Here is a 144,179-nt window from a genome sequence, read left to right as displayed (position 1 = left end):
TAAAAACTGCTGTGTCTCATTCTACCAGTATAACAAGACATGTCGGCATTGATTTGGAGTCGATGGCTCAAATGACCTGGGAGCTATTGAAAAAATCGGGCGGTGTATTCGCCAAAAATGGTGATTTTTTGAAAAAAATATTCATGAAAAATAGATATTTCACTAAAATCCAATAAAAACTGCTGTGTCTCATTCTACCAGTATAACAAGACATGTCGGCATTGATTTGGAGTCGATTGCTCAAATGACCTGGGAGCTATTGAAAAAATCGGGCGGTGTATTCGCCAAAAATGGTGATTTTTTGAAAAAAATATTCATGAAAAATAGAAATTTCACTAAAATCCAATAAAAACTGCTGTGTCTCATTCTACCAGTATAACAAGACATGTCGGCATTGATTTGGAGTCGATGGCTCAAATGACCTGGGAGCTATTGAAAAAATCGGGCGGTGTATTCGCCAAAAATGGTGATTTTTCATTCAAATATTCATGAAAAATAGAAATTTGACTAAAATCCAATAAAAACTGCTGTGTCTCATTCTACCAGTATAACAAGACATGTCGGCATTGATTTGGAGTCGATGGCTCAAATGACCTGGGAGCTATTGAAAAAATCGGGCGGTGTATTCGCCAAAAATGATGATTTTTCATTCAAATATTCATGAAAAATAGAAATTTGACTAAAATCCAATAAAAACTGCTGTGTCTCATTCTACCAGTATAACAAGACATGTCGGCATTGATTTGGAGTCGATGGCTCAAATGACCTGGGAGCTATTGAAAAAATCGGGCGGTGTATTCGCCAAAAATGGTGATTTTTTGAAAAAAATATTCATGAAAAATAGAAATTTGACTAAAATCCAATAAAAACTGCTGTGTCTCATTCTACCAGTATAACAAGACATGTCGGCATTGATTTGGAGTCGATGGCTCAAATGACCTGGGAGCTATTGAAAAAATCGGGCGGTGTATTCGCCAAAAATGGTGATTTTTCATTCAAATATTCATGAAAAATAGAAATTTGACTAAAATCCAATAAAAACTGCTGTGTCTCATTCTACCAGTATAACAAGACATGTCGGCATTGATTTGGAGTCGATGGCTCAAATGACCTGGGAGCTATTGAAAAAATCGGGCGGTGTATTCGCCAAAAATGATGATTTTTCATTCAAATATTCATGAAAAATAGAAATTTGACTAAAATCCAATAAAAACTGCTGTGTCTCATTCTACCAGTATAACAAGACATGTCGGCATTGATTTGGAGTCGATGGCTCAAATGACCTGGGAGCTATTGAAAAAATCGGGCGGTGTATTCGCCAAAAATGGTGATTTTTTGAAAAAAATATTCATGAAAAATAGAAATTTGACTAAAATCCAATAAAAACTGCTGTGTCTCATTCTACCAGTATAACAAGACATGTCGGCATTGATTTGGAGTCGATGGCTCAAATGACCTGGGAGCTATTGAAAAAATCGGGCGGTGTATTCGCCAAAAATGGTGATTTTTTGAAAAAAATATTCATGAAAAATAGAAATTTCACTAAAATCCAATAAAAACTGCTGTGTCTCATTCTACCAGTATAACAAGACATGTCGGCATTGATTTGGAGTCGATGGCTCAAATGACCTTGGAGCTATTGAAAAAATTGGGCGGTGTATTCGCCAAAAATGGTGATTTTTCATTCAAATATTCATGAAAAATAGAAATTTCACTAAAATCCAATAAAAAGTGCTGTGTCTCATTCTACCAGTATAACAAGACATGTCGGCATTGATTTGGAGTCGATGGCTCAAATGACCTGGGAGCTATTGAAAAAATCGGGCGGTGTATTCGCCAAAAATGGTGATTTTTTGAAAAAAATATTCATGAAAAATAGAAATTTCACTAAAATCCAATAAAAACTGCTGTGTCTCATTCTACCAGTATAACAAGACATGTCGGCATTGATTTGGAGTCGATGGCTCAAATGACCTGGGAGCTATTGAAAAAATTGGGCGGTGTATTCGCCAAAAATGGTGATTTTTCATTCAAATATTCATGAAAAATAGAAATTTCACTAAAATCCAATAAAAACTGCTGTGTCTCATTCTACCAGTATAACAAGACATGTCGGCATTGATTTGGAGTCGATGGCTCAAATGACCTGGGAGCTATTGAAAAAATTGGGCGGTGTATTCGCCAAAAATGGTGATTTTTCATTCAAATATTCATGAAAAATAGAAATTTGACTAAAATCCAATAAAAACTGCTGTGTCTCATTCTACCAGTATAACAAGACATGTCGGCATTGATTTGGAGTCGATTGCTCAAATGACCTGGGAGCTATTGAAAAAATCGGGCGGTGTATTCGCCAAAAATGGTGATTTTTTGAAAAAAATATTCATGAAAAATAGAAATTTCACTAAAATCCAATAAAAACTGCTGTGTCTCATTCTACCAGTATAACAAGACATGTCGGCATTGATTTGGAGTCGATGGCTCAAATGACCTGGGATCTATTGAAAAAATCGGGCGGTGTATTCGCCAAAAATGGTGATTTTTCATTCAAATATTCATGAAAAATAGAAATTTCACTAAAATCCAATAAAAACTGCTGTGTCTCATTCTACCAGTATAACAAGACATGTCGGCATTGATTTGGAGTCGATGGCTCAAATGACCTGGGAGCTATTGAAAAAATCGGGCGGTGTATTCGCCAAAAATGGTGATTTTTCATGCAAATATTCATGAAAAAAAGAAATTTGACTAAAATCCAATAAAAACTGCTGTGTCTCATTCTACCAGTATAACAAGACATGTCGGCATTGATTTGGAGTCGATGGCTCAAATGACCTGGGAGCTATTGAAAAAATCGGGCGGTGTATTCGCCAAAAATGGTGATTTTTCATTCAAATATTCATGAAAAATAGAAATTTCACTAAAATCCAATAAAAAGTGCTGTGTCTCATTCTACCAGTATAACAAGACATGTCGGCATTGATTTGGAGTCGATGGCTCAAATGACCTGGGAGCTATTGAAAAAATCGGGCGGTGTATTCGCCAAAAATGGTGATTTTTTGAAAAAAATATTCATGAAAAATAGAAATTTCACTAAAATCCAATAAAAACTGCTGTGTCTCATTCTACCAGTATAACAAGACATGTCGGCATTGATTTGGAGTCGATGGCTCAAATGACCTGGGAGCTATTGAAAAAATTGGGCGGTGTATTCGCCAAAAATGGTGATTTTTCATTCAAATATTCATGAAAAATAGAAATTTCACTAAAATCCAATAAAAACTGCTGTGTCTCATTCTACCAGTATAACAAGACATGTCGGCATTGATTTGGAGTCGATGGCTCAAATGACCTGGGAGCTATTGAAAAAATTGGGCGGTGTATTCGCCAAAAATGGTGATTTTTCATTCAAATATTCATGAAAAATAGAAATTTGACTAAAATCCAATAAAAACTGCTGTGTCTCATTCTACCAGTATAACAAGACATGTCGGCATTGATTTGGAGTCGATTGCTCAAATGACCTGGGAGCTATTGAAAAAATCGGGCGGTGTATTCGCCAAAAATGGTGATTTTTTGAAAAAAATATTCATGAAAAATAGAAATTTCACTAAAATCCAATAAAAACTGCTGTGTCTCATTCTACCAGTATAACAAGACATGTCGGCATTGATTTGGAGTCGATGGCTCAAATGACCTGGGAGCTATTGAAAAAATCGGGCGGTGTATTCGCCAAAAATGGTGATTTTTCATTCAAATATTCATGAAAAATAGAAATTTGACTAAAATCCAATAAAAACTGCTGTGTCTCATTCTACCAGTATAACAAGACATGTCGGCATTGATTTGGAGTCGATGGCTCAAATGACCTGGGAGCTATTGAAAAAATCGGGCGGTGTATTCGCCAAAAATGGTGATTTTTCATGCAAATATTCATGAAAAAAAGAAATTTGACTAAAATCCAATAAAAACTGCTGTGTCTCATTCTACCAGTATAACAAGACATGTCGGCATTGATTTGGAGTCGATGGCTCAAATGACCTGGGAGCTATTGAAAAAATCGGGCGGTGTATTCGCCAAAAATGGTGATTTTTTGAAAAAAATATTCATGAAAAATAGAAATTTCACTAAAATCCAATAAAAACTGCTGTGTCTCATTCTACCAGTATAACAAGACATGTCGGCATTGATTTGGAGTCGATGGCTCAAATGACCTGGGAGCTATTGAAAAAATCGGGCGGTGTATTCGCCAAAAATGGTGATTTTTCATTCAAATATTCATGAAAAATAGAAATTTGACTAAAATCCAATAAAAACTGCTGTGTCTCATTCTACCAGTATAACAAGACATGTCGGCATTGATTTGGAGTCGATGGCTCAAATGACCTGGGAGCTATTGAAAAAATCGGGCGGTGTATTCGCCAAAAATGGTGATTTTTCATTCAAATATTCATGAAAAATAGAAATTTCACTAAAATCCAATAAAAACTGCTGTGTCTCATTCTACCAGTATAACAAGACATGTCGGCATTGATTTGGAGTCGATGGCTCAAATGACCTGGGAGCTATTGAAAAAATCGGGCGGTGTATTCGCCAAAAATGGTGATTTTTCATTCAAATATTCATGAAAAATAGAAATTTCACTAAAATCCAATAAAAACTGCTGTGTCTCATTCTACCAGTATAACAAGACATGTCGGCATTGATTTGGAGTCGATGGCTCAAATGACCTGGGAGCTATTGAAAAAATCGGGCGGTGTATTCGCCAAAAATGGTGATTTTTCATGCAAATATTCATGAAAAAAAGAAATTTGACTAAAATCCAATAAAAACTGCTGTGTCTCATTCTACCAGTATAACAAGACATGTCGGCATTGATTTGGAGTCGATGGCTCAAATGACCTGGGAGCTATTGAAAAAATCGGGCGGTGTATTCGCCAAAAATGGTGATTTTTTGAAAAAAATATTCATGAAAAATAGAAATTTGACTAAAATCCAATAAAAACTGCTGTGTCTCATTCTACCAGTATAACAAGACATGTCGGCATTGATTTGGAGTCGATGGCTCAAATGACCTGGGAGCTATTGAAAAAATCGGGCGGTGTATTCGCCAAAAATGGTGATTTTTCATTCAAATATTCATGAAAAATAGAAATTTGACTAAAATCCAATAAAAACTGCTGTGTCTCATTCTACCAGTATAACAAGACATGTCGGCATTGATTTGGAGTCGATGGCTCAAATGACCTGGGAGCTATTGAAAAAATCGGGCGGTGTATTCGCCAAAAATGGTGATTTTTCATGCAAATATTCATGAAAAATAGAAATTTCACTAAAATCCAATAAAAACTGCTGTGTCTCATTCTACCAGTATAACAAGACATGTCGGCATTGATTTGGAGTCGATGGCTCAAATGACCTGGGAGCTATTGAAAAAATTGGGCGGTGTATTCGCCAAAAATGGTGATTTTTCATTCAAATATTCATGAAAAATAGAAATTTGACTAAAATCCAATAAAAACTGCTGTGTCTCATTCTACCAGTATAACAAGACATGTCGGCATTGATTTGGAGTCGATGGCTCAAATGACCTGGGAGCTATTGAAAAAATCGGGCGGTGTATTCGCCAAAAATGGTGATTTTTCATGCAAATATTCATGAAAAAAAGAAATTTGACTAAAATCCAATAAAAACTGCTGTGTCTCATTCTACCAGTATAACAAGACATGTCGGCATTGATTTGGAGTCGATGGCTCAAATGACCTGGGAGCTATTGAAAAAATCGGGCGGTGTATTCGCCAAAAATGGTGATTTTTTGAAAAAAATATTCATGAAAAATAGAAATTTCACTAAAATCCAATAAAAACTGCTGTGTCTCATTCTACCAGTATAACAAGACATGTCGGCATTGATTTGGAGTCGATGGCTCAAATGACCTGGGAGCTATTGAAAAAATCGGGCGGTGTATTCGCCAAAAATGGTGATTTTTTGAAAAAAATATTCATGAAAAATAGAAATTTCACTAAAATCCAATAAAAACTGCTGTGTCTCATTCTACCAGTATAACAAGACATGTCGGCATTGATTTGGAGTCGATGGCTCAAATGACCTGGGAGCTATTGAAAAAATCGGGCGGTGTATTCGCCAAAAATGGTGATTTTTCATTCAAATATTCATGAAAAATAGAAATTTGACTAAAATCCAATAAAAACTGCTGTGTCTCATTCTACCAGTATAACAAGACATGTCGGCATTGATTTGGAGTCGATGGCTCAAATGACCTGGGAGCTATTGAAAAAATCGGGCGGTGTATTCGCCAAAAATGGTGATTTTTCATTCAAATATTCATGAAAAATAGAAATTTCACTAAAATCCAATAAAAACTGCTGTGTCTCATTCTACCAGTATAACAAGACATGTCGGCATTGATTTGGAGTCGATGGCTCAAATGACCTGGGAGCTATTGAAAAAATCGGGCGGTGTATTCGCCAAAAATGGTGATTTTTCATTCAAATATTCATGAAAAATAGAAATTTCACTAAAATCCAATAAAAACTGCTGTGTCTCATTCTACCAGTATAACAAGACATGTCGGCATTGATTTGGAGTCGATGGCTCAAATGACCTGGGAGCTATTGAAAAAATCGGGCGGTGTATTCGCCAAAAATGGTGATTTTTCATGCAAATATTCATGAAAAAAAGAAATTTGACTAAAATCCAATAAAAACTGCTGTGTCTCATTCTACCAGTATAACAAGACATGTCGGCATTGATTTGGAGTCGATGGCTCAAATGACCTGGGAGCTATTGAAAAAATCGGGCGGTGTATTCGCCAAAAATGGTGATTTTTTGAAAAAAATATTCATGAAAAATAGAAATTTGACTAAAATCCAATAAAAACTGCTGTGTCTCATTCTACCAGTATAACAAGACATGTCGGCATTGATTTGGAGTCGATGGCTCAAATGACCTGGGAGCTATTGAAAAAATCGGGCGGTGTATTCGCCAAAAATGGTGATTTTTCATTCAAATATTCATGAAAAATAGAAATTTGACTAAAATCCAATAAAAACTGCTGTGTCTCATTCTACCAGTATAACAAGACATGTCGGCATTGATTTGGAGTCGATGGCTCAAATGACCTGGGAGCTATTGAAAAAATCGGGCGGTGTATTCGCCAAAAATGGTGATTTTTCATGCAAATATTCATGAAAAATAGAAATTTCACTAAAATCCAATAAAAACTGCTGTGTCTCATTCTACCAGTATAACAAGACATGTCGGCATTGATTTGGAGTCGATGGCTCAAATGACCTGGGAGCTATTGAAAAAATTGGGCGGTGTATTCGCCAAAAATGGTGATTTTTCATTCAAATATTCATGAAAAATAGAAATTTGACTAAAATCCAATAAAAACTGCTGTGTCTCATTCTACCAGTATAACAAGACATGTCGGCATTGATTTGGAGTCGATGGCTCAAATGACCTGGGAGCTATTGAAAAAATCGGGCGGTGTATTCGCCAAAAATGGTGATTTTTCATGCAAATATTCATGAAAAAAAGAAATTTGACTAAAATCCAATAAAAACTGCTGTGTCTCATTCTACCAGTATAACAAGACATGTCGGCATTGATTTGGAGTCGATGGCTCAAATGACCTGGGAGCTATTGAAAAAATCGGGCGGTGTATTCGCCAAAAATGGTGATTTTTTGAAAAAAATATTCATGAAAAATAGAAATTTCACTAAAATCCAATAAAAACTGCTGTGTCTCATTCTACCAGTATAACAAGACATGTCGGCATTGATTTGGAGTCGATGGCTCAAATGACCTGGGAGCTATTGAAAAAATCGGGCGGTGTATTCGCCAAAAATGGTGATTTTTCATTCAAATATTCATGAAAAATAGAAATTTGACTAAAATCCAATAAAAACTGCTGTGTCTCATTCTACCAGTATAACAAGACATGTCGGCATTGATTTGGAGTCGATGGCTCAAATGACCTGGGAGCTATTGAAAAAATCGGGCGGTGTATTCGCCAAAAATGGTGATTTTTCATTCAAATATTCATGAAAAATAGAAATTTCACTAAAATCCAATAAAAACTGCTGTGTCTCATTCTACCAGTATAACAAGACATGTCGGCATTGATTTGGAGTCGATGGCTCAAATGACCTGGGAGCTATTGAAAAAATCGGGCGGTGTATTCGCCAAAAATGGTGATTTTTCATGCAAATATTCATGAAAAAAAGAAATTTCACTAAAATCCAATAAAAACTGCTGTGTCTCATTCTACCAGTATAACAAGACATGTCGGCATTGATTTGGAGTCGATGGCTCAAATGACCTGGGAGCTATTGAAAAAATCGGGCGGTGTATTCGCCAAAAATGGTGATTTTTCATTCAAATATTCATGAAAAATAGAAATTTGACTAAAATCCAATAAAAACTGCTGTGTCTCATTCTACCAGTATAACAAGACATGTCGGCATTGATTTGGAGTCGATGGCTCAAATGACCTGGGAGCTATTGAAAAAATCGGGCGGTGTATTCGCCAAAAATGGTGATTTTTCATGCAAATATTCATGAAAAATAGAAATTTCACTAAAATCCAATAAAAACTGCTGTGTCTCATTCTACCAGTATAACAAGACATGTCGGCATTGATTTGGAGTCGATGGCTCAAATGACCTGGGAGCTATTGAAAAAATCGGGCGGTGTATTCGCCAAAAATGGTGATTTTTTGAAAAAAATATTCATGAAAAATAGAAATTTCACTAAAATCCAATAAAAACTGCTGTGTCTCATTCTACCAGTATAACAAGACATGTCGGCATTGATTTGGAGTCGATGGCTCAAATGACCTGGGAGCTATTGAAAAAATCGGGCGGTGTATTCGCCAAAAATGGTGATTTTTCATTCAAATATTCATGAAAAATAGAAATTTGACTAAAATCCAATAAAAACTGCTGTGTCTCATTCTACCAGTATAACAAGACATGTCGGCATTGATTTGGAGTCGATGGCTCAAATGACCTGGGAGCTATTGAAAAAATCGGGCGGTGTATTCGCCAAAAATGGTGATTTTTCATGCAAATATTCATGAAAAATAGAAATTTCACTAAAATCCAATAAAAACTGCTGTGTCTCATTCTACCAGTATAACAAGACATGTCGGCATTGATTTGGAGTCGATGGCTCAAATGACCTGGGAGCTATTGAAAAAATCGGGCGGTGTATTCGCCAAAAATGGTGATTTTTCATGCAAATATTCATGAAAAATAGAAATTTCACTAAAATCCAATAAAAACTGCTGTGTCTCATTCTACCAGTATAACAAGACATGTCGGCATTGATTTGGAGTCGATGGCTCAAATGACCTGGGAGCTATTGAAAAAATCGGGCGGTGTATTCGCCAAAAATGGTGATTTTTCATGCAAATATTCATGAAAAATAGAAATTTCACTAAAATCCAATAAAAACTGCTGTGTCTCATTCTACCAGTATAACAAGACATGTCGGCATTGATTTGGAGTCGATGGCTCAAATGACCTGGGAGCTATTGAAAAAATCGGGCGGTGTATTCGCCAAAAATGGTGATTTTTTGAAACAAATATTCATGAAAAATAGAAATTTCACTAAAATCCAATAAAAACTGCTGTGTCTCATTCTACCAGTATAACAAGACATGTCGGCATTGATTTGGAGTCGATGGCTCAAATGACCTGGGAGCTATTGAAAAAATCGGGCGGTGTATTCGCCAAAAATGGTGATTTTTCATGCAAATATTCATGAAAAATAGAAATTTCACTAAAATCCAATAAAAACTGCTGTGTCTCATTCTACCAGTATAACAAGACATGTCGGCATTGATTTGGAGTCGATGGCTCAAATGACCTGGGAGCTATTGAAAAAATCGGGCGGTGTATTCGCCAAAAATGGTGATTTTTCATTCAAATATTCATGAAAAATAGAAATTTCACTAAAATCCAATAAAAACTGCTGTGTCTCATTCTACCAGTATAACAAGACATGTCGGCATTGATTTGGAGTCGATGGCTCAAATGACCTGGGAGCTATTGAAAAAATCGGGCGGTGTATTCGCCAAAAATGGTGATTTTTTGAAAAAGATATTCATGAAAAATAGAAATTTGACTAAAATCCAATAAAAACTGCTGTGTCTCATTCTACCAGTATAACAAGACATGTCGGCATTGATTTGGAGTCGATGGCTCAAATGACCTGGGAGCTATTGAAAAAATCGGGCGGTGTATTCGCCAAAAATGGTGATTTTTTGAAAAAAATATTCATGAAAAATAGAAATTTCACTAAAATCCAATAAAAACTGCTGTGTCTCATTCTACCAGTATAACAAGACATGTCGGCATTGATTTGGAGTCGATGGCTCAAATGACCTGGGAGCTATTGAAAAAATCGGGCGGTGTATTCGCCAAAAATGGTGATTTTTCATTCAAATATTCATGAAAAATAGAAATTTGACTAAAATCCAATAAAAACTGCTGTGTCTCATTCTACCAGTATAACAAGACATGTCGGCATTGATTTGGAGTCGATGGCTCAAATGACCTGGGAGCTATTGAAAAAATCGGGCGGTGTATTCGCCAAAAATGGTGATTTTTCATGCAAATATTCATGAAAAATAGAAATTTCACTAAAATCCAATAAAAACTGCTGTGTCTCATTCTACCAGTATAACAAGACATGTCGGCATTGATTTGGAGTCGATGGCTCAAATGACCTGGGAGCTATTGAAAAAATCGGGCGGTGTATTCGCCAAAAATGGTGATTTTTCATGCAAATATTCATGAAAAATAGAAATTTCACTAAAATCCAATAAAAACTGCTGTGTCTCATTCTACCAGTATAACAAGACATGTCGGCATTGATTTGGAGTCGATGGCTCAAATGACCTGGGAGCTATTGAAAAAATCGGGCGGTGTATTCGCCAAAAATGGTGATTTTTCATGCAAATATTCATGAAAAATAGAAATTTCACTAAAATCCAATAAAAACTGCTGTGTCTCATTCTACCAGTATAACAAGACATGTCGGCATTGATTTGGAGTCGATGGCTCAAATGACCTGGGAGCTATTGAAAAAATCGGGCGGTGTATTCGCCAAAAATGGTGATTTTTTGAAACAAATATTCATGAAAAATAGAAATTTCACTAAAATCCAATAAAAACTGCTGTGTCTCATTCTACCAGTATAACAAGACATGTCGGCATTGATTTGGAGTCGATGGCTCAAATGACCTGGGAGCTATTGAAAAAATCGGGCGGTGTATTCGCCAAAAATGGTGATTTTTCATGCAAATATTCATGAAAAATAGAAATTTCACTAAAATCCAATAAAAACTGCTGTGTCTCATTCTACCAGTATAACAAGACATGTCGGCATTGATTTGGAGTCGATGGCTCAAATGACCTGGGAGCTATTGAAAAAATCGGGCGGTGTATTCGCCAAAAATGGTGATTTTTCATTCAAATATTCATGAAAAATAGAAATTTCACTAAAATCCAATAAAAACTGCTGTGTCTCATTCTACCAGTATAACAAGACATGTCGGCATTGATTTGGAGTCGATGGCTCAAATGACCTGGGAGCTATTGAAAAAATCGGGCGGTGTATTCGCCAAAAATGGTGATTTTTCTTTCAAATATTCATGAAAAATAGAAATTTCACTGAAATCCAATAAAAACTGCTGTGTCTCATTCTACCAGTATAACAAGACATGTCGGCATTGATTTGGAGTCGATGGCTCAAATGACCTGGGAGCTATTGAAAAAATCGGGCGGTGTATTCGCCAAAAATGGTGATTTTTCATGCAAATATTCATGAAAAATAGAAATTTCACTAAAATCCAATAAAAACTGCTGTGTCTCATTCTACCAGTATAACAAGACATGTCGGCATTGATTTGGAGTCGATGGCTCAAATGACCTGGGAGCTATTGAAAAAATCGGGCGGTGTATTCGCCAAAAATGGTGATTTTTCATTCAAATATTCATGAAAAATAGAAATTTCACTAAAATCCAATAAAAACTGCTGTGTCTCATTCTACCAGTATAACAAGACATGTCGGCATTGATTTGGAGTCGATGGCTCAAATGACCTGGGAGCTATTGAAAAAATCGGGCGGTGTATTCGCCAAAAATGGTGATTTTTCATTCAAATATTCATGAAAAATAGAAATTTCACCAAAATCCAATAAAAACTGCTGTGTCTCATTCTACCAGTATAACAAGACATGTCGGCATTGATTTGGAGTCGATGGCTCAAATGACCTGGGAGCTATTGAAAAAATCGGGCGGTGTATTCGCCAAAAATGGTGATTTTTCATGCAAATATTCATGAAAAATAGAAATTTCACTAAAATCCAATAAAAACTGCTGTGTCTCATTCTACCAGTATAACAAGACATGTCGGCATTGATTTGGAGTCGATGGCTCAAATGACCTGGGAGCTATTGAAAAAATCGGGCGGTGTATTCGCCAAAAATGGTGATTTTTCATTCAAATATTCATGAAAAATAGAAATTTCACTAAAATCCAATAAAAACTGCTGTGTCTCATTCTACCAGTATAACAAGACATGTCGGCATTGATTTGGAGTCGATGGCTCAAATGACCTGGGAGCTATTGAAAAAATCGGGCGGTGTATTCGCCAAAAATGGTGATTTTTTGAAAAAGATATTCATGAAAAATAGAAATTTGACTAAAATCCAATAAAAACTGCTGTGTCTCATTCTACCAGTATAACAAGACATGTCGGCATTGATTTGGAGTCGATGGCTCAAATGACCTGGGAGCTATTGAAAAAATCGGGCGGTGTATTCGCCAAAAATGGTGATTTTTTGAAAAAAATATTCATGAAAAATAGAAATTTCACTAAAATCCAATAAAAACTGCTGTGTCTCATTCTACCAGTATAACAAGACATGTCGGCATTGATTTGGAGTCGATGGCTCAAATGACCTGGGAGCTATTGAAAAAATCGGGCGGTGTATTCGCCAAAAATGGTGATTTTTCATTCAAATATTCATGAAAAATAGAAATTTGACTAAAATCCAATAAAAACTGCTGTGTCTCATTCTACCAGTATAACAAGACATGTCGGCATTGATTTGGAGTCGATGGCTCAAATGACCTGGGAGCTATTGAAAAAATCGGGCGGTGTATTCGCCAAAAATGGTGATTTTTCATGCAAATATTCATGAAAAATAGAAATTTCACTAAAATCCAATAAAAACTGCTGTGTCTCATTCTACCAGTATAACAAGACATGTCGGCATTGATTTGGAGTCGATGGCTCAAATGACCTGGGAGCTATTGAAAAAATCGGGCGGTGTATTCGCCAAAAATGGTGATTTTTCATGCAAATATTCATGAAAAATAGAAATTTCACTAAAATCCAATAAAAACTGCTGTGTCTCATTCTACCAGTATAACAAGACATGTCGGCATTGATTTGGAGTCGATGGCTCAAATGACCTGGGAGCTATTGAAAAAATCGGGCGGTGTATTCGCCAAAAATGGTGATTTTTCATGCAAATATTGATGAAAAATAGAAATTTCACTAAAATCCAATAAAAACTGCTGTGTCTCATTCTACCAGTATAACAAGACATGTCGGCATTGATTTGGAGTCGATGGCTCAAATGACCTGGGAGCTATTGAAAAAATCGGGCGGTGTATTCGCCAAAAATGGTGATTTTTTGAAACAAATATTCATGAAAAATAGAAATTTCACTAAAATCCAATAAAAACTGCTGTGTCTCATTCTACCAGTATAACAAGACATGTCGGCATTGATTTGGAGTCGATGGCTCAAATGACCTGGGAGCTATTGAAAAAATCGGGCGGTGTATTCGCCAAAAATGGTGATTTTTCATGCAAATATTCATGAAAAATAGAAATTTCACTAAAATCCAATAAAAACTGCTGTGTCTCATTCTACCAGTATAACAAGACATGTCGGCATTGATTTGGAGTCGATGGCTCAAATGACCTGGGAGCTATTGAAAAAATCGGGCGGTGTATTCGCCAAAAATGGTGATTTTTCATTCAAATATTCATGAAAAATAGAAATTTCACTAAAATCCAATAAAAACTGCTGTGTCTCATTCTACCAGTATAACAAGACATGTCGGCATTGATTTGGAGTCGATGGCTCAAATGACCTGGGAGCTATTGAAAAAATCGGGCGGTGTATTCGCCAAAAATGGTGATTTTTTGAAAAAGATATTCATGAAAAATAGAAATTTGACTAAAATCCAATAAAAACTGCTGTGTCTCATTCTACCAGTATAACAAGACATGTCGGCATTGATTTGGAGTCGATGGCTCAAATGACCTGGGAGCTATTGAAAAAATCGGGCGGTGTATTCGCCAAAAATGGTGATTTTTTGAAAAAAATATTCATGAAAAATAGAAATTTCACTAAAATCCAATAAAAACTGCTGTGTCTCATTCTACCAGTATAACAAGACATGTCGGCATTGATTTGGAGTCGATGGCTCAAATGACCTGGGAGCTATTGAAAAAATCGGGCGGTGTATTCGCCAAAAATGGTGATTTTTCATTCAAATATTCATGAAAAATAGAAATTTGACTAAAATCCAATAAAAACTGCTGTGTCTCATTCTACCAGTATAACAAGACATGTCGGCATTGATTTGGAGTCGATGGCTCAAATGACCTGGGAGCTATTGAAAAAATCGGGCGGTGTATTCGCCAAAAATGGTGATTTTTCATGCAAATATTCATGAAAAATAGAAATTTCACTAAAATCCAATAAAAACTGCTGTGTCTCATTCTACCAGTATAACAAGACATGTCGGCATTGATTTGGAGTCGATGGCTCAAATGACCTGGGAGCTATTGAAAAAATCGGGCGGTGTATTCGCCAAAAATGGTGATTTTTCATGCAAATATTCATGAAAAATAGAAATTTCACTAAAATCCAATAAAAACTGCTGTGTCTCATTCTACCAGTATAACAAGACATGTCGGCATTGATTTGGAGTCGATGGCTCAAATGACCTGGGAGCTATTGAAAAAATCGGGCGGTGTATTCGCCAAAAATGGTGATTTTTCATGCAAATATTCATGAAAAATAGAAATTTCACTAAAATCCAATAAAAACTGCTGTGTCTCATTCTACCAGTATAACAAGACATGTCGGCATTGATTTGGAGTCGATGGCTCAAATGACCTGGGAGCTATTGAAAAAATCGGGCGGTGTATTCGCCAAAAATGGTGATTTTTTGAAACAAATATTCATGAAAAATAGAAATTTCACTAAAATCCAATAAAAACTGCTGTGTCTCATTCTACCAGTATAACAAGACATGTCGGCATTGATTTGGAGTCGATGGCTCAAATGACCTGGGAGCTATTGAAAAAATCGGGCGGTGTATTCGCCAAAAATGGTGATTTTTCATGCAAATATTCATGAAAAATAGAAATTTCACTAAAATCCAATAAAAACTGCTGTGTCTCATTCTACCAGTATAACAAGACATGTCGGCATTGATTTGGAGTCGATGGCTCAAATGACCTGGGAGCTATTGAAAAAATCGGGCGGTGTATTCGCCAAAAATGGTGATTTTTCATTCAAATATTCATGAAAAATAGAAATTTCACTAAAATCCAATAAAAACTGCTGTGTCTCATTCTACCAGTATAACAAGACATGTCGGCATTGATTTGGAGTCGATGGCTCAAATGACCTGGGAGCTATTGAAAAAATCGGGCGGTGTATTCGCCAAAAATGGTGATTTTTCTTTCAAATATTCATGAAAAATAGAAATTTCACTGAAATCCAATAAAAACTGCTGTGTCTCATTCTACCAGTATAACAAGACATGTCGGCATTGATTTGGAGTCGATGGCTCAAATGACCTGGGAGCTATTGAAAAAATCGGGCGGTGTATTTGCCAAAAATGGTGATTTTTCATGCAAATATTCATGAAAAATAGAAATTTCACTAAAATCCAATAAAAACTGCTGTGTCTCATTCTACCAGTATAACAAGACATGTCGGCATTGATTTGGAGTCGATGGCTCAAATGACCTGGGAGCTATTGAAAAAATCGGGCGGTGTATTCGCCAAAAATGGTGATTTTTCATTCAAATATTCATGAAAAATAGAAATTTCACCAAAATCCAATAAAAACTGCTGTGTCTCATTCTACCAGTATAACAAGACATGTCGGCATTGATTTGGAGTCGATGGCTCAAATGACCTGGGAGCTATTGAAAAAAATCGGGCGGTGTTTTCGCCAAAAATGGTGATTTTTCATTCAAATATTCATGAAAAATAGAAATTTCACTAAAATCCAATAAAAACTGCTGTGTCTCATTCTACCAGTATAACAAGACATGTCGGCATTGATTTGGAGTCGATGGCTCAAATGACCTGGGAGCTATTGAAAAAATCGGGCAGTGTATTCGCCAAAAATGGTGATTTTTTGAAAAAAATATTCATGAAAAATAGAAATTTCACTAAAATCCAATAAAAACTGCTGTGTCTCATTCTACCAGTATAACAAGACATGTCGGCATTGATTTGGAGTCGATGGCTCAAATGACCTGGGAGCTATTGAAAAAATCGGGCGGTGTATTCGCCAAAAATGGTGATTTTTCATTCAAATATTCATGAAAAATAGAAATTTGACTAAAATCCAATAAAAACTGCTGTGTCTCATTCTACCAGTATAACAAGACATGTCGGCATTGATTTGGAGTCGATGGCTCAAATGACCTGGGAGCTATTGAAAAAATCGGGCGGTGCATTCGCCAAAAATGGTGATTTTTTGGAACAAATATTCATGAAAAATAGAAATTTCACTAAAATCCAATAAAAACTGCTGTGTCTCATTCTACCAGTATAACAAGACATGTCGGCATTGATTTGGAGTCGATGGCTCAAATGACCTGGGAGCTATTGAAAAAATCGGGCGGTGTATTCGCCAAAAATGGTGATTTTTTGAAAAAAATATTCATGAAAAATAGAAATTTCACTAAAATCCAATAAAAAGTGCTGTGTCTCATTCTACCAGTATAACAAGACATGTCGGCATTGATTTGGAGTCGATGGCTCAAATGACCTGGGAGCTATTGAAAAAATCGGGCGCTGTATTCGCCAAAAATGGTGATTTTTCATGCAAAATAGAAATTTCACTAAAATCCAATAAAAACTGCTGTGTCTCATTCTACCAGTATAACAAGACATGTCGGCATTGATTTGGAGTCGATGGCTCAAATGACCTGGGAGCTATTGAAAAAATCGGGCGGTGTATTCGCCAAAAATGGTGATTTTTCATTCAAATATTCATGAAAAATAGAAATTTCACTAAAATCCAATAAAAACTGCTGTGTCTCATTCTACCAGTATAACAAGACATGTCGGCATTGATTTGGAGTCGATGGCTCAAATGACCTGGGAGCTATTGAAAAAATCGGGCGGTGTATTTGCCAAAAATGGTGATTTTTCATTCAAATATTCATGAAAAATAGAAATTTCACTAAAATCCAATAAAAACTGCTGTGTCTCATTCTACCAGTATAACAAGACATGTCGGCATTGATTTGGAGTCGATGGCTCAAATGACCTGGGAGCTATTGAAAAAATCGGGCGGTGTATTCGCCAAAAATGGTGATTTTTCATGCAAATATTCATGAAAAAAAGAAATTTCACTAAAATCCAATAAAAACTGCTGTGTCTCATTCTACCAGTATAACAAGACATGTCGGCATTGATTTGGAGTCGATGGCTCAAATGACCTGGGAGCTATTGAAAAAATCGGGCGGTGTATTCGCCAAAAATGGTGATTTTTCATGCAAATATTCATGAAAAAAAGAAATTTCACTAAAATCCAATAAAAACTGCTGTGTCTCATTCTACCAGTATAACAAGACATGTCGGCATTGATTTGGAGTCGATGGCTCAAATGACCTGGGAGCTATTGAAAAAATCGGACGGTGTATTCGCCAAAAATGGTGATTTTTCATTCAAATATTCATGAAAAATAGAAATTTCACTAAAATCCAATAAAAACTGCTGTGTCTCATTCTACCAGTATAACAAGACATGTCGGCATTGATTTGGAGTCGATGGCTCAAATGACCTGGGAGCTATTGAAAAAATCGGGCGGTGTATTCGCCAAAAATGGTGATTTTTCATTCAAATATTCATGAAAAATAGAAATTTCACTAAAATCCAATAAAAACTGCTGTGTCTCATTCTACCAGTATAACAAGACATGTCGGCATTGATTTGGAGTCGATGGCTCAAATGACCTGGGAGCTATTGAAAAAATCGGGCGGTGTATTCGCCAAAAATGGTGATTTTTCATTCAAATATTCATGAAAAATAGAAATTTCACTAAAATCCAATAAAAACTGCTGTGTCTCATTCTACCAGTATAACAAGACATGTCGGCATTGATTTGGAGTCGATGGCTCAAATGACCTGGGAGCTATTGAAAAAATCGGGCGGTGTATTCGCCAAAAATGGTGATTTTTCATGCAAATATTCATGAAAAATAGAAATTTCACTAAAATCCAATAAAAACTGCTGTGTCTCATTCTACCAGTATAACAAGACATGTCGGCATTGATTTGGAGTCGATGGCTCAAATGACCTGGGAGCTATTGAAAAAATCGGGCGGTGTATTCGCCAAAAATGGTGATTTTTTGAAACAAATATTCATGAAAAATAGAAATTTCACTAAAATCCAATAAAAACTGCTGTGTCTCATTCTACCAGTATAACAAGACATGTCGGCATTGATTTGGAGTCGATGGCTCAAATGACCTGGGAGCTATTGAAAAAATCGGGCGGTGTATTCGCCAAAAATGGTGATTTTTTGAAAAAAATATTCATGAAAAATAGAAATTTCACTAAAATCCAATAAAAAGTGCTGTGTCTCATTCTACCAGTATAACAAGACATGTCGGCATTGATTTGGAGTCGATGGCTCAAATGACCTGGGAGCTATTGAAAAAATCGGGCGCTGTATTCGCCAAAAATGGTGATTTTTCATGCAAAATAGAAATTTCACTAAAATCCAATGAAAACTGCTGTGTCTCATTCTACCAGTATAACAAGACATGTCGGCATTGATTTGGAGTCGATGGCTCAAATGACCTGGGAGCTATTGAAAAAATCGGGCGGTGTATTCGCCAAAAATGGTGATTTTTCATTCAAATATTCATGAAAAATAGAAATTTCACTAAAATCCAATAAAAACTGCTGTGTCTCATTCTACCAGTATAACAAGACATGTCGGCATTGATTTGGAGTCGATGGCTCAAATGACCTGGGAGCTATTGAAAAAATCGGGCGGTGTATTCGCCAAAAATGGTGATTTTTCATTCAAATATTCATGAAAAATAGAAATTTCACTAAAATCCAATAAAAACTGCTGTGTCTCATTCTACCAGTATAACAAGACATGTCGGCATTGATTTGGAGTCGATGGCTCAAATGACCTGGGAGCAATTGAAAAAATCGGGCGGTGTATTCGCCAAAAATGGTGATTTTTCATTCAAATATTCATGAAAAATAGAAATTTCACTAAAATCCAATAAAGACTGCTGTGTCTCATTCTACCAGTATAACAAGACATGTCGGCATTGATTTCAAGTCGATGGCTCAAATGACCTGGGAGCTATTGAAAAAATCGGGCGGTGTATTCAGCAAAAATGGTGATTTTTCATTCAAACATTCATGAAAAATAGAAATTTCACTAAAATCCAATAAAAACTGCTGTGTCTCATTCTAATAGTATAGAACGACATTTGACATCGATTTTGAGTCAATCGGTCAAATGACCTGAAAGCTAATGAAAAAATCGGCTGATGTTTTCATGAAAAATGATGATTTTCATTAAAATAATTATGAAAAACACAAATTCCACTAAAATCAAAAAAAAACATTTGTGTGTCATTCTACCAGTATGACAAGACATTTTACCTCTCATTTTGAGTCAATGGCTCAAATGACCTGGAAGCTCATGAAAAAAATGGCCAGTGTTTTCACTTAAAATAGTCATTTTTCTTTAAAACATTATTTTATGAATGAATGAATGAATGATGAAGTTGCAGCTCCTAGTCTGTAGCATACCTTAGCAAAACAGCTGAACATTACGTCCGCCAAATTCTATGCCAATAAAGGGAATCAGTGAATAAAATGAAGGTTGAGTTCTCAGGTGGAATACCTATGTATATGTTCCAAGCTATATATTTAACTTATATGTTGCCATAGGTGCTCCCCAACAGGTTAACAGGTTAAAATGCATTTTCAACATAAGTACAGCATTGTAGATTCTTGATGGTCACAAATTGAATCCCTGTAACATTCATGTGCCTGTTGATGTGTCTTTGAGCCGCCGCCGCCCACTCGGCGCTCTCTCTTTGGATTATTTAGCATAAACTGAACCCTTTTAAAGGTTTGATTCCCTCTGAAGCCAGTCGTGCCAAAGGTGGATGCACAGCACTGTGAGACGTCCGGAAATGTGTAAACTGTGCTCCCCAGAGGCACCAGCTGCATATTTGTTCATTATGTTCATTGCACTTTGTGCTTTCGATTGCTCGCAGTCGCAGTTGAATGTGTGGAAGGGCACCTTGAGGGTCGGTGGAGGGCCGCTGCCCTTCGAGAGGATGACAGAGTCATTTGTCAAACGGGAAAGGCCATGAATTTACTGCACCCGCCGACTTATCCGCATGTTTAACCCCCTGCGCTTGAAACGCACACACACACCACCTGCTCCTGCAGTGTACGCAAGGGGATCCGGATCTGATGGAATTAGAGTGAGATAGAGCGAGAGAGCGAGGTAGAGGGAGACAGGGAGAGAGAGTTTATTTAATTAGGGGGAGACAGGAAGAGGACTGAGTGACATCATTTCAATGTCGACCCCCCCACTCCTCCCACCGATACAGTTCACTGTCAAGAGCTCCATCTGGTAGACACATGACACGCACACACACACACACACACACACGCACACACCGCCATTCAGTCTCCACACGGACACGCAGACCAACACGTACACTGCATGCTCTCTCACTGAGTCAGGAATTCAGACAAAAAAAAAAAATGCTCCTCCTCCGTTTCACACATCCGAGCGATTAATCAGCTCCTTCATCGCTACCATATGGCTCTGACATTCTGCCCATGTCACTGTTCATGCCGGGGCCCATCACACCAATGCTGCCACACACACACACACACACACACACATCAGAGACTGTACCACGTGAAGAGACTGCCTATGTGCATCAATTTAAGCACGTTTTTGGGGGGGATGTTTCCTTGACAGTCTTATCTCCTCTGGTGATGAGAATATATTCGAAAACAAAGTATCTGTGAATGCACCGAGCTGCCTATCATCGTCAGGGTCTCTGACATGAAACACACACAGAAGCTTATATAGGTTGTGCTCAGTCAACCATTCGTAATGAGCTAATGTCAGTGAACTGTGGGAGTGAACATCAAAGAGGCACACAGAAAATATTGCAAGGGAAAAAAAACGCAGACTTAAAAAGGCTTTGGAAAGTCGTCCCCTTTACTTGAAAGCACTGTCACAGTTTTGTTTACACCTTCTGCAAATGTGACACAGTGCTCAAACTATGGCTCCCAAGGAAACTAAAGATGACTCTGTACGTATGTGATCAGAGACAATGTGATTTTACTAAAATACAATCTCTCACTCACTCTGACTTTCAGCCAGAGGGTGACAAGTAGTGTTATGGTGAGATTTTAGGATAATGATTTTTCCATACAGTCTCCCACATTGGCTAAGCCTCCTCTTGTTGTTTGGCAGGTATAATATTAAGCTGTTCAGCAGCTAACATGTGCATATTAACATAAAAAACACAAGACACAGCGGAGGCTGATTTGAATGTCATTTCATTTTGGAGGAATATTTTTAGAAACAGTCTTTGGGGGTAGCGCTTTGTAAGTGCATGGCAACCAAATTGCCAGAGTAAATGTATATTCCAACTTCACATGTCTTCCAACTTTTCTTTTGTAACAATGCTGTGCTTAGTCTCTGGTTAGGTTTAGGCACAAAAAACCCTTTGATAGATGAAGGAAAACATCATGTTTTTTGCTGAAAATACCTCGCCTTGTTGTCACAAACACAGCCGGAGATGTCCAGAGGTCTTGTTAAAAACACACCTTTTTGTTGCCATGAAGAAGGCCTCCTCCTGTCAAAAATACCTGTTTACCCAGCTAAAGATTTCAGCCTTTATTATCATTTTGGGAAATATGTTTTTTTGCTTTTTTGTCAATGTATTTACATTGTCATTGTAAAAACATCTGAAATGAAAAGATTCTTGTTTATGGAACAACTAGATTTAAAAAGAAAAAAAAAAAAAGGATGAGAGTCGTACAAGAGAGTCTTCTTGCTTGTGGTGAACCCGACACTGATGATGGATGTTATATACAGAGGAGTATTCAAGTGGGCATTGATGAGCCCACGATGTCTCTGGAAGGCTCGACAGTGAACTCCCCCCTCTGTGTCATCCTGGCCTGCTATTTCAGGGCCCGGCAGGGGTCTTGCCTCTTCATACGCAACCACTGGCTGCTTCGGACTCAGCTTTGATGGCTGAACGACAGTATTCCAGCCACGATGATGTGCTCCTGCAGCTCTACGTAGCAAACTGGAGAACCACTATTGCCATTCATTGAGTAACGCTGCTGGCATGGCTAAAAAACCAACCCAGAGGTGACACAATTCAATGCATAAGATTTGCATACTTGGGCACGAAGGGTCCACTTTCTTTGTGACAGTCAGCGTTTTTAGAATAGAGTGCTTTTGTTGGCTTAACGTAACGACAGACTGGATGTGAACCCTGGATCCTGGTGTGACAGAACTGGACCATCCAAATTTTGACTATTTCCCGATACTGAGTTGTAAAAGCATAAGTGTAGTTTTTAGCTACTAGGGGACACATGCACAGTGTGTCTCTGTCCTCCTTCTCTCAGTAAGCTGAGGAAATGGGCCAATCCCTTATGAACTTGGTAAACTCCAGCCATCACCCCACTGAGTCCCGGAAGTGTACGACAAACCTGCATGAATTCATAAACAATACAGAGTACATATGTTGTGCGAAGTGGGAGCTTTTCTGTATTCAAGCGCTGAGGGATGTATGCCCTGTGTGTGTGTGTCTGTGTGTGCAGCTGTGTATGTTGTAGGTACAGTATGCGTCCAGTTGTGTTAAGTATGCTTCGCTGAGTGTGTGTCTGCGTATGTGTGTGTGCATCTCAGCGTGGAGAGGATAGAAGGAGCCTCAGTGGAGAAGCACACAGGAGGTGAAGTGTTCGGTGAAGTGTGTTTTGTGTATTTCTGTGTGTGTGTGTGTTACGTGTACAGTGGGGGAACTGAACCTCCCATGGCTGGATCAGTGGCTAACCACAGGGGATGAGGTGTCCATGAGGGCTGTCAGTGAAATCCAGCATGACCGCATTTTACACATGAGCAGGTGACATTTAATGGATGGGCTCTGTTCGCACAGATGGAAAATTTGACATCATTTACACGCTGTTGTTGTGTAAATGAATAAAATCTCACGTCGCACCTTTGATCTGCTGCTTGAGGTGATTTCAATTCCAGATTTCCTGAAAAGATTTATGTTATTTTATTTAGTTACTGGACGACAACAAAGTGTTTAAGTTAAAAAAAAAAAAAAAAAAGAAAAACAGAGACTTTATTTTGGGAAAGATGATACTACTCTTATAACTGTATATACAATATAAAGATGGAAACAGCCTGTCAGCTTAGTTTACAGGTGCAATATGTAGGAATTTTAGTTTAAAACAATAAAAATTAAAAAAAGCTGCCCCAAACATGGGTCCCCTCCCGCCCCCAGCCTGAAAACCTCCTTCTTAAAACAGTTTCGTGTGTTCGTGAGGCCCAAATGCATAGAAAAAAATTTGTTTGAAGAAATACCCATGTATGTGTGTGAGGCCTGTACTGCTTTCTGTTTTCCTCAGAGTCACAACTATCAACAGCACAGCACAAAACATGAATTTATTCATTAATTTAGTCTCAAATTGAGACACAAAAGCAGACAGAAGTGGTGCCAGGCAGCCAGCCTTCATTTTTCTTGGAGATCTTCCAGGAAGTCCTGAAGAAATAATCACATAACCCCAGATGAAACAGCTTATTCACATGTTTTTACGCCTTGTTTTTCTTCTCATCTGACCAAAGGCAAGAAAGCGAAGGAGCGTTTTAACCTTTAATGAACAGATGACTGATTAACATGTTTGCTGGGGACAGGAGTTGGATAACGTAGCTTCAAAGTGTCTGAAAATACAAAATCTAGGGATTTCATGCACACAGGCTTGCTCCTAATTTTATGCTGAAGGTCTTGGTGTGGCTTTATGAAAGGATGGTATGTGCTTATTAGCGCTTTCAGATTCTTGTACAGCAACTGGAACATCAAAGCTGCTCTTTGAGTGTCCATTTTTTCTTGCAGTGAATAATGTTTTGCAAATCAAGGTTTTTTAGAAAATGTAAAAAATGTTAAACTGAAATTCAATTTCAGGGTTCTGCTCGAGAGGCAGACTTTTGTGTGACCTGTAACCACAGGAACGGTTCCTGAAGTAATTTTTGATATAGAGAAGAAATTCTTAATTCCTTTACTTGTATATTGTGAGGAAAAAACTCAGCTACACTCGTGTGACACGCATGTGCACACAACTGTGTTTCCGCCACTTAACAAGGCTGACATCTTATTTGAAGCCCCGCATCCATCCGTCAAGGTAACCCGAATTGATCGCAACAAACACAAGGATCGGGCTCCCTTTTTCTTTTTTTCGGTGTGTGAAAACGCTGCTGTGGTATTACAGGGTGACCCCGGGGTCGCGCTGAGACGGATCGGAGGGGCACACGCAACGAATGCATCCAGCCAGCAGGAACAGAAATCGCCAGGGAGGCTGTAAAACAGCAGGAAAATGGTTTTTGTTTATGACCCCCTTGTCAGGAGGGGTCACAGCTCAGATTATCTCACAAACATGTCAAAGCGTGCGGGTGCCATTATGGGAAACACGCTAGCGGGTGGAAATGGACGGATCATGGGGATTTTTTTTTTTTACCCCTAATAAAGTCCCTTGATAGCAAATGCTCATAATGGACTGCAGTGAGGTGAGGCGTGAAAAAAAAAAAAAGGGAAAAAACTGCAGCTATAGTGAGCACCAGAGAATCCCTTCTGGTGCTGCTGAAATTGAGTACTTCATGGAAAAACTGCTGATGCTGTATCACATTTATTACATCAGTCCGATATATAGGAACAACTAGAGGATTCTGCCAAAACAAATCTCCCGGAACGTTTGTAGATATTAAGGAGAACGCGAATAATGAAAAATCTAAATCACCTCCTGGACACTTCGACCCTCGCATTTTTAAACAAACATACCGACATTAGAAACGACAACCAGCGCAGGCATGAAAGGCGAGGCGTCGTGCTGCTCGCGGAAAATTACACTCTTGAGGAAAATTGAAGTTCAGCGGAAGAAATAAACAGAGGGTTTGGGACTGAGAGGAAGAGACAGCTCTTTGATGTCTCAAAATTAAAGTCAGTGTTGTCTGTGGCCGAGAGAACACTTGACTGTCTCCCCGCTCTGCAGATATGTGAACACGACGGGTATTAAATGGACACTGTAGGTCTTGGAGAAGAAATTCAAACTCAGAATTTTATGATGAGGTAATAATACACACTTTTTTTTCAGGAACTGAATAAACAAGCTGTTCTGAGAGGAAAATAGGGTCCCCAGAACACTGTTTGAAGCTAGAAAGGTGGCAGGGTCCGCCACATATACACAAAGTAAAACAGAATTAAACAGTTTTGTCCTTTTAGGTGAGTTTGTTTATTCAAAAATCTGTCAATGAACGTCAAACAGCCTTTAATAATTAGCTTAGGAATGGTGTATGTGGTCAGGGTCTCTTTCATGTACAGTATATAAAGCCTTTGTGTACAGTACAGGCTACACGTGAGGGAATCTAGTCAGCTGCTTGAGTTCATGGCCACCTCAGGGCCCTGCGAGGAGGGTTAGCCGGTCAGTTAGCGCAGGCGCTAGTGCTTCCATCAGCGCCACACGCTGACACACAACATTCATCACAATTACACACTCGCCATAATTTTTAATAGCGCCGCGATCCTGTCAACAGAAGCCTGCAATTAGATTGTGATATTTTTCACGTTCGGAGCGTTTGGCGCTGCAAATGCTTTTTTTTTCTTTTACAGATGGGAAAAGCCTCTTCGGGGAGACCATTTGAGACCATTAAAGAGCAGATCTGAACTCTAAATCAGATTAATCAAGCTCGGCAGCGATGGACACAAAGAGCGGCGTCTCAAGGGATTGCAGAGTGAGAGATCATTTAAACACCACAACAGCAAACAATATGAAACCACTTTGTAGATATTCAAGTGTGTGGAGCTGGAGAAACCCATCAGGGCCACATCGCGCAGGTTTCTTTTGTCCCATCGGTGCTTTGAGGTGCACACAATAGCACCTCTGATGCCAAATTGTAGATGCCGGTGTTGCTGGAAAATAGCCCCTCCACTGCAGCTGATTGTCGAGGATTTAAAAGAGATGGAGAGCAGGATGGATGAGGAGCGAGGGGAGGGATGGAGGCTGACATATCGAAAGAGAGAGAATGATAGAAAAGTTGGAGGAAATAATTGGCGGGGGGGGGGACGAGATGGAAGGAGAAAAAGGGAAAGCGGAGAAAATGACACAGAGCTGCTGCATCGCAGTGACACTGAAACCCACCTGGGAATACACTGACTGGCAAATATTTTGAGGTCACGTGTGTGAGTGCTTGAGCAGCATATATGAATGTGTGCGTGTGCGTGTGAGTGCAGTGAGCGTTACAGGCAAAGGTAAACACAACTATAAAAGCAATTTCACAGGATCTGCGTAGGAGAATGGGTTTGTTTAAAACCACAGGAGGCACATATGCTGTAGAAATAACCTACTATCATCATCAGATACTCTCGGGGAAACACCTAATGTAGGGGAAAATATCAAAGCTTTTGGAGGATGGATGACTGAAGCCTCTAACATGTATGTAAGCACACACCGCTCAATATCCTCTTGTTAGACTGTGTGTCACGGTTAAACTGACCTTACAGCGTCCTCCATGAAACATAGGTACAGTACAAAACCCCTCTTCAGACCCTTAGCTGCTGATTGGTTTTTAGAGAGGTTCACAGGAATATTGTGCTTGTGGGGGGTTCACATCGAATGAGATTTTTTTGTGAAAATGTGCAAAAAAACTGGGATCAAGGTTGGAGAAATGCTTCCGACTTTGATGCTACAGTGTTACAACAGACTGGACAACAGACTTCTCTGGGAGCAGCTCGCGTCAATTAGGGCGAGATTTTAACCTAACCTTTTATTTAAGGTTTTGGCGATGATTTTTTTTTTTGACTAATTGATTTTTTGATGAGGGTCGAATGAAAAATCAACCGAAAAGAAACAAAAAAAACACAGCTTGTCCAGCGTAATCAAGGAATGTGTTTCAATTTTGTCCAAAAGAAAGCCATGGTGGACACACGGAGTGAAATACCAGCTGAATATACTTTTAAATGTAAGTATCGGGTTTCAAGTCACTTGAACAGCTAACGATACAATCATTAAAAAAAAAACAAGGGACCCCAATATTGTCAAGGTTGCTAGGTGACAGGAGCGGTGCTTTGTGAAAAGGTTAAGGTGGGTTATGGGGGAGCTGGCGGCGTATACAGGAAACTCCCCACAGACCAGACCGTATCAAGTCCTGAGTTCCCAAATTGATCTGAAGACATGTTATTAACACGTTGATGAATGGTAGAGCTCCTGCAGCAGCTGAAGATTTCAGCCTTTCTTATCATTCAATACATATTTTTATTTGTTTACTTAGATATATATTTATTTTTAATAGCACTCCAGACTCTCGCTTAACCTTAGATTTACATATATACTGTATATATTTTTACAATTTATTATTGTGGCCTTCTCGTATGATTTTATGTTATGTCATATTGTATTGCACCGACAGAGATGCATCTGTGAGCTTACAATGACAATAAAAGAATTCTTTTTGCAACCTTTATTTATTTGTCATTGTATTTACATTGTCATTGTAAAAACATCTGAAATGGAAAGATCCCTGTTTATGGAACAACTAGATTTAAAAAAAAAAAAGAAAAAAGGATGACAGTCCCACAAGAGAGTCTTGTTGCTTGTGGTGAACCCGACACTGATGATGGATGTTTGACACAGAGTATTCAAGTGGGCACCCTCCTGCCTTGATGTTTCATTGATGAGCCCACGATGTCTCTGAAGGGCTCGACAGTGAACTCCCCCCTCTGTGTCATCCCGGCCTGCTACTTCAGGGCCCAGCAGGGGTCTTGCCTCTTCACGCGCAACTACTGGCTGCTTCCGACGCAGCTTTGATGGCTGGACGACAGTATTCCAGCCACGATGATGTGCTCCTGCAGCTCTACTTAGTAAACTGGAGATGTTTTTGCTCACTGAGTCCTCCCAAGATACAGTGAGCTCGATGATGAAGACCTCTTTTGAGAGTAGTGCACCAGAGCACTATGTCAATCCTTCGGGAGTTGGATGCTGGTAGGGAGTTAGGCAGCATTTTATTTGCTCTCCAGGTAGAGGCAAGGCCCTTCAGGACCTGGTTGTGAAGCCACGTATAACGTTCCTGGGTCAGGCTGACCCCGTGAGAATGTGTTTGAGATTGCAAAATGCCTTGTAAAGATTTGATAAATAAGCCTCTGCAGCAACAGTGAGAGTTAGAATGAGGGTGAAATGGACTTTCAAGAGACAAAAGACAGAAAGAGGGATGGGAAAGTGAATTCTGGTTATAAAATTGCTATCATTTTGTCATCATTAGACATTTGCTGCTCATATTCCTGAGGAGTGCTTGACACTCACAATGGTGAAAGTGTCATTTCGGGGTGAATCTATTCAAATGCGGGGCAGTGAGGTGGTATTTCACTGAGACCGGAGGTGAGGAAGAAAGGAAGGGAGACGATGGCGGGGAAGAGACGGCGCCTTCGCGGAGCTAATTCAGTTTCCTCTGCTGCAGAGAAGGTCACTTCATATCAAACAGTGGACAACTCCATTTAACTGTGCCAAAGAACCCGATGGGCTTAGCAAGGATTAGATGACAAGCACAAAAAGCTGTAATAAGTGCAGACAGAACAGGGTTAGCTGAGGCCCGTCATCATACAGAAATTATGGTTCAATTACAAAGCTGTCTCTTCCTGCTTAAATCCCAAAGACACAGAGCAAAAGGAGCGTTTCAGTTTGCCTCCAGGGATCCGCAAAAGGACAATGACACCAGCTAAAGACATGTTTCCATCAACTGGTTTGGAGTGAATAAAGTAGGGTACTCAAATCATAGTTTGGTCATTAACTGGAGGTATAGGCTGTAATACACTTGTTGCTGCTGCTAAAAATGGCTGTAATATGTCATTATAACTCTGAGGAATCACTTGCCACACATACTGTACTTGTTGCTACTACCAGCCGTGTTTTCATGCGTTATGGATTATCAAGGAAGATGCTGACACCAGAAACAGCTTGTACTTCGTCACCAGGATATTGTGATCACATGACGCACACCTTGTTTAAACCTCCTTGTCGTTCTCATTGATGATAAATAGAAATACGCTCCATTTGCGCCTAATGGAGGCTAAATAAAAAGTCCAGGGGTCAAACTTTGGCACAGACATCAACATCTGATGGCAAAGCATCCACTGTTTACAGAGATGTTTCAGTAACAAGCTTGAATGTGAACCTAACGGTTGCACCGGAGAAAAAGTCATTACATCGGCAATTCACTGTGTCGAAAAAAAACTTTTTGCCAGACTTTTATTTTCTTATTTTGCTCTAAGCTCTTACTGGGGACAACTTCATCAAGGCTTTTCCATCACTGTTTCAAGGATAAAGGAATCTGTTGCTCTACAGCTTTGACCCTGGCATTCCTCTCTGATGGGTAACGTCGCAGTTTATTCTGCTTGTTTGTTTCTCTGGATAAGTGCTGTCTGAGTCTTGAATTGTTCCACCAACTGTGCAAACAAATATGTCTTTAATTTGGAGTTAAAGACATATTTGCAGTTTATCTTTAGCTGGTTATTTCACCTGTTTTAGATGTGGACTGTTCATCTGTTTTTAAATTAGAATCGTTGAACTATTTTGACTCATCTGCTGCACTAATGATGGTAACATGAAGTCGCTGTTTAAGTGTTTTTATCACATATGTCTTGTTCCATATGTGGTGGGGTATACTCCCCTAGTACAGAGCAAGGTGTAGTGCTGCTGAATGCAGCCTTGACTCAACTCCTCCCCCAACAAATTCCCTAATCAGGACCAAGCTATAAGGCACCTGTGTGTCATTGTTCTGTTTCTGCTTCCTGCTCTCTGTCTCTGCTGTGGCTGGCAGTGTTTGGTGTCCCAGTGGCTGTCCATGTGAGGAATCCCTGTTTGCCCCTTACCAGAGTGCTTTCTGTGCTTATGTCTGGTGCATGAGTGGTTCACCTGCACAATAACACTGTGTTTTGCCCACGTTTTTACATTTAGTTTGCATTCTGCAATTGTTTTGTCTTTTGCCTTTAGTTTGTGTTTTAAACCAACTGGGTTACCTTCCTTTACTTTGTTATTTTGTTACCTTGTTTATTTGATTACTTTTTGTTTTCTGACCATTTGTTTAGTTATTTTCCTAAGCAGAGTGCCATATTGTTGGGAGGATAGGCACCTGTAGTGAGGTCAGCTTAGTTTTCCTTTTTCATAGTTGTGGTTGGAACTGAACTTTAATATAAGCACACTGATATTCTTAATATTTCATGTTGAGGCCTTCTTGAAAGAGAATTGTAATAAAGTAATTTCATTCAACTTACTGATTTTAAGAGTTTTTCATTTGCTCATTAACCCTTTCTTTTCCCCCTCAGCAGTTCCAAAATGTTGATGACTCATCCTGCACTCGGGGGGGCTTATGTAACTTTCTTGTCCAATATACACTTTTTTTATTTGATGACGCTGCTACTTCTTACTGTATAAAAAGAAGAATGCCGCCAGAGGAGTGTGTTGCTAGGGTCCTGACCTCAGATTGCTGTACAAAAATATAATTTTAGAACTTTATCCAGTGATTTGGGTGAAAGTTTTATGGAGAAAATGTCTGCTGGTTTTCCCTCTGCTTCCCACAGTTTGCTCTGGACAGCTAGATTTACTTGTTGCTCAAGTAACTGCTAACATTAACCAACAGCTTCTCAATGAACACCTCCGGACAGAGAACAACGATGGAGGCCAGTTGGAGTACCGAGAATTTCCGGGTAGACACATACCGGTAGCTTTGTAAGTGCTATACTGCTGCTAAATACAGTTAGCGGGCGTTAGCTTGGCAAGTGGTCCTTGCTGACTCAGTGGGTTGCATACCCTGGATGTAAACCTGAAAGCTGGAAACTTTTCTGGCAATCGGACCGAGTAGGCGCCATCTCCTGTTACGGACAGATCCATTGCTACGAGTGACTCAGGTTGGTTGGTGGTGTGCACTGTGAACTTTGCCTGCGGCTGGTAGCTTATTCTGTCAGTAAATTTACCAAAAGCCAGCACCACACAAATTTGCAGCCCTTTCAGATGTGTATTTTCCTCCTAGAGAGAATATTGGGATAGATTTTTTAAAAAATCTATTATTTTTTCAAATGAGTTGAGTCACTTTTTGTTTGTTTGCCCACAAGGATGCTGTGTAGGTGTTTAATTTCTGTCTTTTTAAAAAAAGCCCATCTGAGTGTTGACCTGTGCTATTGTTTGTGTTTGGTACTGTGCAACAGATTAACAGACATAACAGAAGAAACAAACAAACCCAGAAATTAACGTGAAATAAGTGAGTTGGTGAATACTTTTGCTTGCACATTGTCGTTAGATTGGAGTTTTACTTCATCTCTACTTTTCATTTATCTTACGTCATTATGAAACGTGCCGGCGAGATGAGTGGACTCCAAAATCCAAACTTTCCCCACCATCATCTTAGTGGAGCTTAGACAAATCCCTCCATGTCTGGAGATTAACTTTTTGGGTTTCTCCCAACCTCACTCAGGTACTTTGGGCATGAGAATATCGAGCAGCTCGACTGCCACGATAACATTCAGCCTACATCACCATCAGGAGGAGGAGGTCTGCTACCAGCATGTTCAAAAAAAACAAGGTCAGGCAAATGTCTTTGCATTAATTGAAGCCAAAGTAATGGTAGACCTCTTGCTCTCCACAAGGGTCGTAATGCCAGAGCCCCAGCTGTGTTTCCTGAAACCGCTGTGGGTGACTTGATGGTCGGGGCTGGCCTAAGTGGTTTTCTCTCTCTTTCCAGCAGATGGATTGAGCAGCAAGAAGAAGATAAACAGGCTGAGATGATGGATGAGAGAGGGAGGATGATCTTTCAATCAATCTGTCATCCGCAGTTCCTCTCTCAGCTGCAGGAAACAGGACTGATGTCATGGTCGATACAGGCGGGCTTTTGTCACTGTGTGTGTGTGTGTGTAAAGTTTATGCATGCAGGCGGTGTACAGTACCTTCTCTTGTCACGGGGCGATGTGGGAACAGGGAGGGTATGAATTTGTTTGTTTTCCCTCCGTGTGGTGGGAGTTTGTACAGTTGAGGTGCGTGACCGCGTGTGTGTGTGTGTGTGTGTGTGTTCGAAAGTGCTGTGCTGAAGTTAAGTAGACAAACTGTCACCATCTGCTGCCTGGAAATACCCGCTGACATTACGCATCAGACAATATAAATGCTCACTTCAGCAGTTGGCTCAGTTGGAGCAGCTCTCCTAATCCTAAACATGTGTGCGATGCAAGTGTTTGCTAGTTTGATCTCAGTTCTTTTCTCATTTAAATTCATTTACAAAAAGGGAAAAACTCAATTAAGGAAAAGCTTTGTATTTAACAGGCATTTTTCAGAGAAGATGTTTGGATATGTCACAGTAAGGAAGTAGGTTTTGTTCATGCTGCCTTGCTGTCATACTGTCATGTCTTACTGGGACACTTAAGTAGTACAGAGCCATCATTAATTAATGTTATTGTAACCCATTTACAGGGCCTCAAGTATAGTAACAGAGTTTTTCTGAATTATAACGCAACTGCGAAGGAGAGTTTCTCCTGGCAAATTTAGGAGAAAGAAGTGGATAAACTCAAAATAATGTAATAATAATCAAGATTTTGGTTGCAGAGCAAACTGAGAAAGACAAAAAACAGATATGTTGCTCTCTAATGGTCTTTTGAAGTGTAATTAGACAAAGCATTTTGATCGGAACACTTTCAAGGTTGGCTTTCTCTGTCTCTCTGTAACTGATTCATATTAGCCAAAAGTTTTGGAATCGGTCCAGTCAATCGGCTGCGATGTGATCCTTTGGGGCAACTACGACTTTCAAAGTCACTAAAAGTGCTTGCTTTTGGCACTGACAGGCTGAGGTTGTTATTTAAAGTCTGCCTCTCTCTAAGTGAGAGAGTCTGCTATGATGTCAGGCTTCGGCAATGTAACCGAATATGTTATACATATTTACGCCGGTATTACAAATGATTTCAAAAACAATCAGCTGTTGACTATGTCAGACTAACATTCTCCAGTTTGGAGCCAGACATTGTTACCCTGATGTCTCCATTCTTCCCATTCAGATGGCAACAGAGACAATGATGAGTGAGTAGGCTGGGCTATTTTGCCAGACAGTCATCTAGCTAGGCTATGATTTGTAATAATATCTGTTGAAGTAGGCTGATTGTTTTTGGGGTTGTTGGAAGGTTAATGCTAGGTAGTCCGTGAGTTTTTGTTTTTATTGAAAAAAATGATGCTTGGTCTGAAAAAGTTTGAGAAACACAGTTAAGTGTCTGACAACAATACTGAATAATACAGAGTTCTTTTTAAAAAAAACTTGTTTTCAGCCCACTGCAGGATGCACACTGGCAGGCTTTTGGAATTGGGAACAGTATGTGCCAAAGGGCGTTGTGCCAGCTCTGTCAGAGCTTTCAATGACTTCTCACGGTTTTTGTCAGTGAAAGTTACTAGTTATTATGACCACACGTGAGTCACCTGACATCAGGACGCCTGAACCAGCTTTAGTCAGTCATGCACCACATGCGTTGTTGAGTGTTTTGTTGTGTGCGTACTAAATATGCAAGATTCTTGAGCGTGTTGTTCACTTAGACTTAGACAAACTTTAAAGGCAATTTGTGGCGCAACACAGAACATATAGACACATTAAAAACACATTAGATAGACTAAAACAACAATAATACTGACTAGATTATACTGCACATCTTCTTCTGTACGTATCGATGTATTTCAAATCTCCTGGTCCATGTACTTCCCTGCGCTCCTATAGCTCACACATCTTATTTAAGTGAGTTATTGCCAGTGAAATAAACACGTTTTTTCGCTCGGTTGTTTGTGAGCTTGGGATATGTACCTCTGACCAGAAGGGAGCGGCTGGAACTGCATGCAGACCTTTTCTGCTTTCACGGTCAGCCTGCTCAGGTACAGGTGGTGCAGGTCAGCCTGCCGTTTCCCCATAATTTCCCAGAATGCTTCACAATTTCTCCTTATCTGTGAGTTGTTGATGTATACTTTTCTCCCAAAATGCAACACATAGGGGAAATGGAGGAGAAACTGTATTGTACCATTAAGTATATCATCATTTTTGTGTCTATTAAGTATAACTAACATTATAAAGTTACAGATTGATTGCCGTTGTTCCATTTCCTGTTTCCACTGTATACTGTATCATTAGTGTGCAGTATGGATTTAGGACACAGCTACGGAGACAAAGTGCTGCTGTACGCTCTGAAGAAGCATGTAGCATGATTGTAACACACAAAAGAAAACTATTATCTAGGAGCTATTAGTGTCATTCAGGACTGCTATTAGTAAGATAAAACACTTGGAATATGGGTTCAATTTAATGGGATAATGATCAGAAGCAGCAGAACTGCAGATCTAATTAGGTGTTGAAAAGTGAATGACGTAAATGACTGTCAGGAAGTGTCTTACAGTGTTAGAAATGTAGCCTCCACACAGCAACCGTCAAAGCAACTGTCCCTTTTAGGAAACAAAATTATTAAAATACAAAGACAGAACAACAGTGTTTGGTTTGTCATGAACTTTCTGAAAGTAAATATAAAATAAGCTAGATGTGAATCATATCTTATATTGCTCAGCTTACAGAGCAAATCCCGCTGAAGGTCTTAAGCAGTTTGGGAGAAGTTGGCGAGTTCATCTCAGCAGCAGGAATCAGCAGCCGGAGTCCTGCTGGGAGGGAAGCCAGAGAGCAGCATTGATTAGCAACATTATCACCTTTAATCCTGCTGATTCTCCTCAGCACACACACACATGAACACGAATACAGAGGCAGCCAAGGTTATTGCAGAGTTTTTTTTTTCCAGTTCAATATTGGCCGCTGCAGTCGGAGCGAACAATGAATTTTTCAGGGCCGTGGATTTCCCACATAAAAACAAGAGTTTTTTTCTTCTCAAGCGAGCCGCGCACTATTGCTTTGTGAGTTAAGCCGGGGTTCAAGCTGCTCCAGCTAATAAACATGTTATCATACAGTGAGAGAAGGCTCATAAAGAAAGAAAAACGGAGTATATTGCAGATGAGAAATCGATTGGCTCTCTCTGTGGCAATCAATTCCTTTAATATGTCTTATTTGGATGTGATCTTCTTTTGTTTTCCTGCTGTTTTCTTTTTCTTCTCTACTCAGCAGTCATTCATTTCGTCTTTAGACATGAAACAGTACAGAGACAATAAAATATTTTCTTTTTTCGTAAAGTTTTCAAATCAGCACAGAGAGAACTCCCGTTCACCAGGGAATAGGTTGGCCATGGCACTTTTAGATTTTTTATTAGAACATATCCTCATTTGCTTTCCTGCAGTGTTTTAAAAACCACCCAGAAGTCATGCTTGAGTAAAATAAAGGTATTGTGTTAAATATTAATTCGCTAAAAGTGAAAGTCATCCCTATGAATGGCACTAAAAGTCTTTAAGTATCTGATATTAAATGTACTTAAAGTGGAAACAGACAGCTTCTGTTCCAAAGTGGTACCTTGTTGGCGCCAACTGGATTGTTTCTGTTTTCCTCAGGGATACAACTACCAACAACGCAGACAAAAAGTGAGTTTATTCATTAATTTAGTCGACAAAAGAGCAGTCAAAGTGGATCGAAATGGTGCCAGGCTGCCAGCCTGACTAGATCGCCAGACAGTCCTCATTTTCCTGAGAGATTTTGTGCACGGTGACAAAATTGCACGGTAAGTGGTTTATGGGGAGCTAATCTAAATGCCAATTATGTCATTATTCTAAAACCTTCACATTCTTATTTGCTTCATAATGAAAAGTTACTTTAAGAAACTTTTTTTAAGGGAAAAAAGGAAATTTAGGAAATTAAATTTACATGTACGTATGTATAGACTTTATGCACAGGGTCGACTGTTGATATTGATATTCAGCATTTTGCTATTATCCATGTTTGAGCTCGTTTTTTTTTTTATCTAATTGCCAATAAAATATATTAATTATGTGCTGATTTAGCTCTGATGCAGTATGTAATCCGTAAAGTAACAGGTAACTTAAGTTATCAAATAAATGTAGTGAGTAGAAAGTGGAGCACAAATATAAAGTAGCAGGAAATGAAAATACTCAAGTCAAGTACAAGTATCTCAAAATTACTAATATACTAAAGTACAGTACCTGAGTATATGTACTTCATAGTTATATTCCATCACTGTAAAACCTCTCTCATGTCTGTAAGGTAAGCTGCGGCAAAGAGCCGGTTAGCTTAGCATAGCATAAAGACTAGAAACAGGTAGAAAGAGCTAGCTTGTCTCTGTCCAAAGGAGCAAAATCCCCCGAAAAGCTCAACACCTAACATGTTATATCATGTTTGTTTATTTCGTATGTGGTAGCCTTTAACTTCTTCTAACTTTAACCTTGTTAAAGGTGCAATATGCAAGAATTGGTCACCTTTCAAATTCATACTCAAAACCACCTCAGTAGTTATTTCTGCAACACAATACATAGACATCATAATGTCAAAACTGTTATGTATTCCCATTCTGTTGGTTAATTTGTGAATGTTTTCCACTAAAATCTTTACATATTGCCCCTTTAACCTTACCAGAAGAGAAAAACAAGCAGTACGATTGCTCTAATGAAGCCGTATGAGTGTGAGATTATAGTTTTGTGCCACTTTTGCAGTGTGGTGATTAAGAATATTTAGTTTCTTTTTAGGATTGTCTCATTAATTATTGCTTAAGCATGAGTTCGGGCTGAGTTAGGATGCCCTCAGGCCTCGCGCTCAGACACAATTTGGAGCCTGATCAAAGCTCTGTACTATTTCCCCTTCCTGAGCTGCCCGTCTCAGCTCCATCATCTCATATCCAGCTTGTTATTACTCAAGCTAATCTTGTATTAGCTGCTTCGTTGTTTGCCTTCTTGTCAGCCTCATTGTGGGCTGCTGTGGCACCTGAGCCAGAAGGCAGAGAGATGCAGGTGATTAATGCTCGCAGGACAGAGTTGATAATAAATAAACAAACCAACCGCCCATTTGCTGTTGGAGGAAGCGGCGGCTGCCTCCTGCCATCTGTTGTAGAAATAATGCTGCTGCTGCGTGTTCGTTGGCATCAATGTGACGGGAGGATCTGTGGGGAAGAGCCGTGGAGCTGCTTTATGGTTTGATAAGTGTGTTGTGTAGGTGACACACACCTGTCTCTGTTTACAGTGTGTCAGTGACCCTGGGTGTGTGTGACGCACAGATGTGCTGCATCCCAGCTGAGCAGGTGTTGTTTAGAAACAGCTCAAAATGCATGAGTCAGGCAGGAGAGAGCTCATGTGCACATTCTAGATGCAATGTTTGAGACCACGCGCATCAAAAAAGCACGTCAAGGAGCTCCTTTAGTTTGTTTGTGTTGTTTCATTTTCTTCTCATCACTTATTGATTATGATCAGCCCAAAAGGCTTCTCAGAATTAAAGGGAAAGCTCAATATATTGTAAAAGTTGGGCAGACAGCACCCCCTGGTGGTTAAACACGAACACGACTGTCACTGTTACTTTTTATCTGATGCATTAGTTTGTAAAGTAGCATTAACATAAGTCGACTTTAATAGTTTTTCTTCTTTCACTACACCGCAGCAGACGTTGAGGACACTGCCATCGTGTCGTTTGTGTATTAAAGGATAAGTTCACCCAAAAATTAAAAGTCAGGTGTAGTTTCTCAGTCCAGAAAACATTTCTTGAGCTTCATTGTAAAACAGTGTTGCAGCATTCTCCTTGGACCAGATTGGGAATTGTTTTGAAGCTTCTTTTCAAATCAATTTGGGACCCTGAGAAAATTACCTGTTTTTGCAATTCGCCTCAGCTCTAATGAACTTTAAGCTTTTTTTTTATGAGGCTAGGCTACTGATGGTTTTGTTTTCCAGGCCACAACTATACTGTTTTGTTTTATTTCACTTTTTTTAATGTTGTTGCCAGCTGAAGAAGTGAGCCGTTATCAACAAAAAACCTAATCACCTTAAAAGCTAAAATTACGAGTGTTTACAGTTTGTTTCTGCTGCCCCCAAGACGCAAAAGACTCATCGCAGGATTAAAATATCTTAAAGGTGCAATATGTAAGAATTGGCCACCTGTCAAATAGCCATTTAGCATGCTAACCTCAGTAGATTTCTGCAGCGCAATATGTAGACGCTTTAATTTCAAAACTGTTTCCTCACATTCTGTTGAAAACAAAAATTCTTACAGATTGCACCTTTCAATAATAATAATAAAAAAATAGTTGTTTTGAATTTCTATTTTTATCTCAAGGTTTCTGAATGCTCTCCTAAATCTAACAACATCAATCAATCAGATATGGCTCCTGGCCTGGAGACATTTTAATGAAATTGTTCTCTGAGGCGATTGATTCGAAGCGTTGAATGAAACAAAACGATAGAAGCAATGACAACAACAAACAGGCCTTTCACATAGTGGACGTTTTTGACTTGTAACAGATGTTACTCATAAACATGAGCTGTATTCAATTTAGATGGAGCAGGTCAAGGACTCTGGGTCTGTGCCCGCTGGCTCTCTGGCAGTGGAGCTTTCCGGGACCCCTTAATGGAATGGAGCCGTCGTTAATGTTATTAGTTCCACCTTTGCTTTTCCTGCAATGACAAGTCTAAATGCCTGCCACAATAAGCTTTATGTAGATGTTGAGAAAATAAGTGGCTCTGTAATGTTACGTTTCCTTGTTCTGCTGTAATAGTTCAGACTTTACAGGATTGTGGACATTTTTTTAGTCGTAAAATCACCTTCTCAGAATCTCCTACAGATGCTTAACTGTCATCATATCCAGATACTGTAAGTGCTTGTGTAGTTATCATGGAAAACAGCATGTGTTGCAAAAAAAAGTCCACTTTTAAAATATCAGAAACAAGCAGAAAACACACACAAATAATCTTTGTCACCCTTTTTCATAGCAGCCATTTTGTCTCATCGTGGGAGGAAAAAAACAGGTCTCTAATAACACTTACTATGGCTCAGCTGCATTCAAGTGCCCAAGTAAGCGATTGGTAATTTGATTATTCACACCTGTGTGTCTCTGACTGTGGATGTTATGACACCGCCCTGAGCTTGTGCTGTTCTACAAGAAAATCAGAAGCAAACATTTTTAAAAATACTTTATTTAAAAGGGAACCTTGAGCGGTAATATCTCGTTTTCCCCCACCACCAATGTTCACTTTTATGTGCCTGGAAGCTGGTCTCCAACGCCAATGTTTCACAAATGAATACATGATTTTTAAGCAGAACTTTTTCGTGAACATCATGCAGAGAAATTCCTAATTCAGACATGGCAGTATGTTCAGCACGTAACATACACACATTTTGAAGTATACATTTGTGGCTTCAGCTACAGCTATAAAGGAAGTTTATACAGCACAGTTACTCTCTCGCTGTCTCTCTCACACACCCACACACACTTAATACTTTTAAAGTTTCACAATTACGCACTCATAGACATAGATTCACAAAAAACAAAAACATTTATAACAAGACAAGAAGATTAGATTTGGTCCCAAACAACCAGTTGATCAGAGGGCTGCCATCAGCTTTTTCGTGAGAGCCGGGAAGTATTTCAGTACCGAACTTGGAGATGTATGGGTCAGTTTGAATGACAGATAATGGTGTATGTGCAAAGACTTCACGTTTTAATTTTCTTTGGGATTTTGAACCTTTGGACTCTGAAACACCAACCTCTGCACACACATCTGTTAGAATAAAAAGATAAAAACTGGATGTTTTTGAGTGGAGTCTTGTTTTAACACCACGTTTCACCAGCGACCACAAATTACAGGGATTGTTCTCAGAACTCTGATGTGCTTGGTGTCTTTTCTTTGTCAACCTCTAAGTGGAGACATTTTTGTTGAGCACTTTAATGCCATTACACAGAGCTGGATGTTTCCATGAATTCTGAAATGGGTCAATAACTCCCCCCAGTTTAAAAAATCACAGGTGGTTTTCATACAAACCCATTCTCGCACAGAAATCGACATAAAAACACATTCATATATAGTATATTACATATTTATAACGTGAGAGTAACTATTTTTAACATACAAGGGAAACATCTCGCCATCAAAAAGATTAACAATTGCACATAATGGTTAGCTAAAATGTTTCGTAGACGCATTAAAAACGGAATCGTTCTTAAAAATAGATCGACACTTGAACAAAATTGTACATTTGCTTTTCTTTATCCTTTAAAAAATTAGGACCTGATTTTTTTTTTTTTCTTGGAGTAAAAAAAAAATGTTAGAAAAGCTGCTGAGAACGTAAAAAACAGGCAGACTTGTGTTTTAAAACAGGCCCTTGCTTTTCTTCAGGTTCTTTTGCTTCCAGTTTGGCAGGGCGTTGAACTCAACTCGACTCATCTCAAGAAGTGTCTGCGAAAACATAAAAGTCAAACAACAACTGTTAGATGAGAATCTTTGTGTCAAGTGTTTGTTTCTGTTTATGAATTGCAGATTGCGTGACTGTCATGAAGGTTGTGGGAGGTTTCTATTGTGATTTTTTTTTTTTTCAACATTTCAGCTTTGTTCTTGTATTAATAATTCTTCTGACCTATCAAAACATAAACTTAAAGTCCTCTGATCGTGTTTCACAGTAGCCGACTGTCCTACCTTGAAGTCCTGGTCGGACAGGTAATCCTCCAGGCGTAGAGGGTCCACTCCCTCTGGTGGCGGTTTCCTGGTCAGCTCCTCGATGGAGTACTGCTGCTTACTGAGTTTAGACAGCGCCTCCTTCACTAACATCACCTTGTTCTTGGAGCGCTCGACCTGCAAGCACATTGAACTTAGGTTAACAAGTGCTCAGTTGAAGTTTCCTGTAGTTTCCATTCCTCCGTTTATTAAAGCTAGAACCACACATTTTATGTAACATATTTAACATTAAACTGCTGTTTTTTTCTGTTCTATACTCTTCACATGCCAGCCCTGAACAGACATGTGGAGGAGGACACTGTATCTGAACAGATCTGGTTGAGTGAGATGATTTGGATTCTTTCTGGTGTCGACTCCTCCTGTCTTGTCCGTGACACTGAAACACCTCTCCTAATCCTGACACACTTGTACAGTAAAAACAGACACATGAGACAGAATGAAAGACAGTGTAGCATCCCACCACTGAAGCGATACTGGTGTCCTTTTCCCAGTATGGGAAGATGTTGGTGAAGGTGAGAGGTTCACAGCCTGCTAGGACCAGATATGCCAGAGGGGGGCGTCGAGGGTTCTTCTCTGTGAATCACAACATCAGCCAGTGTTAGGGAGACATGAAAAACAAAAGCAAGAGCAGACTACTTCGGTAAGTGTTTGGCTGCCAATTTTTTTTCTTTATAATTGTCGGTGCCTGCTGGAAAAGAATAAATGATTAGTTGAATGATCTCTGACCTTTGCAGTACTGCAGCACCGTCTCCATGGCGCACTTCCTCTCGTTGTTCCAGCGGATCTTTGCAGAGCCGGTGCACTGCGTGTCGTCAGGCTGCCAGCCCTGCCACAGGTACACCTCCATCCGGTTATCCAGCAGGAACAAGGCTGGAGAAGCAACAGCACAAGTGTTAGATAAGAACGCAGAGCACTTACTGGACATGTAAATCCGGTGGCACTCAGATGTAATATTGTCCAGGTAATGTTGTCCATGTTACTCCAATACAATAAAACATACCCACAGCTTGTGATAGTCTTTTAAAGCGCCGTATTGTTTAGTTTTCATCAGTCCGAGTAGGGAACAGTATGTATCTGAATGTTTCTGTAATTTGTGTGCCAGACGAGACTGTGAAAATGCATCTCTAAAATCTACAAAGGATTTTTGAGAGTGACTCAAGTGGGCAAAGCTTCCAGACACAGTGGGATTTACAGTCCCTGACATCTAAACTAACAAAGAGATGTATTTTTTAATAAATAAACACTCCCCAGTTGCTAGTAAATAAATACAATTTTGTATATCTTTGTCAGGCAAGAACCAAACATTTAACGGCTACATTTATATTCCATGACTCCAGAACGCTATGTAACCTTGTTCTAGGATCTGAGGTAGTTTTACATTAATCTGTGTTCCAGTCAGAAAGGAAAATGTTTCATAGAAAGCATCAGTCAAATCAAATAATGCCCACTGAGCAAATCATATACCAAGGACGTCAATTCATCATCTTTGTCAAGTGTTTTTCTGTGTTCTTTTGTAAACATCTTTCTATGTCATTTGAAACATCTTTTTAACTTCTTGTACAGACATCTAAAGGACAAGTTCTTGGAGTTCAAAATTCTAGTTTTTATGATGTTTTTCTTGGACTCACTTCAGCAAAAGTCACAGTGAAGAATCGAACATCAAGCCTCAACTGCTAAAATCCTTAGTCCTGTCTTCATTGACTACCAGGTTTACTGGAAACCTTCATCAGGTAGGCTGTTCAAAGTTTGGAAAAATGTTGATGCTTTTGGTGAAGTGAGTCCAAGAAAGACATCATAAAAACTTTAATTTTGAACCATAAGAAGTCCTTTGGATGTCTGTCATTGAATTTGAAAAGATGCCTTTACTGACGTCGTAAAAGCTTTCTTTTTGAACCATGTATGGGTGTCACTTGGACATCAACAGTTAAGGTTAAAAAGATGTCACAAAAATGTTCATTCCGGCCCCTCGATAGATGTCTTCTGAATGTTTGTTTGTTTGTTACCTGGCTGCTGCGCGGAGTAGAGGTTCTCCTGCAGGAAGGGCATTGCAATGACCCCCTCTGTCACCCTGGCTGGATATAGCTTCTCCTCCCCTTCGAACACCCCCGAGCTGGCACTCAGCCTGAAAAGCCGGGGGGTGTAGTTGTACTTCCCTGGATCTGGTTATGACACATATCACACCACGTCAGCTCACACATCATTAATGATCTTTCTCTGTCTTGCTGATAATGTGTGTGTGTAATGAGGACACACCTTGCAGCATACAGTCGTAGGCCTTCTTGTCCTGCGGGCCCAGAGCCCCCGTAAACTCTGTGGGTTCAGATCCTTCCTCCACCTCCTCCACTTTCAACCTGCTGGTGCTGTTCAGACCTAACTCTGAGGGACACCTTGAAGATGCAAACACAGACAACTGTTGGTCCACACACATCCGTTTCTTAGACGTCTATTTATACGTCCATGCCTCGTGTGTTTACCTCTCGGTTATTTTGTCCGCAGCTCTTTTGGCCACCTGCCTGGCCCCGATGTGTGCCTTACAGCCGTGCCACAAGTACAGACGGCCTTTCTGAGCGTTGAGAAGCACCAGGCTGGCACGAGAGCGCAGACTGGCACGCTGGCAGTCCACCTCCACCAGCGTGGCCTCCTTCTCTGCCTCACCACGGACACAGAACAACCTCCAGCCGTCTGAGGAGAACGTGAGAAGAAAGTGTTTGATATTAAAATTTACATCAAATTGAATCAGCAGTATTACAGGGCATGTTTTGTTTGTTTACCTGTGCTGTCGGTGCTGTCTTCTCTGCTGCCCTTGTGGATGATCAAACCTCCCTGGAAGAGCTGGAGGAAGCACGGAGGCTCTTTTCCCTCAGTCACCAGCACCTGGAAAAGCCATGAATGGGTGATGAAACACTAATTCTCATCAGGAACTTCACCATTAAAAATTTAATTTTATTGATTGTGTCTAATTGTGATGGTCTGGTACTCACTTGTGACCCCCTGTGGCTACCCAGCTCCACTGTCATCAGAGCCGAGGTACCTTTCTCGCTCACGCTGGAGTGACGGCCTTGCCAGAAAAAGCAAGCGGTCCTCTCTCGTCCAGGAGCACCGGCGCTCAGCTCTCCGGGTTTCTGCCGCTTCCCCACTGACAAAAACAGAAGAGAACCCGTTATAGGTCTATAAACCATGGTTAAGTTTTCCTCTCACATGCTGCTTTTTTTTCTGACTCACCAAGTGTAGTGATAGAGTACGTCCAGCGGATGATGTAAGTGTCGCCCTCGTGCAGTTGGCCCAGGCTCTCTTTGGGCAGCTCCTCCTCACCGTGCTCTTTGATGTGCCAGGCATCTACAGCAACTGTCGCCAGCTCCGCCTGTCTCCCGTCGTCCGCCCTCACCACACCATGCCCCCTCTGGACGTTCACCCCCTCCAGGACCGTCTTTACCGGCTCTGGCTCGTTGTCCAGCAGGGCCTTGGCGTCACACTGCTGCAGGTCCAAGTCGAACGAAGGGCGTTCAGTGGTGTGGACTGGGCTCTGTGAGGACAAAGGAGTGTTTTAGTCAGTTTTGCATTTGTTGCTTCATTCAATGACTTTTCAAAGACTAAATTCCCTCAAATTCAAGGACCACACATGGACCACACAGATCAAGGTTAGCTACTGTTACTGCACTAAAATTTTTATGAGAACTAGCAGGGTTTTAAGGTTCACTTAACATTCAAGTTCAACCTCAAGTACACAAACTGTCAAGGTTTTTAAGGCTATGACATATGAGTGTTTCTTCTGAATACCTTTAAAAGAGATTGTCAGTTACCTGCACATCAACATCGTGAGCAAGCAAACAAGAAAAAATCAAGAAGTAACCAAATATGAACCCAAAACGGGGACGAACAAGCAAAACAGATTCATTAAAGATTCCACTGAACACAGAGTCACTGTTAGTCCAATCCCATCCACCTTGACTTCCTCAGCTTGAGCTGCTGCTTCCTCCTTCTTCCTCTCGGCCCAGTCCAGGAACTTCTCTTTGAACAGGGCCGTCTCATTGTGCTCCGACAGCCGGCCAAACAGAGTCCAGCTCGGACGACCCTGCCCCTGCCTGGGAATCATACACACACACACACACACACACACACACACACACACACACACACACACACACACACACACACACGAAGAAATCATTTAAAAACCTCTGTGCATCTGCACTGGCATAATGACACCACTAGGGGCTACAATAACACAACAAGTAATCTATTGCACAGCACTGCATTCACCGAGCACAAAGCAGGCACTCAAACACCAAAAGGTGCACCGTAGTGTAAAATCATGTTAGCCTCTATAAAAGGTGGTGGGATTAATGAACTGATACTCACAGAGGCACATTGTTGTCGGTGCAGGAGGCATCTAAAGGATTCACTCTGCAGTTGCTGTAGTCGTAGCTGCCGCTGTAGAGCTGTTTGCCCAGTTTCACAGCAACTTTTCTGTCACTCAAGGACACGTCTTTCCCGTGCCAGACGTATACCTCACTGCCAAAATCGAACACCAACACCTGGTGTGGAGTTTTGGGGAAGAAGGAGAGATCAGGGAGAAAGTTTTTACATGGAAACACAACAGAAACACTGTCTGGATTACTGTGGATGCTTTGGGAATGTCTCTAACACCTCTCCATCTTTTCCAGGTGTAAAATACATCACATTTGTTTTCCACACTTGGAAACATGAGGTCATGGCTCTGGTAGCGGTGTTACCTCTTTAGAGTCGAGCAAGGAGACGCTTGGTATGGAGGCCCAGGCATCTTCATGAGGCACCAGTTTGTCTCCCTGGAGTCTGTACACACCATTAGAGTCCAATATACCACTCTCATACAGCTCGTCCTCCTCGGGCTCCCCTGCTCCTACAAACACACAGACACATACAAAGAGCAGGGTGAGTATGTAAGCATATATGGTGATACTAAACTGTACATGATGGATGTGTGTGTATGTAAGAACCTCTGTATTTGGTCTGTCCTCCCAGCAGGCTCCAGAACTCTCTGGCCCATCTACTATCAGTGTTGATGCCCTCCTCCAGCACCGTCACCTGTGGGGCTTTACACCCGAGGTCCCTCTTGGCCTGAACAAATTGAGCCATCTCCGACGCCTGCTCAACACAAAAATAAAACATATTGTACATTGTACTGAAGTCTTTATGTCGAAACACTCCGCAACTGCTTCTCAGGCTTTCTTCCAACTTTTTATCGTATGTTTAAGTGTCACTACCTTAGCTTTCTCAATGACGTTGGCAAACTCTCCGCTCCACATGAAGCAGTGCTTTGGCGTTATGAGAAGGAAGCAGTCGCCGCTGTTCAGAGAGCTGGCTGTGGGCTCCATCAAGCGCACCTGGACGTGCCTCCGACCTACAAAGAAAAACAGTTTATAGCCTTAATCTGAAACGGAAATTACTGATTTCCGTTTCAGAAAATCAGTCTGACCACTTTTTTGGTTCATTAACTTCTTCAGAAATGACACAAGAAACAGATTTTCACTTTTTTACAAACAGCTATGGTTGATAGATCACAGCTCTTCACACCTGAATTCATAAAGCATGTATACAAAACAAACACAGAAGACTCTGTCGTGTTTCTGACCTTTTATACGGATGAGCATGAGCTTGTAGAAAGGCAGGGTGCTGTTGTTGGTCACAACATCGGTAGACTTGACACTACGCAGGCTGACCTTGCGGAAATTCTCTTTGCTGGCGAGACCCGCCAAGGCCACATCAGCCAGGCCTGGATTTCTGGAGTGTTTTGCCACTTTGAGGGAGAGAGAACGAGACAGGTGACAATTATATAAAAGAAGACAAGTCGACACAGTCATAACACACAAAACCACAACCAGATTTATGACGTAGATCATAAGATACAGGACATGTTTTCAAATTTCTTCTTTCATGTGAGCAGCACTTGACAGCTGATCGTAGCTGCGGTGCTGACTTCCTCTTGCGTGACATGTGAAAAAGTTCGCTGAGGTCAGAGTAGTCTGTGAAGTGCATCGATAAAGAGGAACTGAATATAAGAACTATGCAAGCAGCAGATTAGGACTGAGAATGTAGTATATGAATGTCAGGTACAGCTGCAGAACAGCTTCAGTCCTCGAGTACAGCTAATCAGTATCCAGCTTCGACTTAATATGTTGACTGTGTACACAGTGAAGTAACAGGGTCACTGTTGGCTTCCTGCAGTAATCTGGGTTCTTAATCGTCATGTAAACAAGACACCTGGTCTCTGTAATCAGGTTAGGGAATTAAAGAAATACAACTTCCCACCTTTAATTTTGCTGGAGATAGCAGATGTTTTTGGCCACATATACTTAGAATCATGTTCTGCGTACTTCACCAGAGTTAGTATCACTGTGACGGCAGAATTCATTCCAAAGTTCATCTAAAACTTAAACTGACACAGACACAGAATTGTCTCTATACAGCAAGTCTTAACGATCACCCTTATAAGACTGTGTTAGGGGAGAAATCTGAATCAGACCTGCTGCAAGAGGACATGCAATTTTTTTCGGCTACGATTTTAAGCAAAATATCCTTCATTTCAAATGACTTTTTCTCTTCTCTAGGGAGGAAACCTGTTTTGTGGCAGATTTCACCTGTAGGGCAATAAGATGTTGTCTGACAAATGTTAAACCACTGCAGCTGTGGTTTTGGTATCTTAAACACAACAAATAACATTCATAACTGTATTCTTACAGTCCATTACTGAAGTTTATGTAAGCATGTGATAAGATTTTGTAGATAACCTGTTGGGAAATTTAAGTGGCGTTTCATTTTGCTTTTCTTTATTAGATTCCATATTGAACGCCTGTGATCCATTTTTTTCCTTTATGTCATTTGTTTAAATACGCCAGTACAGCACACTAACACCTTGAGAAAGCACTAAAAGCCACTGGGAACTTGTAGTTTTATCGGGAACAACACAAGATATCAGAAGCTGTAAGTAGCTATCATTACACAGATCATTTTGATTGTGGATTGAACTTTTGCTCTCTGAAAGTTGCAGAGTCACAGTAGGTCAGTCTGAGCAGTCTCACTTCTCTCCACTTGGATCCTCTTGGTCTCCACTGATGCTACGTTCAGCCTCTGCTCGGTGTAGACCTGGCGGATGTCGTTGCGGGCAGCCAGAGCCCGCAGGGGGTTCCTGGAGCCCTGATTCCTTCTGGCTGGTCGAACTGCTCGCTTGTGTTCTGCTACAGCTGAGGTGAGCCTGAAGACATGGATACACCAAAGAGACGTTATTTTAAACTCAAGCAAACAAGGACCTGAGAATTACAGTTGAGAAAAATTAGGAATCATAGGTTATTATTTTAAATGATGTAATGTACAGTAATAAAAAATACATTTAATTTCTGTTGTGTTTCGTGACACGTTAATAAAACAACGAATGCCTAAAGAGGTTTCCTTTAGATGCTTGTTGACTATTTTATTCTTAGACATGATTGATGGCGAATGAAAAAACTAAAACAATGTCAATACGACACAGAAATGTTTTTTAGGGAAATAACTAACTTTGGTGTATCGGCCTGGATCTGGCTGAGGTCCTCCTCCGTCAGCACCACACCTGAGTCCTGGAGAGACGAAGGTGAGACAGATCTGTAGAAGTTGCCGAAGGTCTCGTCATCATCCAGGGTCATCACCTCTTTCTCCGTCTCTGTAGTCACCTCGATGGTGGAGGTCTTGCTTTTGCTCACGCCTGACCCAGTGACCATAGCAGGAAACAAGAGGGATGGAACAGGAAGTGTTACAAAGACCTTTTCTCTGCTAATAAATGTTTTTCTTTCTGTGTTTGGTGTGTTGGATATCCTGTACTGTGAGCTTGAGGAATGTTTTGATTAAAATTCAACAACAAATAGATGCGTTGTACCTTTATTGTGGAGCTTGTCGAGGAAAGACTCCAGCTTGTCGAGTCTTTTATCTCCTTCCACCTTCACATCAGTTCTACTGGAGATTTCTGTTGAGCAAAAATAAACAATCGTGGCTTAATATACTTATGTATTACAATACAAAACCAATTTATGGTAAAATGTATCAAATTCAATTAATAAAAAAAAGGATTTAATTGAAATTTGTGGCATCTGGAGCATCTTGTGACACACACAGCCACACAAGTATCAATATACTTTAAATATTCACAACATCTGCTGTATCAAGTTAATCACTTTATTGATTCACACACTTATGTGCTACTATGTAAGTTGAAGGGAAATGTCTCATACCTTCCAGCGGCTTCACAGGTGTGGCATTAGACTTCTTGAGAGAAATAAGAGGCGACTCTTCCTTTCCGGTGTCCGACACGAGACCTGGAGGAACACATTGGGGAAAATGTACAACTTATGTCAGAGAAACTTGAATTAAAAAAGGGATTTTGAAAGAAAAATGACTGAAACTATCAGTGCATCAAATTTGTTGCATATTTATTTTCTGTCAATCAACTAATCGATTAATGAACTAAGCACTGCAGCTCTAAAGGTATGGTCCTTAGGCCCGAACGTCATGGTTCCCACATTCAGTTTCCAAAAGCTGAAGATATTCTATCCTATCGAATGTGCTTGAGCCTGAGAATGGAGGAGCCAAAGTTCTATATATGATGTTATAAGAGCTAAAATTGTTATTTTTTAATTGTTTGTCTATTTTCACAAAATAGAATAGGTCAGTTAGTTGATTTTCTTTTGTAATTTCACGTCAATTTTTCATTTTCCGTAAAAAAGAAAAAAAGGAAAAAAAACAGGCTACGTGTAAGATCTGACAAGCACTGGATGGAATGCAAAAGTCATGCAGCAGCAGCAGAACAATGAGCACGCTCGACTCCTGTCAAGCCCATCTGAATAAACAAAGTTTAGTTTTACCTCTCTTGGCCATGCGTCCAGCCACAGTGAACTGGATGGAGTCGTTGGCTGCCCCTTTGCCTTTGTTCTTCCACTGCTCCTCCTTGTCTTTAAGGATCTTCATCCTCTCAGCCAGCGACGTTTTGGCAACCGCGTCTACATTGGACTTCTGTTGGAACATTTATTCAGACAGACAGCTGTGAGGAGACTGTGAAGTAAACCATGAGTTCGCAAGAAAGGCTGCACGCGGCCAGGAGTCTACTTAAGATATTGAAGCCACCTCACAGGCAAAACATAATTTATTAAAGATCCCATTACTTCCTAATTTTTCTGGGGGCTTGTGGTTTGTTCCAAGAGCAACTCCTTCCAGAAGTTTTTCACCGTGTTATTTAAACTTTATTTTTACAACAAGAAACATGACGAATGTTGGGGCCTGACAGTAAAACACCAAAATCCCCGTTTATATACTAAGGCAATCCATCACCCCCAATTCAGTAGAGCTTTACTTGGGTGATTTACTCCTGCTGCCATTTTTGCACCTGAACTCCACCATTAAAAATGAATTAGCAGAGGTTTAATGGTCCCCCTGGTCCTACTGGACCCCAGGAGCTGTTAGAGTAATTAATGGTATTCCACTCCAAAATATTTGAGTTTTACAACCCCGCCTGAGTTTTTACTAGCTGCCTTCCTTTATCCCTTCGCTAATAATGAGCAATTCACTGTGTGTAATGTGCCATGAGTGGTGACTTCCTTTTTACAGTACATGTAGGTTACACACAGAGCACTCCTGCAAAGGCAGACCTACATCCACAGAGAAACAGACACAGAAAATAAATAAATACATCCATATGAGTGCAACAGCAGGGCACAGAATGACAAACAAATGACTGGGGTTCCCAAAACTCAGACAGGATTTTTTTTCTTTGTGGATGAAGGATGATGTGAGATCTGCTGACTGTCACTCTGTAACTCAGAGCATCATCTTTACTGTAAGCTCTGAACAGTCGACTTAAACATTCACAGATGTCAGCAGCTTTAAAGCGAGAAAGATGTTGTGGCTGAGGTGGTGAACTGCAGCCAGATGGATTTCTATGTGGGATTGGAATAGGACGAGTTTCTTGCAAAATCAGCAGTCTTTTCTCTAATTCTTTCACATTAAGTGATGTTGATACAAATAGGTGGAATGATTTGTGTGTTTTAACTTGGTTGTCTACACAGTATGTAACTAGATGAAGTTTGTTCCAAGCATAATGTTATGTATTTCAAAATGAAAGGACAAGTAAAGAAATACAGTGAAAATTATATTAAAAGTTCCTCCAGAGGTGTTTTCCTCAAAGAGGTTTCCTTACTTGAGAACTTTACTGACATGCAAAGAGCATATTAACTTAAGATCCACTAAGAGTCTTCATTTTGTAGTTTTTTCATGAAAGCCAATGGCTAGCACATAACTTTGTGTGAAATTCCTGCAGCTTGTTGAAGTTGTATTTTCGCATCACATTTTCAGGATTCATTGTTTAGCTATACAACAGCTAGAACAGTAAGTTTGATGTTTTACAAAAATGGCAGGCTCAAATATCTCTCTGGTATTAGCTCATGACATCAAGACTTGTAGACTTATAGTCTACAGAATAACTTAATTGTTAGACCAACACGTTTCGGCTTGTTGCCCTAATCAGGGTCATCCTGATAAAGGCTTGTTTCATCACAAGCTGAAACACGTTGGTCTAACAATGAAGTTGTTCTGTTAACAACAAGTGCTGCTGGAGTTTTGCTCTTTTTAGACTCTTTTTCCTTCTCCATGCACATTGGAAGTAGGTAAAGTTGTGGCAGAAACCCCAACTCTGCTTATGAATCATGCAGTTTTCAAAAGGCAATCTGCTACTTAAGTATTTTACGAAACTCAGTTCGTAAAACTAGTTATTAATTTTGTGTATCATCAAAAACAAAAGAAATTGTGAAGTTAAGCACCCTGTAGCCAGTGGATGCTTGGTAAAACAGAAGAAAACTAACCTAGTGGTAGAAGAGACTCTGTGACTGGAAGGTCAAAAGTTTAATCCAACAACAGTCTTTGTGTCCTGCAACACATTTATTGTTGAATTGTCCCTGAGCAAGACTCTCCACCCCTGCTGAACCCATCATTTTTGATACCCTGGCAAGGAAGGACCTGGAAAGTGCTCTGCCATATAACAAGAATGTCTTAAAATTGAGATAACAAGCCTGGGGAATCATATGCTATCTGTCCTGAATGAATGTGACACATGCTGCAATATACAAACAGCCAAGTGGTAACAAAATGGAAAAACACCAGTTTCCCTCAAACAGACCAGAGCACACACAGACACACACACATACACACAGACACACATACACCCTCTCTCCTTTCAGTCTCTCACTCAGTTTGTCCTTTCACATGATGTATAGTGTGGTCAAATATTAGCCTGACATGAGAGAAAAGTTCAAAGAAATACATTTAGTCACACTGGCAGACGACACACTAGGGCTGCACATCAAAGTGAGCTCATGCTGATTTCATAACATGAACTAATATGATACATATTCTGACACGCAGAGCTGTTTCTACACATGTCCTTAATCCTGTTTCTTGTGCCTTTAAACTATTAAAGCCCCAAAACAACAACAACAACAATATCTGCCATCTCACACAGTCCTAAAGCCTTCTCACACACTGACACGGCCCCTCCAGCCAGCAGCACATCTCTGGAGTCAATCAGGGAAGGGAAATACCTTGGCCTGACAGGACCCCAGAGAGCGGGGAGGGGAGGAAAGGCTCTGGGCCTCAAACCCCCACAGGAAACCATTTTTCTCAGCCCCGCGTTACTGTACGGTGCTGCCAGTACCTCGGCCAAACCACTGACACAGATATCGACCAACTGAGGGCCAGCAAACCACATTCATGTAGCAACAGCAAGTGTGTTGACAGCTCTGTTTTCTCTGCGGTAATTCCCAGAGTGCGAGAGGATGTCCAGAGCACAGGTAGAAAAATAAGGATGAAAATTAAGAGATTTAAAGCATGCAAAGAGTAGAGCTGCAATGAGCACTTGATTGAAGGAAAATTAAGGAAAGTATTTCAACAATCTAATTGTTTCAGTCATTTTTCAACCAAAATGTCAAACATTTACTGACTCCAGCTTCCTAAATGTAAGGATTTGCTGCTTTTGTGTCCTTAATGATGGTAAATGAAGAGTCTTTGGGTTTTGGACTGTTGGTTGGACAAAAGAAGCAATTTGAAGACGTTGCTTTGGGTCCTGGGAAATTATGAAGAGCATTTTTCACATTTTCTTTGGACATTTTACAGATTAAATGATTTATTGTGGAAATATTCGGGAGATTAATTGACTATGAAAATAATCTTTAGTTGCAGCCCTAGCCAAGAGGCACAAACTGTACATACTTATGCACGTTTACACACACTCACCTGAAGGGACTGGGAAAGGTTGACAGGCAGGTGCCAAAGTCAAAGAAAGGGGGAGAGTCCGCAGGTAAGAACAGAGGAAACTGGAAATAAGGTTAAAGGAGGAGGAATAGCAGAAGAAGAGAAGAGGAAAGGGGAATTATCAGAGAAATATGGAGTAAAGGAGCATAGGAGGGCACAGCAAGAGCTAGACAGAGTGTGTTTTAGCAGAGACATTTACAGTCATTTAAGGTTTGGGAGGATGGGAGAGAAAGGAAAAGGAAAAGGAAATAGACTGTTTATAATCAGTCATGCAGAGAGGGCAGACACTGTAGACTGAAAGCAACACATGACTCATTCCAATTTATGAGGGTATGAAACTAGTCTCACGCAGTTTACTTGGAATCATTATAAATGTCTCAACCTGTTGGTGGATTTCCTACAAATGATTCCATGAGTTGTCTTTTTAAATCGCCTGTTTGAAGAGCCAACACACTCACAATGTATTAGAGATAATCAACTCATCTTTAGTTGATTATCTCTGGGAATCACACCAGGGACAACTGATCATTAGTCTTAATGGACTGGATCAGACTGGTCTTAAATGAGTCATCGCTGGAATACAAACCGAGACATTGAGACGGATTTGAAAAACAGATTGTAGATTGTGTTTGGACAGGACACTTTAAAATGTGTAATTAAATGGACTTCAAACTGCATTTAGATGAAATAACAAAGGTTTTCTCTTGCTTTTTTTTAAATTTAGATACAATGAATCATCTACTAATGTTGCTGCAAACAGGCAAAAGGTAACCTATGACTAACAATCATTACTTTAGACAAGACAGACCCTCTCTAAATTGAATTTATGACAAGGCATCACTTTACAACACAACCGTGGAGCATGGAACAGCTTAGCAGGCTTCACAGGAAACATCTGGAGCTGGTTGAAGCTGACCATGGTGTGTGTACCATGCATGTTACATTCCCTTGTCTCCCACATATCAACCAAAGAGCAACAACATCTGCTCCGGCTTGGGCAGCGCGGGAGATGAAACGACGTGCCGAAACATGTACGACCAATAGCTTTTCCTCAAGGGAAACGGAAATGTAACAAGAATAATCACATGTAAGGAAACGCCCAAAAGCTAATGCCTACATGGCATCAACGGCAATAATTTAGCCGAACCATGCATTATCACCGATGTGAGTTAGTTTCCCAGAGCTGTACAGTAGCAGCTGCAGCGCACAGCAGGTTCCAGACCAGTTCTATAACCTCAGAGAGAATTAAAGGAAGAAATCCGCAAACATTTTGGACACCAGTTTGGCTTTCTTTCATGCGTGTGAGTGTTGAGGATGCAGTTTTCTACCAAATTATTATGGATTTTAGTTTTGCTTCATCATAAATGAAGACAGACCACACAAATCCAAAATGACATCAGTTTTCAGCATTTAATTGACTGGGGATTTGTTCAAATATTTGACCGTCTGCACTTACTTATAAAAGTGGCTTTTTCCAGACTACGAGGAGGATTTATTCAGAGGTTAGGTCATCCTTGGATGAAGGATGAGCCCAAAACCAGAAATCCCCCAAGAGGATCATTGATCTTACCAGACATCAAGCCAAGAGGACGGTCCGTTTAAATAAACATGACATCACTTCAATCTTAAGTGTTTTGGGGATATTCCTTGTGGCACACATCGGGGTTTTCCACTGTTGTAGCGCCATTCTTTACTTCAACTGCTTATTATAGAGTGTAGTGTTGTTTTCCCACTTGAAGACTCAGTAAGGGTGGTCTTGTTTGTTTGGGAGAGCATGTCGAAACCTGCATGAACGTTTATCACCACTTCAAAATATGTCAGTTATCTGAGCATGTGTCTGTTTAATGCTGACCTGTGTAAAACTTAATGACCTCAATGTTTAAGTACATTTAAGAAACACAAAAAGGCTTCCTTATAGAAATAATTATTTTTTAACTCTGAGTAGAAGAAAGGAGAGTGCAAAAACCAACAAAGGAAGGTTTGCAGGTGTTTGGTCATGGTGTAGGGTTTTATTTTTACAATGGGTGAGGGGTGTGTCCCTCTTTCTCTTTGGGAGGCTAGCTAAGCCCTGGATCTCTGGCTTTGGCCACCACTCCCAAATCTGCTGCATCCCCCAAAGCCCTCCTAACCTCACACACCTCTTGGCAGCAACTCCGGGAAATAAGCTGATTCAGCAGAGGAGGAAATGTGTCCGCAGCCAAATCTTTCCCTCCCTGCTCACAAAGCTGAGGGGAAGCCTCGACATATGGCAGGATTTGCTCATTACTGCCCGTTTACACAAAAAACAATGCATTCCAAAAAAAAACTTATTTTTAAGACCCATTATTCACACTGACCAACCACCTACTAAACTACACAACACAAAGAAAGTTTTGCTCAGTAAGTGAAATCTTACCTTTTTCCTCCAAGCGTTTTCAGCATCATGCAGCTGCTCGAAGCGCTCAGATAGTGATGTCTGGACCTGCGGTTTGGCCTTTTTCCCGCGGTCCTTCTTCTCATTTTCACTACTAAAATCTGCAAGTCTGAAGAAGGCAAAAGACAATTTAGTTCTTTAATTTACCTTTTGTAGTGAGAAAAGGTAAACATGACTGAAAATGACTTGTCTACAGTCGATTTGCTTCAAAAGTTCAAAATAATAATATTCTGAAAGGTGCAGCGATATATTGTTTTCTATACATCTGCTGCTGATCCACTGAGCTATAAGAACTAAACCAATATTACAACAACATCTCAATATATAGAGTGTATGCAGTGTTTCTGTTACATTAATTTAGCAGTTTTTATTGATGCAGCTGCTTCAGAATTTTATGAGATATCAACAAGTCGCAAATACACGACTCTACAGAGCTGTTCTCTCTACTGAACTCAAACTGTTGTCCACTCTCTCTCAACTTTGAGGATGAGCAACTAGAACAGTGACAGCAGTCAATCATCCATTAAGTCATGACAACTAAATAAACAATAGCACAAGTACAGCATTTTCTCCTCAGGCAGAGTTTCAGACGGGGCAGAGGATACGATTAGGTTATTGGAGAACAGGACAAAATGTAGATTGAACTCCAACATCAGTTTGGCGAGTAAATCTCTTTTCATTGCATAAACAAAGAGTCCTTATACTTTATATTCCTTCATCATAATGCATTTTTTGTTTGTGTACATCCAATGACCTCTGTTTGAGTGAGGAGCCCTGGCTTCCATCCAAACTGCTCTCCAGCTCCTCGACATCCTCCGACACTGTGGACCGCTCCAGGCTCTCGACAGGCGAGGGACTCCGCATCTCCTCACAGCTCCCCCTGCTGCTACCACTGCTTCCCTCCGTCTGCTGTCTGTCGACGCTGAAGCTCCCTCCATCTGTGATATCATCAGTCAATGACTCATCTTCTCTGTCATTTTTCCCATTGGGCTCTTCATCCATCTCCTCCTCTTCTTCCTCCTCTTCTTCCTCCTCTTCTTCCTCCTCCTCCTCCTCCTCCATCTCATCCTCCTCCATCTCCTCCTCGCTCTCGGGGTGGCTGAGGGTGATGCTGCTTTGTCGGGCCCGCGTGTACTCAGGCGCCGAGCCCTCGCTGTGGTCTGACTCCACGCTGGTGGAGCGGCTTTTCTTTAGGATTCCCTTGATGCCTCGAGGCCCCGAGTCTTGGCGCTGCAGCGAGGCAGGCTGACAGGGAGGAGAGGGAGGGGGGGAGGCGTCTTTGTTCTTGCTGAGGGGGAGAGCTCTGTCCGAGAGAAGACTGGAAGGCTGGTGGAGAGAGGGAGAAAGGGAGCGAAGGTTTGTTTTTGTTTTTTTACTATAAGCCATAATATTTACAATATCTGGTCAAGACAATTAAAGTTGCACTACTACTTGAGGCGAATTATATGGTCCTTGTAACTCTCTGACCAGACCAACAGTTTCCTCTGCAGTTTCCACATAAACAGAAAAAACCCTATTCCTTACTGTTTGTCTCAAGGGTACAAACATATCGAGAAACACATATTCCTGTCCCAACTGCTACTGTTTCTTCTTCTTTCTAACTGCTGTTATCAAGAGACCCTTGATTAGTATGTGTCAGATGAGCAGCATGAGGGGGTTAAAGAGATATAGAAGAGGTGATAAGTAAAAGAAAAAGAAAAAGAAGATGACTAAGGGCCGGATAAAGCAGAAACAATGGTGATAAGAAAAAGACATTGAGTGAAAATCCAGAAGTTGAAGGGGGGAAAAAAAAGAGGCAAACAGTGTGTCAACGAAGATTGATTCCTTTGTCAATTAATCTGCACGTTTGTTGTTTTTTCTTGAAAAAACACACATGTTGATAGAAAACACATGTTGCGTTGAGTAATGTTGTAAATGTAAGACAAAAGCCATTTGTAATCTGAGCTACCATAAAATATGAACTTTAAAATGCATTTAAAGAGTAATACTTTTCAAAATACTGTAAATAAATGTATATCAAACATGGACAAGCAATAACCCATAATCACACCCATATGTTGATGCTTAGATGATACAACAGCAGCTGGAACAACAGCAGACGACCTCCTGACAGGTCAAAGGTCATGTGGGAGTGCTGATTTAGGGGGAGATGAAGGCAGAAACAGATCGTGGGGCCAGCTGGGTGTAATAGTGCAACGCTAACCGGGCGGCCGTCTTAAATGAAAAACATCAGTGTATGACGTGTGGGGTGTACAGTATCTGTAGGTACTTTCAACATTTTAAGATCTGACATAATCATACTTTGTCCAGATGAATCTAGGCATGTGTGTGTGTGTGTGTGTGTGTGTGTGTGTGTGTGTGTGTGTGTGTTTGCATTGCAACTGTACAGCAGTGACATGAATTACAATCTAAACTTCAGCTTTAAAAACAAAAAACTAAACTAAAGCAGACCCGGAGGTAAACAGAGCCAAAGTTAAGGTGAGTAACAGTTTTGGAATTGGCTCGCATGTGGTGGAAACATTTTTTCAGAATTACAACAGCAGTGGTCAAAAATATGATCTCTCTAAACACAATCCACAGAGATGGCTTTTATGTAAGAGCCCACTGAGTTTTAAGGACACCTTTGCAGTAGTACTGAGTTGTATAAAATCTTAAGAAAACATTACCTTTTTATAAAATGGGGAAAAAACTACTGACCTTTTCTTCAACATGTTCATCTGTGGCCTCTTTCTCATCCATTACTTTGTTTCTATCAGTTTTGGAGAGTCTGGAATGTCAGAGAAAAAAGGACAAAGATGGTGGGAACAGACAGAGGAATAAAAAACATTTTTAAAATTTGCAGGAGAGCGCTCTGAAGTGAATTCAAACCACAAAGAAATTGTTACCAATTACATTGATTAGGTTATGCCAACTAAGAATACAGTAGTATATCACCACCCTGAATTGACTGTCGCTTGAATCAAAGTTGTATTAACAGCTGCAGAAGATGTTTTGTTTTCCTTGATCATTACAAACACATAGGGCGTTGCCAAAATCAATACACAAGTCACTGATTTGCTGATAATCAATCTAGGCTCTGAGCCAGCACAATGATAAACACTCTGAACTTCACTAATACACCACAGCAAACCCTGGCAGGTTAAGTAGGTACACACACTCATTATCACTGACTCATCTTATGTGGGTGTGTTTAACCTTTGGAAGACACTGATGATCAGACACATTCAGTTTTGCTTTTGTAGTGAGGACTTCAAACTGCACAGTTTTTGTGCTTGTTTTGATTGGCTTATTCCATGCAGTGCATTAGAGCTTTGCTGCAAAAGATCAAGGACAAGGGCCAGTTTCAATTCGTCAGATATACTGATATCACATCTGACTTTGGTCCAGACCCTCTTACTCCAGTGGTTACAGTGCTGAATACATTCTGGCTCTCACTGCTGCCGCTATTAACTTCAATCTGGTTTGCAGCACCATGGCTCCCTGAGTGTGTGCGTTTATGCATGTGTGCCACAGAGTGTGCGGTACCAGAGAAGGTCTGCAGGTTTATCTGGTTTATCTCTGCACCAGTATACATCATTAGACAGCCTTGAATTGGCCTGTAATTATCTCTGTGCTACATACAATCGCTGTGTGTGTGTGTGCCAGCTGGTTTCAGGTTGAATCTGTTTGTTCAGTCCGCTTTTGTTGTAGCACATGTCTCTTAGATAATCTCTTACTTGAATGGTGAAAAAGAAGACTCCATTCCCAGTTTAAATACAATTATCTGATAAAACTCTCCCACTGTGCAGTTTCCCTAATAAATCGATACTTCTGCTCTCCTGACTGATTCATTCTACTGAGACTATGACCTGCCTACCCGGTAGAGGAATCCTCTTCGTCGCTGCTGGTCAGCTGTGACTTTAGCCTGTTGTTGCCACATCGGCCGCTGCTTCCATCCTCTGCCCCCTCCAGGTCCTACAGACAAAAACAAGTTTGTAGCTCAAAGGTTAGTATTACATTTGAAAGACATTCCGCCAAAGTCCTACACCAGCTGTGAAAAACAAATCTTGATAGGGGAAGTGAATGAATGAATGAGGCTCCACCCAAACACTTGAGCAAAACACTTAACCCTTGCAAATACTCCAGTCGAGTTGCTCAGAGTTTAAAGCTGTAGCGTTCAAGTGATTGTGAAGTATCTGCCCACCCTGAGTACATACAATAAAAACTAAAACGGAGAGAGATGAGTTATGCTGGTACTGCATTTTCCACATTAAAGTGAAGTGCCCTCAAGGGAGCCATTTTTATTTTTTAAAGGTTAAAATCTATCTTTAAAGGTTAAAAATTCCCTCCAGACATATCATAGGAAATAAAAATACTGTATTAATAATTTGTGTCTGACATGATTTTCCATTAAAAACTCCTATTATTTGGTTAAATATTCTAAAATTTACATCTACTCCTGTTATTGATAAACTCATAATCTATGAATATGCCAGCGTGTATTTAGAAAGTTGAATTCTGTCCCAGTTCTACTTCACTGAAATGTCCATCCTCAGTGTTTGTGTGCTGAAAGCTTCATATCACACTTGTGTAAGTTGCTTACTGGACTGTGATTGGCTTCAAACTAGTCGTGATGTCACAAAATAAAGCTCGTAAAAAAAAAAAGATTAAAGGTGAGCACAGAGAAACATCTCAATTCAGCAGATGAATTTGAATTTAAATTTTAAAACCTTTTTTGAGTTTAGCGCTTTAGTTTCCCCAAATTTTCTGCCTTTCCACTCGTTTTTCTGTGTTTTTTAGGCACATGAAACAGATGGATGGAAATGCACCTACTGACTGTTACCTACCACAATATTAGCTGTACAGTATAATGATTACAAACAGAAAAACAATACCTAGACTTGTTACAAATTCTAGTTCAACCTAAACCAATATAATCTTTCATAGTCTCTCAGACACAAACAGTGTGAACCATGCAGCTGTGTCAGATTCTTTGTCAGTAAACACTTTACCAAGGCCCTGGGGTGACCTGTTGAAGATAAGTGGATCTCCAGCTGTGAGCCAAGCAACAGAAATCAAATGCTCTTTTCTCACAAAATTGCACCCCCAAAGCCTACAGAATTAGAGGCCTCTTACACTCTCTGATTATAAAAAAGGAACTTATTTTTCCACCCAGCATGAATAAAAAAACAAGTTTTTATAGACTCAGGAAATTCAGTCTGGAAATTTGAAATATAAACGAGGTGTATCTTTGTCCAGAAGTCTCTATGTATACATTTTTATAGCCTCCATCCGTGCTGGAAAGCAGACATAGTGTAACCTCACTCCTATTCAGTTTCTCCTGCTGGAGACACTGACTCACCGGCTGTCAACAGGGACTGTGGAGGAGAAATGAGTGATAAGGGAAAAGTGAAGACAGCAGAGGAGCATCTATCACTGCTGATGACTTTCAAGTGAGACACCTTAAAATAACAGGGATTTAGGGTAGGACACAGGACGGAGAGAGCTGAAAAAAGATAGAACAAAAGTATTATGAGTGTGAGAGCCTCGCTTGTTTTCCCAGCAGGTTTTTGGTCGGAGCAACTTACTGCCATCTGGGTTCACTTGGCCAACCTTGGCACTGCTCCTGGTCTGTAAAGGCCAAGCTAGAACAGCTATTTACATCCAATATTACGAAACCTAACCACTTCTGAAACCTAAGCAGCCTGGGAAAGTGGGGGAATCTCTGCATTTTCAAGAGCACATGTGTATATCTATCATAAGATTGGGGACATTATCAAGTTTCTGTTTCTGAGTGGATCTTTTAGCTCTCTAGACTTCTCTTCCCACCATTGCTTTAAGACCTCCAGTGGGTGTGAAGTCATGACTTTGGCCAAGTGTGCATCCAGGTGCAGGACAGCTCAGAGCTGTATGGAACAGCTCAATTTGTTATTAATGGAGCAAACTTCCCGAGAGGGTTGAAGTGTACACCAGCTGCACTGGAAAGAGCTGGGAGTAAATCAGAAAAGGAAATGAGAAGAATCAACAGTAGACTGTAGAAAAATGCAGATAAATCTGTTAAATCACTGTGATTATATATTGATGTTTTGAAGCTTGGATTTGGTTTAGTGTGTGATGTCATTTGGAGCTATCACATTTAAATCTGGGCTGAGTTGAGAATAGCAAGCGGCGAACACCACGGCTGACTGCCGAGATGCCTGTCAATGGGTTGGAGCCTTTGTTGGCCTAGCTGCTTGAAAGCTTTAATTAATTACTCATTGATGAAGTAAGTAACAATCATGTTGAAATTATTTTTGACAGATATTGTGATTGCGGTATGATTTATGATTTGTCGGAATGATTTTTGCATCACAGTTTTCAGTTTCGCTGAAAACAATAATTATGATATTATGACATTTGTTTGGCTCGGTACTAAACAAACGTGTTTTCTTACATCTGGAGAACAAGATTTATATTCCAGGGCATCTCTGCTACAGCTCAGACAAAGGTGCTTTTTCCAGGGCTTCCACACCCTTAGGTTTGCATCTTTTGTATTTAACACATAACACGGCCCTCGTATACATAGGGATATACTAAATATCAAGCCACAAGCTTGGCTTTGGTGACTGCACACAGCTCTCCAGAAGACCCGACCTCATTAGCGCAGTGATAAACTCTCCAACTTTGAGGAAATTTAGGTGAATGCATGGAAACAAGACAACTTTGTAATTACTTTAAGTCTTCTGCCCCCACCGCCTGTGCTAGTCTAGCATGAACCAGTCTGTCCACTGACAGTAGAGAGACCAAACTGATAGCAGACAAGCTGACCCCTAACTTCCAAAGTAATAGAGAGTTGCTGCGGTTAGTAATTTTAATATAATTACAAAATTTTAAATTGTGAATTATGCCCAACACTGCTTGGGACTAGAAGTTGTTCAAACTTATTCTCCAGTAAAAAGAAACAGTGAATCATGGTTTAGATACACAAAACATTTTGATAAAGGGAGTTAGAAGTCAAACCTTGAAAAGAGACATGTTGGACGTCCTCTGGGCTGAGTCCGCAGGCTTCTTGTCAGCTAAAAAGAATACACACACAAGGCTGACCGTGAATACAACAGAGAGCACACATTTGCACTAACAGTGCATCAGGGTGTCATCTTACAATCAGGGTTTAAGATGGACAGTGTGTGTTTGGTATCCACAACATAATGCATCGTTGATGGATGGTCAAACAGACACTGGCTTTTAGTAAGTGGAGAATACAATTGCAAGACTGAGCACAGAAACTTGCACAAAGGTAGATTAAACAGGCAAATCAGTCTATGCCTGAGAGAACAGTCATACAAACTCCCACACACACCAATCTCTTTAAAAGTCAAGACATGCTGTACTCAAGGGGGCAATATACACAGCAGAGTCTTTCCAGGTAAGGTGGAAGTTTTCCTTGCCGTGGATAACAGCTTGAAAAATTACAGGATATTATATTATAGGCTTCTGCAGTTCTTTGGATCAGATAAAATAGAGATATTTCCTGTCTCAGAGTTGGTTTGAAGAGTCACTAGACTCAGAGTTTATGATTAAACAATGTACTTGTGTAAGAAAGGAATATTATTACTGTGTGTGGGCATATGAGCAAGAGAGAAATGATTTCATGGGAGTTGTCTAATCAAAAACAGCCCTGAGAATATACACTTCTAATGCGAACAAAAGCAAGCCATTAAATTTAATGGTATTCTCAAACAACACAAATTTCTTAAGTCAGCACACTCAAACCCCCTCTCCCACTCTAAGTCTGTTTTTATTGCCTCGACAATGGGAGACTTCAAGCCAAAATTGTTCCCCCTCTTAGAAAAAAAGAAAAAAGGAACAAACAAATCTCTGTCAAACTTTTTTTTGGTCCCCTTTTCCACTGGAAACAAAAATGTTCCGCTGAGGCCATATACTCTAGTTTTGATTTATGTTTCTAGGCTCCCCTGCTGTCCAGAACTTTGCTTGATTTAGTTCAGGTGATGAAACGTTATGCATTGCAGACTGGTGACTCCACTCAGACTGCACTCTTTTAGCTTTGACTCGGGTCCAATCTTTTTTACATCATCATCCATCCACCGTCCAAGCCAGCGACGGAGAAAGAGAGAGAGAGAAAAAAAAAAGAAAAACTCAAGACATGGAAAAACCTCCACTTAAGTTTACTGACTTCTCCACAAGTGTTTTAATCCATCTTATCCACCAGTTACAGCTGCTGAGAACTTATTGGATGCACCTTTGACCTTGTAATGACCAGTAGAGCTTGCACATATGTGAATATTAGCCAAAAAGGGTTCAATAAATCAGTATATTGTGTTCTTCTCGCTGGCTTGTGGGAGAGCTTGAGGGTCGGGGAAACCCTTGATGTGACCATGAGAGGCACTCTGGCTCAGAGCACCGAATCCTCTGCCAGCTTGGACAGGAAGCGCCATCAGCCATGTGAACGCACTGCCAATGCTCTCACACGCTCTAGCCATCACACACGCACATATCTCAATTAAAGATGAACACTGACTGCCCTTTGTTCCTATTTCTGTGTCTTTGGTCCTTTAAGTACAAGTTTAGCTCTCGTCTTCCAACCACAGAAATACACTGCCCCCTTTTCTTCTCTAATCAGTTAATCTACATGCCGTGTTTGGGAGGTAATCAATCAAAGTATGGTAAATTGTGCATTTACATCTTTTGTCCAAAGCACTTCTCAAGGTTTTTGCTGCTCATTCATAGCATGCTGGCCTGACCATCGGGAGCAATGTGGGGTTCAGTGTCTTGCCCAAGGACACTTTGACATGAGGACAGGAGGGAGTGGGGATCAAAAACACCAACCCTCCGATCAGTAGACTACTTACTCTATCTCCTGAGCCACAGCTGCCCCAAAGCAACCGAATTCAGTATTATTTCTGTTAGGCTTGGGGGATATTGTTCCACCCAAATATATCAATAGATAATATTAACGTCTTACAGCAAGACATGTAGCCTCAATCAAATCCCTTGGCTGTGCATTTTCTCTCACTTTAAACCCGAAATAATGCCAAACTGGTGAGCTGGCGTTTTTAGAAACTAAGTCCTCCATGTCTATACATTAATGCACTGCATGCTGCTACATAAGGCCAATTAACCTGTAGTAACCTCTGCCAGTCCCGTCTTATTCCCATCTGCCATGACAGCTCAGCATGCATTTTTCTTTTCAAAATAAAAGCCTGAAGCTGCTGTAAGAGCTGTTGGTAAATCTATGTTGTAGATAACTGCAAATATCGTAATATTCACTGATATCTAATATCAGCCCAAAGCCTAATTTGTATACTGTTTTAATTAATCAAGCCTTCACAATGTTCCTATATACTGTATAGATGTTGCGATTCACATTTTTGTCTCAATCAATGACAGGACATGTTTTTTTTTCAAGTAAAACAGTAGAAAACCATTACACTCAATGTGATGAACATGGTTTTAACGTTTTTATAGTGTAATTTAAAATACTTTATTAAATAATCTTCCACATGTATTAACAAATGACATATAACAGCTGGGAAACACTCAGTTAAGTAACAAATACAGTAATTTTATGTCCTGTCTGTGTTAATAGATGTAAAACTGTGTGTGGCAATATGCAGCAGTGAGTAAATGATTAGTACCCACTGACTGTTCACGTCTGTCTTCATGTTGTGTTTTAAATTTCACAACTTTTTCATCATAGATCAGACCCATTTTTCCTGAGAAGGACCATGAACCTGGATTTGTGCAATGAACACAGCTTTTCCCACGGCATTTGGTGAGTAAGCGCTTGAGTCAAACTCACTAATCGGTGTTTGGATAAACCTTTTATTTATTTGCACATGGATAGACCAGCTCAGTCATTTACTACTTATTACGCATGCTGTGCACATTCACATGAAGAAAGTCCAGGTCCAATGTGATGTTTTAATCCATGATTGGATTGAACAACTAGCAATTCTATGGACAGGACATAGAGATCGGACAGTCAGCTGGCATATAATATAATATAACCTTGACATAATTCCATCCATTTGACTATATTTGAGATAACATTTCGACTCGATCTTCCAGACTTCCTGGCTGACTTGTGAGGTCAAGAAATAGCTGAGCAAATAAGACATATTACACAACACTGTTTCTGAATACTGACGCTGCTGCCTTGCTCCAGGGAGCGTCCCATCACCTCTCTCTCTGTCTGTCACTATAACTCTGTCTCTTGTGCAGTCTTGAACACACACGAACACACACACACACACACACAAACGTCACTGACTGGCAACTAAGCAAGCACAAAGAAAGACCGCTAAATTGAATACATAATCAGAGGAACACACACCGCTGACACAGACAGGCAGGCGGCAGACAGACAGACTGACGGACAGACTCTGTGGGCTCAGGTGGCTGAATGTGAATCATAAAAGCAGGCAGCAGTGTAAACTTAGCCATTTTCTTCTCCCTATAGCAGCAGGCTCCAAAATTAGTTCATAATGCGAGCTGGCTGAAACAAGCTTCCAGAGTAATTGCACATGATCCAGCCTTTGCTCAGAAACGCACATAAGTCTAAGCGCGCACCCACTAATTCGCAGTCTTTGAACAAAAACTCTGCAGACACGTGCCAAACATTATCTCCCTCATTTTTTGGAGAGAGGAAACCATCGCCTGAGGCAAAACATTCACTTTGAATTATACAGCGGACAAAACAGAGCCAAAGACATCGGTAGATCTGTTTTCTTTCACTCCTCATCAGTGGCAGAGTATTAAACAGCCAACATCTATAAACCAGGTAGGTGATCTGACATCAGCAATGAGCTCAGTATTCCTTGAACACTGAGTAATACAGAGAACTTGAGTGAGTTCAGGGATAATGCGGTCTGTGGAACAATAGAGGATCTGAGTGTGGTGAAAGTGGAGAGTTCGTCTTACCCTTTGGCTCCTCTGTGTCATCAGTTTCCAGCAGCCTAGGGGAGACAGAGATAAATGAGGTCACTCTTTAACATACTGAAGCGATGACAGAAATGACTTGCCTGTTACTTGCAAACTAGACAGAAATCTGGGAATATCACTTACGCAACTATAATCCAAAAATGTGCACTCAAGCCACATTAAAAAAGAAAACAGCAGCTGCAGAAAGCCACCAATTATATTGCCTCGTATGATACGCTACAACATTTACTCATGCTTTTCTTCCAGTCCCATGTTGGCAATGATATAACAGCACTGCCTGGGTAGCATGTGAAGATGGCCATTCATCTCTAAGTAATGGGCGTTAAATATGGATGGGGACAGCAGCTGCCTATGGGGTAGCAGTGATGATGTAACAGGAGGAGGGGACACGACTGCGCTAAACACACAAAGAGAATCATGGTGGACATCTGGGAGGGGTCAGAGGTTACTGAGGAAGGGGAGATGGCCCCAAGTCGAACTGCAGGTTCGGGATACAGGGCAGGCATTTATTCTAAAGGACTGGTTTTGGCTCAATAAAGGCAGACACACTTGAATGTGCAGTTCACTGTGCTCCAAAAGCCACAACCATGCAAATTTGAGCTGTGGAGTGCAGAAAATAAATGAACATACAGTAAATAAACAGCAGCAGTTTCAATTAGCTAAATGACAGTGATTTGTGCAGTCGCCAATAATTACATTAAAAGGGAACTATTTAGATATGTAGGGTTTTTTCCTTTTTTTTTTTTTTTTTACACGCAAAAATTATTTGATTTCAGCCTCTTAAATATGTTCTGTTTTCATTACTCTTCTATGACCGTTAACAAGACATTTGAGGACATCATCCTGTGCTTTTGGGTAATTTTCTTACATATTCTGGACTAAACAACTAATCGATTAATTGGGGGAGGGAGGCACAATGTTGTTTCTGTCAGTTGTTTGCATGAAAAGTGATGTAAAGTGAAGTGGAGAATGTACACGGAGCGCTACAGTATAAAGAGAAGTTCAAACTGCTTACTCTCTGGCATCCGCACACCTGGCCAACCACTGCGTGAAGTGGTGAAGAATGTCTGGGTGACGGTTTTGGAAAGTGACTGAAATTGTCAGACTCAAAGGTGTTGGGGGACGGGGTTTCCAAAGCTATTTGACCATCTGGATTCACTTTTTTCTCCACTGGCAAAATGGAAAGTAAAAGTCCAAATTTTAGCTGCCATCCAATACATTACCATTATCCTTTCAGCTGGTGAGCACAGCAAATCAACCAGCCACCGCATATTTTACCAGCCTCTGGCTGGAGGCTGGTGCTAATTTTAAACCCTGCTTGTCATAAAGTATAGTGGTCCCTTTAATGTGGACTGTGCAGCTGTATTATAAAGGAAAAAACAAAAAAACAAAAATATAATTAATTATTGGATCTGACTCAGTATTCCCTGACTTTTCCTTGGACTGGTGTCATGTTTGAATCCCAAAACATTGTTGAAAAGTAATTTTCACAGCAGTATGCCATTACGAGTAATTTGAGGCTTCGGCTTGGCAACCACGGAAAGTTTTGACAGTTTTGGGCTGGCACGCCTCAGTTCAGACTTGTGATGTAGTGGGGAATCCAAAAATGCCAGGCCAATGTATTTATTGAGTGTGAATATGTGGTAGTTGGAGATGGAAGATCACAAATGGCTGTAGGTGTAACAATAATCAAAAGTAATGTAATACACAGCAGTCTGTGCTGTGTAATATACAGATACACTTTAAAATGATTAATTAACTTAAGCTTCATGGGTAAAAGCACTACAGTGCGTAACATTCAGCTACTAGACAGTCTGCTGCAGGCCTTGGAGATCTCAGTGACTGATGCCACCTCGTTCTTAATCACTCTAATCTAACACCCTACTCTACAACCACAGCACTCTGTGACACTTCGTCAACCCCACCCACACAGACTGCTGGCTAAAGGGGGAGGAACTACTATGCGTCAGTCTTACTCTGCCATAAAAATGTACAGTACCACGAAGATGAGTGGAGAGCAGTGCAGAGAGGACGCGTAGGGCAACAGCGACACAGACAAAGCACTGGGGGAAGTCGAAGAGAGAAAACACACATTCAAATCGAGGCAGGAGGGTCAACACCTCCAGTAAATAGAGTAAAATAAATCCTCACTCTTGTTCTATTAAATAAAAAACACACAAAACATGAAGTGAGACAGTGAAACAGGAAGAGACAGGATAAAGCATGAGCATGGAAGGGATATAATCATGCCTGCGGTATAGTTTAAAAGATTTAATTTTAATGTCTCTAATTTGTGCGCTTGAATGTTACGAAGCTCAGTTCTTCATATGACAGGTACTGAGCTCTGTGATGGTTCAGCCACACAAACAATAATTAGCCCGTTCAGTCCTCTTTACAATCCAACTGGCTAACCTCAACATGCCAGTGGAACAATTACTGATGTTTACTATACATGCTTAATAACATAGATCATCAGAGCCAAAATACTGCATTATGCCATTCACACATTTCTTGAACTGCATTTTTGTGTTGCATATGCCACATGCATTAAATTCGGTTAATGTACAGTATTGTGTAGAGTTAACTATAGACCTTCCCAACTTCCATAATCTTACTTTTGTATGTTATACTGTTGGATAATGATGTCACATGATTAAACACTGTATGTACAGTATGTTTTAGATAAGAAATCACTTTTCTGTACAAACAGTGCTCTTACGTTTGTGCTACACCTGCTAACATTAACAACCAAACCATGTTACTGTGTTCTCTTTAAAATGAGATTCAGATTACATTAACATGAACAAGTAACGAGTTAGGTAGTAGTACAGTTAATTGTGTCAAACGCAGTGTTTTGGAATGTCACCCATCAACTTTAACTTCACAAGGGAAGGTCTCGTGTCAGCGACAGATAAACATGTTGACAGACAGTTTTTCGTTATCACTGACACAATTGAGTTCCAGTTTCCTTTATGCTATTCCTGTAACAGACAGACACGGACATGTTGCCTGCAAGGGTTCAGTGAATATGGGTGACGCTCTGATCAAAAAGCACATGCGAGTCAAGGAATCTTGGATATATTCTACTTATACAATTCAGAAGGATCCTAAAGACACAACACAACACCCCACATTTTCACATTGTGATTTTGAATTAATAGATAAAACACAGACATGTACAACTTTCCCTAAGAATTGTAGGGAAACACATGATATACGAAAAACACACTGACAAGCTGCTGTCATGTTTCCGATAATAACAATAGCTTCTTTGTTGCTGAAACGTGCCTGCACAAAAGACTGCACAGCTGGACTGCGACATGCAGTAAAACTGTCAAGATTAGAAGCCAAGGTGACTGTGTGAGACAAACACGTCAACCTCTCTCTTTAATTAAAAATGTAGTCCATAACTTTGTGTGTGTCTTTACTCTGTAGTTTGCCAAATATTATTTTTGCACTAAAACACCTTTTTGACAAAAGCAGGCTCATGTAAAAAAAACAAAAAAGCTAGCAAGTTGATTTGCTGAAACATGCCATGCTACACGTACTCTATTACAACACAAGACATGTCTTTCCCAATTTATTAAAATGACTGGTCCATAACGTCTAACAAGCCATCAATCACAGCTATCTAGATGTCTTGCTTCATTAAGCACAGGGCATGAAAACTTGGCAGAGCCAAATATAGCTTATATCCTCCCCTGAATAAGCCCCAAGCTCCGACATTATCTCAACACTGTCCATCTCAGCTCGTCTCCATCGTCATTCCCTCGGGCTGTTGTTCAAGAACAAACATGCCTGGCTATGCGCGCACAGCAGAATCCCCTGCTTGATTACAGCTCAAACATCCCCAAAGTAACTTCATCCGTGTCCAATTCTAAGAACATTCCTGTCAACCGAATAGAAAACTCCTCCAAGTCATTCTGACACGTCCAGTTTGTTACTCTCAGATGTGTTAAACATGCGAGTTCCACCATATAACTGGAAAGTGAACCAAAACAAGCAGCTTGCGTGTCATCAGTGCAACACATACCACGGCAAAATAAATGAGGCAGTGCTCAGCTTTGCACACATGGCCAATTTTGGGAATGCTAGCAGCCTTGTTTACTTCAAACAGAAGATAGTGTGCTGAATTGTTGCCTACTCTTCCCTCATTAGGGGCCAGCACACACGTTTACAGTAATCTAATAGCTATCTTTACTGGCAAAACTGTAGATGTTCTATAAATCAAAGGAAGCCTCAGAAAGGAGCCACTGTACTTGATTCAGTTGCAGTTAGTGGTGATCTGGACATTACGCTCCGAGTTTAAACAGATTTACTTGTAAGTAAGGTGTGCTATAGACTGTGTGGCTCCTCAGCACTCTGTACTTTTACTGGAGTCAAACCTTAGATCCATACAAGACTATTTAAATAATAAATGTTCTTCCTGAGACATTAGCCTGGGCTCCACTTGACTAGCCCTCTGAGTGTCGTTGTCTGGGCTGCTTTGTGTTTCATGTCTCTGGCCAAATTTCTGTCACAACACTGCGACTGGTCTTGTTAAAACAGCAAGAGAAGTGTGATTTTTCTTTTACTCGTGACAATGTGAATAAACTCACCTGAAGTGGGAGGATGTCTTCGTGGAGGAGACAGCTTCTGATTTAGTGTATAAAGTTGTGTCTGTTTTGAGGCGAGTGGTACCCCCTTCTTCCTGCGCAGGCTCATCATCAGGTTCCGCTACTTTATTCCTGAGGGCCCTCCTGGTATAGGTTTGTTCTGACCCGTTATCCTCACATTTTTCCTTCTCCTTTGTTTCTGAGGACACTATTTCGGATGTGTCGCCGATTTTCCTGTCCCTGCGGACATATTTGGGTGTGAATTCGTCTGTGTTGCCGTACCGCTCGGCAAGCTCCCTCCTCCTTTCTGCCTTATAGCGAGCAATTCGTTCAGCCTTGGTCTCTGGGGCCGAGCTCTGCAGGGTGTCTATTCCATCCATTTCTCAGTTCTGTTCAGTTTAGATTTCGAATGCAGGTGAGACGATTCCAAGTTGCAACTTCAGTTGTCTTAACCCAGATATCAGCTTTTATTGTAGATCTCCCTTGACAGCAATGTCTCACTCCATCAAAATCATCCCAGTGCTGCAAACAGGAAAGAAAGACATGGTTAGAGCGTCATGATTGTAGAGTACAATAGCAGATGACAGGCACTCTGAAACTGTAAAACCAAGACAAATACTTCTCCAGCTTTCATAGGAAACTGGCTCAGCTGTAGAGCTCCAAGCCAAGCCCTGCCCTGCCCCAGCTATCACCCCCCTCCACACATACACACACACACCCCCTGTGAGAATGATGTCAGCCAGCTCTGCACAAAGACAGCCGACCACCGCAGCGAGACTCTCATATAACCTCTATTCCATCGACTCACTTGGAGCCAGTTGGAAAGAGGGAGGAGAAAGTGAGAGTCACACATCACATAAGTTCTTCATCCAATTTTTATTCCTTACTTAGCTGTGGCTTTGAGTCAGGGCTAATCACCTCTTAAATTTCCCCTAAGTGTGAATGTGTTTGTCCATTTACATACATGTTAGCATTGCAACAGACTTGCAACCTATCCAAGGAGTTCACAGCCTCTCAAGCAAAGCATGCTGGGACAGGCTTCAGCCTCCTTTTCCCTGGAAAGGATTATCTGTCTAAAATCTCCTTTCCACATCGAGCACAATAAAAAAAAGTGCACGAGTTAATAACTTCTGACTTTTCAATACCGAGTGCGTTAAATTTAGGAGGTAAAAAATTAGGAGGTTGGGTTGAGCTCATTTTGTTCCATTATGTATTCACAGAGCAGCAAACCACACATGGCTCGGATGCAGAGGTTTGCAAACTGCACTCGCTTAAATGCATCGCCAGCTGACAAGAGCAATAAAAATTATGTGAGAGCAGATTCTGACTCCTCCACTCCATGCGCAAGGGCTTTTCCACAGACATTTCTCAAAGCACAAGTATGCTTACGATGCTTTGGGGCTTCTGCCCGAGAACAGCCAAGGAGAAGAGAAAGAGGTGAGTAAAAGGAGGTATGTTTACATTACAGAAGGGCAGGGGTTTAAAGGAGCCCCCTGGTATCTTTCAAAACATAGCGCACGAGTTAATTCATCACATTGCTTCTCACATTTATGGCCAGGAACAATATAAATGCAAGTCTGGACAACTTGGTAATGAGAGCGATAGGATGAAAGAGGGAAAGTGAACAATGGGTCAAGACAAGAGGGAAAGGAGAAGTGAGTATGGTCATAAGGTGGAATAAATGAGCTGACTCAAAGAGTCATTTCTCTGTAATGATGACAAGGTTGAACAAACCTCAAGTGCACCCCTCTGACCTCTGACAACCTGCTGGGCTGTAAAAACCAACCCTGAATCAGGACTCCTGGTCCCCCTTAAAAAATACAGCTCTGAAATATTACACAGGAAATAAGCGTATATGTCGGGGGATATGTATCTGTGTTTCAGTCTTCACCTTGACCACCTCCACCTGAAAAAACAGTGCTTGGCTAAACAGTGCCTCCCTTGTGCAAGTTTAAATTTAGTCTTACCATAAACCTTAACCCCGCAGGACGATTATATGTTGTCTGCTCCATATTATAAACTTGGAGAGATGTCCAAGACACCTTCATTGTGGGAAATCAATGTAGAAAAAAATCCCCATCGACCAGCAAGAAGTATCTTTAACCAATAAGCTCCTATAACCGAAAGAAACTAGAACATATTCTAGTAATTCGACCAGGATCAGATGAGGCCACAGCTTTTTAAAATGGAATTTAGTGCATAGAATGGGAACCAAATGGCCTATTAAATATGCAGGTATAATCGATTGGTACCGGTAAACCCACTACTACCCCAGTAGCCTGCAAGAGCCCCACAGCTCAGTAAGGAAGTAAGAAGGTAAAGGAGTTGTATTTCATTTCTGCTTTAGGGTTAATAAGTTCAGCATTTCAAGATAAAGTATGTTTCAGTTGTGAAGTCCATGATATATTATAAAACAAACACCAAAACATACTGTATCTACGACTGAGGCAGCAATAAATTGTGATGCTCCCTGACCCGTCTTCAGCAACTCATCAAAAACTAACATCACTCGACTTGTTTTTTTGGGTCCAACCTGGATGTCACTCCAAAGCCTGTGAATTGCCTTATGAAGGCAAAAAGATCCTGAGTTTGGATGTTGATTTCAGGACTATGCACATGCTTACATAATTCACCTAGGTCACTACCTATAAAAGGAGTGCTAAACAGTACGCTAAAGCTTGTCCGTGGAGACCCAGAACATCGAGGCTGCTTTGTTTGGAAGCTGCCTGTGTTATTTTAAGCAACAAGGGGTACTGAACACACAGCTGTGAGTCATGCTTTAAAAATCATCACCCCTATCAGCAAATGTGAAGTCACCCGAGGCTGTTTGTTTTGGTAGGCATTTTACACTGCCAAATCAGCCCGAGGTGTCTTTACCTTTTTATGGTTATTTCTCCAGAGATACAGACAAGTGTAGCGAGCAGAAATGTGCAGAACCAAAAGAGATTAAGAGAGTTCTGAATAAGATTGAATGTGCTGGCACTGAGTCAGTACATGATGATGAAAGTGGTTTTGGAGGAAGAAAAAGCAAGTCCACTTCAATTTATGATAGATTGACGTAGATAAGTGAGTTGAGTCGGTCTGGTTGTCCGAAAGGCACTCAGTGTCAAATCTATCACAATCGAAAGTTAATGTGTGGCTTTCCTTTTACGTCAGTACATCTATCTTGCTAAGTATGCAGTTATACCAGTCCTACCTACTTATTCATATGCACAATATTATTTCTGCTCCTCTAGGGCATGTAAACAAACTGAATCCTCGGTTTCCAATCACTAGAGTGTTCTTTGACCTTTCGTTGCCCCGTTGGGAGTTGTTACTTGCTACAAGAGGAAGATCTGTCTCAACAAAGGCCAAGTGTGTCACTTCCTGACCGTGCCCCATATCCTTCTCCATTAATTCTCGATTAATCAGGAAATGTTACTCATAAGCCTGGCAAACGCCCCAAATCCTCTTGAGACACGGAACCGGTTAGGACAGTGAGAAAACATTGAATGGGTTCAACAACCAGACATCCCCTTTACAATCAAAACAGTATTGGGTTTAGTATCATCATTTCTTCCTGCAAGTACTCCATGGTGGTTTTAAATATTTACTCCTCTGCGAAGACCTCCAGTGATAATGAGTAGTTAGTTTGGATAACATAATAGCTGTTTTAGATCTACGAACAGATGCAATATACCGCAAATGCAGAAGTTGCAACAGCCAAGACTGTTAAAAGACAATTCAAATGTGCAAGGAGAATTGGTAGTTTAGTGGTTCCCTACCTCTTTCAATCACAATTACTTGCTGTAGGTTAACAGTATCAGTGGATATTCTCAGTGTGTCACTGGCTGGTATTTTGCTTTCGTATAACATTTTGCTACAAGTGAGTCAACCAAAGCACCTGAAGAAACTAAGTCCAATTTCATCATGTCAACGTTACTCATACCCCATCATTTCCTGCATGGATGAAGCAATGAGAAACAGGTTGTTTATGGGAAAAGAATACCTGTCACACAGATCTATAGGGAGCACGTACACATTAACCAACTGATTCACTCCAAGATTGGTGCCAGACAGAAAGGTGCCTCAGAGGCAAAAGCTGACCTGTAGCCCTCCAGTATGTGTATTTCTTCAGAATTCACATGTCCACACAGGAGGACAGCGCAGGAATGCAGGCTACACCCTGTTCATAAACAGTAGATTTGCATGGGAAAAGAAGAGAAAAACAACAACACATGGGCTTTCTCTTTGTGTGAGTAACACTCAAAGTAAGCTTGAGTTGGCAACATGATGACCTGGTCATTTCATTGGTCTAATGCCAAGCTATCAACCAAAGGCAGACCTAAGTGTGTCTAATTGTTCAGTATCGATTCACTTCAGATTTACTGGAATTGCCCCAAGAGTTCATCTCCGTCTTTTCTCATCTTACCTTGAAACTCTGACGCAAGACCACAGAGGTTTTCACCTGAAACTACCTGTATTTTGACAGTTATCAGATGTAAAATCTCTGTAAAGTTGTACTTGCACTACACAGACAAAGCATCTCTTCAGCACTAACACTTTGTATTATGACAACAGTTTGCCACTGTAAACCTTCAGGAATCCACATAAAGTAACCGCAAGCATCAGAGAGACTTTAAGACATCAACTTTCCTCTGCTGCACAAAAAGGGATGAGGCAGTTAAAGACACGGCCAGCTCCTGACACACATTCTTCCTGAGGGAAGAGGGAGGAGAGTGGAAACTTTGCTCCACTGAGAAAACCAGGTGCCAGTGCATGGAAAGCAAAGACTTTTTAAGAAAAGCTCTTCAGCTGGTGCGCTCTGGGGAATTTTCAGCCAAGGTCAGAAACCATTAAGGAGCAAAACAAAAGAGGGAAGTATCTTCGGTCGAGAGGCAAGCGATAATTTCCCTGCACAGGATATCTGAGTGGCTTCCTTGCTTTGAGGTTTGGTCACGTAATATGTATCCTTAAGTACCCTAAGTAAGAAAGCCACAATAAAAATCTAATTTAGGATAAAAGGAAAATAAAATCTTACCTTCTGTTCAACATGCATTCAGAAAAAGTGGCTTGAGTAATGACCAAAATATTGTCGTCTGATTTGTACAGATTGTATACATTATGTTGCATTTTTGTGTGCATGGCTGTGTGTGACTGCATCCAGGTCATGTGACCAAACATTGAAAACAGATAGGTCTGAGCATGGGTCACCAGCTGCTAATCCAATAACACCATCTCCCACATACTGTACATTAAGCATTGGCGTCTAACCGATCCATCAGACTAAGCAAATGCATCAGAAAACAGCTGGAGCGGGGGGGCCAGGGTGTGTCACATTTTTTTTAAGCCACCCTCATACAACAATCAACCACATACTGAGTGGCCAATGTGTTTCTCATTAAAAAGCAATCTTTCAACACTCAAGGCGGGTTAAATACCCTGGCTGCAACTGCTGGCAGAATTAAGTTTTAATTGCAATAGTAGAGGCTTGCAACACTTCATCCTGTTGAAAATGGGCCTCCGCTAATAAAGAGCTTCAAAAGATCATTCTGGCAAGAGGGGTGTTTTGGTTTAGCGTGGCAAAAGCCCTTGGTTCACATGACTCAACTCTTCCCCGGCTTCGAGCTGAGAGGAAAATAGGAAAAGGGAGAGAAGGGGATGAGGCTGCAGAGGAAAGAAAAGCAGAGGAAGGAGGAAGAGGAATATGCTAGCTGGACACGGTGGATACAAAAAAGGGAAGAAAGATCAAAGGAGGAGAATGAAGAGAACTGCTGAGGTCAAGAGAGCAGGGGGAAAGAGGAAAGAAGATGGAAAGGACTGAGAGGAGAGAATGGGCTTTTGTGGGGGTGGATGTGATGGCTTTGTGGGGCATGTGTCTCCAGGGTGCCAAGGGGCCCCAGTCTGGTGGTACGAGGGTGGAGGGAGGATAAGATCTGCTGCGAAGGAGGAGGAGGAGGATGGGGCAAAATCAGGGCCTGAACCTAATCCACCCCTCCCTCTCTCCCCTCTATTTCTCACACAGACACAAACTCCCTCAAATCCCTTTTACCAGAAGTCCTGCTGACTGTAGCCAGTCACCCGAAAGGCAGTTGACATAACAACCCCCTGGGTACTCATGCCTGCACCGTGCTTTGGCTGAGTAACTGACACTGTAAAAACTGTACTGACCTGCTCGAGGCGGAGCCACCATTGTCACCGGGCAAAGAAAGTGTGCTGCTTCCCCTCCTTGAAATCATCCTCATGGGGGACAACAGCATATGCCACTCAAACTCAATATGGCTGTGAGGTTTAACACAGCGCAGCATCTGTGTTTTTCCTCTTTTTTTTCTCCTTTTCTTTTTTACAGGCTGGCTCTTTGTCCCAGCCTTCCGGCTCTCTGTTTGCTGCATTCAAAGGAGCCCTTAAATGTGACGTATGGGAAAGCAAACAAGCAAATTCACACAGAAACACACACTCTGTTATGAAAGCGGACACGCCGACTGAAGAATCACAAAAACAGTGCCGACTGAAGAATCACAAAAACAGTGCCGACAGAAATACACACTGGCTCTCCAGCAAGGCTGCAATCATGGAAGCTGGAGTGTGGAGTGGGAAGGGTGGGGTTTATGGGCCTTTATCTCGCTAGGGGATCGTATGCATGCAAACTCACACATACACAACACACACCGTGGGATTTCTGTTAGTGAGTTAATGTGGGCCAGAAACAAACACCCACACAGTTTTTTATTGGACAGATGTACTGTAGTAGCTACGGCTAAAGCACCTAACCTTCACACCGATTGCACCCTGACATGTGAGAAGCATTACCTCACTCCAGCAACACTCCAAGTGCGTTAGATTGGCCAACTTTTGATGGAGAGAGTGAAAAATTTGCAAATTGAGCAAGGCATTCATCAGTATACTTTGTCGGAGCCGTTTCAACTATTTAAAACGTGAACTAGGTCACTCAGAGAAGTTTTGTTTGAATATTTTCCATGTTTACTTCCAGCTGTTATTTGACTGGTTCCTGAAGCCACTTCCTACCACAAACACAGATAGCGTACACGTACAATAAAGCTAAATTTAAAAACTGCCAGTGAGGAGGAGATCTGACAAAGAACTACTAGGAAAATGTCATAAAAAATGCATGACCTCATCTTGTTTTTCACTCAGAGTAATTATGTTGTTTATTCCACTCACGATGTAACTTCACATGAATGTATTCCAATTTACATATATGTTGTAAGTGTGGTACTGAATGATTTGCATGTATCATAAGCACGCAACTCCAACTATTTCTATGTGCCAGACAAACAAAATTCTTAGTCACAGTTCACTACAGGGTAACAGCCGAGCCGTCTCTTCTCAGAAACCATCTAATGCGATTTTTTACGCTTGTCAACAACTTATCAACATGGACCTCATCCCCAGAATGGCCGTCTGTAAGATACAGACCAGACTGAACAGAGAGAGAGGGCGACTACATGAGCAGGGCGGGGTGGGGGTGCGGGGCAGAGATCAGTGGGGTGGAATGTCTCATCCGGAGAATCCTGCTCGTGGGGTTTCTCTCTCTCGGCTCAGTGGTGTCCGCTGTACAGAGCAGACACCATCTGGCCAGCTGGAATGCTACTGAGCAGGGGGTGGAGGGGTTACGGGGGTCTCCTATGCTGCAGGGGGGATGGGTTATGGCTGAGAGATGTATTAACAGTAGTGGTATTAACCATTTAATGCCGACTAAACTCTTTTAAGTAGGAAAAAAAAACAGAAATGGCAGATCACTATGGCAAGAATTACTGAAGCTAATGGGGCCATTGGCCTAATGCATCCTGTGAATACCAATATAAAATGTCTAACATGCTGTCAGAAGGAAAACACGAACCTGTTGCTTAATGAGGTACCCTGAAATTAATTTGAAGTATATGAGAGCAGAAAACAAATATGCATGGGCACAAGGTTTGTGTCAGGTTTAAAGGTATAGTTTAATTTAAATGAAAATAAGCATATTCGCTGTCTTGCAAATAATCCAATGAGAAGATCAATACCACTCACATGTCTGTACAGTAAGTATGAAGCTACATACTAGCTGCTGGTTAGCTTAGCCTAGCATAAAGACTGGAAACAAGGGGGAAAAACCTTGCCTGGCTCTGACTAAATGTAACAAAATCTGCCAACAAGCACCTCTTAAGATCAATAATCATTACATTATCTTGTTAGTTTAATCTGTACAAAAGCCAATGTTTGGTTTTTGTGAGCTATGTGCAAGCAACCATCTAATCACCGTTTCTGGCAAAGAAATAGTCCGGGACATAACCCAAATTATTGCTTTTACGCTTTAGTTTTTGTAGGTCTTATACAAACAAGGTACAACATGTTAATAATAAATTTTGTTAACTTTGGACAGAGCCAGGCTAGCTCTTTCATCCTGTTTTCAGTCTTTATGCTAAGCTAAGGGTGTACTCACACTTGGCTGAGTTGCTCGTTATTGTTGATTGATTGTCCCGCCTCCCCATTCCCCTGCTGGCCTACACTCACATTGCTCCGGCCGCAACCAGGCCTGAGCGTGGTTACCTCTTTTACATACGTCATCATGTCATAGCGCGGTCGCAGCACAATGGAGAACAACACAGAGAACATGACTAACTATACTGACTTTTTTGTGGCTTATTTAATATTGTTTTGGTCATAGACAATCCTCTCACATTCCTGGATTTCTTGATTACGCAAGGCAGCATAATACGCATGACTATACTTCATGGAGCGCTCACACTAGTCAAACAAACTGGACTTTGGGGGTCAAACGCACTTGGGCACCGTACTTGGTTTGTTCAAATGATGGTGAATGACTGTGTTTTGTAGTTGATGTTGCAGGTGGCTTACTAAATTTCCCCTTTGATGTGAATAATGAACTAACTTCTCTCCTTAACAGAAATTCACATCAAATAACCCTTAAAATACAACTGCTTCCTCAATTCCTGTCAAGCTGACATTTACAGACTAAACATAGTTTACTGCCTAAGAATAAGCTGAGCAAGGGCAGCATTATCTGATCTCTCTCTTCTCTGCAAACCTTACACCACCCTTTTTTTAGTTTGCATTAAAATGTCACTGTGCTAAAACACAATACTTTGACTATATCCCTACACATTGCTTACAAAGATACATCTGTTTGTGCATGTTTTATTAATGGATGTTTAATAACAACATCTGTCACTCATATGGGCACAATGGCAATAAAACGATGGTTGACATGCACAGAAGATGCTGACCCTAAACTGAACTGTTTTGAACATAGATTCAAAACACTCTTCATATTTCATTCTGAAGCTTTGTTCTCTGTTAATGATGGTGTCAGATGAAATTCAGCTCTGGCACTGAGCTAAAACAAAGTAAAATGTAGTATGGAGAGAGGCCTTGTGCTTCCCCTGCGCATGGAAACTATTATGGGTGCACAAATCAAATGAAAGTCTGAAGTATAACCACATGTTTATGTGCCATGCAAATATTACACTGGTTAAAGACGTCATTGAAGTGGGCCTCGGCTGTGCAGTTGCTGACCAAATACAGTTAGCGTCTTGGTGATGAAGCTGGAAGCGGTCCACTCTAACTGCTAGCTAGGTTTATAAATATGTCTTAGCGAAGATTAGCCTGAGGGTAACCCTAGTACTCTTCCCCGTGGAGTTCCTATTGCTCACTTTGTCACATCCTTTCTGCTTCATATAAATATTTGTACTGCAGACTTTCTTGGCTGTGTGGCTGACATCAGACACTGCTGAGAGCTGAGGAGGGAGGATAGCTCTGACCTTAGTGGGTGGATCTTGTGGCTGACTTTTTGCAGCCAATTTTAACAGTTCAGCTGCAGCGTGTTACTTAAATGCAACACATGCTGGTGACTGTTAAGGGTGAAAATGAAGATACTAGCATCTTGCTGATCATCTGCGAGAATAAATCAATGCTTTTCTAACTTTGTGTAATGCATCTTTCATAGTTTAAGTAGAGCTCTTACATAAGGTCAAAAGGTTGTTGATTCCTGAGTATTTTTGAATGATTAAAAGGCCACAAATACAAATGTCTTACTCCTTGACGGTCTCAGCAGAAAGGAAAAGTTTCAATATGAGAAGTTTCAATTGACGTTTCAATAAAAGCAACTGACAAATGGACGTCCATCTCCAAAAGTATGTTGGACAGCAATGAAACCGCAGGTCCAAAATGGATATAAAGTAAATCTTTGCTAACTTTAAACTAAACTGAAGAACTCTGGGTGCACAGGTGTACTTGTTTTTGGACTTTCCTTCTTAGAGCCTTGTTAAACCCTTAATTACCAATTTAAACCTCACTTACGATCCTAATTTAACAATAAATTTCTTTTGTTTTCTTTTTACATCCGTTCCATTACTTTCCGCTAAGCAACATTTAGTTGGAGGTACACTCACTAAACAAAAAACAGCAGCAGGACGAACAGAATGAGAGGCCATTAACTGACCTGAAGCCTTAAAAGGAGGGAAGGTTCTCACAGAAGCCAAAAACGACAGGGCAATGCTTTAGTTGCACAGTTTTTGCCCATCGGAGGCAGTCAACATCACTCATCATTTTTGAGTGTACATTTCTATTCCACTTAAGCTCTTACTTCTTTATCTCAAACTGCTCTGAAAAGCATTATCAATTGAGATAACAGGCCAGAGGGATGTGATTCAGGCCCTTGCATCCCTTGCTATAGCTATCTTGCAATATTATTGATTCAGGATTTGAAACTTGATCCGCAGTTGCACTCATGACAACTTATTCTGGAGGGGAAAAAAATGGCGTTCCAGTGCAGAACAAGACAAGTCTCTGCAGCAGGATCCCTCAATGCTTATCCGACCTCTTTAAGCCTTCTCACCAGTGTTGAGTAACAAGATCCCTGCAGGAGCAATGGAACGGCGTCCGCCCGACTGACACGAGGAGTTCAGGTGAATGATAACACACTTACCACAACCACATAACGCCTACTTCTGCTCAACAACAATGGAGCGTCTGTCTCTTTGTTTGGGGTCTTTACATGGTCCAAAGGAGATGAAGGTAAAGAGCAGGAGGATTACTTAGGTGGGAGATAAAAAAGCATGACATGAGCCGCTCCCTGCTCGGACGCATTATGCTCCAGGTACGTCACTCATTTTGCTGTTTTGTCGATCAACTTTCTGTTATTTCCCAACAAAAGAACAGTAACACAATGCAGCATGCTGTATTATTCATGAGTTAAAGAGTAACACAAACATGTGCCGTCCTGCTTAGTGCGCTGACACACAATACACTGAGTACATCTTATCAAGGCATGCATCAGTTTGTCTTTTTTTCTGCCTTGCTCAACACCAGCTGGCTGAGGAAGTCTTGGGAAACCTGTTGTGACACAGGCCGCCGAGATGCTGCACAATGGGAAAATTACAGTCTGGCAAGCCTGGAATACCATAGCCCTTGGATATGAAGCTTCAATGAGTTTCCTTCTATTCAGTCATTTGAAGAAAAAAGTAACAGCTACGCTTGAAATGATAAGTAATTATAGCTTCTTCTTTTTTTAAGACAGAAGGTAAGTTAAATCTTTGTGGGACAACAGCCAAGTCACCAGGATTACATGTTACATATGTGTCATAGGCTATTTACCATACTAACATTTGTAGAAAACGTGTCATATCATATTCACATTACATTACAAAACTAATATTTTTGATGGGAAGTTGGGCCATGTCCAGCCGTGTTAGTGGCGACAAAACCCGTTGTTTTTGTTTTTAACAAGACAGGTCATGTGTTGACCAAAACAGGTATTTTAAGCCAAACCATGATGTTTTCCTGAACCTAACCAAGTGGTTTTTGTGCCTAACCTTAACCAAAGCATAGGCAGAGCATTGTGACGAGAGTAATGAAGAACCTAAAGAAACGTAGAGTTATAACTTATTTGTGGTTTTGCAGACATACTTTGCAAACATTTATTCTTACACAGATTTTGAGGATACAGACTAATGAACTTCAGGTTATATATCATTTCTCCCTATTATTATATTACTGTCAACGTAAACATCTGAATACACAGCCCTCTGACGAGAGATAAGAGCCAGACCCCAGTTAAAATCACGGGGAAATTACTGCTGAAAGAAATGCATGCTGAATAAACACAGGCTACGCCCCACAGAGAGCACAGCCATCATATGTCAAAGGAAACCAAAGTCTCATTACCCAAGCTGTGATCAAGTATTTGCATAGCCATGGCAGATAAACATGACTTTGATTCCCAACTATTGTGCGGCAACTTGCACAACCTAGCCTGCAGTGGCATTATTGTAACCTTCAGCACGGCAGTTTTAAAAAAGTGCAGGCATGTCTTGACAGTGAGTCGATTCCAGCTCTCTCACACTTTCTTATCACCTTGTTTTCACAGGTGGTGTTGCAGAGCACAGCCCCGACTCTCACTGCCCTCTGTCACTGTTTGCAAAGGGGCTCAACGAGTCTCAGTTGACCAGTTTCCCAAAGTAAGACAGTGGGTGAAAGGATAAAAACCAGCTGGGCTTTGGACGTGCTGTCACTTGATATGTCACACGGGGACTGCCTTAACAAAACACGCCTGTATTCAATTAGAGTATTGAGTGTTATTTTCTTGGCATGCACTTCTGCCTTAACAAAACAGCACGTAAGATTAATCAGGAGGGTTAAAGCACGATTTCCTGCAGCGTCAACGTGAGAACTAGGCTAATGATTAAGGAAGTAAACTTGACTGACTAACGCAATGACAGCTGTTGAGAGTCGTACCCTTGATTGTTAACATTGTGTATCGGCTGTCACGTAAGAGCATTTCCTTAAACACATATCAAAAACTCGTTCAGAGGAAGCTTACAGTTTGTGCTATTGCCTCACCGCAACAACGCACTCATTGCACAGTTATGACACGAACAGCCAGTGTCTGCTGTACATAACATACCTGTAATCCTTTACGGAGGTCTGCTCAAGCGTCAGCACACACAACATCCACGGAGATATGACTTATAACGTAGCTCCTCAATCATAAAAAAAGACGAAACGACACTAAACAGCACGTTTCTTTGCTAACGTTGTGTTTTGGAAAGTTCCGTGCAAAGCTAACCGCAGCACGTCACTGGACTAACGTACGTTTAACCGACAGGAGCACGTCCTCGACGAGAATGAAAGAAAAAGAAGAAATAAGTCAACGCGTGTCTACTTTAAAAGGCAGTCTGGTTTTCTTTGCTCATCCTCCACCGAAACCGAGGGGAGACACTGCTCCGTGCCGCCCGTGCAGGATGCAGAAGCGGCAGTGAACTACTCGTCAGCAGGTCCGGTAACTTCAAACTTAAAATGCCTTCTCGCTTCTGATTGGTCCAAATGCAGCGCCGTGGTGCGTTCATGTGTATCTGGTAAACGCCCCCTTCTACGATCGTGGAATCCCAAATCCCATGACTGTGTGTAAGTGCACTGTAACAAGTTACATTTAAACAGTGTTGGGCGAGTTACTTTCAAATTGCAATATATTACATATTACTAGTTACATTCATTATAAAGTAATAGAGTAATAAACTACTTATTACACTACTTTTTTAGTGACAAAATTTTTTCAACAAAATGCCCAAATAACCTATACAGAACATTTAACTAGCCTAGGTCTTTGTTAAATAAATGAATGGCCTTGGACACAGTGACGAGCAGGCAGACAAAGTATCAAAGTCTGATATATTATTAGATAGGACTACATTTCTTTAATGGTAGACTTACGAAGTACAGCTCATTTCGGTCACACAGAGACTGAGCAAGATATTTATAGGCTCAGCTATATTCAAAACAAGCACAGCCTATGTTAATCTGGTCATGCTGGTGTGGCTGGATTCTTAAAAAAAATGCTTCACCTTGGTCGGGTCATGGCAAATCTAGGTGCTGTATCGTTGGCAACTGGACTTGTTTCAGTTTCTTAAAGACATTTGACCAACGACCCACAAGTGGCCCTAACGACTCTGAAACTCAGAGCTCACACGTGTCCTTGACGACTCTGTGAGAACACACACAGAGAGTTTAAAAGTCTGCAACTCCTTTCCAGTTAGTTAGAACTGAAGAAGCCTCTTGGATGAGGTGAAAAAAAACCTCAAAATCCTCAATCCACAGATAAATGCACACAGCTTATAATCAGAAACTGGGCCTTCAAAACAAGCTGTCAGGACTTCTGTAAGTGTGTGATGTCACAACTATACAGTCACCACCCTCAGCAAATGCTCCTAGCACAGCTAAAAGACAGCGTTTAGACAGACAGAGGGTGAATAAAGGTGCTGCAGCAGTGGACAGCATGAGAAAAATAATGTTACAGTACATAAACTTTTTCTCATAGACACCCAAAATAAAAGTATGAATCTGACAATGAGCATAATATACGATCTTTAAGAGTTATCCTCCTCTAAACTTACAGGTTTAAATTAACTGTGAGGTGAGGTGCCCAAAAGAGGTAAAACTATCAAATATTTTACACACGAAAAAATGATGAGATGCATTTATCTTTTTAAACAGAACAATGTTTTTTTCCTCTTTCCTGTCTTATTCATCATCTTTTGACCGCTTAGATTAGTCTTCTGACGCTTGCATTGACATGTAGTGGGGTAACAATAGAAAGCAAATCAGGTGATGTCTGCATCTACAGTGCCTCTGCAGCGTTGTTCACAATAAAAAGGTAATGTTAAGGTTGCAGCGCACCCTGCTGCTCATATTTAGACAATGACTGTACCTCATGGTTTGACTGTAAGCTGTTTTACAATAAGTAGTATGCCTTGTAGCAGTGATCTGTACCTGTTGCATGGTCTACACACCAAAGAGAAAAAATGTATTTAAATGCTGGAAGTTGACTTTCTGATAAAACACAGTAGGATTGGTTCAGTCAATAAAAAGCAAATGACTCTGGAGTTAAATTCTTACTGCCAGCTTTTAATCTTCTTCATGACAAAAGTGAATACAATGACAGAATTACATATTTTCTTGAACTGTAATAGATGACTTTTATATTAGCATGATGGCAAATTGTTTTATAGCCTTTTTTCCTTAACAGTAGCTTTGTTTATGAACTGACTGTAAGACCTGTAGAAACATGCTTACTGATTTTTCACATCATGTCTAGATGAGATTTAATTTTAATTGCATTTACGCCTGACGTTATGTATCTTCTGCATGCCCATATACATTGTATGGGCATGTATGCGATTGTCTGTGTTCTTACATGTGTATGAGTGAGAATGATTAATGATCATGTCCTCTAATCAACTAAAACGCTGTAAAAACTGTAAAACTGTAAGTGTCATGTCACACACACACACACACACACACACACACACACACACACACACACACACACCATTACTTCAGAAACAATCTATTCTGGCGCAGAGTCACTGAACCAAGTAAATAACTGACATCCAGATGATGAAATTATTATTTATATATTATTATTTATATTTTCTTGTGTGGTTGGTGCAGTTTGATGTCCTTCCAGTTACTCTGGTCCTTTCATCATCATCAGTCTGTCCTCTGTCTTCTTTCAGTGGCAGGTTAGTTGGGTAACACCAAGCCCACCTGTAAAACATACACCTACTATGAATCACTGATGACCGGCAGCTGTGAAACAATCACCCCTTCTGAACCTGCATTGACTTGTATGACAGGGAGATTTTTTAAACTTTAATAAGATAATTTCCCCCAGCCTTATAGCAGGAAGTGTACAACATCACGAATCAAGATCAAACAGTCAGTATATTAGAGTTTTCCAATGTTCAATATACTGTAATAGCAGAATGACATACTGTATATATCTTTTTTGAAACATATCAATGTGGTGACATTACATGTGGTGTTGATAAGAATTCAAGAGTTTCATTCAACTTTTATTAGATACTAGAGGCTGAACTTCAAATCTTTGCTTTTAGTTATAAAGGCGCAATATGTGAGAATCGCTAATTGCTGCAAACTGTTGCTGCCATCAGCTTGCTAGCTCATTTAGCCATACAGCCAGCTATCTGGTTAGCGCGCTAACTTCAGCAGACATCTCTTCAACCTAATGCATAATGTCAAAACTGTTGTCTTCACATTCTGTTGACAATTTAAGTTGTTGTTGTTAATGTTTTCAAGTAAAAAATCTTACATATTGCAGCTTTAACACAGCAATCTGAAAGCAAGCTCCAAAAGCACACAGCCGTCAGCAGAGGGGAATGGTGTGGAGGACAGAATGAGTGATGTGCTCTGACGGATGGAGCTATTAGATATTACAGTGTTCAGTACCTTGTCTGGGCTCATTTTAGGACACATCCAGTTGTACAGGTAGTAATGAAGGTCCGTGTTACTGATGCTGAACTTGAGCTTCTCCAGGAAACTCTTGTTATCCATCACATCGAGAACAGAGACGATGTCAAAACCTTTCTGTCAGGGTGGAAAAAGAGCATTTATTTCTAGAATAAACCAAGTCTACTTTACATTTAAAGTTGAACCCTTTGTGCTCTCTATAAATCAACTCACAGCTTTAGCCAGGACCAGCGTGTCCTCCATGAGGTCCATCAGGTCTGTGGCAGTAGAGGCAATGTAAAGCAGATGAGCTGCTCTCAAGCCACTGTGGACCGGGTGATTCAGCACCTTGTAGGAGACGCTGTAGAAACTCACCACGTCTGTCAGTGTGCCACCATCACCCTGTGTGTGAGGAGGAGAGGTGATTCAATTCTTAACTCCTGCAGCATCATGTGAGATTGCATTTTTCAGAAATTGGCGAGGAAAGCTCTTTCCCCTCCAGATAAATTTAAAAAAGAGGCTGATTGACCTCCACAACGTAGGTGTCAATCACGTTCTCCTTCGGCAGCAGCCAGTGCTCTACTTCCTGCAAGGTCAAGATGGGGCTGAGGTGGAACTTGAGGAGGTTTGCTTGGAGTAGAGAGTGTATCCCTGCAACATCTTCTTTAGTCATAGGCCGCAGACCTGGTGTCTTTGTCACCTTGGAGAAAAAGGGAAAAACATTGTCCGTTAGTGCTTTAAGGACACATAACTATAATCTCCTGATGACTAAAAACAGCATCTTTAAATATTTGGTCTTTTTCCAGTCCAACTTTTCTATGAGGCCAATGTCAGACTGTAATAGGTTTTTGCCTCTAGGTGGCAGCACAAACTAACCTCAGGGAGACGGTTGAACTTGACAGCTCTCTGCAGGTTCATGTCCTGTCTCAGGCCCGGGTAGCTCACCTCCTTCAGCTTTCGGAGGTTCAGAGGACGAGTCCACGAACTTAACGTAGACAAGGACAAGATTTGATGCATAGGACACCTTACATGTTACATACTTGTTTGGAAGAAATATCACATGTTTGCTTATCAGAGGAACAAAGAGTGACATCCATTAACAGGTAAAAACATTTCACGTTTCACATAATAAGACCCAGAAAGCAGTTATTGTTATTTCTCCACAACATTATGATATTGGAGTTTAAGAGCTTAGCTCTCAAAAACTTGTCACCTTTATCATTACTGGGTGGGTGTTTTTGATCAGATTTTATTGACAATAGGGCTGCAACAAATGATTATCTTCAATATTGATTAATCTGCTGATAGAGGGGCTTCTGTTGGTGTGGACTTTTACCTTTTTAGCCTTTAAGCTCTTTTACATGTTTTTACTTGAACCTATATTAAACACTGGAGGAAAGGAAAAATGAAAAAGCACAATAGTTCTCCTCTAACTAATCGATTAGATGTTGCAGCTCTAATTGACGGTGGACAGTTATGTGTGACAACAATGTTATTGGTGCTCAGAAATAAGTCACATCACCTTTATCAGAGGTGTCTTTGTTGCTTCAAACAAATAAATAAAACGACAAAAGACACACAAAAAACAGAATCTGTCAAAATTCTTGTGACTTTGGTCGAATCACTTGTGTTCCAGTCAAAACCGGACCCTTCATATGGAGAAGTGCATTGAGAAAATATTCTCTCAAGGACTTTAAAAGTGGAAATTGTGGCTTTACATCAAATCAAGTTTGAATCAACCCTGTGTAGCAGCTACTACCTGCAGGAGCTGAGCGGTGTGGGCAACACTACGCCAGCTGTGTAGACAGCCTGATGGAGTCCCTGCTGGTTGACCCGTCTGGTGAGCTCTCGGATCAGAACTGGAGTCATCCGCTTGAGGCGCAGCTTCTTATGAACACACAGGAATTTGACCTGTACCATCCGCTTCTCCCTGCAGAGCACGTTTTGAACATTTGCTTTGACACATTTGTAGGAAAATGGCTACAGTTCTGCCGGCAAGTGCTGTGAATACCAAAATGACTCATCAGATTGCACATAAATACATTGCATATATTTATGAGCTACTCACGTCTCATATACACGAACATCTGCAGGAACGGCAGCGATGAAGCCGACTAACTTGTTATTGGTGTCTACCCGCACACCACAGTGCCACTGGGCCAGCCACTTAGGAGGTTGTAAAGCCCTTAAGATGAGAAAAAAGATATTTTCTGCAATAGGACCTGGAATAAATGTAGTTCAATAAACTCTGATTAAGGACAAGTTTCTGTAAAGAACTGAGCTTGAGAGGCTGAATGAATACACAGCATTTTATAACCTCAAGGGCAGAGACCTGCGATTGCTAATGTTAATTATTCCTTTCAAATTAAATGTTATTATGTTATGATGTAAGCGTGCCCTGGAGGTGGGGATACCATTTCTGCAGATCGCAGAGAATGAAAGGCAGTAGTAGAGATAAGAGTATCCTCTTTGTAACAGGTACAGTGTGTTTGCTGGTCAAGCTGAAGAGTCAAGTGGGGAAAATGATGCTTTCCTGTTGAGACTCTTAACTGCATTAACTGCTTTAGTGTAACTGAGAGGTTAAAGGAAATATGTGGCAGTTGCACTGAGTAACCTGAAGGTGTGTAAAAGTATATGAGCATTAAAGGAATAGTTTGAAAATTTGGGAAATACGCTTATTCGCTTTCTCGCAGAGAGTTGGAGAAAACTGATGCCTCTCTAACGTCTCTCCATCACAAAAAAGGCTAAAACCAGCAGACAGTTAGTTTAGCTTAGCACAAACACTGGAAAAAGGGAGAAAGAGCTAGCCTACCTCTGTCCAACATTAACAACCTACAACTACCTCAAAAGCTCACTAATTAACTTATTTCCTAGTCCGTTTAATGCTGTTACATGCTCCCCTCTTTCTGATCATGTGATGCCCTGATGTCACTCATGGTCTGTTGTTTTCTTCCTCTCTCCAGGTGAGCCTGCTCAGGCTGATTGAGGAGTCAATAAAGAGGAGGCGGGGACTCAACTCTCTCTTTTCCATTCGTGGCCTGAGAGCAGCAGCAACAGCAGCAGCACATGTAGCTTTGATTGTTTGTTCTTTTGCCTTTTCTGGTGGTTCAGTTTTGTGGCGCTATTTCTGTTGTAGGGTTTAGTTTGGGGGATGTTTGGGTGGGGTAGAGGGAAGATCCCGGTTTTGACGGCCCTGTAAGGGTTGGACCGAGCTGGCTTCCCTTCTTTTGTTCTTTTTTGCCGGCCCATCAGTTTCTAGTTAATTGGGGATGGTCGTGTTCTGTCTGTTGAAATAAAATTCTTCTGTTTTGGACCTCTTGACTTGTGCAATTATGTTAGACCTCTTTGGGCCACGAGCTTTCTTTTCTGGGTCGTAACAAATACGAAGAAAAAAGACATTTGCTGTACTTAACCAGAGCCAGGCGTAGTAACTTGGGACTTGCTGGCTGCCTGGCAGCTACTTATCAACGAATTGTCTGGCATAAAACTGCCAATTGTTGCTTTTACTCAAGAAACGATATACAGCAGCTTCAGGATAGCTGTCCACAACTGTTTCCTGTATGAGCGCTATCCCTTGCTTACACTGCCAAGCTAAGCTAACCACCTGATGCCTGTTGGGACTGCCCATTGCTCAAGCAGCCCATTAGTCCAAAACGCAAGTGGTCTGAAAAACATCCGAAAAGATCTGCACTCAGTGCCTCTGATTGGCTAGTGTTCATTGCTTGGCAAAAGTTAAATGGTTGGAGTTAGAAAAAATGTCAAGGTTACAGCCGGTTTAAGGTCGTGAACGTATGAAATCCTACAAATCATTATCATTTTACCACTTCCTGATTGATCAGCAACTGAGAAGACAATTGAAATCGAAACTGTCCACATAATAGACATATTCGCCAAAATGTTTAACTATTGCAGTACAGAACTGAAACAGATCATGTGCAAAACGTTTAAAAAAATAAAGTTTTGCTCACGGACACTAAAGTCCAGTAATCAAAAGTGACTTAATGCATCTGCTGGAAGCTTACCATTGCAGGTAGTCCAGAGAGAAGTCAAATCTGATTGTGTTGTCATCCTCCTCCATGTAGTTCTCATTGAGCAGAGTGCAAAGCTCTCCCAACTGAAACAGTAGATGGAAAAGCATTGCGAGGATTTGAGTCCATTTTTCCTGAACATGACGTTTACAGTAAATTACAGCCAGTAACTCACCACTGTGGGGCTGCTCAGATCCAGAGTGTCCCAGGAGAAACCCTGAGGTAGAGAGTAGGGCTCCTTACGGACGCTAGCTTTGCCCTCTACTATTGGGCCGTGAGTCACAACACTGTCATCTGCACCATCTGCATTGTGAAAAACACATAATTATACTTAAAGGAACTTAATTTAAAGGCTGACTCCACCAATTTGACACGTCAAAGTGTGTTTACAGGTCTTGGGGAGTACTACTGCAAATGTAAAAAAAAGCAGTTCAAAGCCTTTTGTGTCTCCAGAGGAAGCCGCATGTTATCTGATAAACTGCCTCCAGTGATGTCACTCAGTGGCTCGGTTGCATTGTGGGTAATGTAGGCATGGAGTAAGAAAAGATGATATCTCTGGTCCTGCTGTATCAATTTTGACAATTTGTTTTTAAACTGTCCATAATGAGTCCAATGGTGTTATGGGAGTTCAATGCAAGTAGACTGCGTTTTAAAATACGGTGCCTACATTACCCACAATGCAACTTAACCGTTGAGTGACATCACAGATTACATGCAGCTTCCTCTAGAGCCACAAAAGGCTTTATACTACATTACTTACATACATTTACAGGTCTCCATAGGGTTAGGGTTAATTTTACACTTTAAAACACTTTAAAGTGTAAAATTGGTGGTTACCCTATAATATTTTACATACTTCTTCTCATTCATACTTATTGAACTAGATTAGGTTTTTAGAGTTTAGTAGAAAATAATTACTGGAAGAAGAAAGACATCTTACCCAGTCCAGGGACAGGCTGTGTTTCCCAGAAACGATAGGTGTATTTTTTGGCCTGCTGCAGTGTCTTTGGCAAACTTGGGCCCAAGGAGAAGAGGTGGAGGGCTCTCTGGATCTCCTGCTGCTTGCTCTCTGGAAGAGAGTTCAGCTACGACAGGACAATACAGGCAAGGACAAGTTACTATATAATCTTTCCCGAGAGGATTGAAGTTTGACGGTCAGACAGCAGCATGAGTCAGCACAATCCCTGCAGTCACAACAGACACTTACTGTATACGTGTTTCCGGATATGCATTCAGTACACACGCGGACAGGTTTATGACAACAACATTGTTGCAAACAAGCACACCTACATGTCTAAGCAACAAACCATAGCAATTGGGTCCCTGGGTCCCTCTGGTTTCCAAGCATCCTCCTTCTTCTGCTTCTTTTTGCTCCTTTTCAGACTGCCACTCTCGTCCTCTGCCGGCTTCTTATCACTAAAAGACATTTCCAAGCACTGACGTTCCTTTTTATTGTACAAGTCAGTTTTGCTGAATGGATCTTTTACCAGAGAACTGAAAATACTGTCACACTTACAACAAGTTTGAATCATTCATTGCTGTGCAAGTCCTTGACGCTGAGGTGCGAATTGGGGTGTTTTCTGACACATTTGTGGTTTTTCAGCTCTTATCTTGGAGAGCAGCGAGGGGAGGACAGTGACCGCCTCAGTTACCCAACCCAACTCCCACCCAGCCGACAGATAACTCAGAGCAATGCTAACAATTAACTATTACTTCTCACGGTCTTCATATGTCAGGAAGCTGCTGAATGGAGCACTGCAGCAGATTAAAGAGTACAGCAGTTTGATCCAGGGAGCAGATTTAATTGGTTGAAGTTGTCTAATTGCAAAGTTCCCATACGGTCTTCTATTTAAAATTCAGCACTTTTTTTCCCGCAGCTTTATATCTCTTGTGGACTTGATGATCACTGTGTTCATTATAATGTACACTATGTTCACACTGGCTCAGCAATGTGGTCAAGACTTACTGTAAAGTTAAGTTGCTAAGTTGTTGAAGATGATTGCACACAATGAATTCTTGTGTTGTTTATTATGTCATACACCGATTATATTAAATATATATATGGCAACAACAAAAGAAAAAAACAAACATTCAAGTACATATTCAAAATACAGCAAACATGGGTTTAAAGATTATTTAGATTAATGTATTAGAGATTAAAGGAAATTGTCCCTAAATAGTAAGTGGTGTAAACCAAAATAAAACACAAACGGCAAGAATCTAACATGGATCTGCAATCAAACTGTCACCTTTTATATGATTAAAAATGCAAGCCTTTATCTAACTGAGCCACTGTACTCATCAGATCAGCTTGTCTGCTGTAAATCAGTTAGAGACTGTGCAAAGATGATCAGGGGAGGAGGGGAGGTCAGAAAAGAGAGTTATGTACTTTATCCCTTTGTTAATGAGAGAGGTAGTCTAATTTTTATTTGGGATATTATACTGTACTAATTATACTGGATTTATGTTTTATTTCATTCATCCATTTGAGAATTACTGTAAGATAAAATAAAAAAAACTGTTATCATTCACTGCTTCTGCTCCTGATTGATCAGCAACTAAAAAATTCATGGACAGTGAAAAGCCAGAGGGACATCAGGCTGTAATTCAAGGCATAAAAGTCCCATTTGAGCTGATACTCCTTTAGCTTAACCTGGAAGTGAAAGGCAGTGGATGCAATCATGTTAACTAGGAGGTGGTTCATGGGTAGCCAAATATGTTGTTTTCCCTCAACGCTCGGCCCATTGCCCCTCTAGTTTATCACTGTCCATCATCCTCTCAGTTGTTGATCAAAAACTTTTTGCCAGACTCCCTGCGTTTATGTTTATGAGCCTCGCCCCCCTCGAGGAGGAAAATGGCCGCCGTGTGAATATGTTTGGAGCGGCTTGAACATTCACTTTAATTCTGGCAGTAGATCAGCTGATTATTGTCTGCCAAGTCAAACCGTCAGCACTTAGCCTCTCCCTCCTGATCATTCATGCCACTGCTGCTAATTACGATTGTGACATCTCTTGCATTGAACATGGTGCACGTCCTCCTTTGGTTACCCAGTGGGAGGTTTACTGTAGTCTCTGTGGAGTCTGTTGCACGCTGCCTGGATTCATCTGGGAAGCATGTCCATTTATTTACATAGCTCAAATATAACAAACCACAAATTTGCCTCAAGGGGCTTCACAATCTCTCCAGTATCCTCATGAGCCCTGAGCCCTGCGTCTAATACAGCTGTCTAACCATTTGGTCCTTTGATCTGAATGTTTTTAACGGAAATGTACATGTAAAAAAGTTGCATCTATAAAGTGCAGCCTAGAGCTATTTTTGTCTCTATTTCATGGCTCTACGGTGGTATTATCCTGCAACTGAAAGCTAAATGCCAGTAAGAGAAGGATGCTGCTAACACCTGTCACCACTCAGGGTGAAGTAGTGGAAATTGTGCACTACTTGGCAAAGTAGAACATAAACAACTGATGATTTGAAGTGGCAGAGCGCAAGACAGGCCAGAGGAGCGTGTTTCCTCCCATTGTCTTAATTACCCGTGGTCAGTGCTCTTTTGCCTCTCGTGCCGGAAAGAAAGCACCAAGTGATGGAGGGCCGGCACGATGACCGATCCGGTGACTCCGCCGGCCCTGCTGCACACCCTGGAGGCAGCTGTAAGGCAGAGGACGGAGGCTAAATGTAACAGCACACCACACGTCTCTGGTGAGCTGATGCAGCGTCTCACACACTGCATGTCTGTGTCTGACTCTGTCTAGCATTCGTTTCTGTTTTGCTTCATTTGGGCTTTGTGCCATTTCTGTTTTTTCAATTTTTTTTATTTCTTTCACTCTGGAAAAGACTCGATATCCCCCAAAGGCCATTAAAATTTAATCTCATAACTGTGCTGGTGCTCCCCGAAGGAGACACTCTGCTTTATCATGATGTGGGAAATAATTCACCCATTTTGTCGAGAAGGTGAGAGATTCAATTTTAATCTGTCTGTGATTTCAGTCCATTTAATGTCATGCTCCTAATGCTGACAACAAATTTAATATCATGGTCATGTCAGAGCTGATTACTACTGACGTCCACAGCATAAACGTGAATAAATGTATACACATGAAGGTCATATGATCTGCATTTGATTCTTGTCTGTTTGGACTTTTTCATGTTCATGATCTTACTGTAATATCAGGAGGTGGAGGCGATGATGGTGGAGTTACAGGTGAGAAGGCTGCCGAGCCAGTGATTGCAGTTCCAGACTGCATTTCAACATTTTTGAAACCACTGGATACATTTTTACTAGATCTCCCAACATCTCCAGCTGTGTTTTTGGCATCAAAATATTTTTGGCAGCAAGTTGGGACATCTGCAGCCTGTTAGTGGAGACTAAAACTGGATATTTTTGACAAGAAGTCGGGACATCTGCAGCCGTGTTTGAGGAGACAGAGACTGGATATATCAGACCGGAAGTGAAGCCTGTTAGTGGAGACTAAAACTCAATCTTTTTGACGGGAAGTCGGAAACATCTCCAGCCGTATTTGCGGCAGCCAAACCAGGTGTTTTTTAGTAGACCTCCTGACATTTCCAGTTATGTTTTCTGGCGACTTTAAAACAGGCATTTTAAGCAAAAACAAGATATTTTGTGCCTTTTGCTGTCATCAAGAAGAGTTTCAATGTAGAATTGCAGAAAGCTTTACTGCCAACATTTATTCTTCTTGAGTTGGGTTGGGACAAATGAGACATAGAGTAGGTTATTTGTTGGTTCATGGGTGCATTATGTTTTCCTTTCTTTTTTTGTTTTCTACTACAACATATTCCCGCATGTAATTTTGCAGAGGTACTTGTTTGAGATGACTCTTTACTTCATTCCTGAAATGCTTACAATAAAAATGACATGTCATGTTTTCAGACCGAGGCCTGTAGATGGTGCAAAAACACCTACAATAATAACATCCATCACTATAGCAGCCAATCACCAACAAACTGCAGAGTGGCAATTTGTTGCTCTCTTCTAAGGGGATATAAGGACAACCTGGCAAAGGTATGTTTGCTGTGTGAGTGCATGTGTGTGGGTGTGAGGGTGCATTTGTGCATGTGTGTGTGAGTGCCTGTGTAAGTGCTGCTGGTTCAGTGCAGTACACACACACACACACACACATGCACAGTCAGAACCATTACTAATCTGTAAATAGATCTGTATTGCTGTGATCTATCTGCTGAACAAGATCCTCCTCGCTTTGCCTCGCTCTCTCTTCTTCTTCCCCGTCTCCCTCGTCTGTCTCGCTGTCTGTAACTCTGTTGTTTGCGCGATTGGATGAATGAGCAACAATCTCTGCATCTCTCTTTCTCTCTGCTGACTCTTGTCTCTCAGTTCCTCTGACTCACTGTCTCTCAGATTTCTCTTTCAGCTTGTTTTTCTGTCCTTGTCTCATTCGCTCTCGCATTTAACTCGGCTGAATTCTTGTTGACAGCTGTGACTGTCAAATAAGCCATCCCCAAATATATAGTAAATATTTCTAATCAGTGAAAAGGCATGATTAGGCAATTAAATATCTGATTATTTTTCTTGCGGTGAGGCTAAATAATCAGTGGATTGGATGATAATTGGTCTGGGGTAGGAGCTCTTTTATTTGTTTATTTGCCTGTTTTTCTTTGTTTCTGTCTTTGTTTCTCAGTTTAACAGGATAAACAGCAAAACCCAGGAGTAATGGTGGCTCAAGTAGAAAGAGCCATAAAGCCAGCAAACTGTCTCGGAAATGTCTGTTATTCAGAATGTCGACCGGAAGTCTTCGCGACCATAATCCCAGGCCAAACAGGGACTGTGTTGAATGGAGCAAGGTCGCATTTTATTGCTTATGGGTCTGAATATTTGATTGCAAGTGGGGAAAATGTGCCTTCTTTGTTTCATCTTTCTAAAGTGACTATCTTACTTTCACGTCACTTAGCATTTAGCTTTACAATTACACCAAGTGGCCTTTCGCACAGCGCCCATTAAAATGTGTACCCACAGAAGATTCCATATTTATTCCCATTACATTTTTGTTTGTTTTGAAAACCGCATCTCCAGTTATTATGATTTGAGATAAATTGAAAGATAATGTACTCCTTCAGAGGTTGGGAAAATTCATCAACCCCTTATAAAACTCTCACAAAGTCTTTCAGGTAATGTCAAGAATAGATAGGGCATTTTTATTTTTGTTCTTTGAAAAAGGGAGCATTTAGCAGACACAAAAACAACACAAAAACAAAGGCAAGCCTTCCCAGACAATCCAATCGCCAGAATAAGTGTTAGATAAGTACATCTCTGCGTAACCACAGAAAGATTAAGACTTAACGTTTGTTTATGTTGCAAATGGACGTTTATTTAGGTCGCCACTGCAATGGCTGGAGACGGTCCGACTTTCCTGTGAAAAAAAAATAGTTTCAGTTGTCACAAAAACAGCTGGAGAATGTCTCCATGTCTCTTTAAAAAACACCTGGTTTCATTACCATTGTAACGGCTGGAAATGGTCAGACTCAGGTGAAAAAAAGCTGTTTTTTTGTCACCACAAAAACATCTGGAAATGCCCCCAGGTCTCTTTAAAAACGCTGCACAACACAGCACAAAAACAGCTGGAGATGGTCCGACTTACTGTAAATAAAAGTCAGTTTTGCTGGCCACAAAAACAACAGGAAATTTCCTACAGACTCAAACTGCGGTTGCCCGAACCGTAGCCTTGTGACTTGTAACTGTGTTGAATCTGTACACTGATCAGCCTAAACATTAAACAGGTCCAGGGAATCACATTAATCACCTCGATACAATGCGTTCTGCTTGAAAACCTTAGGTGCCGGTATTCATGTGGACGCCACTTGACATGCACTACCCACCAAAAACACGGTACACCCCCCGGTGACAACGGCCCTCCCTGATGGCAGTTGGGCCGTTATCTTTGCCTGTCCCTTCAGGACAATGCGCCCTGCCACACTGCAAAAACCGCTCAGGCATGGCCCAGGAAATTGACAAAGAGCTCAGGGCGTCGACCTGCCTTCAAATTCCCCAGATCCAAATCTGATCGGGCATCTGTGGGACGTGCCGGAACGAGTCCAATCCATGGAGGCCCTGCTGTGGGGGCTGATTGTTGTATCGATTAGGGCATCTTTCAAATCTGATGGCATTGTTTCCCTTGTTTTTTGAGATAATCTTGATTCAACTCATTGATTGAGTGCCACGTACTATTTTCGATACTAGCGCTGGAAGGCACCAAGTTAGCAATTCCAGGTGGAGCGTCTTTCATCAATAGTTTTGGTCCCCCAATCACAGAAAGCTTTTTTTGATTCTCATTCCCAACTCGACAAATTTGACGCTTTTGGACTGAAGGTCGGGTCGGTCGTCATCCCAAAGCCTCAGTGTTTGTTGGGGCAGGGAACACAAAAAACAAGTTTCTTACAAATTGGACCTTTGATGTATCCGTGCTCTTGTTTAGCAAGTTTTGTCAAGGTTGTGGTGACAGTAAAACAGTCTTCTCTCAGGGCAGAAAGTGTACCATCCATGCTGCACTTCCTCCCACACGCTTGTCACTCATCCTGATGGGCTGTCTACCTTTAAGAAAGCTGCCTGGCCTGAGGCTAAGCTAACTGGCTCCCCTCAAGGGTGACGATAAAGCAAACAAACAGAGGACCATCACCTGAACAAACTTATTGACATTATTAATTGATAAATAAAACATCCCTACTACTTTTTGCAGTTCTGACATCAAAGATTTTAATGGGACATCAAAAGCAAGGCAACTTAGACTCCTGGAAAACTTTTTCAAAATTAAAGTGTGAGTCAAACTCTGTGGCTGAATTGGAGAAGGCAGCACCAATCTCTCTCTTGCCTGTGGAATTAGTGCAGACCTGCCTTTCTCAGGCCTAATCAGGATCTTTTCATCAAAGAGTCCAGGATGCCACTTTGATGTTGCCAACAACTCCGAAAATGAAATGTTTGGTTTTGTTCTGATTATAGGACCCTCCCTCTTAAACCATGCAATCGCGGGGCCTTGTTTGTTGATTTTATTTGGCCACGTCGCCGGACTCCATGAGTGGACGACACTACTTTCAATCCACCTTAGAGCTCTGACTTAAAAACTCTGGGCTTTCTCTCGGTGCCAGATTTTGTTGCAGAAGACGTCTAGCTTTCAATATTAAAGCTGGCCGACTGGGTTATTGGCAACTTGTCATTTCTGTCTACCTTTGCCCGTCTTACATTTAAGCCATGAAGCCGGCATTATGGTTAAAAGTGACAGTAACAGTCGGCGTGCAGGATTCAGTTTCTTGTTCAAGGACGTGGGGGATAAATCCCGGAGAAAATGGCTATTGTGGGAGATCGAAACATTGACTTTACAATAATGACTACTACATTTACAACCGTGGGCAACCTCCATCTCACCTCCTCCTTTCTGTCAGCCGTTTGCTGTCTCTGAGTCTCATTCACTTGTTTTATCTGTTCCTGTTAAAGAAAAAGGCAGAAAAACGAGACAGAGGCACACTTCCACTGTCTGGTTCTGTACTTTTGTAAAATTTCATTTGGCCTACAGTGAAGGGACAAAGATCCAGACAACTCTTCAGGACATATGCTCTTACAAAGTTGGCAGGACCTTGGAAAATAAATTTTTTATTTTAAAAGTTTGTTATTTTTTAAATTGCACAGCCTTTCTAGCCTTATTCGTTGATGTACTGCAAAATGTCTTTGTTGTGAGTGTGTGTTTCTCTCTCTCTCTCTCTGTGTGTGTGTGTGTGTGTGTGTGTGTGTGTGTGTGTGTGTGTGTGTAATTGCTTTAATCACATTGCAGGACCAATATCTTCTCATATACTAACATTGTGGGGGCTCAGCTCCTGTATGGGGACAAAAAGCATCTCCTCGCAAGTAACACTGTTAAGTTTATATTTACAAAAACTCAAATTCTGGTATATTTGTTAGTATTATGTTAGTATAAGTAAAACGCAGTCACCTAGAAAGTAACACTGTAGTGAGATATGTGAACCTGTTTTTAGAAATGTTCACTTGTTCCACTGGCAGATATTTTTTTTACCCACTACAAGCAAGGAACACCTTGGACCTGATTTACTTATTTCTGAAGTGGGACTTTTCCCCCACACTTTGTTTTTGGTTTAGGTTCAGTCTGTCCTGATGCTGATAATCGACCAATTCAGTTGTTCAGTTGGTCTGAGGATGCTTTGCTTTTTGTGCATTCAGAGAAGAAAAGGCGCCTGCTTCTTCTGCAAGACAGCAGTTGGCTCGTTTCAGATCAACTGCTGGGCCAAAAAACCGCGATCAAGTTTCACAGCAGCCTTCATTCTGTACAGGAAGTCACAGAAATACTCATATCCTGCCAGATCTGATTTATAAAATTGTTATCAGACCCATATATCAGCTTGTCTCTAAGTGATGCTTATTATGACACTGCAGCCGATGAACATTCTCGCATAATCAGCATCATATAATTTTGCTGCTATTTATAACTCACCTGAACAGCCATGTTCCTCCCAAACCACATTAATACATTTAAAACATTAATAGTCAAACACAGAGGAAATAAATAACACAATCATTTTCATTATTGATGTGTAAGATATTTATATTGTCAGGGCTTTACATCTGAATCCTCACCTCCCACTTACCAGAAGGTTTTGTGTTGCTAATACTTTAATAGGCTGTTTTTAAGTCCAATGTTAATATAAGACAGCTTTGTGCAGTTTATGATATGAATGTCTCTACATCGGCCACACAGCGTGTCTCCTGTTAACAGAATAGCCGAAACCTTCAAAATCAGACAAATAAAATCAAAAAACTCTCAGGTTCAGCAAGATTTTAAAACATTCTATAAAACCTCATATAGCTGGGACAACATCTAAACCAATCAGCTGTTTAATCAGGTGAAAGCCAGGCATTTGCAGATGGTGGAGAGCGACTGCGGCGCCTTGCTCCTAAAACTGCAGCTGCCTCGATTCCAGCAAGATTACCGTTTATTACGTCAGAGCAAGATAAGATCAAGTGGGACACAAATCTAACCAGCATGCAATGTGTGGCGTTTGTCACTGATCTTGAACAAGCCTAGTATCTCCAGCTCAGTCAAACTTGCTGTGGGGTTTAGTCTTATCAGATCACGGCTCATTTATAAACAGCCTCTCAGAGCCGATCAAGGACTCTGCTCTTTCCCCTATCCCCCCCGGTGGTCCCGCATACATCAGTTTACTTTACCTGATGTATTTGAGACCTTTTGGACATGAATGGATCATTGTTGTTGGGTGAAAAAACATGATACATCTCCTGCAATTATTTGAATATTCAACTGCTTTATGGATGCTGTAGTTTTAGCTCATTAAATGCAGTGTCTTCCTAGTATGTGTGGCTTGTATTCAAGGCAACAATTTCATTATCTTTAGGCTAACACGGTATCCAGTATTACCCTCTTGTGCATCAAGTCCGAGCCGCATCACAGCTTTTGACAGTTTGAAACAAAATGAAATCAAATAAAGGTAAAGATTATCCAGTTAGAGACCAAATGAACCAAGGAATGATGAGATCCGTACAATAAGCCGATTAAGAAAGGCTATAATTGGAAACATGGCGGAGCTTTAATGCCTATTTGATATAAGCTGCATTTCACCTATAGAATGATGAAATCCTTGAGATGAAAGACAGTAGCCTCGCTGAAAGGGAGTGTGACTGGCCTACTGAGAGTGCCAACTTACAGAAAAACATCAAGGTCAGAAAAGCAGTGGAAAGGCACAAAGAATAATGATATAGATCATCATAAAAAATGTAGAGAAAACTATGAGGAGGATGGTGCAAATTGTCCAGTCTACAGCGTTGAAGCTGTAAATATGCTGGAAAATACACAAGAAAGCATCATGTGTCTGAACTGTGAGAATTAAATGGGACAGGGTTGTCGTTTGGCACCAGATGATTTCATGCTACCATGTGGCGAACTTCTGTGGCACAACCCTGAATCAGAGCCTTGCTGTGTGAGCTCAGTGTTCATACTCTCTCACAAGAAGCGCGCCCTGTCACTTCAAACCCTCTGGCGTTGCCTCCCTGACAGCTACAAAACAACCAGCGTGTATCTTATTTGAAAAAAAAATAAAAAATCATTGCCAAGAATGAGGCCACAATAAATCAAAGTGCAACTGAAGTGCTGGTACAGTAAATTAATGCCGATTTTTCGAGATCCAGACTCTTGTCAAGTAGAAAGGAACACACTTGGAATGAGCGCCGTTCGCATAGAAAAGGGCTGATGAGATTTCTTTGAGCTCAAATGCAACAACATCCCAACAGAGAATTCATCACTAACAAGTACAGTACATAGAAATACATTTTGCTGGAATTCAAAGTGCAAAATCCACTGGAAACACATGAAAAATTCACTGAATTTATTCTTAGCTGTCACATCCTGTTTCCAACCGTCAGTTTCTAACCTCAAGAGTAATTTCAGTGCAGTAAAAAGCCAGCAGAGCACAATGAGACCGATGTTAGATTATAAATCCTCCAAACAGATGAACACAAAGCTGTTTCTGTCTTCTTACAGAACCAATCACGAAAAAACCTGCACCACCTAGCTTACGTACAATTTATTTCTTCATGACATTTGTAGTGTATACATCTCATTCATCTAAATCTAAATCTAATGTAAATCTAAGCACTTTCACTTAAGGCGTTAAGTTGGAGACCTTATTTATCTGTTGGACCACGAACCTAAGAGAATGACAGCTTGAGTTTACCCAAAACTAGCAGTAACGTTAGCAGCTAGTCCGACCTGTGCTGAGATGATGCTGTTGGGTAGAAACAGCCATACATCACTTAAAATACATTTTACTCCAACATTAACAGGCATTCATAACAAGAAATGTATTAGGAAACATTTCCACTTTTTTGGAAACGCACCTATTCGCTTTCTTGCCGAGAGTTAGATGAGTAGATTTATACCACTGTCATGTGTGTCTGCTAAATATGAATCTCCAGCTAGCAGCCAGTTAGCTTAGCTTCTCTTGAGGGCTGCAAACAGAGGGAAACAGCCAATCTGGCTGGTTAACGGATAAATTCACCCCAAAAATAAAACATTTGTCATTATCTACTCATCTTAATGTATAAAGTCGGCTGAAGGTTCCTAGTCCACAAAACATTTCTCGAGCTTCACACCAAAACAGGTGTTGCAGCATTCTCCTAAACAGCTGAACTAAAAGGGGACTTGTTTTAAAAAGTAAAAAAAAGAAGAAAAACAACAGAAAACAAAGGAAGCCCAGAGATTTGATTTGATTATTTATGTAACCAGGTCAAAATTACCCTACATTGTAATAAAAATGATGTTGATGTTGATATAAAGGGAGGTGACTTTGTTAAAAAAACATACAGGGAAGGTTAAATGTTACATCAGGATACAAATGTTAAAATGGTTTAAAGGTACATTATAAAAATGGTTAAAAAGCTATTTCATAGATGATTAAAAGGGTACAATGTTATATCTACATTTAAAAAGATGCAGAGGTATTGTTATAAATGTTGTTTTATTTTGAAGAGTTCATGGTTGTAAAAGGAAGTGGTGTTTGTGAACAAGAGTAGCTCTGATCATTCATTGGTTGAGGTGGTTGACGGACAGGTGGGCAGTAACAGGAAGTAAGAGTCTGAGCTAAGTGTTTGTGGCTTGTCGGATTACAAATCAGAGGAGGAAAAAGACGAAGAGTTTAGGCAACAGGTGTGTAGTTGATGTCTCAGACTTTCTACTTGTGAGTCCGTGTCAAGATACTCATGCTACATTACTCTGTGACGGCTAAAGATATTTCTACTTGAAGTGTGTCCTACAGTTGTTCACCTGTGTGCATTAGCTTCACGTGTTTGTTAGCTCATTATCATACCGAGTGTATGTTGTTAGCATTCATTAGCAAAGTGAATGGACTCTAAGCCGCTGTTTAGCTAACCCAGCTAACGACAAAGGATTTAGTTCATCGTTTCTGGCGTGGAAACCGTGAAGATTTATCAGAGACTGCTTTGAGCTGAGACCACAGTATCAACATAACGTGTTCACTGCACTTCGCTGGAGAAGACGACGCTGTCGCTGGACACCTGTGTGCCATCTTGTTCATCACAGGACCCAGAGACTGGTTAAAGCTGCAGACTCCACGGCCGCTAAGGACACCCACCTACCCTTTTGTTCACCAGAGACTGGACTTAGACGGCTGGAATAAGGTACCACACTTTTATTTTGCTTATTTGAGTGAACCGGCCATAAGTTTTGGGCCTGCAACAGGGGTGTCTATATTTTATGTTATTATATGCAGGCTTAGGTGTGTAGTGAATGAGTGTGGGCCCACTGAGTTCAATGTGCATTTGAATTTGGGAACTTGAATTTGTTTACATTGTGTGTTGCGATTGAAAGGAAATATTGCTGTGACATCTGAACTTGTTCAGAGGTGTTAAATATTATTTCAATTTGTTATTTGAAACTTTGAAAAGTAAATAAGAGGTTCATTATTTTTTAAAAACGGATTTCAGTCTGGTGATTTATTATTATTTTGTTAAAGGAGACCCAAGACAATTTAAAAAGTGTATTGGCACAAGAGAAATATAAATACATTATCTTATTACTCATTATTAGTAGGTAAGTCAAGTGATTTTAAGAACTCAGGGTCCTTCCCTGAATAAGTGAGGGATTTACTGGGCTACATTTACACCATTCTTTTTAGACTTAAGCAACTTTACTGTAGCTGCTAAGCTAAAAGTGTTAGCATGCCACCCCGTCTGAAGTGGATGCACGAGCTTGACCGCGTGGCGATTGTGTAAATAACGTCTTTTCAAATTACTTTGGGATTTCTGGACTCACAGACACTTTGATTATGTTGGATGAACTGAAGATGGAGCAATTTAAATTTTGCTTGGGTTGTTTTCTTTTACATTTTAAGTCCCCATCTACTTCAGTCATTTAAGAGAATGCTGCAAGAGTGTTTTGCTGTGAAACTCAGAAGTGTTGTGTTGACTACCAAACTTTACTCGACTGTCCACCAGCATGAGGGTGAGCAGATAATGACTGAATTTTCAATCTTAGGCGAACCTATCGTTTAAATCAAAAGGCAAATTTATGAATTCCCTAAATGACTCCTGTGACATTTTATAATGTAGATAGGAAACAATAATGCATAGTGATGCTTTGGTGTATGTGAGTCGTTTTCAGGGTTACCTCAATTCATCATGACTTTATCAATGCAAACACATTTGTCATTTGTAACTATGGAAACGTATCTACCAGCATGTCTGTGCTGTGTCTGTATACACAGCTACATAAACTCCCTATCCTTCTCGATTATATTCTGAGCAGAAAACAAATCTTCTTTTGGATTTGGTCCATGGTGGTTTGTGTATTCCAACATTCATCAGTCACTTCCATTATTCTCGCAGCCAAACTAATTTTGTGCTTTAAGTGAACATCCATATGCTAGTTTGGGATACCTGCCAAAATGGCCGGTAGAGGTAGATGAAACCGAACAACCGCAGTCAAAATGCACTAGCATTTACTGGCTGCTGGCTCATATTAGTTCCCCACGCTTATTGTGTACAGTATCTTATGTGGGATGGAGTTGGAAAGAAGACGAAAACAGACACTTACTTCATACAGCATCACTATACAAACTATAACCCTGCCAACAATATCACTGCCAGTTCTTCTTGTGAGTGTTTTGTTCTATTTCTTGTCCTATCTGTCTTGTTTTGTCTCCTCGTCTTACCTGCATTTATAATCCTTTGTTCTCTGCAGAACCCTGTGACAGGCCTGTTTATGAAAAGGACTTTATAAATAAATTCGCCTGACACCAATATCTCCAGAATAATTTAGTAACCCATTTAAATCAGCCAGTGACCTGACTTAAGATTCTGCACCAGTTTTTTTTTTTTGAGGAATGCAGAAAAGTTAAGTATTGAAGGAAAGCAGTTCTCACTCTGACGACAGAAGCAGCCTTAGAGTCAGACTTTAACTCTGCTTCAGTTCAGGAAACAGTTTGGCATCATTTGGGCCGTTGTTTCATCCAAATTTCATCACAAATCATCATGATGAAACATGCAACACTAAGACATAACTCGTATTCCCTATTATTACTATGCCCTCTGCAGTAGTTCAAGAAATTGGATCGTCCAATAGATCAGGGGTTCCCAACCACCTGATGTTATTGCCATATATGTACTGCTTGGGACTGAAGACAAAAAAGAAAAAAGAAAAAGATAGCTCTTGTCTGGTCCATGTTGTTCAAAACGGTTGGGAACCCCTGCTATAGGTCACCACAATCAATCCCCTTCTTTCAAAACTGTACTGTAATCCTATCCATTCACTACTTGCAAAAATCTGTTATTACATCAACCTTCAATTCTAGTTTGAAAACTAAACTTGATCACAGTCTTCTGGAAAACTGTGGGGTCAGACGCACAAGTCTGTTTAAGGTGACAATCTGGGTTTGATTTAGTTTAGATTATTGCTCTGTTCCTCTGAGTTTCACCACCAATCAACGTGACAGAAGGCAGAATAGACAGATGAACTGAATAAATAAAAGGAGGTTTGGGCCGGGGAGAGGGGGGGGGAATTAATAAAAGAGGAGCTGTGTTATTGGGAGTGTCAGGCTGCAAGCGACTCAGTCGATCACTTTGCTTGGAAAATGATAAGACAATTCATCCGATTCCTCTCGGTTTTGTTTGTGTGTGGGTGATTGTGTGCAAATCACGCTGTGTGCGTCATGATTCTCCATGAAAGCCTGTTTCTGTTCAGGTGAGCGTGACCATCCCTGACTGTAATGGGGGTAAAACATTTGTTACAGAGCATGTGTGCGTGTGCTCTTTACACAGACATGTGTTTGTGTGCGTGCACGCTGCACAGATTAGCTTCTGATCCCTTCATAAACCAGAAATCAATAGGTCTCCGTCTGTATTCAGCCGGTTAGACAGACAGTTCTGCTTCAAAACATCCAAACATCACCTCTACTCCACATTCAGAGCACACAAATGTCTTTCTGACATCTATGAAAGACAGAGAGAGGAAGAGAAAGAGAGTGGGGAAAAAAGGAGGGGAGAAAAAAAAGCAGGAGGGAACAGGAGTGAACGGGTCTATTTTTGACATCGGTAAAAAGATGTGGAGCAACACACAAAGAGAGACAGGCGGACGGAGAGTGACGGAGCAGAGACATCGGCTCTGTTTCCCTCATTGGATAACAGAAACAGAAACAGAGAGAGAAAGAGAAGAAGAGAGAATGGAGGAAGAAGCTGACACACACAGTATTGAGCAGTTTTTGACGTCATTGAGGCCTTTCAAGCTGTAACCTCTGCTGACAAAGACAGAGAGAGGAGGAGACAGAGGGGTCAGAGGTAAGACAGCTGAATAATAATAACAGATTGTTCGCTTTGCTGCACAACTTAATCTCAAATGCAAACACCACCAATGCCTTGACATACCACAATTTTTGCTTAAAGCAGCATTATGTAGAAATTGGCATTTTGTACGATTTGGCGCCCCCAACAGTTTCTGAGTGCAACACCACTGTCGTAAAAAAAAATCCCAGATCTGTAAGAATCTGTTAGACGTAATGTGGGTGCTAACTACTGCCTGATTATCACTTACGATATTCATCAATTTTCTGTTTATTTTTTGTTTTTAATCTGACGAATCTTGTCGATAAAATAAGGGAATTTAAACATTTCATCATTTGGCTCTGATAAATTAAAAGTATATTTAAGTTTTTGAGAAAAGAAGTAGACCAACTAAATTCCTGTTCACAAAAATATCAACAGAACAATCAGGAAAACGTCCCAAGAAACATGGATCACTTGGTTGAGTCTGGTCCTCAGAAGATATGCAACGTTCCCTTGAGTCTGCTTACCAGGAGAAGCTAGCACTCCGATCCCACTTGCAGTCGAAGTCCAAGAGGAGGAGCAGCAGAGCTTTTGTTTCGGGGGGCACAATCTGAAGTATCAGATAAAGAGCCTGGAGGGTGTTCTCGAGCTCAGGGAGAGGGTGTTCAAGAATTACGAGACCATCGCATCATATGAGGCAGAGATCTCCAAGCTGAAGAATGAGCTCCAGTACCGGATGGCACAGGTGAAGAGCCTACAGCAACAAGATAACCAAGCCATGGCAGCAAAGACTGGAGGCAGAAAAACAGAAAGCCTCAGAGCAAAAGGATCAGATGCTAAAGCTTAAGTTAGGGAACAAGAGGAGCGTTCTGCTGCAGGAGAAGGTGAAGCAGCTCCACCAGAAGGACAGTGAAATCCTGGATCTCAGGCAGGAGAGGGACGGTCTCTCTCACAGGCCGACAGAGGCCAAAACCCAGCCAACAAGCAACAAAGCTGAATTTATCCAGAGCGACTGAGCTTGGCAGACTAAATATAAAGCTCTGCAGGAGAAGTTCAGCGAGGAGCTTGAAGACAAAGAACAAAGCTGGTAGACGAGAGTTGAACAGGTGAAGGAACATAAGAAAGAACTGGAGAAGCTCTGTGTGGAACTGAAGACGATGAGGAGAGGTTTCTAGCCTTGCAAGAAGTGGGTGAAGACTGGACAGACAACGGTGCACAGAAAGAAAACTAAAAAAAGATACGGAGATGGAAAAGAAAGACACAGAGGAAATGAAGAAGACGGAGAAAGATGAAAAAGACGCTCTCCATCACAGGCTGAGGGAGCTCACAAATCAACTGAAGAGCAACAACGAGAATATGCTGCAAAACAACAAAGAGTGGCAGACGACATATGATGCTTTGGAGGAGAAGTTCAGAGAGGCACTGGAGAAAGAACATAGCTGTAAGGAGAGAATAAAACAGGTGGAGAATGCAAACAGTAAGCTGGAGGAGAAGGAACATAGCTTGAAGGAAACAGTAAGTGAGGTCGGGGTAGAGAACAGAAGTGGAGGACGTCTCTATGAAAATAAAGGAGAAGAGGTGGTTTGAGTCTGGACAGACAGGAGATGAAAAGCAAAAGTAAAATGAACGAGGAGATGAAGGAAAGGGAAAAAGAGAGAAGAAATGAAAAAGAGAGAAAGGCAGACGCAAGCAGAGATCAAAAAGAGAGCAAAGGAAGAGAAAAAAGAAATGAAGAGAAGAGAAGGGAACAAAGGTGTAGATGCACAAGAAGAAGAATGAGTGTGACAGCGAAGGGGAGGTGGAGCAGGCTGCTGGTTGTTCAGCTCACATCTGTCAACAGTAGCTCCCTCTTCCTTCTGTTTAATTAAGGATACTTACACATATAACAACAATGAAAATACCTTTCAGGGTCCACTTTGTAGGAAAGTTGATTTCCGAGTCTCATTCTAAACTCGTGAAATACTGACGAGTTAGGACTGAGGCTCACAAATCAACTTTCTTACAAAGGGGACCTTTAAATATGGGCCAACACTGTTTTAATACAAATAATCAGGATTCATTTTATGGAAGAGTGCTGTTATTAGTTGGATTTTCAGTCATTTTATGTGAAAAATCTTGTCTTGTATTTAATAAATATTTAATGCTGTATATCTGGTACGGTTATGATTTTCACATATGTCATCCCTTCAGCACATTAATCACAGACTCAGTCATGAATTATCACTCTTGTGCTTTATGGAGTGTAACTTCCACTTCATCAACAGCAACAACTAGAAACCAGCACAAAAAAACGATTACCGATACAAACCATGATTTTCCGAACACGCACATCACAAACACTAACAAAAGCAACATTTGCATTTTGGAACATAAAACAAACAAACTGCTCAGTGCAATGCATGATGGGAAAAGTGGGCTCATGGATGATGATCTAGATATCTTTGGATTGTGCTGTCTAACTTGAGCCAGAAAACTCGACCAACTGAGGTTGGAAAAGCAAACAACACAGCATGTCTGCATACGATAAGATGAGCCACCTGTCCTGAAACTTCTCTGTGAGGGTCAATAGTGTTAGTAGTAATCTATCAAGAGAAAAACTATCACAGTGTATTGCTGTATCAATTTTGTATCCCGCTTCCTTGCATACATGTGTAAATTATATCTCCAAGACGGCCAGTGGGAAGGTCACCGGGTCGTCAATATTAAAACAGTCCTTTTCTGTGGTAGTCATTAATTTGCTCTGCAACTTACGCGACTTTCTGTCTTTTAGAAAAGCAGTTTAGCTCTCATGTGTGAAAAGCTGACAGTTTACCCTGAAGTTGGTGCCAGAGGGGAGGTCAGTGGGTCATTGAAATCCAAAGGATACATCCTCTGGGGGGCATGGATGTTTTCAAGGAATGAAATGGTAATCCACTTAACTTATTTTGAGGTATGCTTGGACAGTTTGGTATTAAAGCCTAACATCACTCGAAGAAATGGAAAGCTCATGGGGCAACCAAGAATTAATGAAATGGCAGCAGATTTAATGGTAAATTAGGGATTAGCTTTCTGATGGTCTGAATGATGAACTGAAGAGTTGATCCAGTGAAATTTTCGAGCTTGCTGCTGGATTAAATGCCACTTCTTTTCTGTTCATCCCTACGCTATGACATTGTCCCACAAAGCTGCCCAGAAAGCATTGCCTATTTAACAAAATATTAAAATCGTTAAATGCCACACAATTGATCATTACTGCCTTGTTATGTACATATTAGTCGCTATAATTACGTCCCATTCAAGTAAGTGGTGCAGTCAGCCGTAATTTGGAATACATTACTTCTTGATTACCTTACCATTACTTGTGTCCCCTGAAGTAAAGGAGAGCATCGTTGGTGTGGCGATTTGCAGCAGATTTTTAATGAGGAGGCACCGCTTGTTAATGGAAGACCAAAACTGGAGGGAGGAGAATTCTCAATAGATGGTTGTCATTATGTTTTAGAGCGCATTCAAATTAAGAGATTCGAGCTTCATTATGAAATCGTGAGGAAAACTGTCCCAAAAGAAGGCTTACATAGGCGCATTACTAGGCTGCAGCCTCCACATCTACACAGGCAGCTTGAGTTAACACACAAAGATGAAGATTGTTACGTGTGAATTATTTCCTCGCTCATTTCTTCAGGATTTGTCAGATTCCATGTGTTTCAATAGATACGAGTGTACCTGTGCTGTTGATAAGGTGAATTTTAATCCTCTCTGACAGCGATTACGATAGTCCCGCGGAGACACACATGCACCGGTGTTCAGACTTCCCAGGTGACTCATTATTTAACAGATGGCATTGAGAGACCACAAACAAACACACACACACACACACACACACACACACACACACACACACACACACACACACACAAACACAAACAAACAAACAGGCTAACCCCAGACGCCCAAACATACACACACTTCCAAAACCCAAATCCCCTTCTTGTCCTTGGCTGCCCTGTGAGATGAATTAAACATTTGACACACACAAACAGACACCCAAACAAACACTCCGTGAAGCTTGATCCCATTGTCCTCAGATAACCTGTGATATTTTATTAATTTGTCACTTGCTCTTAAAGACAAATGGCGCTTATTGAATTTCGGATACCTATCTACAAAGCAAGGATTCTGTCTGTCTGTATGTCGCAAATCTCGAGAACTGTTCATCCGATCTATGTCACACTTGGCTGGTTTGTTGCTGAGGACCCAAGGAAGTGCAGTGTCAAATTTTTTGCAACACATTCAATGTTAATACATTTTGAATAAACAGCGAACAGTGTTCTGTCCAGCCACGGGGGCGTGGCTTCAGCACTCTGGGTTCATGGTTTAAACGTGATGTCACAATGTCATGGGGAAGCAAAAAACACTAAACAAGATGGAGGCGTGGTGCCACAACTTGCTGTAGTAATGCACTGCAGTAAACAAACAGTTGTATGCTAGTTAACATTAGACTCAAGGCCTAGAATACAACATTAGATTATTTGGATTTTAAATGGTAAATATCAAACATGTTTGATATAAATTACCAGCTATATATATATCAATATTGTGCGTTTTAAGAAATAGTGACTCTCTGGTTGATATTCGATAGTAAAGGGCAAAATATGTCTTCCAGTAGGATTACCAGCTGATACATCTGTCTGAATGCTGATCGTACAGCTTTTAATCACATGCTACTGAGGCTTTCCACCTGTGATAATAATGCATAAAGCAGGAAACATACATGAAAAACATATACGTTGTTACAGTTAAGCATTTGTTTTGCTTGTTTTACTGAGGTTAATCACTACACGGCCTGTTGCCTTTGGCAAGCACAGCTATTGGCAGCAAACCAGAGACAGCATAGGAGCTGATGACTATTTGTTGCCATTTGCATTTGCTGTTTGCCGTTTGTATTTTTTGTGTTTTGCGGTGTTTGTATTTCCGTGTAGGTTTCTTTATGAGACTCTGCGTGTGTTCGTGTTAATCCTAATGTTTCTCCTCTGGTTGTATGTGTTTGCCTGCTGTACGGCCTCATGCTGTGAATACACACACTGGCACAACAAAAACAAAACCAAACAAAACCAAACAAAAAAAACCCCTCCCTCTCAACAAGCACAAATACCCATGACACAAAAAAAAACCACACACACCCACATGTACATAAATAAATGCACGCACACATGACAATGAGAGCTTTGTCAAAGAACACATGCTGCTATTCTTTGTTTAAAAATATGGAAACACAAATACTATTTGTCTGGTTGGTCGAAGACACAGTCGGAGCAGAACACCCTTTTTCTTTTGTTAGAGTTTGTTCGCAGATGACATAAGGAGACTTTTTTACCCACAATGCAGCAATTTGTTGTGCATGAGGAACATGAAAAAACTGAATTACTATGGTTGTCACTCACTCCAGCCGTGTACCTATAATTTATCCATTAGAGCTGTATTGTTTCTCTGCTGCTTTACTTTAACATTTCTGAAGACTTCAGCATCTGTGTGTGCATGTGGGTGTGTTGCATATGCATATGTTGTTCACCGCCGTAGGGGAAGTTTCCTGTCCCCTCCCAGAGGGCTGAGAGGTCACGGTCAGCTACAGAGAGCTGTTGAGTCAGTATCCTTCTGCAGCAGGGTCTCAATCCAAGTGGGAGTTGCAGATGTTTAACATGAGTGGTATTAAATATGCCATGTACATCGTTTTGACATTAATAAATCATTGCACATTGATTGTGAGCCATTAGTATAATTACTGTAAACAGTGGGAGACCATCTCCAGGGTCCTTGGCAGCCTGTATACTGTATATGCATCTGACTTTGTGCAAATTCCTAGCAATGCACTAAAGAGCGTTACCAATGGTTATGTTTCCCCCCCTGTATACTAGGCAGCAATTTATCCATTTGTGGATATGTGAAAGTTACTCAAAGTTATCCATCACACTAAACAATTGTGTGCAGAAAGATCAGAGGCTGTAGAACCCCCCCTCCCCCTACAATGTGAAGGATAACATTTCAAGGCTACATGAATTTAGAAAATGACAAAAGCCTGTTGCATCATCCTTTTTCTACTTCAGGGTTTGATTTTTTTGACAACACACTGTAGCTTCCAAATGCTGTTTTGGAAGTCATTTTTTTTAAGTGTTAGGTGTCAGAGCATTGTCAGGACTGTTCCTGTCTCGATACATCACAATGAGCGTTTTGAGAAAAAGCAGAGCTGACTCAGTGTTCGTTTTTGAAGCTGAATGATTGGTAATCCGGTAAAGTGATGAAGGAAATTCCAGTAAAAAAGAAGAAAGTAATACCACTCTTATGTTTTTCTATTTAATATTATGCTTCAGCAAACAGTCAGTTACCTTGGCATAAAGACTGGGAAACAAGGTAACAGACAAGGGCTACCATTTACCTTGTATCTCATTTGTCCTCTTTAAAATGGAATTGAACAATCCTGGCCAAGATATATTTCGGCACAATGTGCATTTTTGGAGAAGAAATCAAAACCCAGAATTTTAATATTTACAATATCAGTGAGGTATTAATACAAACTCAGAAATATTTATTTTCTCCATAAGTGAATAACCAGCTGTTCTCAGAGGAAAATAAGGTCCCCAGAACACTGTTTGAAGCTAAACAGGTGGCAGGGTCAGCCACATATAAACAAAGTAAAACAGTATGAAGTTGTGTTCTCCTTTAAGGTCACTTTGTTTATGCAGTTTAAATTGCTTTAAAGCTTTTATAAACAGCGCTTGTTGTTAGTTTTGTGGGGCATACTAGCATGCGTAGCTACTAACTGTATATGGAAGGTCAAGAATAGAAAAAAATCAAGACTTTCAAGACACTTCGATGTGTGTTCATTTCTGTTTTCAGGGTAATAACATCTCGCCCTGAATAAGGCGTGGAGACTGAATAGCTAGTCGTCTATTCATCACCATGGCTGATTGCCAACAGGCTCTTTTGGACTTCTGTCTTATTGATTTTTAGCCATTTTGTGACCACAGTAACACTAAAGGAGATTGATGAGTAACACCAAATAGTAAGAGGGTGCTGTTCTTGGAGTGCAAATGGAGCTGAAGCTTTCACAGTTTCACACAATGACAGATGGTGCAAAGAGTGAGAGGCTGACGTAAAATTATGTGCTTCCAACATGTTTATTTATCCTCAGTAAAGAGAGGGAGATCAGCTCAGAATAACAAGGAAGAAGCAGGTTTTAATGGGAAATGTGGTCTTTAGTTCCATACGTAGCTACACAGAAATTTACTGCTACAGTACAGAATATTACCCAATATTCATGCAGCACATGTGGTGTTTTGTGTTTGTCTTCTTTTTTTATGATGACACCGACCTCATAATCGGCCTACTGGGAAAAACAGCTCAAGATTGAAGGGAACGTAATGTAATTTACCTGGAGAAGCTCACTCCCTTGTGGATGTCTGTTCTATTTTCTCTTTATATCTTTTTTTATGACACTTGGTCCTTTTGAACACAGCAGTGCTGATGTGAAACGAACCGTCTTTGTTCTGCCTGTTCCCTCATTTATAAACAGACCTGTGACCCTGAAGAACTTTTCCTCCTCTCTTGTTAACAGAGTGTAAAGACAAGATTTGTTTTTTACTTTACTTTTGTTTTTTTTACTTTTTTGTGAAGTTGTGACACATTTATTTATTTATATTGTTTGGATGTTTTGATCGGCGGCTTTGTATCAAGGCATGAATTAAATCGTTTCTGGTATTTGCATCAGATTGTTTTGATTTGACAACTATTTTTCGGCGACGTGAAGTTTTTCTACTTTTATTCCTCCTATTTAAGTTGTTGGGAAAGAGGTCAGAAGCAATTTGTGTGCATGTGTGTGTGACAGAGAGTGAGTGGCACATTTTAATACTTTATTAATGCTGATAGGGCGGCTGCCTCAGCTTCTACACAACCATCAATTTATTTTCTTATTACAAATAAGAAATGGAACTGTATTGGATGGCAATGATGGAAAAAAGCAATCAATAATACTTATTTACTAGAGGATCTGTCTCAATCAAGTATCTGATTAGCGAAGGCCTTTTGAAAAAGATTGTTGCCTCAGCCCAGCGTTGTTGATGATGATAATAGAGTGACAAAACTGAAATCAAAACCCCAGGAGGAGACGGGCAGACAGCAGCTCTGCCATGATTTCTAGTTTTACCACGCTCATAAAAGTGAGTTTATCTTTGACTTTGTAAAAAAGTTGATAAATCTTTCAGCATAATGCAGCTCGCTCCGGCAGCACATTTAACAATGACCCACACAGAGCTGTTATACTGGATTGCATTTGACTTTGTTGGTGTACCTAATAAAGTGTTTATTTTCAATCCCAATACAGCAGCAACAACACCACCAACCCAATGTCACCTGCATAAGCCTTAACACATATGACTTATCGATAAATTAGCATACTGCGTGTCTGCCCATCGTTAAAAGGGAGGCTTGCACATGAACTGAACTGTGTATTTTGCCATCTTGTATTATGCAACATGTTAATAAGCATTATGCTCGGTTGAAACCCTCATTTACGCGTTGATATGACGATCAAGCAACAAGTGCATATCATAGTTAAGTTGTGGATGATTCTCCTGGAAGAGGAGGCTGTAAAACGTTCACTAAATGCCTTTTTATTTCTTGGTTATGAGACATTTCAGCTGTTGACTATTGACTCTTATGAAGTCAGAAAGAGTAGAGATGTGGTTTGAGTTTCGTTGTTGCACTTGATCAGTATTTGCCCATGTCATGTACTAGTAGTGATGGTAGTTGTAAATCCATAGCTTTTCTCAGTTTCACAGAAAAAAACATCACAGACTTCACAGATTTATTACTGAGCCATCCTCGAAACCTTCAGATTTCAAATAAAATGCATTTTGTAGCAGACATTTCCAGGCAGACAAGGTGAAATCCATCATAAATACTGAATGCAATTATCTGCATCAAATGTTTTCAAGTAGCCCTGGTCATTCTGAATAAGAAAGATCGACAAAAATAAATATTCAAAGCTATATAAAAGCTAAAATAAAGAGGCTTGGAGTTCCAGCCGGAAAGGGTTGAAAAGGTTTGAAAAGGAAGTTTGTCATATATGGCCAGAATTTTAGTTTCAGACTTACAAAAATGTACTAACATTATCAGTGGAGTGTGAATAAACAACAGTGCTAACATTATGTCGGAGACATCTATGTACTGTTTTGCAGAGAAGTCTATTGAAGTTTGCATGTGAACCAGCTAAGCCTTGGGCCATCCTATCTCTTAAGACCACTCTGCAACTCTTTGGTTTCAGCTGGGAGATGTAAAAGCAGCTACGCTGATAAGCAAAACAAAGTATAACTTACCAAAAAGAAAAATACAAGCATACACCATCTGAATTCAAGTTTCTTTTTATTTTACCAAACTAAACCAGGCTTAATAGCCTTGTTAACTCATTTCAACTCTGGTTTGCTTTAAATAAATCCTCAATCGATGTGAAAATATTCTGTCTCTGGCGTCCCCGGATTAATAGTCCTGGTCAGAGCCTCTGTAAATCGCCTCCATACTTAATACCCTTTCTTCAAAGTATATCCAACACAATGAGCAGCAGTAGGCGGTTTTGCTACGCCCTATAGTTTTGGAGCTTTAGCTGGAAATTACACCTTTAAATGTAAGTAATATTACTAGTGCAGTGCATGACTTGTATGCCATTACCATTATAATATATGAATAACAACATTCTGGCCTTTTTAAAGCATACCAAATGATGTATTTAAAGGTATTTTATTAAGACATTCAAATATTGTCAAAGGATGTAAACTATCTACATACTAATGAAACTGACAGTTCATTCTAAATAAAAGAAAAGCCAAAGCCCCTCAGGCCAGACCGTAGATCTCTTATATCCTCCACAGATCCTCCACTGAGAAGCTCCCACATCCTTCACTGTTTAATTAAAGAAGAAGAGAATAAAGAGGATCGTGCTCCGTCCGAATTTTAACTCACAGCACCGCAGCGCTTTGCAGCCAGAACCTGTTGTTTTTAGCTGTCATGTTTCAATAGAAATCAAACCTTGCCAAGGACTCATGTAAGGGTCAATTATAGAGTCAATAATAAGGGCCATCTGAGTAAGAAAAAATGAAAGCTGTTGATCTAAAATCCTCAGCAGATACAAGGTTTTAACTTGACGGCAGCTACTCACATCTTCTCGGCTCCATTTTAATACAACGAGACAAAGATGATCCCTGTGTTAATATGGTTTAGGAGAACCAGCACTTGAGAGGATTAGGAGGACAGGGAGCGGAGGGAAAGTGTAATAACAAGAGAGGAGAGTGAGTGAGACGGTGGAGAGACAGACATGGAGCGCGGGGGGAAGAGGCAAGGGAGGAGACGGGCAAGAAGCAAATTATTAGAAAGGGAGGGACGAAGACAGACGGATCGCTCTGAGCTCTCTAATCTCGTCCTCCCAAAGGTACCTGACATTTCACTGCATCATAAGCTTGTGCTGCCGCCCAACCGGGCTGAGTGTTAGGGGTAGACTACAGGATCAAATCAATAAGACACAGGAGAGAGGGACAAGAGATGGAAGGATAGAGTGACAAAAAGAAAGAGAAAGGTGGATGAAGTAATGCGAGAGGCATCCGCAGAGGGTGTGCGGGGAAGATGAGTGTAAATTTGTGAAATAATGACGAGGAGAAATTACATTTGATGACGTTCTGTTCAGTTTACTTAACGCCAGGTGACATTACATTCACACTCAGTTATTACTGTCTCCCTCCATCAGCTTTCAATGCCAGACAGGTGGAAAACATCGTTTTTAAATGGTTCAAATGAGCTCTGTGTGTAATGTAGCGCGGCTCAGGACTCGATGAGCTCATCCTCCTCTAATCTTATTACCTTTCCAACAAAGGTCTGGAGATAAATTCACTTTTTATTCCATTTTATTTTTATATCTGTAATCAGATGATCTCTAAAAAATGTTATATTCTGTATGCAAAGGTCATGAGACTCAACTCGAGCAGTGTTGCAATTTTTCAGTTTTTATATCTGAAAATATCGTGGAATGAAATAAATTCATGAAAGCAGAAACGTCCAAATTTGTCTCCCATGACCTTTTTCATTGTTTGCTTCTCTTGCATCATCTATCCTGCTCATTTTGTTTAGTTAAAGGTACTCCATGATCCATTTTTGACAACAGTGAGTCAGTGCTGTCCTCATTTAAAAACTCTTTTCAAATAGCACCATCAGAGTTTATTTAGTAAAAAAGATTTTTTTTAGGAAGGCTAATGTGACATATCTCTGAAAAAAGCCCTGACTTCTCCCTGCTGGAGCCTTGAGAGAGAATTTGGTTTCATTGTGTCAGTTGACCATTATATCATTTGATCTGTCGAGCAGCAAATCACACTTTTGCTGGTCCATCCTCTCAACGTTTACAATTTTCAGCTTTTTCGGCCTTATAGTAAACTTCATATTTTGGGATTCTGCTCAGGGAAACTCTGACAGGCATCAATATTTTCCAACATTTTATAGACAGAAATGTGGACCAATAAATTAGGAAAGGGATCAGTAGATCTATTAAAGAAAATATTTGTTAGATGCAGCCCTTGTTTGTTCTTAATTCAGAACTCATGTGGCCTCCTCCCATTGTCTCACAATGTGTGAGGCTGTGACACTCAATCTTTTTCTTGTAAACACAACATTTTACAACAAAACTGAGAGTTACAATAAGTTAGGCTAACTAAAACAATGTTTGCAAACAGGAATCTCTGCCACTTTTAATTGCATAAATTAAATATCAGTTTGGCTTAGAAATAGCCCTGGTGTACTAAACTCAATTTCATGCATGGTTTGTAGTTTTCTTTTTGATCATCTGCTACAGCCATATGTGTAGAATTGTTTTAAAAAAAACATCATGCCACCTCCGACACATTAAAAAAAATTTCTGTTTTCTCTGTATCAGCCTTTTCAAAGAGTGGTCCGTGGACTGCTGGGGGTACCTGAGTGCCGCCTGATGGTTGCGAGTAGATTTTGTCCATATATCATGTATTACATTTGAGTGACTCTAAAGCCTTGTAGTGAATAGAATAGATGTACTGTTTTTGAAAGTCAATAAACTTCGATAAACATTTTTATTTGAATTGGCTGTTTTGCTGTGTTGTCAGGCTTCAGCAGTGTAGCCATACGTTTCGTGACCATATGAAAAGTTGGTATTACGATTTATGTCAAGAATGATCAGTGCAGTGGACCGCGATGTTAGACTATAATTCTCCAGTTTCGATTCAGACACTGATGTCTCAGAAAAAGCAGCACAATTCTTCCCATTAAGATGGCAACAGAGGCCGATTGTTTTGGGGGATATTGGGAAGTTAGGTGGTCCGTGAGGAGTTTTTCATTGGGTCAGTGGTCCTTGGCTTAAACAAGTTTCACAAACACTGCTCAAGACGACATTGGTCTCCTACAGCAAGGTCATGGTTGCCCCAGGTTCTCTTAAACATAGTGATACTCTGAAATGCTTCATTCTGCATAATGGCTACTTTTACTTTGGGCCCAACAAGTTTTTTGATGGCAATACCTTTTGTACTTTTAGTAGAGTAGTTTCACACTGTATTATGGCACGCGTTCATGCACAACATTTGCACATCACGTTGAAGCAGCCAACCAATCTTGGAAAATATGAATGATGACAAGAAATCATTAACAAAGGGTAAGACCACAAGCCAACAGCCCCAAAGTTCCTCCACCAATGTTAAAAAAACTCATGAATGTGGAGTAGTTCATTTGGATGATGAATGTTTGTGAACTGAACTTTGCCCTGTAGCTCTTGTGAAGTGTGAACTTGCACAAAACTTTGTATTGCTGCTACCAGGTAAAAGATCTGATTACTTTGCACGGCTGAACATGCTCGTAACAGCTCCTCAGAGGGACTTACAGAAGACGCCCTGTTAGTTTGAGTTCACCCAACAATGAAAATGTTGTCATTATCTACTCACCCTCATACCGATGGAATGTCAGGTGAAGTTTCGTGCTCTGTAAAACTTTTCTGGAGCTTCACAGCAAAACAGTGCTGCAGCGTTTTCCTGAACAACTGAAGCAGATGGGGACTTGTTATAAATCGTGAGATAAATATTTTTACATTACATCCAAGCTGCATGCATCATTTCTAGAAGCCCCCGAGATCCCAAATTGATTTGAAAACACAATTGTTTTTTTTTTCCGTTTTATCACCTCATCTTCTTCAGTTGTTAAGGAGAATACTGCCACACTGTTTTGCTGTGAAGCTCCAGAAATGACAGAATTGTCATTTTTGGGTGAACTTATCCTTTAATTTAGCTCAAAAGCAGCACCCACACAGGTGATCCCACACACCCTCGCCACAGAGCTCCATAGATTAGGCTTGTTATTTCCAGCCTTCGGGCTCATCTTCCTCTTCATCATGACGGTCTGGCACAAAGCCTGCATTACTGCCTTTACTTGGAGCGGCGACTCACTCCACACTTGAAAGCAGGAATCCATTGTTTTCCAATTGAGTACCAAAATCTCAGACTCTGAGGTGCTGACCCTCATCCCATCTGCTTCACACTCAGCTGCAACCACCCTCCTCCAACTGTGCGCCTTAGGCTGCGGCCAGTGAAGCAGGTGAAACTACCTCATCAGCAAAAAAGCTTTCATTTGGTCCTGAGGTCACAGCTCAAGATCCTATCCATCACAACCAGAATTTGTTTACCGATCCATGTGCATTGACTTCCAGATTGCTGTCAAAGGAGACGGAATCGACTTCTCTTGTATCGTATGACGCATGATATATTTACCTCACTTATGTTGGCTTTAATGAACACCTACTCTACACACACACACACACACACACACATACACACACACACACACACACACACACACACACAATATATATTTGGTTGCCAGTGCTAGGAGATGAAGTGTACCTGCTTGTTCTTGAATCCAATGTGTGTACAATAGCAAAGTACTCTGATCTTTTAATCTTGTGATTCAATTTCAGATATCAGCAGGACCTCTTTGTGTCTCTCGCTTTCCCACACACACACACAGACAGACAGACACACACTCACACACACACACAGACACACACACTAATCTGGACTGAGATAGGGATGATGATCCGTTTCGAGGGGCTGATTGACGTTTGTCAGTCCTTTCGTACATTTTGAGCCCTCGACATTACACCAAGGTTTCATCACTGTCTCGATTTCCTGTTTAAGAGTGTGTTGTGTGTGTGTGTGTATCTGTGTTTGGAGGGAGACTGTTTTTTTTCTCCTAAGAATAAAGTAAATCCGCGTGTGCACATGGGTGCGTGCGCAGAATGATAACGAAAGGTGAGGTTTTGTCCTCAAAAAGCGGAAGCCTGGGAGATGTCAACAGTCATGATGTCATGATGATGACACACTGTTTTCAGAAAATAAAGTAAAAATAAAAAATAGGATCTCTTTGAACCCAGACATGACCACAGTCTCTCTTGAACCATCCCCGAGGACTAACGTTGACATCAGACCTCATCACTTATCACCCAGACCTTCTGAACCTGCAAACTTTTCTTTCGCTTTCTGTGCTACTTTTGGCTGAAAGTTTGTCTTTGAATAAAGTTCACTGGAGACTGAATGATTAAGTTAGCAGAGCACCAACCCTGAGATAATGAAGTGCAGCTGACTGACTTCCTATGTGTGACAGGGTTTGCCACCAACCTGAGGCGACAGAACACAGTTGGAGACCTGACATATAGGATCACCTTATAAGCTAGTTAGCAAAAGGTTTACACGTGCTGCAGACATAAACGGTCCACGTGAATGCTAATGTTGCTTTATTAGTCCAAGTACAAATCCAAATCATACTTTGCAGCGTTCCTCTCTGGCTGCTAAATAGTCCACAGTGTTCATCAGCTAGCAGAAAGTGAAGAAACAACCGTTTTGACATTATGTCAAGGATGCATTGTGTTGCAGAGATGTCAACTGAAGTTAGGGTGCTAACCAGCTAGCCGCGGCGCTTCATTTCTCGTAATATCACTTTGTACATGATGAGGTGAGAGTCTGATAGCCCCCACAGTTTCAGGTGGGCAATATTAGCTAACTCCCGTCGGCTAATAGGGACGCACACGTAGCTACAGCATAGAGTAGCAAGTCCAGTATGGTCAGCGGCAGTAAGCGGTTATGCTGCCCCCTATAGCTTTGAAGCTACCTTTGAATTCTGGCCATTTCTTACAATTAACATTTTTAATGATATTTTACGGAACATCTGAAAAAGGAAAACAAGATACAAAAACAGCATCATAATGCTAATTTCTTACATATCCACTTATACATACATAACATCTTGGACACACAAAGGGCTTAAACTTAAGCCTTCGTGTTTGCTTTTGTAGGCACACCTCAATCAGATGTCAAGGCATGCATTTTCCCTTTTGGCGCCATAAAACATTTTACCAGCAGAAAATTGTTACTGTTCCCCAGAAGACATAGGTGATCCATCATCACAGACACATTTTCGCACGTTTCTCTTCACCCCACTTTTGAACATCTTTCAAAGCTGTGTACTCAGAAGAGATGGGGTGAAAATCACCAACATCCACCCACACTCAAATGCAACTGCAGGACTGAATGCATCAATATGGACAGTGCTGGCAGCGTGGACAGATGCAGCTGATATTGAAATTCAAAGAACTGGGTTCTCCTCTCTCACTGTAAGTACTGTGTCACTGCCCCCAAACATCCATAAATGTGTCAATATAATTTCTGAGAAAAAATACAGTGTCACTAACAGTGTCTCATAAGGATGTGTGAAATGACTTTGAATTCATTTGAATTCAAATGAAACACATTTTATTATGTTTCTTCAAACTGGATTATGTATGACGGTAGTTTAAAATTTACCCTACAGATACAACAGATGCTAGAATGGTATCAATCTTCTCATCTAATAGACCGTATTCACATGGCGGCCATTTTCCTCTAACTTCACTACATAATGGTTATAACTGTTATGCTGCTGTATTCCTCCTTAACTGTTGTCACTGTTACTGTCGGTTAGGTGGGGTGAGCTAGTCCAGAGAAAGAGACTAAAAAACAGTGCTTTGGGTTGGCGTCAGACCCTATTGACCAACCAAAAGCATCGGAAAGATGAGACTCTATCTTTCTCCAGAAGGTTACATATTTTTAAGTGTCGAGTGCTCACTGTTGTTATTTAGTTTCTATTTTGTTTTTTCACTTAATTCAACACAAATCTCCAAGCTACTTCCTTGTACCCACCACCGGACTGCAGTTGATTAATGTTCACTTGTCTCCATCCACACTGCCTGGTGAGCACAGTCTGTAATTCTTTTTATGCTTATGCACAGCTCTTTGTGCTCTGTGAAGCATAACATAGAATAATTCCCCTTAGCGGTGTGCATTACAAGACTAAGAGTCTACAGCCATGCCAGCACCTCTGTGAGCCTCTACTTCTCCACAGCCTTTGACAGAAATACTAATGTCAGCACGGCAACATGCTAATAATAACAATGTTAACACCCTGATGATTAGCAGGTATAATGTTTATCATGGGTGCCACATTGATTCAGCGTATTAGAATTTTACCATCAAGGTCCTATATTGTAGAAAGTGAGATTGTCATGTTTTTTGATCATGAATCACTTTAAGCTGTTGTATAAATGCTGTGAAAATATAAGTATACGCCAAGGGCGGTGCCTGCTCAGGCCTGTGAGAGCTGACCAATCAGAGCAGGCCGGGCCCTCTAGGAGGGGGGGCCTTCAGGACAATGGAGTGTTCAGACACACCCAAAATGAAAGTATGCACCTGAAAATGAGCATAGTATGGAACATTTAAAGCTGCTGTAAGCGTTCTCATCATTTAACTTCCTGCCCGTTTTGCGCTGATAGTAGTCCTACAGTAACAGTAAAAGGGCAGCTCCACCAATTTTACACATTAAAGAGGGTTTACATGTCTTACGGAGTACTACTGCATTTGCGAAAAAAAGTACTCCAGAGGAAACTGCACGTAATTTGATGAACTGTGATTTGGCAGTTGCATTATGGGTATTGTAGGCACAAGGTTCTGAAAAGCAGTCCACTGGTCTAGCACTGCACTCCTACAACACTGTTTGATTTTCCAATGAAATTGAAATTACCAAAATCATTACAGCAGAACCAGAGATATCATCTTTTAATTTGACACATTCCTCTTCCCTTTCAAAACCTGGTGCCCACATACCCCAGAATGCAACTGACTGGAGGCAATTTATCTGAGAACATGCAGCTTCCTCTGGTGCCACAAAAGGCTTTATACTGCTTTTTTCACAGACCTGTAAACACACTTTAATGTGTAAAATGTACCCTTTAAGGGGTAATTTACAATTCAGTACATGAACATGAATGTTTGTTTCAAAATTTCATTGTAATCCATCCAACATTTGCTGAGCTTTCATCCCAGATCCACCTGCTGTTGGCTTTAGTATAAAAGTCAGGTGAGCACCAGAGTGATTAAAATTTATCCACTTGGCACCAAGAAGGCTTATACAAAACTTCCATCCAATAGTTGTTGAAATATTTCCGTCTGAAGCAAATTGCTTTACCGACCAACTGGCCCTCATTGGCATTCGTAGAGCAGCACCACAAGCATGGCTGAAAGATCACACTTGATCCACAAATAAATAAACAAGAGTTCAACCTTTCAAGGGTTCTTCCACATGCGAGGCTACATTGCCTCAAACTGTATCTACCAGAGCTCCCAGCACATCCTGCATAAACCTGTCCTGCCCTCTCAGAGGGGTCAGTCCGGTCTGTCGGCGAAGCCGGCAGATCACACTGAGAGTTAGAGACCCACATTTCATTCCTCTTAATCCAATCTCAAACAGGCCAGATGTAAACAGTGTTGAGGGACCTGTGGTGTTGAGCACAACCTGCTCCATTATTAAGAAAAGCTGGGAATCTGGTGGTAACTTGGCCTCTGTGGCATCCTCTACTGTCCCTTTACCAGACTTCACCTCCTGAAGTTGGAAAGCTGCCACTTGACTCTCCAAGTCAATCAAGCTGTGACCATCCTCCTGGCTGGGACAGCAGCTCTCTGCCAAAGAAGCCCAGACCAGAAGACGTCCACCACCAACCTCTTCTGAATCTCTGCCAGGAAGCTGCAAGGGGCATTAAGCATGATGTCACTGGCAGACAGCTGCCAAGTTGTTTATTATCAGCACCCTGCCCCTGTATGAGAGAAGTGATAGCAGGTGCTTATACTTCGACAGCCTCGCTTCAATTGCCTGAGACACACTGCACCTTGCAAGAGACCCATTACTCAATAACCTTTCCCTGTCAGTCTTCCCTGAGGCCTGCTGGGAGCTGTGGAGAAGAAACCACACACCATGCCACATTGCAGAGCCTCATTGTCTCCACACTCAGCCCTGGCAGACACTGTCCTGCTGTGACAATGTACCACTCATCCCTAAACCAAAATTTCTAGGATCCCTGCATTGACGGCATGAAAGATATGATCCTTACAGTAGTGTGATTCTGCAAGCTCAATTTTCACGAGATATTAGTCTGGGAAAGATTCACTGAAAATCAATTGGGTCTGGCAGTTGGCAGGAGAACCAATCAGTGAACTTTGAGGAGTGATTTAGATGACGACAGCGAGTAATGATTATCTAAGTTCAATTTGAGCGCCATATTTGATTTATAAGGCTAAGAACTTAAAGAAAAATGTAATTTTGACAACAATGGTCTTCTACTGGTTTTGGCTTCTCACCTAGGGGTGAGCGATCTGACAACTCTATACCACAATCAATCATGAATGCGACCACAGTCTAGTATTCAGGCAAATTGTTGTAGTAATGTCATCTTACTTCTGTTTCCAAACTTTCAGTAACGTCGCTGACTAAAGGTCGAATCCCACTACATGTATTCTGTTACTGCCCAAGTGATAATGCAACATGTTATTGCTGTAATGCAATACTGTTTTAAAATGGTGTAAATATCTCAATTCTGGGTACACTCTAAAAGGAATTTCAATATTGCGAAGAAAGGTTGCGATTAAATAGATTGTGATATTACTTTTAGGCCACCCTTCTGTATAGGCCTACTGGTGTTGTAGAGTGTAAGTGGACACAAGCCTCAAATGGATTTTACACTCCAATCTTAACCCAGCAATTAAAAGCAGAGGTCTAAACTAAGGCGGACATTAAACGTTATTACCCCACTAACTCATTACGACCGTCGTTTGCAGTGCAGATTAACTCTGCAACACTGGAGAAACTCATAAAGGAGTTCCCTCCGGGTTCAGATGGTTGGACTGAAGTGACTCTTCTGTGCATGAAACGGTGAGGCACACTGTAAGACTGTCCCTGGCAGTAGAGATTCAGACATACTGTGCAGAGAGTGAGTAAGAAAGAATATAGGGGAGAAAGTGAGTGAAGGTACGTGGAACAAACAAGATCAGTAAAACTAGGCAGCAGATGGAGATTAATGGACAGAAACCCTGAAGGAAAAGCAGTGAGAATGAAAGGGAAGATGAGTGTGTAAAGACAATAAATGTAATGTTAGCCCTTGTGTTAGCCGTTCTACTTTATAGTCTGAGGGTTAGCTAAATGTAATCGAAAAGCATGGAACTGAATGGCTGCTATAGGTCATTCCAGCAGTTTTAACAACTTTAGCTACAACATAACCTTCACTGCAGGAGTCTTCACCGAGCGGGCCTGCAAAGAAGACTCCAGAGGAATCCTAATGAATGTTTTGTCACCCTATCAACGCTGAAAACCTTTGTTTATTCTCATCCTGCAGATGTATATGACAACATCAAAAAAATGTTGAAAAGAATCCGACAAATCTGTGCGACGGCGCGCATTAGTAATTATAATACGCAACATCAGCTGTGAATATACGTGTGAAATGACAAAATGAGAGTGATAAAGTGTGACCAAAAAAAATGAGTCTGTGCATATTTATGCTCATATGTGCCTGCTTGTGTTATTAAGTGAATGAGAAATGAGACACAGGGAGCGTCTCCATGACTGTAAATGTGAGAAGACAACATTATGTGCATTCATTAGAGCAGAGATGCAACGTTAGTGCGCACACAAATACAGTAGGTCTGCTTGTGTGTGTGGCTCCTTATTAAATGCTCCCCTCATTTTTCATTTAAATTCAAGTCACTGCTGATTGTTTTCCAGCTTGAATAATTGCCTGTTATTTATCCTGATGTCATTTCCTGTATTCTGGTTCCTTTTAACAGGTGGACTGAGGCTGTTACCTGAATAAACTAGCATAAAAAACAATTATGGGTACATTTTCATCCAAACACACATTTGAAGATATTAAAAAAGCTCAAAGTATAGAAATGTATTTGATGACTAATTTATAATACCTTTGGGGACAGGCCCCTGATACATTCTGTTTTCTTGCCCCAAAAAATAATTGCAAACATATTAAATGGAAAATAACATAATAAAAATGACTCACCAACAATGACTTAACAGATTTTGCTGTTCTTAACTGAATACATCTCATAACCTGACACAATTATCAGCCCCCCAGTTGTATCAACTAATGAAATGGTGGCACTGCACTAACAATTAAAAGATTTAGAGATCATTAAAAAAATGTTTTTAGCTTACGGTTAGAGCTCCTCCCTGCTTGATATCCTTCATCCTTTTTTTGTTCCTTCTTTTCCTCTTCATTTCATCCCCTTCTTCTTTTTCCTTTTATAGTCTCATTTGCCATCTTACTTTTCTCTTTCCCGTCATGTTTCCATTCTTCCTACCTACTTGACTCTCTTTGATCAAGGCTTTTTTGTGGCGACAGTGTGTGACCCACCTTAGCTCAGGAGCCCGGCATTTGAGCATTAATGACTAGTTAACATGAGCCGCATGCTTTGTCGTGTATCCTTGTGCGTGCTTTGTGTCAGTCTGCCTGGGTGCAGTGTAGCAGTGAAACGCGGTACAGAATTTCATTGATTTGGGAATTTTCCCAATAAGAAAGCGGAGTGGATTTGATGAGCAGTGGCAGCGCCCTGAAAAGAGCCCTGAGTGAGTAGACACCAACGCGTTTTCTGCATGGTAAAGTGTAATGGCTCCGACGCCCATTATTAGGGAATATGGTGTGTTTTTGTGCATTAGATGTTAGGAACAGAATAAATGTGTAAAAGAAGCACTTGCATGTATGTAAAAACCCAGTATCCATATGTGTAAGATACCACGAGCACCTATTTTTACATGCGTCTGCATTTCTGTTCATATTTCTCACAGCCAATTAGACACACTCACTAGTGTCCTACTGCGCACCATTAAAATCAAAGGGGAACTTTGAAAGCAGGATGTCGTCCGTAGCTTATCATTACTAAGCTCATATTGTTGCAGAGACATCAAAGGAAATCCCTTTGGCTGGGATAACTACAGTGCATCTTTTATAGCCAACAAAATACAGTGGAGCGTAGAAGAAGGTTAGTGAAGCGGCTGAAACAGCAGGTCAGTGTTTGGAAGCTGTGAATGGTAAATATGAAACGTGTGAAGCATCATGGGCCTTCTCCTGAACATATCTGGAAATACACATTAACAGTATATGAAGTATGTCCAATTCTTTTAATACAAGCCCATAAAAAACACAGATTTTACACATCAAAGGTGTTCTCGGACTGAGAATGAGCTTTTTTGTTCAACGCAAGCAGGGACACCCTCTTACAAGAAGGCTGCTAGCAATGCCACTGCTGCAATCTGGCAGCGTACACCCAGCAATGAGGACGAGACGGGAAAGGGCTTGTGCTCATTGAGTGAAGCACCTGCTGTTTACACAACTCCCCGCGCTGACTGGGAGTCTGAGGGCCAAAAAGTTTCTCTCGCAGTGATAGCATCAAACATCACCAGTCAAAGATCCTTGTTAAGTCTCACTGACAGAAGCAACGGGAGACTTTGAGTTTAGGCCAAAGAAGAGAGAAAAGGAAGAGCAGCGGAAGCAGAAAAACCAGCTGGTGAACAGTGATGTGGCCTTTATCGTGAAAGTACTTGCTGGAGTGCTAATTATTAATCATTATACTAAGGTTTCAGTGCAGTCCATTAGTAGTGCCATATCTCTTGTATTTGTAGGTGAGACGCTTAAAGGTAACAGTTTAAAGCGGCTATAATCAATATGTTAAGATTTTATCACAAGGGGCCCAAACACAAGGGCAAAGTTTTCTAAAAAAAAAATCAGATGTCCACAAAATCCAAAATGCGAGCAACAAAAGACAGGCGACAAAAAAGCTGGCAACACAAAGGCAACACGGAAAACAGACACAGGAATGCAGGAGATTCCACACGGTATGTGAGCCGGATGAATGTGTCTGGTGTGGACCTGGTCTGGGCCACAACAATTTTGTTATCTTGGCATACGTCATATTTCAATACAGAATTGCAATTGTTCATCCTCCTTAGCCTTACTCAAAACACACCAGATGCTATAAGCACAACAACAAAAAGCAGAGAGACACACATGGTGAACTTGGTGAGGCGTTTCGCAGTTATTGCTGAAAGCTGCTAATAGCAGTGGAGCAATTAGCAGGTATTTCCCAAAGGAAGTTGGTGAAGACTGGATTTTAGAGACCTACTACACCACGATCAATAGTTCAAAGAGTAAGGCAGCAAGATCAAATCATAAAGAGTTTCTGCACGTTTGAATAAATATATATGCAGTTTATAGCCATGTAGGCTGTTCTAAACTTAAAGAGATTGTTTTCTTTTTCTTTCCGTGGCTTGTGTAGTGTCAAAGGTTTCTGTGCTTGTCTCAAGACTTTGAATGCCTTTAAAGTTAGCAGAAAAAGTTTTTATGAGAACATTATTCTAAAAGTGACAGATAAGGATGCTCAAACTTTGATCAGTGGTATGACCCAGCTCCTGCATTTTAAACAAGCTGGAGATGAGAGAAGCTGGAACAATTACACAGAAGCATTTTCTGAAAACTCGTACCTCTTTCACAAAAAAATGTATGACAGGTGGAAAACTTCTAGTGAGACGCTGTGACCTCTAGGAATTGAAATGGGCTGAAATGGCTTCAAAAAAGCTTCTCAAAGTCGAATTATCAGCAGAGACATAAAACTGTCAGAGGGTAAGCTCTTGAGGTCTTAAGTTTACGGTTGGTAAGAATACTAAAATTCCCCACACTTCTGGATAGGTGCCAATGCTATGATTAGAAGAGGAGCTAACAAGTTATGTTTTCCAAAGTCTAACATTGGAAAGAAACCCAGAATTATCACAGTCTTTTTATTTTAAAGAAAAAAGAGGGGGAAAGAAGCTCCTGCATACTAAACCACTTCCTGATGCTTGATCATCAAGCGCTTCATCACACTGATCTACTAATCTACCAGCACACTATTCATATTCCACTTTTACAACTTTCTCAACACACCACCAAAGGGTTTCATTTGGGCATGAAAGCTGGTTTGTGTTCATTTAATAATTTCAATGAGGATTAATAATCTATTTTCAGATGCAAATGATCAGAACACAAAGTATAGGAAGTTGACAACAAGCCCTCTGATGATCTCTTGATGTTAAAGATCCAAAAGTGCACAAATTGATTCGATGATTCACATGTTTGACCTTGAATGTATCCCTCTAGCCTCACTTTTCGAAGTGCCCCTCTAGTGCAGTAGGATAAAGACCGAAAAAGTACAGTCACGGTGGTTGGATGGGTCATACACATGTGACCAAAAGGTCGAGAGTGATTTGTTTTATGTATCTAAGTTAAAGTACGTAGTGACTTTAACTTATCACACTTACGTCACTTATGTTACATCAGTGAAGTACTTATTAATGTTACCAGACTTACTGTAGTTATTTTCTACCTAACCAAGTAGTGTAGTAGTGTCTAAAAATAACCAAGTGTTTTATTTTTGTGTTTAAACCTAACCAAGTAGTTTTGTACCTAAACCTGTGTTTTTTTGTGCCTAAACAACAATTTGTAACAGTTGACATGTATTAATCACTTTTTCGTTGGCCATATGTAAGCAGATTGTAACATAACCTGAGAAATGAGAACTTTCCTGTGTCTCTCGGTTACCTACAAGCCTGTGGACGATTTACGTGGGTTGTTTAATGGATGCTGGACTGTGGATTTCTTTGTGAAGGACTCGGGTCAGATTTTCAACGGCAGCCCAAAGGATGTGACTTTACATTAACTAACGACCGGCTTTCAGCACAACACAGCAGTTCCACAGAGCTCCTTTAAACCACTGACCAAGCTGAGCCCCTCTGCCCATTACAGCTGGAGAGTAGAGATGACAGGTTAACAAGGGGGATGCATTTTGGCCATTTTGCTAATAAGGGGAATGGCTTTCCACCCACAAATAGCTACTGCAAGAAAGCAAGAAAGGAAACAGCCCCTTAAACAGTAACATCTTTGAAATACTTAGACATAACAAAAGGCTTTAACCATCATTTAAAAGGGTGGATGAGTCAGTCAGAAGTTATGACAGGGGTTAGGAATGTATTAAAGATGTTTTCTTTCAGTGGGATACAATCTGTTTTTTTTTTTTTCTATTTGATTCTATTGTTTGTATGGGAGTGACAATCCTCCTACCTCTCACTTCTCCCTGGCCAACCCTGTGACAGATGAGAAATTGAACAATTGATATTTCTGACAGGAACTCAATTAAATCCTGTGGCCACTGTCAAAAAAACGCTACACAAGAGGAACGGGAGTGTGTGTTTGTCTGTGAGATATGAACACAACATAAGTTGTTTTTATGGAAGGAAGAACATCGGATATGACAAATAAATAAATCATAGAATAGGTCGAGAAAAACAGTAGACAATTTCAGAACAGAACAACATTAATGTAAACATTTAGATTTTAGCCAAGTTATATCTGGACATGATATCATTATTGTGCTGTTATTAACCATCTGATCACGCACTACTTTTTTTGATGACACAAATTCTCATAAAATGAACTTCTCGCCTAAGCTGTTGGTTAAATCTTTTTTTCATTATGGCAGAGAGGGACACAAAAAGGCAAGCGGAGAGAGAAATTAAAAGAAAAGAAACACGGACTGTGCAAAATGTAAAAGAGGAAACAGGAGTGGGACCAGAGAGAGGGACGGCAATCGAGAAAGAGACAGAGACAAGCTGCCCCTGTGGCACTGTGTGATAAGGATATTATGTAGATTGAAATGCTTCATGCAGGTTGAAATCAGCATAAAATGTTGCCGCAATTTTCTTTTTAAACCCACGTCATGACTGAACTGTCAAATTATACACAGACTCAACTCTAAGCGTGATTTGAATGCAAACCAGGTTTCTAATTTGAACTCTTGTGTGGGACATTTGAACTTGAAGACATACAGAGCAAGTATGTAAAGTTTGGGGTGGGTGTTGACGACTTCAAAAACACAAAGGGTCAGAAGAGCACATGAATCCAAATTCAAATGGGAACAGTGGTCATGTTTCTTTCATACATCGTTATTCAAAAACGCAAACAGAGACCTAGAGTGCCCGGGATTTGACCAAACTGAAGAAGAGAATGACATAACCTCAAAGAGCACAGAGAGGGTTTGGAGGTAACGTCTGTATGTTTACGTGCGCACAATGACAATTCCAATATGCTGATGCTAATAAGCAGGTGTAATGATGGCCATGATAAACATCTTGAACAACACAGCGTGTGACAGCAAACAACAACATTTTCTAATGAGCACAAAGTACAGAAGAGGCTAATTAGAAAAATCCTGAATCTGATTTTTCAAATATGTTTCATTTCAAAACTTTAAAGGATAAGTTCACCAAAAAATGAACATTCAGACGATTGATTGACCCAGTCCTGTCCCCCCTTAGTTATTGTTGCTAGGTGGGAGCAGTGGGGTCACAAGGGGTCGACAATAAGAAACTGAGTGCTGCAGTGTCTATAGATAGCTTCTGGGGGTGTCAGGCAATATAACTTCAAGAGAGTACAACAAGTACAGCAAGAGTACAGTACGCGATGGAAAGAACATGCATTGTGTGTTATGAATGTGGCGAAATGACAAAAAACTGAGGTGAAGTTATTCAGGTTTCAATGAAATGAGAGAAGCTTCACAGTCTTTAGCTGGAGGCAGAGGTTTTTCAGTCAACATCACGCCTGCACTGCCGGATGTGTCCCCTTTACCACCTCTTGGAATTAATCAAGTATTCCATGCATTTATCACTGACTACAGACCATGGCGCTGACCGTTATACGTTAGATGTGACTATATACAATGTGATGTGTCCTTGAACCAAATGTTGTGGCATCATTATAGTGAAGCTTTATATTGTAATGTTACCTTTGAATAAATGTAGATGTCTTTGTTGATGTTGTTGATCTTACTGCAAAGGCGGCTAGTTTGACCACGTAAAATATAAAGGATGCTGTCTTGACCGCAGTCCTAATCAACTCTTTACGTCGGAAAAAATGTATCTTTGGTTTTGGAAACAGAATAAACACAGCACCTTCCAGACGGTTCTCAGCAGAGACTTGTGCCTCTTTAAGAAGTCCCCCAGCCACATCTTTTAGCCATCTTGTTAACTTTTTTTCCTTTTCAATAAAGACAAAGCCCAGCACATAGCCCATATAAGTTTAATAGTAAACAGGAAGGTCACTTTGTTGACCAGTCTGAATGTGAGGTAAAGTTGAGGCATTGCAGGTTTTTTTTCTACACAGGAAATCCATAATGTCGGTTTTACAGGGTGGCTGAGAGCATCGTTTCCCACATTTTGGTCCATAAGGGGTACTGAAGCGGGTTTGAGAATCAAATCCTTCTTGCAAAATGATAATTAATTTTCATTATTTTTCACAGCACACTCTTGCACATTGAAAGAATGTGTATCTTTGAATATTTTACTCATGCAGTAGGTTTCCCTGCTTCACACCCTTCGATTTTGATTAAAACAATTACAGGTTTGTTCCAAGACAACTACACCGACTGAATTAGTATCAGATTTTGTAACAGTAAATAGAAGAACGCCTTCAAAACAAAAGATCCTGTCAAAATTAAACCATGTTAAACGTACCCTGAGGAAAAAATCATTCAGCATGATTTACATCTGATGTAATTCTCTCTCTATTTCTGTTTTCCTTGTCACTTTCACATTGTTTTCTGTTTAACAACCCTTTGAATATAATCAAAATACATCCTTTGAGGAGAAAACTACAACACGACGTGTGTCACAACTGAATTTGTAACAACAGTGCAAAGATAATTCCTAAAGATTTGCCGTTTCTATGCAAACAAGGACCTTGAATCTTGCAAACTTGGTGGTTAACTGGTGGGGTGGATACTTCCCTTGAGAGTTAGTAAAGAGGATAGTATAAGTAATGTGGGCGTAAGTGAATAAATAAGTGAATAAAAGACACACTAGAGAAACAAAGAGAGAAGATGACTTACACTCTCCCGCTCAAACCACGCAACAAAGGGAAAAGAGCAGATGATGAGGGTGTAAACAGATGCAAAGGCCGTCAGTCAGGGAAAAAATAGAGACAGTAACGACGGAGGAAACAGGAGAGGTTTAGTAATTACTGGCTTCTAGTGCCCCACTGTGCAGCCAAACTATTTCTGGGACCCCAATCTCATAATCCCCTGCATGCCAACAAAGCATTTTCAAACTCATTTCCTGAGAGCATCACATCAACCATAAACCACAAATGGAGCAGTAAATAGCCTAATAACACCCAACAGTTTCTTTCTTACGGCTGCCTCTGTCTCTTTAGAAACGGACAGCCTAACTTGAGTTTGTGTGAGAGGTCAAACTCACGAAACAAGCAGCCAATCAACATTCAGATAAAGCGGTTGACGGTTGGGTTGGACCTGTCTAATGAAGCGGGCTTGGTGATCAGATGTGATGTAACTCAAAACATGGCATAGGGGTAAAAAAGAAAAATGGGAAAAGGGATTGGCCAGTGTTGTCAGGGACACAGCAAAGTTGTGTCGTCATGCTATAAATGCTTACTCCGGTATGAGTCAGTATTGCTTTGACGTGTACTGTATGTTGATTAATTTGCAGCTACATCAAAATCTGATAAGAACTGTAAGATGTAGAAGGTCCATCCAATATCTTTTCACGTACTGCAGCGCCATAAACTGAATGGTTAATGTACCTATTGATTGTTAGGATAAAGATCTTTGAAAACGCTGACTGCACTCACGCTGGACTATTTCGGCAGTTAAACACATACACACACACACACGAATGCACACATTCCAACAGATACACGCACACTCAAGCATGAGAGTGGCTTCATTCACTAAGCTACAAACCAGGTACAGTCAATGACTTCATTCTGCGGACCTGAGGAGCATCATTAATGTAGTTAATATTAATGATGCCCCTCAGGTCCATTTAAGAATTACACCCAGGAGTCTTTTTGTTGACTATAAAAATGTAGAAACCAAGTCAACTTTCCTTTATTCCCAACTTGTCAGACTAGAACCAGCACTTGGTTCGCTTTGGTCGAAATCCAGCTGCCTTGCAAGGTCATTTAGGTTCAGGTCATATTTTAGTTTGAAAATGAAAATTGAATGATGCTTGTTGTTATTCAATGTGTACAATTATTCTAGCTTTTGGTGACACTGAACTGGAAAACCTGGTGGACTGTCCTGAAGGCATTGATGTACCAAGAGCACAGGTACCTGCAGAAAATGTCCTCATTCAGTGTTCCAGCCCTGATTTGCTTGCATTGGTCAACTTGGTCCTGATGCAATTGCAATTGTATGCTGCAAAGGCAGAGAATAAGACTGCTTGCTAGTAAACATGGATGTAATAAATGCTGTTTTTAAAGTACTTGAAGAAATGCATCAAATATATTTATTAGAGCTCAAGGACACATCCAATCCAATTTTGTAAGACACACTGAATGTACAGAAAACTTGTTTGTTTATGCAAAATATCCACAGAGCACCTTTAAAATGCCAATTCAAATGTCTTGTTCTTGTCTTTGTGAGCACTTAAAATAAGTGTTTGCAACCCTGCACTTCAGAGGAGCACCTGTAAAGCTGACAATTTCGTCTTTCAAAAAGAAGGGAAAAAAGTAACAGAAAAAACGAATATAACACCAGAACGTAAAGGGAGAATTTCATCACTTTTCATGAGAGTTTTATATTTATCCTATGTGAGTCAGTTAATTGCTCTCCCTCCTACCTGCACATCCTGACTGACTTTAAAAAGTGGCCAAATATCAAAGACCTTCTGACTACAAAGCCTTACACCTGAACAACCCATGCTGTTCACACTTTTCAGCTTGATTTTCTCAGACCGTAGGCATGGAGTGACAAGGTTCACATTATAGGATTTCAAAGGCTTGTAGAGAGAAAAAAACCACCCCCACACACAGCTCCAACTAACTCTGACATACAGACACGCACGTCTTGGCATGTTGGACGGAATGTACTCGGTGTACATGTGCATGTTCAACACATGCAAAGAGGAAACCTACAGCAGCGGCAAACTCTGACGATCAATGTGTACACCACAGCAGAATCAAGGAAGATGATTTGTCAATTATCTCACACTAAACCAGGTGTAAGCCAAGATCTGACCAACTAAATCCTCAACACATGTGGGAGAAACTCTCTAAAGGGCCTAAGTGGGATTATTATGCATTTGTGTTACTAGGCAAACGTTTAGGCTGCAGTTCCTAATCATTGTGTGCAAATGAACATAAATATGATTACATTTTAAAATATTTGCTAGAGTTCAACAATGCATTTGCATATGTTAAGGGCTGTATGCATACATGGGTAGCAACAGAGTTTATATGAGCTTATCTGACATGGAAAGAGAAGGAAACACACTGCTGCATTGCTAATCAGCAACACAGTGTGCAGGACAGCTCCACCTCAGGCCAACTATTCGCCTCACTATTGGACGTGACTTATTAAAAATGTAAGCATACTCCAGATAACATGAGGCTGTTACTCTGCTCATGCTCGGCAGAGGGAAACCTTTTAAGCTTTTGAGTTGATTTCTTGTTTAAGAAATACTTGCTTAATTGGTAATCATCAATAGATCCAGCCACAGTTACCTGAGCAAACTCCATCCGCTGATAAATATTGTTGGATGCAGGTTAAAGCTTGAGTTGACAAGCTATTCTAGAAGCATTTTTTGTTCCATTTGTAGCAAATCTCCAAATCCCAACAGCATCAATAAATCAAAAGCTCTGACAGGTGAAAGAAAGAAATCCAGTATCTGTGGCCTCTAATAAGCCCCATCCAATTGTTTCATTCAGCCTGAAAAGATTGGACAGGCTACCTCTTTGTCGACCTAGGTACATACCTCCCTGCTGCTGTGCACTAACTGTTCATTACGGGAATCTACCACAAGGCTAGGCGAATGTATGCTAAAGCTATTAGCAAGCTAGTCGTACAAGAATAGCAAAGAAAGTGCAGTCAAAATGTAGCGATGACAACAATGTGCTGTGCTCATAGTACCCAGCCTCCCAGCCTGTTGTTCAGCAGATAGGTAACTCAGAAGCACAAAGCACACAGCCCCTGAGCCAAAGAATGAGTGAGCGGCAGCAGTAGTGACAGACTGTTGTTCAGATGCTAACCCAGTAGCACAATGCACACAACCCCTGAGCCACAGAACAGAATTGTGGCGGCAGAAACAGTTTCCTTCAGGCTTTGTGCTAACCCAGTTAGCACGAAAAAACACACCCACAGCAGTAAGGTGTAACTGTTGCGCGGGGCAGCCTTCTAGCTTTTTTTGGAGGTACATTTGTAATTGCAAATTTGCTTGTGTTTATATGATTGCGGCATTTAACTAGTTGTTTAGTGTAGTTGTTTGTATTTAGTTTGGAACATAGCGATCTAGCGACTAACATCACATCTCTGCCTGCTGGCCAGACAGAGCTATGGGGCAGTCAGTGTCGATGTAGTCAGGCAGTGTGCATTCATGTGTTTCAGAGGAGTAGCTCTGGAGGAATGCCTGAAGAGAAAAGGTGCTTTTTTTTTGTTGGACTCTTTAAAAATTTGCTGTTTGCTGTTTTTGCTTTTGCTGGTGTCTACAATCTTACCAACCCCGGCCAACCCCTTACCAAGCTAACAAGTGGATCTTAAATCTGTTTGGGGGTTCACAGAAAAACTATTTCTGCAACTATTTTGATAACTCCTTAATCATTTGAGTGTTTTACCTCATAAAAATGCCATTTCTTTGTTATTTTTCTTCTTTCCGGTGTGTCATATCATTTTTAACCAAATTCTGATGGCAATGTTACACTATTTTCTGACACACTGTAGACTAGAAGATTTAACGATTCATCAATTAATCGGGAAAATAATCATCAAAGTTGCTTCGGACCTAGTGTAGTATTCATCGATACAGGTGTTGAAGATTGCAGGAGTATAATTACAGCTTCAGTGAACTGTGTCATTATAACATGTTTTTTGTGCACATGGGTTTGAGCTCAGAAACTTCATTCAATTCATTTATATAAAAATTCCTTCATGCCAAGTCAAAGACGGTAAGCCGACAAAGCAGTAGAATTCTAAATACTGATATCTCCCGATCTCTGTCTTTCTCTCTCTCTCTCTCACACACACACACACACACACACACACACACATAGAGCGAGAGAGAGAAAGAGAGAGAGACAATGCTGGGTCAGACTGAATATGTTTAAATATTTACGAGTCTCTGGCACTGCTAATGCAAACTGCACACCGATACCCACTTAATAATTAAAGCCTCATATTGATTGTGGAATCATAATGCTTGTGTTGAGGGACATTAGTCAGTGCTGCTGATGATAATAACACTGCTGATTCCCTCCTATAAAATTGGCTTTAATTCAGCGGGTGAATGGAGATAGAGAGCGGGGGTTGCAGGGAGGGATTTGGAAGACAGACTGAAAGTCAAGGATTGAAAGGAGTAAAACAAACGCAGAGATATTTTAAGAGCTGAAAATGGATTACAGAAACAGCATAGTTAAGTGATGTGATGGCTAACGAGGGGGAGGATGTTTGGATATTCTATAGTTTCTAGAAACACAAGTTATAGCTTGAAGGTACAATTCAGTTTTAGCAAAGTAAACCAAGTCCCTTGTTGCAGTGTAGCAACAGCTAATTGTTCTCCTGCTCGGCTATCACCTCGCCTGGACTGTTGCCGGGCTGTAACCTCTCTCATCGTTCGCCATGTCAGCCATCATGGATGATAACTAAGGGATTTGTGCGTAATAACTAACCGTGCACACGCTATTTATTTTCTTTGCTTGCAGTAGCAAATGTAACGGACAATTGTTTTGGATCACATTGACAACAACGACATAATTCTTAGTGAGATTTAAAAGTAATTCATATATGGCACCACCATCTATCATTCATTCATCATCCATAAATACTTTTTAAAAGATTTAAAAATAACTAAGTTTACTCCTGTTACAGCGGTTAGAACAGTCGGCCATTAATAAAAGTACCCAGGGCCCTTCCCGTAGTACTACAGCACCCTTTAAATAATTAATAACCATATAGATTCATGGGTCGGGCGCTACACTTACTGTCAAGTAACCAAACGAACGAGAACATAGACAACTAGTGCCAGAGATACTTTTACTGTTTCATTGCAATTCTGTTTATGTTCAGTCGGAGGTTTATGTGAGCGCTGAGACGAGACACTCGAGAATGTGCATACTATCACATCCTTTGGACTGTTGCAGAAAATCTGACCCGTGTCCTTCATAAACGAATCCACTGTCCAGTAGCATTTAAACAACGTAAACAAATCACCCACAGGCTTGCATAGGCAACTGAGAGGGAAGGTCTCATTTTTAATATCACTTCACCGATTTCAATTTCAAAATTTAAAAAAAAGTGATTTTCTAAAGCAGAAAACATTCATCCCCACCCCATAATTTTTATCAATCATTAACAATGATAGAAGAAGAAAATAGGGTGAATAGAGTGAAAAGTACCCAAAAAGGCAGCGCAATCACATCTAAAAAGGTCTTTAGTGTGTACATACTGTAGGCTTTCAGAGATATGTTTACACTGATGGAAAACACTGGAAAGCACTGATACTTTGAAGAGAAAACAGTGCTGAAGCTGGAAAAAGATTCAAAGAGCCTGACTTCTAAGCCTTAAGATGTGCTTGTCTCCATCTGACATTCGTGCCATATAATTTGTGGTTGTCCAGATGTTAAAATGCAAAGCAGCGAACATATAAAGGGAGCTGTATAGTAGTGTTTTAGAAGTCTAGACTCATAGACTCTAAACTAGCAATCTTAAAAGGATATGTCTGAGTACGCCTGATCTGAACTGTGAGAGGCCTCCACAGATGGTCCAAGAGTGGAGGAAAGAAGCTGTTAAACTAATGACTCTGAACAAAGTGCAACTTAAAAGGACATAATCTTAGATTTATGTCCAAGCACAATGTCGAGGCATCTTGTAAATCCATTTTGCTAATCATTTTAATTTCTCTCACAAACTTCTGTGCAAGAAATGTCTATCTTAACTGGTCATTATTGCTTAGGATGAAAATGAAAAGTATTTATCATTTACAATATGTTGAATGATGCTGATGAGATTTTGGCAAAACTTTGGAGAGCAATGTGTGTCATAGCTGTTTTAGCTGTTTCATGGCTTTAAAGTGATCGGCGAGAGTGTGTTAAGTTTTGCATCTGCTAAGACTGACAGATACCACTGATACCAACGGTGCTATCTTATTGGCTCACAAACTTTGTAAGAAGTTGGGGACAACTGTCAGAATTTTTTCACAGACATAAATAAAACAATCATTTTGAACCCAACAAATATTTAAAAATGATTAATTTGCAATCATAATCACGATTTCAAGGAAAAGAGATGTATTCTTTATTATTCTTATTCTTTTATTCCGCTCCTGTCTTCAAGCTCTGAAGATGTATCATTTATCTGCATAAACATGTTTATCAATATGACCTTTAATATTACACTAATAATCACATACTATGTTGTGCACAAGATACACAGAGTGTTTCTGTGTGTATCCAGTCTGACTTTTAAACTTTCTGATATTTTTCCATCTCAGTGCACCTTCTCCAAGGTAGCCTGTCTGCTAAGTCACTGGTTTTAAACCCAGGGGGCTCATTTCCAGGGGCAGCCAGATGGTTTGGGATAAAAAAACATAAAAATAAAATATTTATACTGGAAAATCGTTTTTTTTATTTTTTTATTTTTTTTACATCACATTTCATTGCCTGCACCAGTTAACCTTAAAATAGATGTTATTCAGTGTGCATGTGAGAGTCACAGTTTGCATGCACACACACGAAAGCCCATCTTTTTTATTTTGCCACTTTTAAAAGTTGTCATGAAAGTGTCCAGATGTCACATGCAAACATTCACCACATGGAGAGTTGGTGTATTCATATCTGTGATGTGTAATAATGTGTTGATGGAAAAAGTCAAAAGTAGGGAAAAAGATGGAAAAAGAGCATGCTAAAGATGAAGTGTGTTTGTATGTGCGTGCACATCTATGTGTGCGTGTGTGCTGTCAGTTCCCTAATGAAAACATGGCATCACCACAAAGATGTGGTTTCTCTGAAGCTGACAGGCTGCTCTTATTCTGATGCTGCTCCTCTGGAAAGGCTAAATAAAAAACATTCCCTTGGTAACTGTACATCATTTATCATCATCACCTTCACTTAACGCTGGTAGGTTGACTGAGAGTGCTTCAAGGGCTTGGAGCCAGAGGTAAGAGGGTTTTGGTGAGCTATATAAGAGAAGCAAAACATAAAATTGGACATAATACTAAACAGCTCTAAATATTATTAGATTAACACACCACTGATGAGGTACTGTGCACTGATTAATAGATCTGATCATCATCCTTTATTTGATATATGTTGTAGATTGGCGCCCGTCTGGCTCCAATCCCTTGACTCACTCTCATTTGGCAGATTTTAAAACCGGCTCATACATTTATATATTTTCAAAGAGAGGAAACGTTTAATATGTGTCAAAACTACAAACTGAATCTGATGTCTTCACATGCTGGGAGTCTCATTAAAGTGAACATTGGTAGTCGTTGCATTGAAGCTATGAAGCTTCGATCAATTATAACTGATTATTTCAGGACCTGGTGGAGACTAAAAAGGAGCATGAATATTGGACTTACACTGTGTCCTAAGTGCATGAAACCAGAGTGAGCATCAGCAACAAAATCATGATTTCCTTGTCACCTATAGGAGTGTCCTAACTGGCCACAAGTGACGCAGCATGCTAGGTTGAGCCCAATGCTTTGTCTATATTGTGTTGAGCGTGTAACATGGACTAGGACAGGTGGATTTATGAAGTTTAAATGAGGAGTTATCAATACAATACTGTCTCTTCTTGCTGTTGGATATGTAAGTTCCAGTATGGAAACATCTCGATATCAGTGTAAAAAGCAAAGGAGCAAACGTAGGAAGATAGGCTATCTTAGCAAACTAGCCAATCATTTTTTTGAGTGGTTTAGTCTCCAATCTGGAGCGTACAGCTCATGTGTACGTGGTTTGTTACGTTCAACATATCAACCTGATACTGTGTCCGAGCTGTATTTGCAGCAGATTTCTGTGGCCCCAAAGAAAGCCCATATTGTGAAGCTCGTTTCATTAGCATTTTAATCCTGAAATCTAATAGAAGAACCATTATCCCTTGCCCACAATCTTCATCACGCATATCACCATCATCCTTCATCCATTCACATATGCAATTTGTCATTTCACACTTCAATTACACATGTAGGCGCACAGACTCACATACAATATATATATCATACAAAGCACAAGCACAAAGCTGGACCTCTCAGCTTTCACTGTCGCCGACGACTTCAATCATTCAACTGTTAATGGTCCTCTTCATCATTCACGCACACACTTACACATACAATGCGAAGACCTCCTTCTCTGTGTCAATCATCACTCAAGTACAAGAGGATTGTATAAAAATATAAACATGACAGAATGGAGGTCGACTGGAAAAAAAGAAGATCCTGATATTATAACCTGACAGACACCTGGGTGGTAGAGGCAGACAGACAGACAGACATGGAGTGCGTGGTTATGAAAGATAAACTCAGAGACAGACAGACCTGCTGTGAGTTCAACATTCAGAGCTTGTGTGTGTGTCTGTGTGAGGGTGCGCGTGTGTCTAGTGGCAACAAAATCAAAACAGAACATA

The 144,179-nt window shown here is 40.4% G+C and overlaps 2 protein-coding genes across 3 annotated transcripts; both read right to left on the bottom strand.

Annotated features, from left to right (window-relative positions):
• Window positions 1–39,705: 39,705 nt before the first annotated feature.
• Window positions 39,706–84,763, bottom strand: svild (supervillin d). The gene is made up of 29 exons (XM_084343052.1): window positions 84,395–84,763; window positions 71,494–72,012; window positions 66,875–66,909; window positions 62,954–63,009; window positions 59,832–59,929; window positions 58,673–58,742; window positions 56,730–57,301; window positions 55,958–56,084; window positions 50,130–50,277; window positions 49,500–49,583; window positions 49,148–49,234; window positions 48,793–48,976; window positions 48,318–48,490; window positions 46,871–47,035; window positions 46,503–46,639; window positions 46,236–46,383; window positions 45,993–46,138; window positions 45,619–45,794; window positions 45,203–45,341; window positions 44,482–44,782; window positions 44,241–44,395; window positions 44,031–44,133; window positions 43,734–43,941; window positions 43,513–43,646; window positions 43,263–43,418; window positions 41,986–42,129; window positions 41,720–41,832; window positions 41,221–41,376; window positions 39,706–40,983 (listed from the first exon to the last, which is right to left on the bottom strand). Exons 2-29 carry the CDS (start codon window positions 71,868–71,870, stop codon window positions 40,897–40,899), a joined length of 4,479 nt encoding a protein of 1,492 aa, XP_084199178.1. The 5' UTR covers window positions 71,871–72,012; window positions 84,395–84,763; the 3' UTR covers window positions 39,706–40,896.
• A 2,174-nt stretch (window positions 84,764–86,937) lies between these two features.
• Window positions 86,938–93,331, bottom strand: LOC311250908 (glycylpeptide N-tetradecanoyltransferase 2-like). 2 transcript variants are annotated; one of them, XM_084343054.1, is made up of 12 exons: window positions 93,280–93,331; window positions 93,071–93,179; window positions 92,704–92,848; window positions 91,939–92,066; window positions 91,758–91,849; window positions 89,804–89,920; window positions 89,495–89,665; window positions 88,612–88,720; window positions 88,265–88,435; window positions 87,970–88,137; window positions 87,736–87,873; window positions 86,938–87,033 (listed from the first exon to the last, which is right to left on the bottom strand). In XM_084343054.1, exons 1-12 carry the CDS (start codon window positions 93,297–93,299, stop codon window positions 87,010–87,012), a joined length of 1,392 nt encoding a protein of 463 aa, XP_084199180.1. In that variant the 5' UTR covers window positions 93,300–93,331; the 3' UTR covers window positions 86,938–87,009. The 2 variants fall into 2 exon arrangements, with proteins under 2 accessions (XP_084199180.1, XP_084199179.1); XM_084343053.1 differs by having other exon boundaries at window positions 93,071–93,329.
• Between the last annotated feature and the right edge of the window lie 50,848 nt (window positions 93,332–144,179).

The sequence above is a fragment of the Pagrus pagrus genome, assembly GCF_965226575.1.
Source record: "Pagrus pagrus genome assembly, chromosome: 21".
NCBI classification, from domain to species: Eukaryota; Metazoa; Chordata; class Actinopteri; order Spariformes; family Sparidae; genus Pagrus; species Pagrus pagrus.
The sequence above is the reverse complement of the archived record's forward strand: the minus strand, read 5'-3'. Positions and strand labels throughout refer to the sequence as shown.

Coding starts and splice junctions, on each gene's coding strand:
- svild (XM_084343052.1), bottom strand. CDS start 71,870: ATGGATGGAATAGACACCCTGCAGAGCTCGGCCCCAGAGACCAAGGCT. Junction 49,235..49,499: donor ACCTGTGAAGCCGCTGGAAG/GTATGAGACATT, acceptor TTTGCTCAACAG/AAATCTCCAGTAGAACTGAT. Junction 46,139..46,235: donor AGGACAGACCAAATACAGAG/GTTCTTACATAC, acceptor GTGTGTTTGTAG/GAGCAGGGGAGCCCGAGGAG.
- LOC311250908 (XM_084343053.1), bottom strand. CDS start 93,295: ATGATTCAAACTTGTTGTAAGTGTGACAGTATTTTCAGTTCTCTGGTA. Junction 89,921..91,757: donor TCTCTGGACTACCTGCAATG/GTAAGCTTCCAG, acceptor TCTCATCTTAAG/GGCTTTACAACCTCCTAAGT. Junction 88,436..88,611: donor AGTTCAACCGTCTCCCTGAG/GTTAGTTTGTGC, acceptor TTTTTCTCCAAG/GTGACAAAGACACCAGGTCT.